Here is a 126,193-nt window from a genome sequence, read left to right as displayed (position 1 = left end):
ATAATAATAGTCATTGTTCTGAAGTGAAGCTGTACTCTTTTAAATCTAAAACTGTATTCACAGGCAAATTACAATATAATGTGCATTTCCCAAATTTCTCACAGAACATGTAGTAATTTTACACAGATGAATTGTATTATTTGTATTAATTTTGTTGGTGATTTCTGACTTTATAAGAGTAGGGGGGAAACATTTCTGGGTGAATGGTCACTTTTATATTCATGGCAAAAACATACAGTCTTGACATCGTAGACAATCTTGGGAGATAAAAACATGTTCTCACATTTTCTTCATCCGGGTTGGTCTTGTTTCTTACGCTCCCGTATTCTTCTTATTTATTTAGCGGTCTTCTGTGGTTTTTAGACCTTACTAATCAAATTGTAAATACTCTAAATTGAGAAAAGAATTAATCATGGCATTAGTGACTTGCGATTGTAAAACCAGCAATAAATTGCAATGCAGAGGCACCCGTTTTAATGTATAGCTAGTATTTCTAAGGTTTCTCTGGAAACAGCCACAGTGAGCTGATGATGATGATGATGATTGATATGCATTTATCCAACATTCCAGATTTTGTACATAATTACCTGTTTCTGAAGTAACCTGTGGAAAATAAAACTAATGCTCTTTAACACTGATTTGTTTGTCGTCATTTCATCCTGTGGGTTTATCTTTTGAACAGGTGCAGTCAGTTAACAACGGAACAAAAGGACCGTCCGAAGTACAGGACCACTGCATGTGTAACAGTATAAGATTTATACAGTCATTTTTTTACTTATCTGTATATATTTCTAACAGCAAAATCCCAATTCTTCTGTTTATGTGCATGTTTTTATTTCACACTTACTCATGCCAATAAAGCCCCTTTGAATCGATTAAATTAGGAGTATAGCAGTACTCTTAAATCACGGTGCTGCATGTACTTAACCCTGAAGGATTACATGTGTACTGATGCGTAGAATTGGATAAGGCCGTGCAGAAAATGGCTTGTGAGTACTGTGTTTAAAGATAATGTGTATACGCTCTGGAACAGACGATTACACATCACGTTTGCGGCGTGGGATGGTACAAACTCTTGGTGCTTGTTTCTTTAACCTGGTGGGTTGTATATTCTGTCAGTGTAAGACTGACGAAGGCCCGTTACACACTCAGTACTGATTTTATTATGCATGAGTGCTCCAACAAGCATTGAGCATCCTCTGTTTTCCTGTTCTCTCCCTTTAACAGTTTTAATCTATACTTGAAATTTGAAAACCCACAGAGGATTAAACCTTTTAGATTTTTGTAACACAGCAGTGCCTCCCTGGCGCCACCCTCAGCCCAAACTTTCAACTGGGTGCTGCTTTATAACCTGTCTGGAAGAGGGGCCCTATATCATAATCTGGTTGTTCCAGGTTATCCTTGCAGGTGAATCTAGCCAAGCCTCCACCCAGCTGTGTTCTTTATTTTCAGACTTTATACAGTAGAAGAAGCTGGTAGTATGTGTATATATAATATATATATATATATAAAGACTATGTTTCCATAAGCCTTTCTTTCTCTTTTTCCATTTGCTAACCTCTCCTCTGCAGTCAAAGGCTGGTTGTGAAATAACCTTAACGACAGGAAGCTTGAGTAAATTGTATATATCTTATACAGTGAACCGCTGCTTGTCAGAGTCTCAAACTCTTGCATTCATTAGTTTCTTGTTTGTCTTGTTTCTTGAATAAAATATTTCACAATTTTGGGGTCCTCAGATACTGTATCAATAAAAAAAAAAGATTACTCCACCCTCCCACCCAGATATTTATGTGTTGCAAAATGATGCCTTGAAGCAACACATGATAAATCACAGTTTGAGAATATAAATACTAATAAAATATGCCCTTAAACGATCACTTTTTTTTTTTTAATCAACTTGTTATCTTGCTTTAAAGCTGTTAAATATGCAGAAAGGCCCTTTTCAGAATACTGTGAATACTTTAAGTTGTGCAGCTGCAATTATAACATGTACTTTAATGTTGCAGCCGGAAAAGGTTTAATTAATAATGAATGTAATTACTTTATACACTACTGGGTAGCTTGTGAACACCCCCACCCCATCCCAATAAAGTCACATCTCATCTTATCCTATAATAATACATCGTCTTTTTTTTTTTTAGGTTATATTTCGTATTATTTATCTGAATCTGAAAAGTAACTTAAGTTATCGAATAAAGGCAGAAATACTAAAGTAAAGTACAAATACCTCAAAATTGGTTAGTTAGTTTCCACCACTGTTTATTTCTTTCTCCACGGGGTCAAACACTAAAAATGCATTTTGGTCCAGACTTCAGGCCCTGTGTGGTAATGTACTATCCCACACTGTAGGGGGCGGTAGTGCACCTCAACGTTTATTATCAACTCCTGTTAACACATAAGAGGAAGCCGGTGAAACCTCTCGCACCGCCCGCCTGGATGTCCTGTATATTACGCCGAGCTTGGTGACTTGAGAAATAAATATTATATAAATATTATACTTAAAGATAGTCAACGCATTAATCGGTTTGCCCAATGAGCGGGATACCGGGGACTGCTGTGGTCCAGGTCACCAACCTGTCCTCGGCCGTGAGCAGCGAGCAGATGCGCACTCTGTTCGGTTTCCTGGGAGACATCGAGGAGCTGCGGCTCTACCCGCCCGAGTAAGAGCAACCTTCCCCGGCACGGCTAGCTAGGCAACACCGCGGATCTGCGGCCCACACAAACATTAAAATTAAGAAGTAACGGGTGTAATAAATAACTAACCTTCCTTTTTCTTCTGCTTGTCTTTCCTTTCACAGCAATGCCCCTCTGTCTTTCTCGTCCAAAGTGTGTTATATAAAGTACCGAGACCCCTCCAGTGTTGGTGTGGCGCAACATCTCACCAATACTGTTTTTGTTGACAGAGCTTTGATAGTAGTGCCATGTGCGGAAGGTGAGTGCAACACGTTTCGTTTAAAGAAATGTCAAAAATGAAATGTCTGAGTTGCCTCAGTGGACTTGCAGTGGCCTCCTCCCCTTGAATCCAACCGTTTGGTGTTTTGGTTGAATTCTGGGTTGTTGTTGTTTTTTTTTTAATTTATTCACATGGAAAATTGGCAGGTTGTGCCATTGGCTAGTTGGGTTTTTTTTGTTTTTTTTTTGACACAGGTGATGGATTGTATCACATCACTAAAACCCTAGCTAGCTAATTTCTTATAGCGCCCAGCCAAGGTTTTCTGTTTGGGGTCATAAGCTGGTTTCTACAGATAACATTAGAGCTGTGTTGCATTGCATTATTTAGGCTAGCCTCACTGTAAACACTGGATTCTCTGGAACAAGTAGCTTGTGTATGTATCATAAGAAACTGCCATTAATGTAACTCGTTTCATGGCAACACAGCTAACTGAATCCCCTTTCTCTCTCTTTCATTTTTGGTGCTCCTTTTCTTTAAATTTCCCTCCCCCCTTTGGTGCCACTGTTGTTTCCCTTGTGTACAGTCAAAAATGATATCACCTCTAACTTGATGCTTTTTTGTCCACGTGACTTGGTGCTGGATGGCTACTGAGTTTATTAATTTGGTTTTGTATGTTTTTTCTGTGTGATTATGTGTGCATATCAGATGACTAGACTGGCCCAGCTGTTACACTACACTAGCCTGAGTCAGGCATTGTTTTCCAAGCCACTATCCCCGATCGGGCCAACGCAGCCTTCAAGGGGGAATGTGACCAGGAGAATAGCCCGCTGAACCTTCCAAGATGGACACCTTGTCTCTTTTTATTTATTTTTCTTTTCTTTTGGTTTGTTTCCTTTCATACTTTCCCATGTTGTCCACTTTCTACTGTCTCTATCTAGAAACTACAGTATTGCTTATCTCTAGCGTTGTGTTTATATTTGTTATTTTGGTTTGTTGTTTTGATTATTGTCCAACCCCCACCCCCCTCTCTCTTTCTGCTACAGCTGCAGCTTGTGTGTGATTGAATTCTGTCCAGGTTGCTACGGCATACCGGTGGGATGTGTATCACACATGGGATGCTAGGAGGATCACTAACACTTAACTCTCTTGTCACCTACTCCTGTTGACATAGCGAGGGCCTAGACATTATAAAAGTGAGACCAAGTGATAAAGAAACGTCTCCTCATTTGAACGTAGAACTTGTTAAATTCTGTTTGCACTTTTCATCTGTGCTGAAATCTGCAGTAAAAGGCAACACTTAGGAGTTTTCCACCCTGAGATAGATGTTAATATTTGATAGTAATGCAAACATTCTCCATTCAACATCATTTTCTCTTTTTAACGTGGAATTCGTGACACATGCAGTAATGTTTTGCGTCGGGTTTTTTTTCCCTAGCATGCTCAGTGCCCCCAGCTCTAATGAACTGAATTTGTAGTTATTTTGTCTCTTATTAGTCTTGATTTAGCTCTCTCCTCCAGCAATAGAAGCAGCAGATTTTAATCCAGAATGGAATGAGCAAAATTCCTAATTGGTTGTTTTTATAGCTAAGTCTTGGCTAACATTTCCTACAGTTCTTAAAATTGTTGTTCTTTTCTGTATCTGATGTCCTGTGTGCTATTAGTGATGCAGCCATTGGGGTTGTCTTGTGTTGCACACCTTTCCAACACTGCGAAACGATCGCCCCCCCCCCACGGAAAAGCGCCCATGCTTGATATCGTATGGTTCATGACCAATATGTTTCCAGTACAGGTGACCCATGCATCAAAGTGTTGACTCATACTCTGCATTGTGTTTTTTTTTTTGTTTCTTTTTTCTTGATCTATGAAAAGGACAAAATCAGTGTTCTTTTGTTTGTGAAAAAAAGTTAAGATTTTTTTTCATTGAAAATAATAATTCAGATTGACTGAGAAGAATAATTTAATCAAAGCAAAGTAAGGATGCTCGGCCTCCAGTATACCATGAGTAGACAGTAGAACACTTGTAGGCTGTATGGGGAAGTGTATGCTCTCTTTCTCTCTAGAATACAGTGGGCTAATTGTGCAGACATAGAGGAGACAGAGGGAAGAGTCCCTCTATTGCCTTCACTAATATCTGCTTCTGTCCTGCAGGGAAAATCCCAGAGGAGGCCAAGGCATTGTCACTTTTGGCACCTGCCGCCCCAGTACCCAGTCTGATTCCTGGTGGGGGACTTCTACCAATTCCCACTCCAGCTCCACTTCAGAATGTGAGTCAGCATCTTGTAGCCCTCTCGTTGTCTTGTCTGTTTGTCTGTCATGTAAATAAAACCTGTGTGTGTGTGTGTGTTTTGTACACCTGCAGCTGAACCTTCCCATCGTGAATCGGATCTCAACTGGTCTGGACCCCACAGCATCAGCGCAGTCCCAGCCCCCCCTCATGGGAAATGTGGATCCCTCTAAAATTGATGAGATCAGGAGGACCGTCTATGTCGGCAACTTGAACTCACAGGTGACATAATGTCAAAATCTGTATCAGACACACTCTTGAAGCGGTGCTCACTCCTAATCTAGTGAGTATTCACAGCAGCAGGGTGGCGTACGTGTACTAGAAAAGATAAATAAGTGCTATGACGTGTGGCATGACTTGTTGTCAGTCACTGAACAGGTCCACTGAATTAGTTAACACTCAGCCATATTGGTTGAAGCTCAAGAGAATTAAGAGAAATTACAACAGGGAACCAGCCAGGCAGCCCCAATCTGGTTCAGGCAGACAATCCAAAGCTTTATGTTGTGCAGCTGCTAACTTGTCATTAAATGTAGTTTATCTTTCTTTCCACAGACCACCACTGCAGACCAGCTGTTGGAGTTCTTCAAGCAGGTGGGGGATGTAAAGTTTGTGCGAATGGCGGGAGATGAGACTCAGCCGACGCGCTTCGCTTTCGTAGAGTTTGTCGAGCAGGAGTCCGTCGCCAGGGCCCTGACCTTCAACGGAGTCATGTTTGGAGACAGACCCCTGAAGTATGTTTTTTTTTTTTTTTTTTTTTTACTCTGAATATTTGTCATGATTCATGTAATTTTGATGCACATAATATCATTAAGTGGTTTGTGTCAGTTGATATTGTTTTATGTCTTTCAGGGTTAATCATTCCAACAACGCCATAGTAAAACCCCCGGAGATGACGCCACAGGCTGCTGCTAAGGAGCTAGAAAGTGTGATGAAGAGGGTGAGGGAAGCCCAGTCTACCATCGCTGCTGCCATAGAGCCAGGTACAGCATTTAGAGTTGCTGCATGTGTCAAGGTTTTAGTAATAAAGTACTGAAGTGTTGCATCCTGATGCTGAGACTGCTGCTCTCACTCTAGCGGACATAAAGAAGCATTCCTCCAGTCGGTCTACAAGGGCGCGCCGGTCACGCTCGCGGTCACGCTCCCGTTCACACTCAAGAACGCGCCGGAAAAGGTCCCGTTCGAAACACAGGTACCCAACTTGTTTTATGCTGTGACCATTTGATTGTGATTGTGTCCAGTCAGTGACTTTGTCTCCCCCCTCCCCCGTCCTGTTGGAGCAGACCGCCACAGAGGTTGTGGCCGAGGAGTGACTCCCACAGTTCCCGGGGCGCCCACAAGAGGCGCTCTCGCTCCAGAGACAAGAGACACAGTCGTAGTCGCTCAAGGTATGTTTGGGAACAAACAACATATAAGGCATTCCTCTCCAAATAATCTCTTTTACTTTGAAACAACAAATCCAGGTGCTGCTCGGGGCCCTGGAGCCTACCTGGATGTGCGGCACCATCTGCTGCTGTAGTTTAATTAAAGATATTACAGCCCTGGAATAATTCAGCTAATCACATAATGTGTTATCCAGAAATATGATCTGCTGGTTTGCCATCCTGTTATCCAGAAGGGGTCACCAGGTACTTGAGTCCAGTAGCTGCCTGAATTTGGCTCCTGTTGTTCTGCATCTGGCAGCATGAGGAGAAAATCAATCATGTTATCTTTTAAAGCTTTTAACACAATGAGGTGTTTTATCTATAACACACTTTTCTGACCCCTTGTGTTTGTGTATCCTTAATGCATGTACTCACACACTGTTGCTTTTTCTATAAGTGGCTCATATTGTCTCCAAAAAAATGTAGTTAATCCCAAATGTGTTGTTATAAGGGGCCACAGGAGGAGGAGTAAGGATCGGTCCAGGAGCCCGCGGAGGAAAGCCAGATCACCCTCGCCAAAAAGGTAAATCCATCGCATCTCATCCTCCAAAACTGTTTTTAGATGTTTCTAGATGTTCTGAAGTCTCCTGTGTTGGTCACATGTCTTTCCTATGGTGATTTGGCGTCTGCGAGATTGTGATTGGTTTCTTTTTGGCTTCTCTCAGAGGTAAGAAAGACAAGAGGAGGGAGCGCAGCAGGGACAGGAAGGACCGCTCCACATCCAGGAAGAGGAGCCGCAAGGACGAGGACAGGATAAAGAGCAAGGCCAAGCCACTGAAGGTAATAAAGCTCATGCTTTAGGAAACAACACTCCCCTGTGCAGATGGGTGATCTGTTCCTCCTGGTCAGGCAGTCAGATAAAGCTGTCACTACTGATGATTTGAGCTCAGCTTTCTTGCACTAAAAGGGGGAAAAGGAGAGTAAGGAGCTCACTACAGCAGTTTTTCCCCCAGTATGGTAGGAGGAAGACGTTATTAGTGACCTTGTTTTCCTCCCCTAGCTCTTTATGGCTGGCAGAAGTGCTCGATGAACACCTGCCAGCTGACAGGGCTGCATTTTGTAAGCAATTTCTTTAATTCCAAAGCTATTAGATTTTTGCCGCACACAACTCACCCCACGCTTCCTCACTCCCTTCATGGACCCAGGCTTCCCTTACTGCTAATAGTCTTGAGGCTGTGGTGCTTTGCAGAGCAGCTCACAGATGAGCGGTGAGGTCACAAGGTCAGCTTCAGAGCTTCAGCTTCAGAGTCATGGCTGAGAAAAGTCTTTGTGGTGATCGAGCTCGATCATTAAAAAATCCCTTGTTTCTAAAGTTCTGAACTTGTATCTGTCCAAATCACCCAGAGAAACTCACAAGCCATGTGAATCTGAGAAATTTAACTCTAACGTGCCCTTTAGATATATACTTCTAAGATTTCGACATTTTGGGAAATACACTCACTGACCAACATGCATGTATGCAAATCTCTGATTTCCTGCCCCCCCCCGTAACCTTGTTTCTTTGAATGTGTTCACTTCTCTCCAACTCGAGTATCAAACCACATCAGCGCTGACCTACTATAAAGATCACACTCTAGATCACACTCTTATCACTCTCCACCTCTTCTGCCGATAACAATCTGAACATTTGTACAATAAGTGGCAGCAGAACAAATGTTCTCCTCAGAAACCAATGCACAGTCTTCTCACGTTACTTTAGTTCACGGCTATCTGACACCCAACACTCGACACCCAAAATACTCCCAAAACCTTTTTTAGTAAAGACGTTCATTTCATCATTTGTACTTCCTCATTGTAGCTGAGAAAAAAGTATTAAAACGTCAATAGAATCTAATCTACTGCAGCTTAATTAACATCTATAACATCCCCTATAATCTAACAAATATGAAAGAATGCCATGAAACAAGAATAACAGACAAATTGTCCCGAGTTCTGTTTTTTATAATAATGGCAAGAAATAACAGGAACAGAGCGGCATGTTCCCATGGATGAAAACATTTTAGCTCACAGAAGAACCCTAACTTTCACACAGTTACTACCGGACTGGCTCTTGTACTGGCCTTTTGTCCTTATGTTGTTGGTTTTGTGATTCTTATGTGTGTTCTGGCTGCTGTAACAGTTTCCCTTTGGGATTAATGAAGTAGTTATCTGTCCCAGATGCATTACTAAAGAATCAAACTACCCAAAAAGCTTAAAGGAAGCCCTGAAAATGCGCAAAAAATATCTGTTTTTACATTTCTTCTTGTTTTTTTAATCTCTTGTGTTATTGAGTATTTACTCTACTATCTCGTCTTTAGTACCTGAGCTCTAATATTTTCATTTTCAGGTGGAAAGGGACTACGACAGAGAAGAAAAGGAAGACTTTGAAAGTGACAGAGAAGACTCGGTCACACTAAGCGAGAACATGGCGTCATCGCCCTGCGCCCAGCACAACGGCAGCTACAAGACTCACAATGAAGAGGATGCATCTATGGGTGCAGACAGCACCGAATGACTATTACAACACCATGGAAACTAATCTTGCTCCATCAAATGATCTCGACACCCCATCGCGTGCGTATACATACATAAACACTTACGGCAGCGTGTTTTCCCTCATCATCATCATCTCCTGTTGTATCATCTGATTTGTACTCTTCATTCTTGGCAACACATCCTGTAATTCAACTAATTTTCAGTATGCCAGCTAAAGGGCAAGCGAGCGCTCAGTACAGTAGAGACAGCCTTTACTGTTGAGCTGAAGATTTTGGGACTTATACTACAGGCTCAGACACTACCATAAAGTTGAGTCAAACTCTACAATAAGTTTCCCAAACACTGTGGCGACGCTGTCTTATTGGATTGCATAATATTATACAGGTGATATTGTGTCCACCTCCTGTATTACTTGAACTCAATTCCTGTTATTCTTTCAGTATAGATACTAAAACTGTAGTCCCCTATCCCAGCAGACTAAAAAATGTGCAGGTTTGTTTCTCCAGAAATTCTAAGCCAGATTTTAACTGCAGCTTTGTCTCTGGTTTCCTGGATTTTACCTGGATGGTAAAGACCAACATTCTCTCCATTCCTCCGGTGACATCTTGAACATACACTTCAAAAGTCCAAAAAAGCCTCATGCCTCTAAGATCATCAGTATTTATGTCACTTCCTTTATAAAAGAAGTTTTTGTCTTGATAAAAACATGCAGCAACAATCTGCGTTAACGGTAATAAAATGTTTGTATCTCACATTATGCCTCATTTAATGTGTGAGATTGGACACGAGATATTTTAAAATGTTGACTTTTGCCTGTATTGCTACAGAGGTTTAATCTGCTCAATATGTGCACAAAAGCATGCACGTAAAGGCACAAAGAACAAAAAGGAAAGGCTTGGACTGGCAGCTACTCTGGATTGCAACACATTTCAAGCATGGCACATTTCATCAGGCAGCATTTAATACAAAGCATTCAAATTCAAGGACAATTACTGCACTACATGTTTATTATTCTGTAATGTCCATCTACATCTGCTTCTTACTGGCTGTAACTTCAGTTTCAGTGGTAACTGGGTGAATTATGAACACCAGAGTGTGTTTTTAGGGAAGTTTTATGTCCTGTAATTCAAAGTGTCTCAGAGCCCCCAATTCTCATGGCTCTCCACTTATCATATAGCCAGTTTTCAGAGATTAGTGCTGCCCAAACAAGTGGTCAGCAGCTGGCACTGAGTTGGTTGATACTGTATTTTGCGTCAGTTGCATTTTGTCAATACAAAAACAAAAACGTACCTATTGGAAAATAATGATTGTAATGTAATTCAGGGCATTGTCAGTGCAGGTTTTGTATCTAGATTTAGCATTTGCTGCTCACTAGCGCACCAAAAAGCTAAGGAAGCACCAGTCAAAACAAGGTTCTTACCAGTTAGAACAGATACTTTTATTAGCCAGCTGAATTAGCCTGCTGCTGTGGCCTTGGTGTGGCTGTGACAGCAACTTCCCATAATCTGTTTGCATATTTACTGAGTGAAACAAATGGTACACTGCATTTAAAACATGTTCCTCGATCAAATAATATAAGTGTAAGAACATGAAGGATGAAAGAAAAACAGTACACACAAAAACAAAAAACAGGATTTCTGCTGATGCTAAAATGCTCGTTTGCCCTTTGTGTGTTGTTAAAGGACGTTTCGAACTACCGGATCAGTGAAGTGTCCTTTTTTATTCCGTTTTGCACCATTTTTCTCCGTCATCTGGGAACTGGTGTGTCCTGCAAAATGTACGGTGTTGATTTTATGACTTGTGGTGTTGTAATTATGAGAATGCAGAATCTTATTCTACTGTTTCTGTGAACCTGTTGCTAATATATTTTAGTAAAATATACATTTCTCAACATGAATACATTGTTTTACTCCCTGTTTTTGTTTTAATGGGTGTACATTTTATTTTTTTTTAATATTTCTGATTGCGAGTAGTCTCAACAAGACCACAACGTATCATGTTCTTTTTCCTGTTATTGTTGTAATGCTGTGAGATCAAACAAACAAACAAACTATATACTGTTTTATAGATACAATACAGGCCTATACTGTAATAATAATGATGATGGTGGTGTGCAAAATGTCTGTCGGCTCATATTGCTCAAGAAAGTGAGACGCAAACGAAGCTCACAGTGGCAGTCCGGACGAGGCTGAACAAGATGCGTCACATGTAAACAAACTGCTTGCAAGCACAGAAAGGCCAAAAAGTGCCTAGACTAAGATTGTACAGAATATTCTAATAAAATATTGAGACTTATTGATAGATGCAACCTGAATTTTAAGGATGTTTAACAGCTAAAACTAATGAGATGTTATATTAAAGTATTGTCAGTTGTCTTTAGTAATTAATAGGAGAATAGAATGAACATTGATGGGACTTTTTGTGGATTTGTGTTTGTTTTTTTCGTTTTTGTTTGTTTTTTTTGGTGTTGCAGTTTGCAGTATTGTGATTGTGTCAAAAAATGTATCTGCAAACTGGCCCCAGGTTGAGCTCAGCGTTTGTGGGTTTTTTTTTTAAGTTTCTATGAAAGCTTGTTATATTTTAAAAGGAGACTTCGTGACTGTCTGACTTCTATTGCTTTTACAAATCTAACGTCCTTGTATTTTCTTTTTTTTTTCCGGCTTTTTTTTTTTTTTATGCACACAAGGCTTCAGTTTGAAGTGGTGAACCTGTGATAACGTTTGGTAAAAAGCATTTCCAACACAACTGACAGTATGTGAAGAATTTTATTTTTTATATCCATGTATCCACTATGTACGGTATACACTGTAGAAACGGTTCGTGGTTTGCTCCTGGGGGGTTGGGCACTTGATATCTGTGTTTGGGACTTGTTGTAAAGGTTTGGTAATGCTGTTTTTTGAAGAGCTTGGATGTATCTATGTGATCCTCCTCGGTTTGACGCTCCAATACATCTGATCTGTTTCCAAAAACACTCAATAAAGAGACTTTTCATTCAGTTATTTTGCTTTAGTGCCCTTTGTTGTGACGTATCGCCAGGTCAGCCTTTGCTTTCCTGGTTTCCTGGAGTGTGGTCCACCACTTTGGTCCAGACTGAAATATCTCAACTACAGGACGGATTGCCATGATTCAGATATTCATGGTCCCCAGAGGATGAATCCTACTGTTCGTCTGGGGTCACCATGAGGTTGACATTTCTGGTTTTTGGTGAAATGTCTTTACAACTATTGGATGGATAAGCCTTTTTGATGGCAAACACTTTCACGTCAGTAGGAAAAGCTCAGGTGTAAATAATAGAAATTGAAGATGGCTGAAATGATTGGTAACTCCTGTTGTTTTCCTACTATGACAAGTCAAACTGTCTGCTGTGAAAAAGGCCTATTTCCCTGATTTTTGGTCCAGACATCAAGTCAAAGGTGATATTTCCTTCAGCCGCAGCTGCGCTTTGGTGCCAATTAGGAAAATGCTAATGAAAGTTAACAAGCTAAACGGTTTAACATTACACCTGGTAGACATCATCATGTTAGCACTGTGTTGTGCGCATGGAAGCATGCTGACATTAGCGTTTAGCGAAAGCACCACTGCACCTCATAGTGCACCTCTGGACCCCGAGGACTGCTATAGAGAACTCCTTTGATTCAAACATTCATGGGCAATGGTTCTTATGATCCTGTGTTCCTGGCTCTTCAACTGTTTTCACAAAACCGTGGACATCTCGCTGTCTAAGAATGGACTGGTACTAAATTGCCTTATGTAGTCCAATCCTGATTTTACCATAGTCATGTCTGTGTCCTCCGGTTCCCTTTCCATGGCTTCAGTAACCGATGCCATCGCCGGCAGGCCCTGAGGCATCACCTGCTGAAACATTTCCATCGTCGTATATTCACTTGAAAAGGCAACAGGAGAACTCTGGAAGTCGGTCCGTCGGGCGTCCGAGACTGTCTCTGCGGTAACGTCCGGTAGGGTACCTCCAGTGGCATCCTCTGTGTCTCTTTGGATCCAGTTACAAGTCATTTCTGGCGAGTCCCCCTCATCCTCTGACGCGTGGAGAAGCGGTATCACTGATGCTAATGTGCTAGCAGGCTCCACATCTTCTTTCTCAACTATCTGAAGACTATTTGTGTCCCATTCTTCCACCTTCAGAGTGTTGATGGACTCCAGGAGTTCCTGAGTGAAGTGAAAACAGCATCTTCACATAAATTCTCATGTCAACCCGCTTTGACTGCAGCAGCAGGACGTTTGCAGCACACTATATGTCTTCATTAACTTAATTTAATTTCTTCACAGCCTGGCTGGTAGCTTGATGGTTTTGTTTGGCTTCCACAAAAGTTACTGAAAGCACAAACAGACACTTACCAGTTCAAAGGGCCTTTCTATTTTCTGCATTGCATTGCTGTTTCCAGGGTTAGGTATGCTCGGCCACAGGATGACTTTGGCTCTAGATGAAGTAGGCAGTGTGGGGTAGAGTAGATATTTACCCATGTTAGAAAATCAGTGACAGCTTCTTCAACGTACATGTAAAGCTGTGACTGACATACTGCACCTTTTTATTATCGGAGATCCAAATATCAGCACGACGACCACAACTGCAAGCGCTGTGATGACACCAGTGAGATTAGTGTTTTCTATGGAAAGAAAAAAAGGCGCAAAAATCACAATAAGTAAGAAGGTTTCTTTGGAATTTGATCCACGTTTTGAACGGTTAGAACTTGTTTGATTGATATAACCTTGATAGTTTGTTTTAAAGAGGCTTGCTGTGCTTCGTACTCCTGCTCCAGCCTGCGTGAAACCTGATATCTGGACTTTGTATGCTGTGCCACTTTTCAGATCCGCCAACTCATAGCTGTCTGACACTGGATCCACTGTAACATCTGCAATCAAAGAGTGACAGCTTTCAACACACCGCAAAAGCAACGTGGACACATCATTTACACTTGGCAGAACGGGCTGTAGGGGTAGCAACCGGTCAGTTGGTCCCCAGGTTTGGTCCAGACTGAAATATCTCAACAACTATTGTGTGTATTCATAGAAACATTGATGGTCCCAAGAGGATGAATCCTCATGACGTTCGCAATCTCCTGACTTTCATAGTAGCGCCACCAGCAGGTCAAAGTTTTCACTTATTCAGTTAAATATCTGACTTTAGTGATTCCCATTGTTTGTGACCAAATATCTGCAAAACTAAGGACATGCCCATTAGCAAATGTTAGCATGCTAACAAGCCAATCTAAGGTGGTGAACATGGTAAACTTTATACCTGCTTAACATCAGCATGTTAGCGTGCTGACATTAGCACTTAGCTGTGCATACGTACATCCTCACTCATGCTGTTGATGGGGTTGAGTGTTTGACTGTAAGCAGTTCACTGATTACTGCTCTTGTAACACCACTTGTCAAACCCATGACATTAGCTGGCTAACAGTAGTATTTACCTATAATCATATAGCAAGAATAGGATTAGGCCAAACAGCGGTACACGCCAACACTGATGCTGCCTGGAGAGGGTTAAACAGTGATGTTTATTGGCTCAAATCTCATAGTAGTGTCAGCCAAACCACCAAATTCTGTATCACTTCACTGAAGCCTGCTAATGCTGTAGTGACTGTGCCTTTTTTTACTAATAAGGTTTGTCAGCATTTGACTTTCAGACCAGCTGGCAGACTATAATGCATTTAGAGGCTGCAGGCAAACAGTGGTTGTGAAGCTGAGTTCAAGTTATTTGTACATTTTTGTCTGGACTTCACAGTTGAAACTATGATTTGTATTTATGGATTAGCCAAAACAGCAAGTATAGACGTCTATGAGTGAGTAGTGGCCTCGTTTGAGGTGGATCATGCTTACTTTTCTCCGTCCCTCTGTGCGGGTACTCGGTGTAGTGGATTATGTAACCCAGTAGGAAACCTCTGATGTCGTCCTCCGGGATGGACGACCACTGCAGAACCAACGAATTCAGCGTCACATTGAAGCTGCTGACGTTTACTGGAGCACCGACAGGAGCTTTGGGAGCACAATATCAAGAAGGCAGACTTTTGTTGTGCGTAGGAGAAGAGGAAACTAGCAGTATTGGCCTATATATGATCTATATCCTTGTTTTTAGCCATGCGAGAGGTGTAGCTCAGTCAGTCCACCAGTTTGGTCCAGACTGAGATATCTCAGCAACTGTTAAATGGATTGCCATGAAATATTGTACAGACATTCATGATCCCCAGAGGATGAATCCTGACGGCTTTGGTGATCTTCTGACTTTTCCTCTTAAGCCACCAGCAGATCAAATTATTCACTTATCCAGTGAGATATCTCGACTACAAAATTCCAGTACAGACATTCATGTTCCCGAGAGGAAAGAATCCTAACGACTTTGGTGATCCCGTGACTTTTCCTGGGTCCCAGCTGGATGGATGGATTGCCAAAAAATTTGATGCAGACTTTCAAGGTCTTTGTGGAAGTTCAATCTGTCAAATATTGGTGTATCTTCACATTACAGCCTCACAGAACCATAAGTATGGTCTCAGACCGTTACATAATTAACACAATAACACGGACATATTGGAAAGGTTGCAGGCCACTGACTTACATCCTTCAATGAAATAGAACTGTGTACTCCCATAGGTGCTCTCGCTGTTGTTGATATACTTCATGTTGCAGGTATCCTTGTTCGGACGTGTGTGCAGAGTGATGCTGTATCTCTTATAAGGCTCCAAAGGCTCTGGGTATTTAAAATAACCAAATGGATTATCTCAGAGGCAGAAAACTAAAAATATATTTGTCACGTACCAAAATCAACCCTGTCCTCCAGAAATTATACTACGAATTTGCATCAGCGAATTACGTTTTGTTAGAAACAATCCACGTAACGTTTATAAAGAACGTACCTGCAAACTGACGATGTATTTCATTTGTTTATCCTCGATTAATGTGTTGCCCAATCTTTCTCTAACCTTGACCAAAGTGGGAATCAGGATGCCAGTCCTGGTCTCCAGCATCAAAGTCACTCACTCACCTTCTCTCAGATTACTACTAACCAATTAATATACGTTTCAAAGTGTATTTGGCAAAACAAATCATCAGCATATGAACCGCATTTCTAGGGGACGGGGTTGACCAAAATATGTGGATATTTACGCACCTGGTAAAGGAGACAAGCGCCGATAGTTGTTTTCATTCTCATAAAAGGGCTTGTGCGCTGCTTTATGTCCCTTCTTCATCCACTCCACAGAAAAGCAGACATAGTTTTTGATTAGATCGTCTTTCCAATAGACAGTAAAAGACGTCTCGTTGTGGACTGTTATGTTCAGCTTCCCAGCTCCCAAACCTGTGAGGACAAATGTAGATATGATTACTGCTGTAGGCTATATATAGACCTTTGTATCACCTTTGAGCGAGGAGCCTACTGACTGTGCTCGTCTTCTCGCTGTGGTATCGTCTGGCCCGCAGCCGGGGAGGTGCTGGCGTTGTTGACGGCGCTGATGTTGAGATGATAAGCTGAGTAGGAGAGGATCAGTCTGATCTCAGGCCGAGTGGTGTTCATCCGCTCACGTGGGCCCTCTCCCGACGCTTTCCCGATGGTCACGTAGAAGCCATCATACAGCTCTTTGGCAGGAAACTAACAAACAGCATTTTAAATAACATCAGTTGTGGGCACACAGAAGACATATTCGGAAAATTTGAGGAGATACGTTTAAAAAAAAATGACCTTCCAGGTTAAAGAAAGCAGCCGGCAGCCTTTTCTCTCTGCTATGTCAGTGTTGTTAAGGTCGACGATGACGGGCTGTGTCGTCAGCTCTGATAGATTTTTTATTATGAAATGAGAAACAATATTTCAGCTTCTTTTTCCTGTTCTTGTAATCATACAGTGGAATAAAACACTGTTAACACAATAGATAGAAACGCCTAAATATTTCATTTAAATCAATGAAGACGAAAGCAAACTGACCTGCTGGGACAGTGTAGGCTTCGCTCCATACACACTGTGAACATTCATTACTAGTGACACACTGTATCTGCACATTGTAGACCAGTGAGGAGTTTAGACTCTCCGCTGTGCATTTCTCTCTGTTCTGGGATTTCACAGGTGACTGTGAACAACATAGAAAGTAATGAACGCCAGGAGGAAATCTCCAAAACATGAATTCACTTTTTTTTCTTTTCTTCTTGCAATTGATATTTCATTCGTAATTATTATCACAGCCGCCTTTCAATCAGTTTCAGATCTCTTTTGCGAGTGAGACCTGAGAACAGCCGAAGAAATCAGACACACAAATAACAAATATAGCCACAGACGTACTAACAGCGTCAGAAACAATCGTGGCACCTCTAGAAACAAAGTTTAAGACTTCACTCATACTCAGCCGGTAACAGCAGCTGTATAATGTCGCCTGTAGCTCTGAGGGAACTTCATAAAGTTTGAGAAAGTAAGGTCTAATGAAAGATGCTATTGAGCTGCATTGTGGGAAATGTAAGATCTGGGGTTTTTTGTGCCAGAGGCGGGACTCTAGTGATGGCAATGTTCAACAACATTTTTGTGCAGACATTCATGATCCCCAGAGGATGAATCCTAACTAATTTTCTTGAAATATCTCAACATCTACTCGATGGATTGGCACAAATCCTTTGCACAGACATTCATGGCTGCCAGATGATGGCCAACTTTTCCTCTTGCGCCACCGTGAAGTTAATATTTGTGGTTCAGAGTGAAATATCGGATGGATTGCCATGAAATTCCTCTCGGAATGAACTGTAATAACTTGGATGATCCCTTAACTTAACTCTAGCGCCATCATCAGGTAAAGATATCCATTTGTCTAATACTTGACAATTACTAATAATGACATTCCCACCAACCTCAGCTGTGCTTTGTGTTTGATGCTAGCATGCTAACCCCCTGACCTAAGACAGTGGACATGGTAACTATCATACCTGTTTAACATCAGCATGTCAACCGTTTACTTCAAAGTACTACGTGTGTGTTGTCAAGTGTAGACATGATCCTAAAATGATTTTCCAAGCATCAAGAGTGAAACATGCTTTCCTCTGACATAAGAAACATTTTAATCAGTAGCTTTTGTGCCAGTTATTCCACATGAAGTTGAAAATATGGCCGCTATTTAACCAAATTCTGAGATAGATTTAACCTCAATTTCAGTAATCATGTTCTCTCTTAAAGATATGTGATGTTAAAAACTTGATTATATTTATTTAAAACCAGGTTTTCAGTCCTTAAAACACGTGTTTAGCACTGACCTTGCTCCATGACAGACTGCCCAGTGCTTTATATCTCACAGAGTAATACTTAATGTACTTCGTGTCCGCCCGCTGCCAGCTCACATTCACATCAAGACTTCCAGAGCGGCGGCTGAAGGACACCTTATATGGGGGATCACATCGCACTGAAATATCAAAAGATTCACTCATATTCAGTCAGACAGATCAATCATCAAAAAGAGAGAAATACAAATATATCTTGTGGACTTACACAAGTTCTTTGGTGAACCTCTGAAAACTGCTTTTGTGCAATTTGTTGACTCGCTGTTTTCAAAAACCTCAGCGGTCATGTTGTAACGTCCATATAGTTGGATCTTCTCAGAGATTCCAGTGATGTTGTTGTAAGCTTTGCAAAGTTTCTTGTCTCTAGAAGGAGAAGCGGTTTGAAAAATGAGATGTTTGACATCACAAATTGTGTGTTTATGAGATAGAAAGAGGAAAACTGGTGCTACTTACTGTCGTATGATGAGTGTGTATGTCTTTTCTGATGTGTGGTTTCCAGGTTTCCACACACACTTTTTCTTTACTAAATTATATTTACCAAAACAATCTAAATCATGGACTCCACCTGAAAAAGAGGCAGTATACAGTAATGAATAAAATAACTTTTTACAGTCTCTGATCTGGTGATTCAGCTTGGGATGACTCAGATGTGTTTTCATTACCTGGGTGAATCCCACAGTGCTGGTATTTGGAAGAAATGTTCTTTGACTTGCAGTTTGCTGGAACATGATTGGAAAATGGTGTGAAACTAGACGATGATCATCAAGAACGCTTTGTCTCACAGCGGAAAAACACAACTCTAAATGTGATGCCACTTTTTATTATTACTTATTGTCGGAAATGTGTGTAATGTTTTGGGGTTTTTTGCATGAAAGTAAGGCTATTCATCTAGGAAAACTATTTATTAGAGATAATATGAAGAAATCACTGATATTTGAGTAGTGGTATGATGATTAATAAGCTGAGATGTTGTGACAAAAAGTAAAATATGCCTACCTGAAGATACCTGAACATGAGAGGAGAGTGTAGAGTAGTAAACAAGGATCAGACCTGGAACATAAACGGCAGAAGGTAGCTTTAGGGAAAAATCCGCCTTGAATACTAAATACGGGAGTTGACTGACTGATATTTACTTTATACAATAGAGCAAGTCACGTAAAAAAATCCTCCATAGTCCTTGAGACTGAATTTAATAATGGATTTAATTAATTACAAAGAAAAATAAATAGGCAAAGACCTACAAAAACAAGGCAATTATTCACTTTATTTCTACAAATAGTTCAAAATAGTCATTTAACAGTGACTGAAAATAAAGATAACAAAAGAAAAGCTGGTGCACGACTTACCAAGGATGAGCAAATGTGAGTGGCTCGCATAGGAAGAACATTTTGAGTCTAAAACATCAAACTGAGGTCCGCGGCCAACCATGTCGCCTGGCACCGACTGAAAGACTGAAACCAAAAACACAGAGAAAATGTGTTTGAGGGCGATCTCACACCCACAGGCTGCAACCATTCACAATGAGCGAGTGAGCGAGAAGGAAATATTTTGGGGAGGTGTACACTCAGCGTGGAGGGGCAGGGACACACTCTTGACACAGTTCATGGGATTCATAGACTGACAATAAACCGACGGTAAGTCCCCTGGAGTTTGCAGAAAAACGTCTTCTTTGTACTTCTTCTTTCCACAAATAGAGCTGCTCGGCATGTGAGTTTGCACCGTTTCAAACAACAAATCATCACTCTGACATACAGGAGGTGCCTTAAAATAAAGCCCAGACACATGACTGTGAAGTCAAGTTACTGAGAACAATCTCTCTCAGCTTCGCTGTGACTCAAAGCACGAAGACAAATGACTTTTCTTTGCTTGTTTTTGCTCTTCATGCTTGTTCTGCTTTCAAAGAACTGAACGTAATTCTCATTTAAAATCACAGATTGTGCCACGCTAACCGACAGACGTGTTTTTGCATGCATTTCATTTTGAATCAGAGGGTTAATTTGGAGTTTTCAAAAAATGTCTCAGAGGACAGACTCGCTTCTGTGACTGAATGGTTTTAGGGAACTAGAATGAAAACGAAATCTTTGTAGTGAGTTTTCCTGTTCAAAAATTCACAGTTATTTTTAATGTAAGTGGATAACCTGATGGAAATACTGGAATTAGTAGCCTGCAAGACAGATGCTTCATATTTTACTCTATTTTACTCAATTATATTTTGTTAAGAGAAGAAAAAAAATAAACAATAAGAATAGTAAGCGAGAATGCAACACCTCAAAGCTATTTTAATGATAACGTGTGTCTTATTACAGTTTAAAATCTGAAAACGACACCTACTCCTTCTCCCTCGTTGAAGATATGGAAAGACTGAACTACATCATTCTGCACAAGGTGTGAAGGTCAAACATCCAAGTGATGTAACAAGAAGAACAGTTTTGAGTTGGCTCACAATAAAGTCATAAATAAACAGAGACAAACCAGAAAGAGAGCAGACTTCTGTGAAATAATACGGCTGATTTGTATGTGAGTGAGACTGTTTCCAGTATCTTGACTGACTTCAGTACAGAGAGAAATGAATTCATAGAAAGGTGAGCTTTTACCAAACAACCCCCCCCCCCCAGAAGGCTGTTTTCACCTTAAATTGGAAGTTTAACCTGTGGGTGCACGAGCGCCATGTGTGACATCACAACTAGTTTGCAGCCAGTCGTGGTCCAGTGCGCAGCTTACTCGAGTGTGATGCGCAAATTTGAAACCTCCAGTGCGCGAACAGCGAGAATGGACTCCTCAGTGAAGTGCGATATTCATAGATTCTGGATTTTTCAATGGTGGTTTCAACTTTTTTTTAAATAGAAAAACCGTTTCAGACACAAATTATCATTCAGAGCAGAGTGTTTTATGTGCCTTAAAACATGTCTGGAAGGATCTTTGCGTGAGAGTTTGATTTGAGTTTACAAAACATTAATAACTCACACGATCTCCTCAGCTATTAATAACTTAGTTCCTCTATCTAAAACCCTGTCAGGCAATGTAGGAGTCATCGCAAGTTCTCCGTTTAACATGAGCGCCACATTATGACCTTGAATTCATCCTTGTTTGGAGGATATCTACCTCCTGCAGTCGTGTACGGGTGTTTTCGTGTTTTATTATGTAAGGCCAAGCGATGCCACAACCTCGCTTAACTGGGCGAGCCGGCTGAGAGTTGCAGCAGGAGGAGGATATAAAAGCAGGCTGCACCTGTGCTAGGTTAAGGAGGTCTTAGGAAACAACAACAACAACAACAACAACAACATGTATGTACAAGTGCATTTATGTTGTTGTCATATGTAAGTTTTAAGAGGGAGAAACAGAAGGAAACACTCCTGTACTTTTAGCTGCATGTTCCTCCTTCACTGCTGAACTGTAAACACACAGGAAGCTCAGTTCTCACCTCACTGACTCCAGTTAGCAGGCCTAAAGAACATCATTGATGCTGTTTATCGTGATCTCGATCTTAACACCGCGCTTAAACATAACACCAGCTGTAGAGCAAAGTTTGAAGCTGTTGTTGTGTATGATCTTCGTCTTTGTGAGCCTACTGCCTATGTTTATGTTTTTAACTTGAAAAAGGTCAACTGATGAGATGTGAGGCAGAAGCCGCTGACTACCTCAGAAATGGTTTTCAGAACTGAAATTAGGGGAACTGAAATTGCAAAAATTAAGAGATTAAAATTAGTAAAGAGCATTTCAAAGATCCTTTGCCACAGGAAATTAGTTTCCGCTGAAGAAGCAAATGCCTGCCTACTCATGTTTTTCTCATACGTAAATTTCCCCACCTTGACTCTTATCATCCTTAAGATCAGCGATGTGCAGTAACTCATTTGTGGGACACGAGAGTTGAAAGATGATGTGGGTTCCTCTCATGGTGTTTTGCTTTGATCAGGATCCTTTAATGTTTTCTTAGTTTTACACTGAGTCCCCCTCTAGAGAGCACAGGATTTAGTCATCGTTCCTACAGTTAACTGTTATTCATCATTTCTGCATGTGTGAGGTGATCAATGAAATATTCTGCACAATAAAACACTGATTCTAAACTCTATTAACCTGAAAAAGGTCAAAGCAAAGAAGAATTTAAGAAGAAATCGCATTTTTTAAAATTAATTTTCACACATAGTTCAGCTGCACAAATTATCACGAATAAAATCAACTTGCATTTCTTTGGATTTTCCAAGAAGAAAGTCTGTCCTCAAGTGATGGTTTAAACTGCGTGAAAGGTGACATCAACAACTTCTCTGTAATCACACGTTATCAAGATCGACGAGGATCGTCCTGTCAATCACAACAGCATGTTTGTTCCCTTATTTGGGACGGCATCCAGTCGGCCTCGACAAACTATACAACGTTTGAAAGCATAAAGTCTCGTGATTCTAGCTGTGAAACCATGTTAAAATCCCAGAATCACTGCGACACAAGTTGCTTGTTTTGTAACAGGACTGCATGCAAAATAAATAAAAAATAAATCAAATCAAAAGAAAATTGAGAGAGAAAGCCGTATTGTTTTTCTACCATGTCTGTGCCTCTGTAAATTTGTAATATCACTTTTAAAGCCAACATCCAGAGCACATCAGATGCTGTCTGTCACCTCTTTTCATCAACATCTGCCAACAGTACCCTCCTGTGGAGAGTCTGTGTGTAAACTAAGCTGTGTGAAACATTACGAGAGAGACAGATGACGCATGTTGATGATGCACAATGAGTGGCAGGAGAAGCAGCAAACGTTCATTGTACCTCAGTATATTATATATATATCATATATTTCAAGATAAGCATTCAGACGAGCGTACAACTGAGTAAGATGCAATAATGATGTAACAGTCACACGAGGAACAACAGTTCTGTGCTCATTTTGTGACTGATATTCCAGCAACATTGACATTGTTTTAAAACATAAGATTTAATTTGAAATAAAAAGAGTTTGCAGCCCAGCTGGCGGCTCCGTGAGGCTAAATGCTCACAATGACGTCTGGGTTTAGCCTGTTGGCACGCCGACGTTTAGCTAATTTAGCACTAAACACAACTGAGGCTGATGGGATTGTCATTAGTTCAGAGGTATCGGACACGTTGAAATCTTTACCTGATGGTGGCGCTCATCAAAGTTATTACTTTGTCTCTCTGGGTATCATTTTTATTTGTCCTCAGCTTCAACCTCATGTTTTCCTTTTGTTTAGTCTTTGGTGTCATTTGGGATGTGATTAAAACATGTTTTGATTTGTCATCTGAGAAGGCCAGAGAGAAAAAGAAAGGCGAGATGATCCCCGGGCATCACACCGACCAAATGACATTTGTACCAAGCAGTTCTAGCCTTTCAAAGTCGGCCTTAAGCTCGCAAGCACCGATTTCTCTGCAAGATATTGAGTGTGGAAAACATCCGCTGAGAGTGAAGTGATTCAGACTGCTTCACCGATCAGTGAACTGCGAGAAGTGGTTTAAATAACAATGACAACGCACACGTTTCAAATGTGAAAAGAGTGCTGTCTCATCAGCCGAGCCTAACTACATAAAACAGGCGCTATAAAAGAAAGTGTGATTCAGGAACCGGATGGACTCAACTTTATTCCACAAACATTTCCAGTGGATAAATGAGGTGAACGTGAACTTTAAACCCTCCTGTGTTTCATTTAACCAGATGCAGGGAGGGTTCGTGTTGATGTGTCGGTGACAGAGAACACTTTTAATTACATCCATTGACTCTAATACAAACAAGTGCCTACTGTGGCCTGCCAGACCACATTAAGTGATGTGAAATTTCTAACACGCTGATGTTTGGCAGGTATAATGTTCACCATGTCCACCATCTTAGTTTAGCATCTGCACTGAAAAGCACAGCTGAGGCTGGTGGGAGGTTTGCAGGTGTTTGGCTGTAAATCAAAATATTGGACATGTTAAAATTATGACCTGATGATGGACGAACTGAAAAGGTATTTACAGTTCATCTTGAACGGGAATGTCTGCACCCGATTTCATGGAAATCCATCCAATAGTTGTCGACGTTTCACTCAAAACCACACGTCAACCTCGTGTAAATGTCAAAATGCCAACAGTCTTATTTATGTGTTGAGAAACAGAAAAAAGGTGCAGATGTTGTCAGAGGTTACATATCAAACATGGTGATTCTGACGGCAGTGTTGAGGCTACAAGCTAGCATGTTTGTGCTGTTTACGCCGGACCTGTCTGAACACTTTCTCAGCTGCCGACACGTCAGACAGTCAACAGCAGATCAAGAACCGGCTGCGTTTTAATGGCTCGACACTCAGTCGTCTGTTTACTCTACGGAGCTCAGTGTACCTTGACATAATGTGGTAGATAAGGAGTATTAAAGGCATGTGGGGTCCAGGCTGAGCAGTGAGGCCAGAGGGCAGTCTGTGCTGCTGACTGTAATAAATAAATGTGTAGGTTGAGTTTCGGAGGTGAGGGGGGACACGATGACAAAAAGAAAAAAGAAAAGATGAAATTACTTATTGTGCTTTCCTTAATAATGACAGTACATCAAAATATAAATATGTAAAACAAATATTCAAGTACATTGTAGATGCTGTGTTAATTGCTGCACTACTAATGCACTAACCAACTTAATGTTTAGTTTACTTATTAAAGGCTTGATAGTTTTCCTAAAAAGTCCTTTACTGCCTTTATGTTCTGTTTTACGTTGACTTTGAAACATCTCTCCAGAAACTACAGATTAAAAAAAAAAAAGTCCTGGCTAACTCAATCAATCAATCAATCAATCAATCAATGTGTCTCTTTAGTGTCTTTTTTGGAGATCATCAACAGTTAACCCTTCTTCCTCTGCATACAGCCCCAACAACCACCATTAATAAGGTAAGGGCGACCTGTATGACGCCTGAGAGACAAAACCCAGGGCTAAAAAGGATTATCAAATTAGGGCTTTGCTCGTCAGGATTTTTGGAAGAATTTTAGTGACTAAACCAAAGTGAAGCTATAAAAGTGAGGCCCCCCCCCCCCCCCCCCCACTCAGCTGAGTGATATGATGATTCATGTGGTGAGACATTACGAGCAAACATTGGCGACCAAAAAGATGTTCTCTGGGTGCAGCCACTGACATCATACATGGGTGTGGTGCTGCACCGACATATAGTCAGTCATGATACCGTCAGTGGTCTTTTTGCAAATGTGTTTCCAATTTGGCTACGAATAATGTCTTTCTCTTGTTAACTCCTCCCGTGTGTTGCATTTGAATGTGTTTACGACCTCTGAGAAAAGAAAATACATAAATACTGATCAATGCCGTGAAGCAGTCCCTGTTTATTAAAAGTTTATTTTAAAGTTTACTGTTTATTTATAAGCCATGACTAAAATGGCCAGCTATGTTTATCATTAGCCTCCTGCAGATTGAGTGCACGGTTGAAATAATGCCATTAAATAATAATATCCCTTTTGTGATTTACACTAATTGCACACATTTGTGCAAGTGGGCCCTCTAGTGGGCGCTCTGCAGAGTGAGCCTGAGCCCTGCTCCTGGTGGGGGATGATGGTGCCGTGGTGCACTGGGTGTACTGTGGAAACTGGAAAGCAAAGCCGAGTTAAGACAAATATTTTCTCAGAGGATGAATCTGAAGGTGAACACAGATATGTTGATGCTCTTCTAGGAAGTTGCAATATTCATGGCTTTCTCATCAGGCTGCCTGTGAGTGGAGTATATTTGAGTGAACAGATGTTGTCCGTTAAGAAGATAAACAAACACAACACACACACACACACACACAAACAGCTTCTCTCATGTGCTGCCTACCAGTTCAGGACAATTTATACTGGCTGAGGCCCATCAGACATCTTATTTGTTGTTATTCCCGCACCTGCACGCCGTTTTCTGCCTCACCTTCATGCAATTCTGCACACAGTGCTTCGTCCATGTAGCTGCATGCGGGCAGCTGTCAGGGCTTTGTTGCCTTGCTCAACGGCACTTCGGTTAGCTGAGGGAGAAAAGACCTGCTGCAAAGCCTTTAATCTATAATAACACATCACATTTCATACGCTGATCATATGTTATGTGTGTAAAACTGTAACAGAATAAAATCTAAATACAGTGGAGCTACCTGGATCAGGACACAACCTGAGAGATGGATTAAAAACCTTGAATGAATGATTATGTGTTCATCCAGATGTTTAGAGTCTCTAAAGGATTTTGGACCTTCAGAACTGCAGTAAGTGAGTGTGTTTACATGCTCAGGTTTTTGGAGTATCCTGGTCATGTGTTGCGCATGTAAACATCATATCCTGGTTTCAGAAACTTGGATGAAGCCCTATAAATAAGACCAATACCCCTTTTTTTAAATGCTGTTGTATGCTGGGAGGGTAACGGAAATTCTGCACGCGACAGGAACAGGATTAAAACGTTTATTTAAAAAAAAATAAAATAAAAAATGAGTCCCAAAAGGTGATACGTCTCAGGACATTGACTTATCTTGTGCACTCAAAATGCAGCGTTTGTTACAACGAGACTTAAAGAAATGCAGACTTTGAGGGCTCCATGTTGAATCCATCACATTAATGGAATTGAATTAATCAATCTTTATTCATCCAGATGGTTAGAAGAGTCTCTGAAGGACCTTCACAGCAGCAGTAACTGAGTGTGTTTACATGCTCGGTATGTGAACGTCACATCCTGGTTTCAGAAACTTGGATAGGATCTTATAAAACTATGTCGGCCCCCCCCTTCCAATGAACAATGCTGAGAACAAGTGGCCCATGGTGGGGTCTAATTGCTGACCCCTTGCCATAGACAGGCACACGTAAAGACAATTAAGACTGTCTCTGTTTGTTTTTTTTGCAGCAGCGGTGATCTGATTGGCCCGCCCCCGCACGCTGTGGGCGGGGTTTATTTTGGGGCTGCGGGCTCCACTTGAGCTTTGCGTGTGTGTGTGTGTGTGTGTGTGTGTGTGTGTGTGTGTGAGTTCAGTGACAGCATGGGCTCGCGCTGCTTGGGGAAAAAAGTCACGAGCGACAAACTACGAGCAGAGGCAACTTTTATCCGCGCGGGAGACCTCAGCCTGACGCCCAGCTCCTCAACAAACAGGATCGATACATGTTTTAATATCGATATCACAGACTCGCGACAGCGTCGTGACTTTTTGTTTCTGCGCGAGTCAGAAAGCGGTGTCCTTCTACGGGCTCGCGACTCCTAACGACAATGAGCTCACCGGGCAGGTGCGTTGACAGGTTAATTAATAGCAACGTTTTGCTTTGACTTCATTGATTTTTCTTTTTGTTGTTGTTGTTGTTGTTGTTGCTTAGATTAAATTGGTGATATTAGTTGATAAAAATGGAGCAGACACGTTTTCTGGCGCGTGGAAGCAGCGAAAGTCAGTCGTCGTCAGGTTCAAACACCTTGTCCGAGGGAGAAGACACCACCGCCGTGCTGGACGTCCGAGTCCCCGGAGGCGAGGACTCGGACTCTGAGAGCGTCAACGAAATAGAGGCGGACGGAAACACAGAGGAGACACGGGGGGGTGAGGACAGTGAGGACAGCGAGGACGAAGACGAAAAGGTAAACACACTTGGGACAAACTCTTCTGAACTCGTTTAATTATAACACAACGCTTGTGCACGAGCCGCTTCTTCGCGAGGCCATGTTTGGCGGGTTGCACGCGTCATGAAGTCTGAAGTATAATCCAGACTTCACTCCATTTACAAGTCTCACTCGTCTTGTTTGTTACGACTAGATGGAAAAAAAGGGCTCCACATTAGATCTATTAAATCATCACCTTGAATGAATCAGTCTTGATTCATCCAGATGGTTCGAGGAGTCCCTAAAGGACCTGAGTGTGTTCATATGCTCAGTCCGTGTTGTGCATGTGAACATCACGTCCTGGTTTCAGAAACTTGGACAGGATCTTAGGCTCCGAGGCTTTCGGCGCAGACTCTAGTCCAGTTTTTCTCTATTTTTTGGGGGCGAGGGTCTAAGGACAGAGGGCGTCTTATACTGTACAGATTGTAAAGGTAAATGTGTGATATTGATCTATATAAACAAAATTGACTTGACTCAAGTGTTTGCAGTATGTGTACTGCTTATACTGCTTATTATGTGTTTTGATTCCCTAACTTTGGCCCCACTTTACTCATGTATTAGCCCACATTTATTGAAAAATAAACACCTGGCCGATCTTTTTAAGAAACCCAGAACGCCGTTTAACAACACTTACTGTTGTGTTTCCGCAGTCCTCCTCTAAAGACTCTTCTAACCATCTGCAGGAAAAACATATTCCATTGTGCTGCATGAAAAACAAGATTCATAACTCGTTTAACCCCTTTGTCCTCATCCAAACAAAGTGGTAGCCCGCTGCTCAGTTTGTACAACATGAATACAAAATTTGTTTTGCGCTCAGTTGCTAGTTTATTAGGTCCAGCTGGCTAAAACGAACGCAGTCTAATACAAAGGTCCTTCATAAAGGCCTCGATTCGACTTTAGAGGCTGCAGTTGATTTGTATTGCTTCTTATTGAGAGGTAAACTCTCAATAAACACATCTCTGTGAAACACAACAGATTTCAACAACACTGCAAACTGTAGCTACAAAACGAACCATAAAGTTAAATCAGCGCCTCAACAAAAACATGAACATTACAACTTTTCCAAAGGCAGGATTTATTACAGGGCTGTTGTATTAAACTTACTTACGTTAGGTGTACCTAATAAACTGGCAATTAACTATACAACTATGCACTAATATTTTCCTTTTTTTACAAAAAGAGCAAAGACAAATGTAATTTGCGGCCACCTGAATAAGGAAATACTTTTGCAAGTTTTTTCATCCAGATGATTAGAATAATTCTGGAAATACCTTCATAACAGCTGTAAATGTTTGTTAAATGATCTTATCTTATTTATTTTTTGGAAAATCGGATGTTTAGCTCTAATAATAAATGAGAGGCACAAACTGAGGCTAATCATTTAGAGGAGCGTGCAGTTGTTGTGGTGTTTGTTCAGGAAACAGATGGGGAAAATGAGGAAGACAAAATTCATGTCTCAGCCTTTTGATTTATACAACACTTTTCGTGGGTGCTTCTGTTGTGCAGACTGGTTTGACTGGCTCGCATGCGGCTTGATGAGTGCAAAGGGTGTGTTTAACATTTCAAGCCCTTACCTGACCTATAAACCTTCTTTTAAATCATAATATCTATGCTACATGACTTCAGGCTGTAGGTGTGGCTGACTGTCATCCCTTACAAAGTCCAACACAAGCAATGGGAGAACACAGAAAATTGTGCAACCTTATCCGTCTATTACTCCACGCTTTTTGCCTCCATGATTTCTTGGATGCAATGTCCCAAGGCTGTACAGCTGTAGATGGCTAATCTGTACTTTTTGGCATGACACATGCCCCGTCATGAATCAAATAAAATGTAATAATTGCTTGGAAATGTACAGACCTGCAGACAGGGTCCGATTTACATTTCATGTGAGGGTACAAGGAAAAAAATAAAATTGGAATATGACTAATTTCATTAATAGTCATTTGTTTCTCCACGCTGTGGATTGAACACTCTTAAATCAGTATTTGTAAGCAAATCAGACTCTCCAGCCTGCAGTGACATCCTCTGGAACATACCCCCCCGGGGGGGTGGTGTCATGGTGCTTAACTAATTTGGTTTGGCTGAGTAACAGTTTGACAGTCCATTAGCTTAATAGAGCTGAGATATCGCAGACGAAAGGCAAGGACTGGTCTCTTATTTCATGAACTATTCTACACATTTGACTGAAATACAATGCCCCCCCCCCCCCCCCCGTTTTTGGACAATTAAAGTAGTTTAATTTCCCAAAAATGAAACTGGCTGTAAAAGTAAGAGCCAGAGCAGCATGTGTTGAATGAAGCCCAGGCCATTTTCTCCTGATCCCTTTTTGAAAAGTCACTTTAAAGTTCAGTTAAAACCAGTGAGGAGTTGTAATTTGACCTGTTACACTGAACTAAATAGACAAAACACCACAAAGCAGGTCAGGTGACCTGCTAGTGAAAGAGCAGCCTTGCAGCGATAACACTTTAGGGTTAATCAGGGAGCCCTGACCTTTGACCTATGCCTCGCTGCTGTGGAGTTAAAGAAGGAAAGTCTTCTGAGAACTCGCATGACATCACCTTTCCAAACTTAGCCCCGTGCAGTGTTTCAAGGAGCGAGACGCTCACTACTGCGGCGCTTCATGGAGTTTTCCACAATGTTTATTAGATGCCTATCTTCACGAGATCTCAGCGTCGTTCCGTCTTTGTCCGCCCGAGACATCTAAATCGGTCCAGTGTGGTGGGCAGTGACACAGAACATTATCTACAGTCAGGATGAGATTATCCCACGCATAATCCTTTCTTACATGGTCAAGATAAAATAACAGAAATGAATTCAAATGAGGAGCAGACAGTACAGATTTATGAACAGATTTTGGCTGAAGGACACTGGATGTGAACTGCGACTATCAATTATGGTTCGTTTACAAGTTAGTAAAGAGGGTCAGTAGCAGTTGCTCGTGGATGTTTAAAGGAGCTGAAACAATTAATTGAATAATCGCTGGATTAATTAATTAATTAATTCATTTATATCATAGCAAATTGAATATCTTTTTGTTTTTTTGTTTTTGTTGGTCGGACAAAACCCAAAATTTGGACTCTGTAAGGAAACTAGCAAATATTCACTTTGGAGAAGCTGGAAACACTGAAAATTTTTTTTTTTTGCTTAAAACACGACTCAAAAGGATTTATTAATTGTCAATCAACTAATTGATAAATTGACAAATTCATTGCAGCTCTGTTTTGTAGACTAAACGATTGATTAGTCAAGAAAATAATCAGCAGATCCATAGATGGAACAAAAAGATGAAAAACAACTATGTTTATTTCTGGCTATGGTTTGAAATGTATCGCCAAGGTTTAATTACATTTTGGATTGATTAAACAGGCAAGTTTCTGCTTTCTGAAATGATGCGTGAAGTACCGACGCTCTAACAGTATTCTGCTGAGGTTTGATATCCAGTCCTGTTTACATCTGGAACTTAAGATAAGCTAGCTTTCATTACAAGCACACATTCGTTTGCCTCACGAATAACGGCAACTCAGAGCTTAACTTGATCTTGCAGAAACTGTGAATGAATCATTGCTTAATGGTCAAAAAAGTAGTGGAAAAAAGTCACAAATCACAACTTCCCAGAGCCCAAAATGATGTCCCTAAGTGCTCGTTTTGTCCAAAACCAAAATGTATTTATATTTACGAGCATATATGACAAAAACAAGCAGCGGATCCCAATTCTTGAGAAGCTGGAACCAGAGAATATATGGCATTTTTGACTGAAACAATTAATCGATTATCAGAGTAGTTGCAGATTCATCTTCTTTAAATCGATTAGTTGACTAAGCGCTGCAGCTCTAGTTTGCTCTAGCTCTGCTTACAGCTAAGTTTAGCAGAGAAGGATTAAATCTAAGTGCTTAAATATAACCATATAACCATCTAAGCTTCATAGAAAAGCACTGTTTTGGTCCTCCCTTGATGCATGTTTGAACATGACGTGCTTTAACTGCATGCAGGACTATTATAAATAGTTGTAGATTGCTTGCTTGCTTGCCAAAGTACTCAATCTGTCAGTGTGTTAATCATTGTAGTCCTTGTCTATATGTGTCCTGCTGCTTTTACATCCCCTCATAATCATAAATCCTGTGTTTCCATACTTTTCTCATCTCTACCTCTCATGTTGTGTAAGCAGAGTTCGGGAGTTGCCAGTTGTGTTGTGCTTAAACCCACCATTTACTATTTGGGTTTCTTGCATTTATATATGCTGCCTCCCACTGAGGATCCCTTAAAGTGTATTTCAGCTTTAAATTTCAGCAATGTTTTGAGTGTTCCCACTACGTTGTGATGTGTAATGAAACTTTGAAGTGGGTCGGCCATTTTGGCACAGACCAGTGAACGTATTTCTCAAGAGAACACCTTTTCCTCTTCTTCCCACATGCCAGGTTTACTCTTTCAGTCTTGATAATGACTGCAGATGTTTGTGTAGTTGTTTTCCTGACAATCAGGTGGATTATCTTCAGTACGCACGAGCGAGCACCAACATCAACTGAACGTCTTCCTCAGTGGTGAGGTTAGATGGAAAATGTGTCAATGCCCCCCCCTCCTATTAAAGGGTTAGGTTATTACAGTTCTAACTATCACCTGGATCTGCAGCTCCCCTCGGCTTTATCGTGAGCTTCAGCTCTGTCCCACAAAACAGCAGACAGACACAGTTAAAGACTAGCTGGTGGAGCATTTAGCAGCTAAAGAGCCAGATATCTCCCTCAGGAGTTGGTAAAAGACCATAAATAAAGATACAAGAGAGTGAATATTGGACTTAACATTCATCAGGTGGACAGAAACACGACTCAAGTGAATGATAGTGTTGCGCTGTGACTGCTGGATGTTTAAAAGGGGATTATATGTCAGTGTTTACCACCAAAGGTTAAATCTGAGTGTATGCTATAAAGTTAAGCTAATTAACGAGGTGATTTCCTTTCTATGACATTGAACTTGTCACACTGACTTCGCTTCACTTCACGTGCATTCACTTTTAGCAGGCAGCTGCTGTCAAACGATGGATTCAGTGACATACTGTGTGGAGCAGTCGGATCATTTACAGCAGGGTTGCACCTGCCGCATAACAAATGACTTCCCCAGAAGCAAAATCAATAATATTAGAGGGCTGGGAAGAGAACAAACACGTACAGAGATGCGGGGCTACTTAAATGAAATGTTTTTCTCAGCACTTCCCTCCGGAGCAGTTTGGTTTGAACAAACTGGCACGCTCCTCTGCAGTGAGTAATGAGTTTGTTCAAATGGGAACTAACCATGTGTGACACTTGGCGCTCGGCAAACTGCATTAACTGGAGGATTAAAACAACTAGAAGGGTTTGTCTGTTTATGTTAGCAGGGCGCTCATTTATCTCGTTCATTTGAGCTGGCTGTGTTTTAGCACACAAGGGGCGGCGTCTGGAGATCCTGCATGATAAAGATTGTTTTTATGAAACAGAAGTACAGGCGGGCATTGAAGTAATTTTAGATTCACACGTTTTTTAAACAGTTTACAACACCGCCTTAACCTTTCTCTCACCGTGTGCTCAATGTAAACACACGTGGTGCTCAATTCTACATCATTCCTGCCGGTGCTGAAACGTTTCAGCTGTTTCTATCATTGTAAATGATGTGTCTTTTGCGTTTTGAGCCACACCACCGAACTCCCAATATGTGTTGTTGTTGAATCAGGCAGCCAGAACGGAAGTGATTCTTTCTAGAATTGTTTTTCATGGCAGCAGCTACGATGAATCATCATCCTGATTTGAAATAGGTAACATGCTGTTTCGTGTACTGATTAATGAAATGTTATATTCTATTCCCCTTGATCTACTGAGGCTTGTATTGTTCCTCGTTTGTACAAAAGCGTCTGCCAAATGGATAACTGTAAATGTCTGTTTGGAACATTACATCTGATCGTTTTTTTCATCGAGGTACATTGTTAAGAGAACAAATGTGTGCGCTCGTATGTAAGGTCTACCTTCCAGCTTATCGTTAATAAACGGCTCCAACAAACTTGCACATGAAGTTCAGTTTACGCGACATGAGGAGTACGATTAAGTCCATGAAAACAGGAGAAGCTTTCCAAAGTCTAACGGCCTTAACGGTATCTCTGCTTGGGCATGAGACTTTATAACACAAAGCCAACTGGAGGCGTGTAACTTTAAATATGTGGGCACAAACAGGATCTAATAAGTTGCATCATGGGAAGTGTAGGATCCAGGGGTATTAGGGGCTAAAAGTCAGGATATCTCGGCCTCTGCTGCTTCGATTTTGACCTCTTGTTTTTCCTGTTTCTCCCATCGTCATGGAAGTGCAATACTAAACCCCCTTTTGACTACCCCGTTAAGGTCAGACCAGTTTTATGTTGTCCCAAAGTGCCTCACTGAACGTCGTCAACAGGTTTACGGTCAAATGTGGCCATTGATCTTGGCTGCGTTTGCTCATCTTATGCAATAGATAGACTATAAACATACTGTACTGTACAAGTCAGTCCCCGTTTACAACTGTACCACCCTGCAGCAAGTCAAGTCTCTCACATTCATCGGTTTACAAATCGTGTTTAGAGTGCATCCAGACTTGGGACTTTTTAGAGACATTGACTATTTTGGGGACAAGAATAGACGTAGAGTAAAATTGTGTAGCCTTACTGTAGGATGAGCTGTGGCTGGCACACAGCAATGGGAAAAAACTATGGGAACTCTGTGATTTGACTAAGAGATTGCTGATTTGATTGGAGATTTATGCGCAAAGATTAAAATAACCAAATTCGAATGGGTTTTCTTAGTTTAATTCCTACTTTAAAACATCAAGCTTTTGACAGTCTCCATCTCTTTCCTACTGTCTGTCTCAATCTGACTGGTTTATTCTATGAGGGCCTCTTCCCTAAAGTTAGAAGGGCAACTTTCACACATTGCATCAGTGCTTTGCTTGTGTAACAATATTTGCTTCTGTTTGACAATGTTTAACTCTCCCTCTCTATGCAATGGTTCTATTCCTGTGGCGTGCCTCTAAATAAGCAGCCATTTATTTAAGCAGGGAGCCAGTCAGGGTGATTAGAGGGACATCCAGTGTCAGTGTATGCTTTGTGGCTAAGAGGATTACCACAATCTGGTTAAGACTCTTTTCACTTCTACACTGGACTGTGTCTTTGCAGGATCCCTCTTTTGATTTTTGACTTTCCTGTCCTTTTGTATGCGTGCACGTCTGGGTTTAATCGACACTGTCTGTGATGACTGAGCGCTCGCAGTGATACGGGAGCTTAAAGTTGTTGGTACCCAAACAAAATGTCTCTAGGTCGCAATTTACCTGTATGTCATTGTACATCATCGGAGGGAAGCAAGGTAAGAGACTCCAGCAGCTGACACTGTTGGTTGGATTAGGAAGGTGAATCTAAAGTTCCTGTAATATATTTCGTGAAGTGATATTGATTTGCTTTTTGTGTTTTCCTTCTGAGTGACGTGTGTCAACATATGTTCGTTCATCTGTTTCAATTCGGTTGTGCTGTGAGAAGAGAGTACGTTTATATCGCGTGTCGAGGAGACAAAAGAAAGAAAATATTTCACGTTTAATCCCTGAAATTCGGATATCCTTTGTTCCAAGAAACAAATCTAGTGGCCGACTCAATCAGTGTTGTATATAATAATTTCATTTTTGGTTCATGACACTATAATGTAGCTGTAAACGGATATTATGTGTTTATAGATGTGTTTGTCAGCACCCGTAGACACTTGTCTTATATCTGCTTACCATTACATTATAGTGTGTTATAATTCATTTATTAAGTGCTTATAAATGCTAAATATGGGGGGTGTTGTAGGTAGGCTGTAATTAAAATGCAGCCTGCAGTAAATAAGTAGTAAGAAGGTGATGTAACAAGTCAAACTTAGTAATGCCAGTCTGTATTATACTGACTTCCAGCCACAACTGTTTCGTACCAGTAAGGAGATTATTAGGCCAAACAAGCAGTAGGCTAATAGTAAGACAAATGCAAACAAAACCGCAAGATCGTTCAGTCTTTCCTGAAAATATTCCTGTTTTCCCATGTTGCCGAAATAAAAAACTATTTAGGCTCAAATCGTGGTTCGATCAGAGGCTAGCGGTCACGACGTCACGCGGCTCTTTGGAGACTTTATTACTCCAGTATTTTTCCAGTATTTTTCATGGTGGAAATCCCAGATGCACATCATGACCTAAATGTAATTGCTTGTTCCCTGCAGGCCTAAGGATTATCGCTTCACCAGATTATATGGAATGCATACATTAAGTCTCTTAAGGCAAAACATGACTTCCATGGTGGAGGAAATAATGCATGGTTTAATTCTTTACACACCAAAGATAATGGATCTTAACATGGTCCATCGTGACAGTGAAGAGGGAAAGAACCTTAACTTTAGATCACGTCAACACAGGAAACTGAATTCCCCTGTGACGGCGCACAAAGGTCAAATACTCAAGCTGAAGGTTTTCTTCTTGAAGGGACAGCGTCAGTGTAAGGAGAAAAGTAAAGTGTCCATCGGGTGACTGAAATGTGGAGAGTTCTGATCTCGCAGAGTTAGTTGGAATTTGAGCCGTGAGACTTTTAAGTGTGCTGGTTTCCTCACGAGTAAACACCGAGATCCTCAGAGCAAGGGAAGAAAGATTCAGGCCAGCAGGAATTCGGGGAGAGTTGAAGAAGACAGATGTTGGGTGACGAGGTCGGCCAGAACATAGTTTTCTTTACTGCAGCTGACCCTGAGAAAAAGAGCGATGTTCCTTTTATCTCAAGAGGTCATTGAGGCCAGTTGTCAAAAGCATTATAGCCATCGCGTTATAAAATCACACCATGTGTTTGTTTCAGGAGTCTTGTAGGCTCCTAAAAACGGTCTCAGTTTTCAGTGTTTACAGAAGCAACAACAACAATCCTCCTCTTAAACATTTCCTCGACCAACTGACCCACCTCCGAACTGCGATTGTCCAATCATAGCTTAGCAACCGTTTTTTTTTTTTTCTCCACATGCTGAAGCAGTGTGCATGGGGCTGCAGTGAGAGTGATACTCAGCATGTAAAGAGTTTGGAGGTGGGCCCAGCCAACAAGCTTACTACCTACAGTAGTAACAGAGCGTTACTTTTAAGGCCAAGAAGCATGTCATTAGCTAACTGCATTAGTTTGTGGGCTTACAGGTTAAAAATAGCGCATCCGTTGAGTAGTATCGCTGTGTGGAAGCCAGTCCTGGATGCGTCTAAACTCTGATAGCTCTGATAGCTACTGGATTTGGGAAGTTTACACCACAGCAAGTCCATCCAAACTCATAACCCGAGTGTGAAAACACACAGTTTCAGCTTTAAGCTAAGCAGCCAAACAGGGTTAGAAAAAAACGTTTTAAATGCAGCAACATGGAAAGCCACAGATTTTGTCATGTCTTTATCATTAATGTTGAGGGTCTCGACGTTTTCTCGATTAAAAACCTAATTGATCGAGGGGGAAAGTCTTGATGATCTTCTTGAAGCTATTTCTCTGCGACGATGCTCAGTTGAGTTTATGGTTTTAGATGCATGTTGAAAGTGTGATTTGATGATGTCATTCTCAGTAGTTGGTTAGAAAGTGATACGAGAGAGAAACAATGGCAGGGAGAGCGATGACTGGAAAGGGGTGAGGTGTGATGCCTCTTGATGTATGGGGGTCTCGCTCTTCCTGTTTTACTGTAAATGCGTACTCCTTGTGTCTTAGCAACCAATGAAAGACATTAAAAACAATTTGTTCCCACTTGTGAAAGGTCCCTTTCATCCATCTCAGTGAAATGGTAAACAACACTTCCCCTCAAATCCTTCAAAGGGAATGAATATCCTGTGAATACGTTTTTGCTAATTCTCTCTTTGTCTGACTGCTTTAGATTTATTTTTTTAATGTGGAAATCATGACTCAGCTCTCTTCAGCTTTTGTAATGCAGAGCCATGCTGGTTAGTGAAGCGTACCTATTTAGTATGTTCGATATATTGTTGTAGAAGAGTAGCAGGAAAAACATTGAAATTGGTGTTTATGTGCTCGCACTTGAGTTGTTTGCACAGCCAGGTCTGTCAGTGAACACCACAGAGTTTTCCTTGCCTTGAACTATTGGAGTATTTAATACTTGACCTTGGGGACAATGTCCCTGTGTGCAGCCTTGCTTGTTTTGCTCTTTCATCCTTGCATTTGCTTGTGTAGGATATACAACTCTTCCTGCTGCGCTGTCCTTTTGTTAGTCGGTTTGTTTGGGTAGCTGTGTATGCTTGTGTGTATATACCGGTATAGACGAAGTGTCTATTCTCTGGAGCCGAGTGTCTTTCCCCTACGTCCAATCTATTTAGTCTTTACAGTCTTGGCTTGATGGGTACAGTATGATGACTTTTGGCTCACACTCTACATACTATATCAACTTTACTTTTAGTTTTATTTCATTGTTTTCTTTGTTTGTGCGTGGATCTTCCCTTTTCCTCATTTCCACTGACTCTTTAACAGCCTTTTATCACCGGCAGCCCAAAGTTATGTGAAGTCAGTAGTTATTAAAGCTACTACAATAGATATTTTAACAATGCATCAGATGACGGTGTGAAAGGAGTCGCTCGTTGTGATGAAGGGTTGTGGTTGTGGTTCACTCTCATCCGCTCTCATAGTGTGGTTTTAAGCTGCAGCAGCTAAAAACGTCCTGTACGCGACCTGCTCGGCACCAGACAGCAGACAGACAGCAGTTAGCTGGTGAACATAGTGGAGCATTTAGCAGCTAGAGAGCCAGATATTTCCCTCAGGAGTTGGTAGAGACCAAAAATCTGTATCCCTATTGGTGGTTAGTATAATAAAGTGTAATGCATTATTTTTTATACATTTTTGAGTGACAGGAAATATTAAAAAGGGCGAGGGGGGTTGTTTAGTTTGAAACTAAATTGTGTTTAACATGGTATTGTGGAGTACAGGAGCATCAGGACGTCAGGGTGGTAGGGTTGTTTTGTAAATTGAATAACATTCAATACTCTCAATAGAAATTGTGTAACAGCAAATAAACACTAGAAAACAACACAATAGAATAAAGTCTCTGGTTGTCACACATTCCATGCAGGTTAAGGTTGCCTCATCTTTTAGTTGGTAAACACAACCGGCTTTGTGTGTTGTGCAGCCCACCTTCTTTGTTTCACTTGTTTGCTGTCTGTTCTTTGCTTTGACAACAAAGGATTGTTGGTACTGTCCACTGTTGTGTGAAGCTGAGGGTGGAAGAGAGGATGGAGGCAGGAGGGGCAGGTCAGGTTTGATCTTGCTTTCAGGAGCTCTGCATGGCTCTGTGCCGCAGGGAGCGAGGAATGGTAGGTGAAAGGGCACTGGCTGCTGCCAAAACTGCAACGTGTGTGTGCTACCCGCTGTGCACACAGTAAGCAAACTGCAATTGGCTTGCTGCAGAGCTTTACATGTAATCGAGTAGGCATTTAAAGGGCTGGCACCCACTCTGAAAGTCAATGCAAATGCTCTGGACCTACAGACATTTAACAGAATTTACTTAAATTCAGATGGAACAGGAAATACGGATTTACTGATTACCCAGATGATCATTTTATAATTGGCTGATAAGCAAAAAAAAAAAAGCTGTAGCTTTGGCAGCCACAGGCTCAAATTTCTGTTTTGCTGCTTCATCCGAGTCAGAAGGATGAAGGCAAAAGGTTGCGAGGATTATAAGGCTTTATAGAGGGGAGTTTGTCTGTTGTGTGTTGGGTCGTCAGATTGTGCTTTATGCTGCTTTAGTTGTTATTCTAAGCAGACAGTAAGTACATGCCCAATGGTCTCTGCCAGGGGATGGAGAAAGGAAAGCATTTTTAGCCCTATTTTTCACAAAAAAATAATGATTAATTGATATTCCATGTTTGCAGAGTCAAGGGAAAAGCAAATGTCAAACCAGAATATATTGCATGCCTCTAAACTTCAGACTTTGACCCAGAACACAGATAACAAGATGCCATTGCTGATTACTTTACTTCCTTATATGAGTTGAAAGTCATATGCCAGCGATAGTTAATATGGTCTGCCTGTAAAACAACCAAACACATTACTTCTATTGCCTTATGTCATTGTTACAGGTATGCAGTAATCCTTCGTGATAATACCGCCCATCGATTCGCTTAAACCGCCTTGAAGGAAAGAAGATGATGAAACGCAACGGAAGCTGAAGTCCATGTAGAAATACTTCTATAAAATGCGTCTAACTTCCTTTGCGATGTAGAAACCTTGCATGGCGGCCCTGCAGTCACCTAATACAACTGCGAACCTCCATGTATCATTATGGTCCACCGTGTTTAGGCATTAAGGTCAGAATAACCTGTCCTGAGAAAGTTCGTTTGGAGCCAGATGCTTCTAAACAATGCGACTGGATGATGCAGGAGTTTACCGCTGATTGTTTCACAGCACAACTCTTAAGCCGCTTATAGAGGCGTCGCCTGGTTATTATCCGTTCACTTTAAGATGACATAACAGTCTGTCCGCTCCTTATTTCATTGTGATTAATTTGAATGTGTTTGCCTTTAAACACCTGGAGACACACAAACTAGTCCCTACATGGATATAAGTCCTTACTAAATATTCAACAACCAGGTGTAACTGTTGTGTACTGTTTACTGCGACAGACTTTCTGTTTACATCATTGATGTCGAGACATTTTTTAAGTTTTTAATGGTGCGACATGATTTAGTGAATCACTTGTTTGATACAGCTAGTACTTTCTGAGAACTTAGCGAGGACATACAAACCAACCTTGTAATGGATTGAAACCCCAATCCTGATCTGTTGACTTGACTGAACCTCTGCTGTTGTTCTTTGGGAGAGCATTAAGATGAGAAGCCGGTGGTTGCACAACAGATCAGCTGCAGGACAGTCACTGTATTCCATAGGATAATATTCAGTAGAAAACGTGTCAGTTATCAATTAGTCATACAGTCGCATCTCTGGCTAAAACTACATAGAGTTGGTTTCCTGTCGAGGCAGTTTGTTGAGTTCAGTTTGTTTTTTTCCTGAAAACTACAATTTAACCAAATGATTTGAAACAAAAGTGTAAATGAACATTTGGCCATCACAGCTCTTCATATCGCCATCAACAGTGGTTATTGGCTAAATATTAGGTGGTGGGTGTGTGACTCAGTTTGTTTTTAGTGAGCCTAACTACACCAGCTGCAGTGTTCATGAAATCCAATCGTCGTCATTGTAATGAAACACAATTTTAACAAACTGTTGCAGGGACATCTTGCAATGTTGCATAAATTCCTCTATTTGAGGAAAAAAAAAAAAAGCTACTACTGAGGAAACGACTCGTTTGAAAACTTCCTTCTCGCTTTTAACATTTGTCTGATCGTATCTGACAATGTTCTGCACAGATGCACAGAGGTTTTCATTCAGCACTCAGCATGAGGTTACATAATAAAACAAATGTCTTCTGTGAGTGTGAGCACGTACAGTACATTTCGAACTGTGCGTTCTGCATGAAATGTGACCGCGTGCTCTGTGTGCCGTCTCAGTATAAATACAGTTGAGTCTGTGTTTGAACGTAGCTGAGAGATGATGCGTGTTCCACCGTTCTGCTAATGGCTTCCTGCTTCTTTTTCCTTTCTTCACGTGTGTGCCTCACTACCACAGCCACAGCCCAGACAGGTGTTTCTACATATGCACCTTTAATGTCTCTTCTCGCAGTTAATAACATGTTTCAGACAAACAATGAACTGTCGCAGTGTCGCCAGATCTGTATGTTAAGGCAGAGCTGCAAACGATCAATCAACTCCCCCCTCCATGATCTTCAGATTTCAAGTTACTGTTTTAAGCACTGAAGATCATCTTTGTTGCATAATTCAGCAGAAAGAGTTTCCGAGTCTGAGCTGCATCACTCTTGCTCTACATTTCTGCATTCATTGAGAGGTCAAGCCACCCTACAAAGAACTGGTCTTGGTTGTCCTTAATGGTTCTGGGATCATGAATCATCCCACAGAGGAGCAGAGGGTATTTCCTTCCCCAGACTGCTCTGAGCCATGTGTATCTTTGTATTCTCAGGGAGGGCCTCTTCCTCACCGCCGGGCATTGTTATGAGGTCTGAGCCTCCTTACAAGGTTATTATCTCCTGAGAATGTAATTCACTGGTGCAACCTGTTGTGGTGGGTAATGTATTTCTATTCCCTTGATGTAGACAGCATAGTCTCTCTCTCTCTCTGGTAATATTTCTGTTACAGTTTGTCGTTGAAAAGCCACACGGGTGTGGCAGCCTCACAAGTCTTGGATTGAGAATAGGATTCATAAACTGCATCTTGTGCTAAGCTACGAGCTGAACGTTATTTGGAGAACACCGTGGGAATCCCCCTCCTAGATCATTTGAGGAGTTGAGTCCTCCCCTTAAGGCTGCCTGAAGTTTAAAGATCTGTCTCCTTAGATTTTCACTGTGGGTCGGTTTTGTGCAACAGATGAATATAGAAGTCTATCTAAAGTCCATTAGTTTGATCTAAGCTGTAGTGTTAAGTTTTGACTATCTTAAGTGGGACTAATTTGCTATGAATTCTGGGTAAATCAGACAGAATGAGTGTTTTTCCGCTGCACCGCACAGCAAGATGAAGATGTTGTTGTTGTTGGAGGTGTGCTACTGTTGTCACAAACCACAGTAAGAGCCTGTCCCCTGCAGCCTTTTCAGCTCACTTTGTTTGCACTATCCCTCCCTGAAATATTTAAAACCGATCCAGAATATGTCCGTATCTGCTTGATTAGACATGTTTTATTTGAGAATAACACAGCTAATAAAACTCTGTGATAAGCACTTTGCATTTCCTATACCTCCTTCAGAATAAAAGCATCCAAGTGGAAAGCTTTTAATGTGAAGCAGCAGCAGCAGCAGGAAAGGTTTGGTCTGATGTGGCTGAGAGCGATCAGTAAACAGTAAAGTAAGTTTGATATCTGAAAGTACAGACAGAAACACAGGAGTGATACTAAACTCCAAACCACAGAGATTCATGTAGAAGCAACAAAGGTACTGAGAGCTGAACACAGAGAGCCATGTCTTCCTCGGCTTTGCTGTCACAGACGATTGTCATGGAAACATGGCTCTTAGTTAGCCTGGGGTAGGTTAGGGTTAACCCTAACCCTAACTTTTTAGGGTTACCGCGAGTCTGTATTTATTTTTGTCTAACTTTAAAATGATCTAAGAGCGAAATGAATACTGGCCTAACACCGGAGACCAGCCTAAAATATCTTTGTGAAACCAGCTCCCTGTCTCAACTTCTGCCATCTATACCTGCAGTATAAATGTTTCCTGTGCCACGACTGATGAGGCTATATGAGATCAATTTGGATTTCCAGAAAAGAGAAAGTGCCTCAAGTATTCCTCAAATACTGTCGTGACATTGTGTTTCTGAGAAGACCAAAAATATGAAGACACATTTATTTTCTAACCTACTGATTCTTTTTTTTTCTTTTATCTTTTCCTCTAGTTGGACAGCATCCTCTACCCTCCCTGCACTTCCCTCAGGAAGTCCAGTAACCCCGAGCTGACTCATGGATTAAGTCCTGCTCTCAAATTTAGGCGGCAACTCAGCGAGGATGGAAAACACCTTCGAAGGAGGAGCCTCGGGGGTGGTCTCACAGGTAATACTGTCATGTGTGGTCGTACTATTTTAGGTTCTCAGACGTATGTGGACTGCCACATTAAGTAACTGATGCCACACCACTGTATTTGTACGTTTGGAAAGTTGCAGCTGCCTTTCTCATGATCCATGTGTCCTTAATGTCCCATGCAACTATAAATCATAGTCTCCAAACTTGGCACACACGGTAAATTTATTAGCGTCCGTATACTTTGTTTGGCCTGACATGGCCACAGTTCACATGCTTGATTATATTTATGTGAAATTTGGTTCATTTAGTCCTTATCACATTAATGGCCACAAGCCAATGACCATCCATCACTTTTTAGGAAACATGGATGCTCCTTAATGTGGAATTAATACTCGAAAGAGTAATTGTCCAGCTGTGGAGTTGTTTTTATTTGCTGTGGTTTTGAGATCCCACAGATTTGTACCAGCGTCCTAATACAATGGAGACAAGGGGACTTTCATTTGTGGAGTTCAAAGCTTGAAAAATGTATTTTCAAAACCTGCCTTGGTTACTCAGAATAATCAGGATAATCCAAAGACCCCGCTGCGAGCAGTTTTCAGTGTTTTCCTACTTTTGTAAAGAAAATAGTTCCCGAGGACATGCTTTGAAGTGAAAACTTCAAATGTGTGACTGTTTGCAGTTGCAGCAAGCAGTGTGATAAACACTTACCATCTGCGACTTAAACCTGGCTCTGAGAGGAGGATTGCTCAAGGAACAATGACAGTGTCACACTTGGCAGGACACCATTCAAAAGTGCATCAGAGATGAGGTTGATTAAGCCAATAGGATTACATCATCATCTGCAAACAGCAGGGATGTGACCCGAACTGGATGCTCCCCAGACCTGTAAAGCGTCAAGGTTACATTTCAAGATAATCTTTTTTCCATCCCAACATTTGCTGTGGATTTAAAGACTCTGAAAACACCTCAGATTCTCACTATGAACGATTGATTATTTCCCATGATAGATTTATCATCCTCTCATGCTACTGTCTCTTTAAAGGGGGGGGGGGGGGGGGGGGGGGCGGGACACACTTTGAAAAAGAAAAAAGCACCAATCAGGATTTAGTTGTTGTGTTGTAGTTTGGAGGGTTAAAACTCTTAATAAATAATGACAAAAGATGTTTTTTCCTGAACTTAAACGTTGACTGTTGCTTATTTAGTCAAGAATATTTAATGCTAATGGAAAAAAATGCTTGGAAAAATACAATTTCAAGCATGTTTTCAGGGGCTTTAAACAAAAACTACACAATCCCTCAGCAACTCTTGGCATCATTGACCTATAACTGTACATGCGTCATCAGTTGGTGTTAGCTCATGCCCCCTCTATGCACCTTTCATGAGTCAGTCAACAGCTATTCACTGTTGTCCATACAAGTGTGGACGGTGGTTGAAAATGTCTCTACAGCCACATTTCTCTGCAAATAGGGAAGAATACGTGAGCCAACAAGCTTATTACTGGCTCGGTTTGCTGTCAGTTGGACTGCATTTCCTGTGATGGGGGTTGTGTGAATTCAGCAGAGAGCTATCCCCATGGAACTGTAAAATTTGGTGTGTGAGGATTTGTGATTTAAGTTGGTGCGTCGGGTAGCAAATCCTGCAGCGTAGACTTGGAGAATACAAACTACCTGACCAGATTTAGTATTTCTAGGTGGAAGTACTTTATAAGATCTCTCAAGGATCCTGCACGTCCAATTTATATCCAGTTTCCAGTAACAAGGGATTTATAACACAAATCAGGAAGGAGAAGAGCATTGCTGACATATAACAGTTAACTATAACGTTTCGTTGTGCCTCAGGAAAGAGGAGTGGTTGTCTGGCTCACATGATGCACAGATGAATTCCTCTCTCTGGACAATGACAGATATACGACTCGTCTATTGTGACTGCAGCCTTGTTTGCTTCCATTCAGAAATCTGGAAGACCTCAGGCTGGTTGTCTGTTTCAGGGATTTGAACAGAGTTGTATATGGGGAACTTCCACCTCACTGATTTAAAACGTTGACCTTTTCACAGCCAATGAAAGATTGTGTTTTCATCAGGTGCAGATTTTAATGAATGCATTACCCTTTTACTAATTGGTCTACATAAAAACAGGATGGATAAGCAAACATTAACCTGATGTGAGATTGTTTTTTTTCCCTCCTGGAATTGATTTAAACAGAACTTCATTTGTTCTTACAGTAAAGCTAGTTTGTGTTTGCAGCCTGCACAGTTACCTGAGGGCACGTACTTGTTTTTGAGAGGCCATTGAATGGTTTAGACATGCTTTAAGGTTATAAAGTACAGACTAATTGATTATTGAAAGATGAAACGTCAAAGTTAAACAGTCAAGACGAATATATCCTTCTGCCTGAAGCTTTAAATTCACTCATGTACCAGGAAATGGAAATAAGACACAACCCCAGAGACTTTACAGATGTTGTGGTTAGGACATCAAGTGCTATTTTCTTTGAAATTGTGGTCTTGAGAAAAATCCATACAGTGAAACTAATACAATCAAATCTTTATGTTGGAATTAAAAAACGTCTGTCAGCTTATAATGAATGTAATACAAGAGCGGTTGTTGTTTTTAAATGCCCCCGGAGGAATGAGGAGTTGTTTTCTCTCTGTGAATACAGTTTTAATGGTTAGAGTTTAATGAGTTAGCATAACTTGCCTGAAAAGCCAGAGCCTTGTTTTCCCCTTGGCGCGTGTGACTGGATGCGTGAGTGTAGAAGACCTTGGTTGAGATACTTTCATGTTAAATGCCCAGCTGAATGAAACCCAGGAGAACAGTGACGGAGTGTGTGTGTGTGTGTGTGTGTGTGTGTGTGTGTGTGTGTGTGTGTGTGTGTGTGTGTGTGTGTGTGTGTGTGTGTGTGTGTGTGTGTGTGTGTGTGTGTGTGTGTGTGTGTAGAGATTTCCGATTTGTCTGTTTATATTTCACATCATGATTCTTGCAGGAGAGGCGAGCTTGAAACATCTGCACAAGGTTGGAAACGGAGTGCTCTGACCTTGAAAATACCTGCGTTGAAAGTAAAAAAAAGAAAAACCTTAACCCCTGTCTCCTGCCCCCCCCCCCCCCTCTTTCTAAGAGTGTTGATTAGTGCTTGAAGGGAGATTTCCTTTATGCCGGGATGTGATGAGCTCTAGTGAGGAAAACATTTGCCGGTAAGGAAGGAAGGGCCACAATTTTCACTCCTCGTCCTGTTTGGTCTCCCTTCGGTTTTCTGCAGTGATCACTGCGTAACTACGAGGACAGTATGTTTTTAATGTACTGACTGTATGCTCTGTATTTATCATGTAGAGGTCTTCTTGGTAAGGTCCAGAAGTCTGCAGTGGAAAAGTAAATTGCAAGAAAAAACTCTTCCTTTTCTTCCTTTGTTATAAATGGGATAGAACATTTTACATAAGGTATGTGATCAGTTAATATTTAAAATAGATAAACACTTGAAATTTAATTATTACAGTAATAACATAGACAGGCTTGTTTTGAGTCACATTTGCAACCAGTTAAAACAGAATATCTGCAGTATGTTTTATAGATGGTTGTTACATTTTTAACAAGAATTTAACATGTTGTTTTTGTGTTTTGAAAGTGCTGCAGCTTTAAGCTGTTTGTTTATTTTCAAGTATTTTTGGGGGCATTTTATGCCTTTAGTTGAGAGATAACAGGAAATGAGGGGAGGGAGAGAGAGACAGGGAATTAAATGCAAGAAGGGTCTCTTTCTCAGACAGGGGACGTTTCCACCAGAGTGTCTCAAGACATTGCATTTACACATCTCAAATTATTGTTATGTTATTGTTATACTCCTTTGATTTGCCACCCATAACTCTGTTTTGTCTGATATTGTGTCCATTGATGGCTGGTTGAACGAACAGTCGACCAATCAGAGCGTTTAAGGTGGAATTGAGAGTGACGGCGTCTCTGGATGAGATTAACACGGCTGTACAGGTTCTTGTAGGTCAACTTAAAGAAACTCTAAAGACAACAAGAACACAAGAAATCAGCTAATGAATGAATGAATGAATTGAAACGAAGAATGGCATATTAAGTCTGATTATCAGGCGAGAGCTGCACACTGACAGAAATGAAATGAAAGCACATTCTTCAATCGAACTGACGACGTAGCTGCCAGCTGCACTGCAAAAAAATGGCTAAATACGACTTAATTGCAGTATGTTAAAGCACCCATCTGTTGGGTGTTTTGAAACTGTATGTTCTCTGTTGAAAGAGCAGCACAATGTTACATGACCCAACATAAAATGAACTATTTACATCTGGACTGGAATGCTAAAACGCTGATAAGGTCATGCACTGTTGTTGAGTCGCAGCCAGACTATATTAACTTTTAACACATATTTTACGTTTCTCTCAGATTGTCCACTTCCGTTATGTTGCACTCCTAAATGCACTTGCATGTCTCTAAAACAGCTACAGTGTTTGAAATCTGTCATTTTAAGTTCAAGTTTTACTTTTAGCAGGATAGTTGATTCATAAACCTGCCCGCTCCAGTTTATAAAAGCTTAACTCCTCTGATGAAAAGATGCACCTGCTTTATGCCTCATGAACTCGACGTATTCCTTTTATGTTTTAAGCACAGTCTACTTATCTTCCCTTCCTTCACTGTGCCACGATTGTTAATCCTCTTCTCTGTCTCCCGGAGTGTTTACTCTAACAGGAAATGGAAATATATACACATGTGAATAAAAGATGACTTCTACGAGTGATTTTTTTTTTTTCAACCCCCGGAGTGCCAGCGGTGCAATAAAATCTGCTAATTCAGACGCAGAGGCTGCTTATGTTGTGTTTTAATCTTTGTCTCGCTTTGGTGTACTGATGGTTTTAGGATTAGAAGAGGGCAGATGAGAGTGGATAAATGATAGAAAGCAGCAGTTAGCGCCATCTAGCTGCCTGCGCTGGGAGAGTGAAAGTGGAGATTTACAGAAGAGTATTCTTATACAGAACTCCTGTTGTTAACTCTTGTAGGCAGCTCTGTTTACGTTCCTTCGTCAGACTGCTGCTGCTTTGATTATATAATGTTGGGATTGTCAGTGATCTCTTAATGGGCTTTCTCCCCCTCTGGCCTAATTTTACCCTTTGACATCCTGCACGGTGCACTGGGGCCAGTGGGCTTCAGCTTTATACTCCTAACAAGAGCAGACAGCTGGGATTATCTTCTGTTACTGGTGTGTCATTTGACCTGTACTGTCTCTTAGTTACTGCCTCTTTGTATGGCTCAGGGGTCAGTAGTTGGAACTTACGATGAAGCTGGTTGTGGCGTATTTGGATCCTTTTATTTGAGTAAAAGTACCAAAACATTCATGTAAAAATACTTAACTACAAGTTCTGCATTCAAAATCGTACATAAGTATTATATAAGTTATTATTAGCAAAATGTACTTAAAGCATCAAAAGTAAAAGTACTAATTTTGTAGGAAAATAGCCCTTCTAAAAGTACATTTTTAGGTATTTTAGTCGTGTGGTTCCCAACTAAGGGGTCCGAAGATGATGAACATTTCCCATGTTTGTATTCATTTTTTGATCTTTCCTTTTTTGTGAAATAATGGATCGTTTCACTCATAATTTTGCCTCCAAAAAGTTATTTAAATGAAGCGTTTAGCGGGGGAACTCACTCTTTGGGGAAATGTGAAATGTTAATCGAACCTTGTCCTCTTGTGGCTCTGCAGGAAAGTACCTTCTGCTGCCCACCAACCCCCAGCAGACACAGACCGCATGGCAGCCGTCCGCTGAGATCTCTAACCTGGTCCGCATGTGTTCCCTGAACCTCGGGAAGTCCGACCCCTCCCTCACCTCCAGCTCGGTGAGTGCTTCCTAAATCGTGACCCCGCCGCAACATTCTCCCATTACCTCATCCTTTGGTCGAAACGAAAGCTGCTCTGCGTGAATTTCACTGAACCGGTTATGTTTGGTAGTAGGGTACTTTTCCTAAAAGATCATTTGCATAATATTCAAAAACACCGTGGTTGTCAAACTTATTTTCTAAGAGGATATTCTGAAATAGAGGGTGGTGGTTTTCACAGATATGATATCATAATATACAAAGCACATGTATATATGAACATACATGTACGTGTTCTTCCCAGTAGACATCCCTGTTAAAGACTTTCTACCTAAATACAGAGACATAATGTTTGAATTAATGATGTCTTACTGCGCTAAAATTGCTCAAGCAAATTGATAAAGGACTTGAGGCGATAATATATAAGATCAAACACACTCATAATTAGCTTTCACCCATTTTACTTTTGGTTGTGTGTTTTGTGGCTGACCTCTGGTTCAATGAATGACCTGTGCGTTGTTTGTTAATGGCTCTTATCTGTCACCGCTGCAGGTTTATAAAGGACTTTGCTGCATTTATAGTCAGCAACCGTTTTAAGATTGCCGCATGTCCGTTTAAGTTGCAGCATCGCTAAAGTCTAAATGCTTAAGAATGAGGAAAAATAATCCTGGTTTGAAACCGAGTGACATCATGGCGACAGAGGTGACCTTCAGCGTGGGCCGACTCGTGGTTCTTTCAGATGACACTGACAGATACGCTGCTTCTGATTGTATCTCACTCCTCTGAGACAACAAGATCACGATATATAGATATATATATAATCACAGGCTAATCCAATGCCGTTAAGCTATGAGTCATTCCCAGTGTGTGTGCTCGGGATCAGTTAGAGAAAAGGTTAATGTAATAAAAAAGCATGTGTTTGTATGTGCGGGGAGCTTTTTAGAGTAACTGTGACGATATATTTTGGTAACTGACACTTAACACCATTAGTGATGTGAGTGGCTCGACCCAGGAAAAGGCACTGTAACCCGAACTAGAGGAGGTCTAACTGTTCCTCAGATGGCTCGTGACATCATGGTGACCCTGTTTACACTAATAACACAGTTTGTGATCCTGATGCCTGATTTTATTAAATAAAACATATAGCATTGCAGTTACACAATGACTTAAATAATAGCTGAAGGTGATCTCAGGTGATTTTTAATGATTTCATCCTTCAATCTAACTGCTGATTTGTTTATAATATCTATGATATCTGAGCTAATTCCGTACACTGGGGGGCGCTAGTGCATTTTCAGTATTGTTGACTAAAGACACATGTACCCTTGTGCTTGTAAAAGCCACATATTAATCCCTTTGGTCATTGTGCCCTGCAAAGTGAATGAATACATGATTACCTGTAACATAATTGTCCTCCAGTGGATAAATCCCTCCCGTCGATGTGTTGATTCAATTTTAAGTTTTACAGCTTGATGACCTGAACGAGTCTTTGACATTCCCAGTATTTGAGGATATTTGTGCTTTTATAATAATGCACTACTGATCCCCTTAGACATTAATTTTCTTGCCAACCATCACAGGAAGGTTAGAGCATGAGATCGGCTGCACAGCAGCACTCCATCATGCCTGAGTGTGTTGCTCAGGGACGCTTCAGCAGGATTGCAGCAATGCCCCTCCCAGGAAAACTCAAACAAAGACAAAAATGATTTAATTCTATTTGTCCAGACAGATCTGCATGGATCTGCTAAGACTGTATCACGATTATCAGGACATACTGAACATAAGGAGTGTTTGATAAAAGTGCACTCTGAGTTCTGAATCAGTAGAAAGTTAATGGAGAGGACTCTGCGCTCTCCTCTCAGGTGAGGCTGCAGGATCATGTGGACCCCAGGACACTGAATCAGACTTCATTCAGCAAATGGGACCGCAGATAGATGGATGAAATTGGGTTTTGGTGCTAAGGAAGGGCACTGGGGTGCAATGCATGCCCCCTCCACTACGTGCCATGCTCCTTAGGAGATCCACACTGAAACACATTCAGCTCTTGTAAGAGCAAGTCCAGCCGTTTCTGCTACAACTTTCCTGATGGCATTATGAAAGTCCTTTGCACAAAGCTGTAACTAAGTGCTCCTGTAATGCTGTGGATTGATTGGATAAATTACAAATGCATTGCATGCATTCACACATTGGCTTAGCAAGAAAATATTGTGACATTATGATCGTGATGCAACAGATGCAGAAGCCTTTCACAAAATTTAAATGAGCTAATTCCTTCAATTTGTGCCAGAATTCTGTCCAACGCTATCATCTGATGAAATGAAATGGATTTTATTTAAATTTTTAATGATTAATGAACGCTTTCAATGCTGGAAATTAACAGTTCAGGCTGGTATTTTCATAACTATATTTCAAAAAAGAAAGAATGGGACCATCGAATGAGTTTCCTCTGGTTGATTGCCAGCACCATGCTTGTTTTTCTTTTTTCTTTTTTAACTGTTTTCTGCTTTAAAATCTTCCTACGTTCTTTCCCGCAGTCATTTAAATGTAGACAGTTTGTAGTCAAATGTCTTAGCGGACCGTCTTTATGTTTCTGTAGTGTGCAGCTCAAATGTTGTCTTATCCTTATTCTTATTCGTAACACTGTTTGCATGCCACCCCCCGGTGACCGGTGGTCGGCACCGTGAGGAAATTAGATGCTGCTGACCTCTGCTCAGATATTGTCTTGTGTAGACACAAGCTGAATGGCTGATGTTTTGCTGCATCAGTGTCTTTTTTTTGGGGGGGGGGGGGTGATCGGGCTGCACTGACACCTCAGGGGTTCATCTACAGCCACTGTATTATCCTGCCTCCAGAACAAGCTTAGAAAACATGGTGAAATGTTTGACCTTGGGAGAGCAGCGGCAGAGACAAAACACCTCAGCTTCCAGCCTCTGAATTGAAAGGTGCTGTTTTTCTTTGTTTTCCTTGTTTTAGATTTTTAATCCTCAATTAGAAAAATGTTGCTAATTGTGTGTGTGTGTATTACGTAAAAACACTAGCAAAGATTATGCCTGTCAGTTATACAGGCGGAGTGGCATTTGTCATAATGATGGTTATATGACTGGGAAGCACATTAGTCCCTGGCCTTGGTGACAATGAATGAATGGAGGGCTGCCAGCACACACTCTTGTGTGCTGAGCACGAGATTGTTGTCAATTCTAACCAGTCAGATTTGGCACATATATCCATGTCTGAAGAGATTTAATTGGCTGTTGGAGTTGGTTACTGTTCATTCAGTCTGAAATGGGCAAATTTGAAATGTGGTTGGCTTAGTTTCAGGCTGTATTGCTGTTGTTTTTTTTTTTTTACTAGAAGTGACAATAATGCTAAAAGATTGATTACAAGGGCTTCCAGGAAAGTGTAGAGCTTAACTGGAGATATTGTTCTTCATTATGCAACAGGGCATAATTAACTTCCTATTGCTTCACAGTTCTGCAGAGTTACTAAAGATGCCAAACGGTTTCTGTAGTTAAATCTCAGTATAGAGAAGAAGGTACTGTCAAATATTTTTTTTTATTCAAAGCCACAGCGAGACGATGGCTGCCTGAGCTTCCTTGACCATGACCGTCATTGACCTCACCGCTGCTTTGTTGTGAACTGATGAATTTTCTGAGGCTTCAACTGCTACTTGTTATTCTTTTTATTATCAACTAATCTGTTGGTTGTGTAAAGCATCAGAATACAGTGACGCCCGTGACAATATCTGAGAGTTGAAGTCGTCGAACGTGGTTTTGTCTGATTAACAGAAAACCCAGAAATACTCAATTCGCTGTAAGATCACTGTAAATTATCATATTTGCCGCTCATGATAGACTAATATCAATTGATGGACTTGATAGTCAAATTAATAGACAATTAAAAAATCTTTGCAGCTCCAAAACAAAACACTTCACTGTTACTGCTGTGACAAAAAAAAATGAGTTGATGGTTGAGTGATGAAGACAAAAACCAGTTCCTTACTTGTGGTTTCACCTGTTGGTCTGAGCACTTGTTTTATTAAGGTGATATTATCTATGAAGTATGGAGAAAGGTCTATATATATATATATATATATATATATATATATATAATGGGTATATAATATACAGACAATGTGAATGCTACTTTATTTCCCCCCTCGTGTCCTACTCATCCTCATCTTCACTGCAGGTATAAGACTCCTTTTGGTTTTGTCAGCCATGCTTTGCCTCACAGGACTCCTGTTATTGCTTTTTACCTTTTTTTTTTTTTCACTCCTCTTTTACGCTCTCCCATCATGCCCCTGGGTGTGCATGGCTCTTTGACAAGCGTGGCACATCTCTCTTGACTGTGATGCTCTTTGGCAGAAAATCAATACTTCACCTCTGGTGTGATATGGAGATAAGACTGTCATAATCCTGATGTTGTGCCTTTGTGGACTCTCATTCTCCCTCATAATCGTAGTCGGTGATGTCCTTTACTGATATCATTGTCGCTGGAAGCAGTTTGTTGTTGCAAAGGAAGCAGCTGCACTTCATGTGTAAACAATAAGGTGTCTGGTCAGAAATGCCATGCAGTTTTCTCTTGCCTTGTTTTTGTTTTTTTAAATATTAGCCCACCTCTAATATAAAAATACTATCATCAACCCAAGTGGAAAATAAGTTACTCAGATTATTGATCCGTCTGTCTGGCCTCTGTCTTTGTTTTGTGGTCCCGGCATGATGTCAGCTTCCGTTTGTGTATTGTAATGTGGTTTGAATTTGACCCATAATTTGTAAGTGTAACATATTTTTGTGTGTGTGTGTGTGAATACAATATATATTGTACTGTTGTGTGTTTATATATATTTTAATTACTTAATCAGCAGAGCTCTCCAAGGGTTGCGATGTGGAAAAGAGAAATGAATCTCACCAGTAAACCAGTTAAACACACACGAGCAGGCACACTTACAAGCGTGAGAAAGAAAAGATCAATCCTCCAACTACATTTAGAACCAAACTGGGAACACGAGTTAAGTTGCAAGAGATTAATAATACTCCCTTGCTGCATGAAAACATTTAGCATCATGTTCAGGAGGTGCTTTCATCTCCGTTTTTTTCCTGTTTTCACCTGCCCTGTTATGTTCCATAGAATATCTTTTTGAAATATATTTGCTCCACACATCACCCCCCCCCAAAAAAAAAAATTACAAACCACACGGTTCGGTTACTGTAAACATATTGGCGGAATATAAATGGAATGAACTACTGGATGAAGTAGTTGCGGTTGAGACATTCAGATCCTGTCATCCGCTCTGTGTGAGATACAATTTTCTCTGCCCTGAGATTCAAATGTGGTGGTGTTATGCAGAGTGTGACTTTATGTTTCTTTTTGAAACTGAGGAACAAAAAAAAAAAACGAATTGAGAAGAAAGCCTACTGGATTTACCAAGTGGACTCAAGCTGACATCATTTTCATGTTACGAATGCATAAATGCACATGGCTATTCCAATTTATTCACCAGAGAGAGAATTGAGAGTGATGCATTGGTTCTTCTTGGTTACTATCTCTGCGCTTGTTGTCAAGGTTAAAGACCTGCCTCGTACATTGGGAGGCTGGCTCTACCTGGTTTTTATCATGGCTGGATATTCTCTCTCCTTTGGCTTCGGACAGATGGATTCTTTGCACTGCTTTGTATGGAGGGAATTGACTCTTCACAGGCCAGTGTCCCTCCTCTGCCTGCCTTACATCTGCAGGTTGCCTCTTGGTCTGATAAGCTCAGGCAGAGCAGAGGCTGTGGGTCACTCAATCAGCACTCTCTGCATGCTTTCAGTGCCAGCTCTCTCCCTTTTTTCTCCAAAGGCAGAGGAAACAACCTCAGCTGCCCACCTGCCAGGAGGAAATGAGTCACAGACAACCCCTGGACTTTTCCCAGAGGCTATTCTGTGGCTCTGCTCCAAGGCCACTGGCACAAACTGTCTGCCCTCGTAGCTTCCCTGAAAGCGGACTCGCAGCAGATTTACCCTGTGTGATTTATTTTTCACAAATAACTCAATTATTATTATTTATTCTATATATCACATCATAATTTTCCTCATAGTTCAAGATGATGTTTTCAAGTAGCTTTTTTTGTCTGTGTAAAACCCAAATATTTTAAGTTGATAATGATATAAAACAGACGTTAATGGCGCCCAGATAATGTATCCTAAATATTTTGGTTATCTCATGACTCTAGCAGGTCAATGTTTTAACTTATTACATGAAACATCTCAACATTCACTGGATGGTTACCAGACAATAAAGCCTAATGACTTTGGTGATCCTCCATCCTGATGTTTCCTCTAGCGCCACCAACAGCTCAACATTTGTTTGGGCTTATGGCTTAATACTTGCAAAACTGGGAATACCGGTCCATCCAGTTTCAACAGTTTGTGCAGACATTCGTGGTCCCCAGAAGGCTGAAGCCTAAAGAAGGTTGATATTTGTGGTTTTGAGTGATATATCTCAACAATTATTGGATGGATTGCCATGAAATTTAGTGGACATATTCACGCCCCCTTAAGATTAATTGTAATAACTTTGGTGAGCCCTTAATTCTTCATACAGCCCCATCATCAGGTCAAAATGTCACCTATGTTTATGACCAAGTACTTCCAAAACTGACATTAACCTAAGCTAAATGTTAGCATGCTAAATTATGATCGTGAACTTGGTAAACATTATACCTGCTTATCATTAGCATGTTAGGATTTTGAGCATGTTAACATGCTGATGTTAGCATTTAGCTCAAACCTGTGCCAAAGTACAGCGCCACAGAGCTCCTTGATAAATGATTTACACGATTATTTGATCCTCATAATTGTTGGCTGTTAATTTTCCACGCAATTAATTGATTGATTGTCTCGACACTAGCATTGTGACTGTAGTGCTTGTTACAGTCACTATGTGCAATAGGGAAATAGGGGGCTTTCTGTATTGAATAAGACAAATGACCCCTCCCCTGTGTTCCTGCGGCTTCTCATCTTCATTGTTAGTCCAATATGGAATTTCCTTAATTGTTCCTTTAAGCAGCCACAAACCGAGCAATGACTTCAGACTAGTCAGTTGAACATAGCAGGATTCTTTAATTCCCTGAGGTAATCTGGAGGGCATTGTTCAAGCCGAAAAAGTTGACTACTGTAATCCTTGTCCTCTGAGGTTTTAAGGGGTTTATTCAAAAGAAAAACAAAAAAAAACCAGCCTGATTACCCCGAGCGCAGACCTGGGCTTTCTACTCTCAGCCTTCTTATCAGCGCAGCACCACAAATGACTGTCGCGCCAGCCACCGCAACACTCCATCAGCTTTCTGTTGTACAGGTTTCAAAATGGGAAAAGTTGATGTAGTGGTCACCTGTCTGACAGTCCCGTGCACCACCACCACCACCACCTCCTCCTCCTCCTCCTCCACCACCAGCCGTAGTAGTGGGGTAGCTGTCATTCCAGGCCATACTCTCTAAGAGAAAATCATTTGAGCTTGGCTGGAGATGAGGAGAATGGAAGGGGCCCACTTAATATTCACAGAACAGTACCACAGTGAATGGAAATGAGTAAGAGAGGGTGAAAAAAGAGAAGGGGGGGGGGGGGGGGGGGCGAGAGAGGGGGGGGTAAAGAAAAACACAGACTGAAACAGAATGCAAAATTGCAGGATAGAATTGGCAGCATGGCACTGGAAACAACTTATTTTCCAAATGCTAATAATTCAGGAGGGTGTGGGGACATCGAGTTAGTGAGTGTGAAGATCTGTGGTCACTCGCTGACTGCATCAAAACTCATCTCCGTGTGGAGCATGTGTAAGAGGACAGAAGCGGCGCGTGAAATTGTCGGAAATTGACACAGGATACGCAGTTGTGTGTATATATAACAGGTTTCGCAGGGAAGTGCGGTTGATTTCTAGCATGATAATGATTCAGTATTGGGCTTGTTTTGAATGAGGGAAGCATCTCCTATCTGCAAATTGGCCCACAGCAGTTTGTGTGACATTTTCACAGCACGTTTGAAAGGTCTTTGGCAGCGACATTATTTTACTTAAACACCCTGCCTGGCTATTATTTTCTTCATCTTCCATATAATACACCTCTTTCTACTCTGCTCGTCTCTCTGCATTTAATGTGTAGTGTTTCCTGCGCCGGTCTAACCTTCAGGTGTGTGTGTTTCTCGTAGTCTTCATGTGACTCATTGACTGCAATAAGACCACTGAGGTCGGTTAGCCTGCCTGCCGCAGACAGGATGCCGGGTTCATTGTTGAGGTTGGAGCAGAACAATGCTGGGAAGGATATCCTCTCATTTTCATGGTCACCTAGGGTGCCCAAAAAGCGTGGCTGCTCAGAGAAATGAGTCTTGGGGCTCCCACTTGTCCCCGGTACCTCCCCACTACCTCACCCACTCACCCCCACCCGTTGCTACGCTAAATTAGAACTGCCTATCTTCTCCCTCTCTCTCTCTCTCTCCCCTCCCTCCCTCCCTCCCTCCCTCTCTCTCTCTCGCTCCATCTCTCTCCTTCACTCCTGAAGTTACAGAGGACAGGAACAAGAGGAAGTGTCAGCTGACTGCCCCCCTCCAATCAGATAAGTTCTGATGGAAGTGTTTAGCAGCTGCTAAGATCAGATTTAGCCTGAGGGAGGGAGGGAGGGAGCAGGAGGCTGGAGCTAGGCAGTGCAGCGTGGCTATGCACCGGTAGGTAGGCGTGATAAGTCGGGGCTCTGTACCATGGACGAGTCCAGCATTCTGAGGAGACGAGGGCTACAGGTAGGCAAGAAAATGTCTCCGTGCCTGTGCGCGGAGCTGTGTGGGTTTGAGCTGCAGGGTGACTTTGTACTGTACGTGTGAGTGGCTTGTGAGGCTCCCGTGTTGCTCTTTTAACAGAACACAGTGAGGACTTTGAGACCTTTTTGTGTTCACACTTGGCAGCTCAGAGTGAGCAGCGTTTTGGCTCTGCTGCTCATGTGTCCTGCATGTGAGAGAATCTCTTGGCAGAACTGTGAAGACGTTTTTTTTCAGTAGATCTTGTAAAGAGGACAATTATGATATTCACTAACAATTTTTTAATCTTCACTACTTTGTTTCCTTGTGCAGCTTTGGAAATAATAGTTTATAGTGGATTTGTGTTACTTTTTTTAAAACAGCCTCAAATCATTTGTCACATTTCATTTGTGTGAGTTGCCGGCAGGGGGAAAGAGAGATGTGTACTCGTGGAGCTGGATTGATTATGTTGTTTGACGGGGGTTCATGTGCTTTATTGACTCTTTATGATAACGTACAGTGTGGCCTTTGCCTTTCTGTCAAAAATCCTGATGATGTACTTAATCCAATTACTGCTGCCATAACATCAGATGTAAATGCAGGTGGAAAGGGAGGACAGAGTGTCCTGAAATATGAAATATGCTCGTATTTTACACCACATGTTCTGTCGTTTTTAATCCACGACCTTTCAGACATTAATCATTTCCTCCAGCCGAGCTGACAAACTCTGTGGTAGGTGTTACAGTAAAGCGTAAATTGGACTTGATTTATAATCCGGCGTACTCTAGTTCGGGCCACTTACGGAGTAACTGATAAACATGTAAAAAAAAAAAAAAGGAGCCTTTTTTAAATTCAGCTCAAACTACTGCGTGTGCTTTGAATCACAAACTCCCTGTGATTCATTGTATGTCTCATTTGTTTTAATTAGGCTGCACTATGGCTGATGAATGAAACCAATAAAACTATTCATGCTCCAACGTTCATTTCATAATAAACGAAGGTGAGTTCCACTTGTTTGAGAACTCATTTTCCCTCTGTAGTGTTTTATTTATTTAGCTGGTAAAATTTCACTTTCATGTTCACACATTTAGTGACAATGTGTTCCTCTGTGATTATGAATCTTTCTGAAAATTAGACAGCTGAAATCGTGACATTTAATTTATGCTCTTTGATTTTTTTTTTTTTTTCTGATGGTCTTAATGGATTTCTCTAAAGAAACAAATAACATTATTATTATTTTTTTTTTAATTGAGCTTATCAAAAGCTTCCAAACAGTAATTTTGTGCACAGTTGCCCTAATCTCTCCGGTCCTTTGTTGGACGCCACCTCCTCCCTTGCTCTCTTTCCTTCTTCCACACAAGACTTCTTTATGTGCCCCAACACGCATCAGCTAAACCAAACACAACGACCGCTCCTGTAGCGCTCTAACTTTCACATTCAAAAGGAAACACGGAAGTTAGTTTGTCAGGCAAATGAATGTAGCCGGTTCAGCTCCACAGTTTCCCATTCATTCTCAGGCCAGGAAGGGATGACATCATTGGAGTCGGACCTTGTTTAGGTTGAGTGGATGGTAAGAACTATTTACTGTACAGAGGGTGAAAAATGTTGACATATTTCAACACTACATTAGGCTTTGTTATCATGATATCAAATAAATATGCAAGCTAGGGGAACGTCATCTCAAATGTGATGATATTAATAATAGTTCGGTAACAATAAGGACCTTATTGCACTTATGCACTTGTTTAAATGAGAAGATCATTCTCACATGTGTCTGTTAAATATGAAGCTACCTCCAGCAGCTGGTTAGCTTAGCTTAGCATAAAGACTGGAAGCAGGGGGAAAACAGGTAGCCTGGGCAAAGGTAACAACATCTGTCTGCCAGCTCCTCTAAATCTCACTTATCTTCACAGTGTGTTTACTCTTCTGCGTTATTGATTTAGGGTCCGTTTTATTTAAGAGATCCAGTAAAGCTAAGCTGCAACATTTACAAAAATATCCAATAGGCAGAAAAGATATCCAAAACAAGTAATTTTGTGTGCTGGTATTTGCACATTTGTGTTGCTGGGAAAATGTCAAAATGTCTTCAATCAAGAACAAGAAGAAAAAGCTTTAGTGTTCATGTTGATGCCTAATGAATGTGACAGTGTGCAGAATTTATTTATAGACTTGTTGAAAACAACCGCAGACTAACCAACAATACGCAGGAGGATTGTTGTTTCCCAGAATCAGAACCATTAATGAGTTCTCTAAATAAGTTGCTCAGCTAAAGTGTAGTTGTTGAGCTCAGTATGAATGTCTGTCAGCATCGCGAGTAGCTTGTGTTTGCTTGTCTGGAGACGAGTAAAGAAGCGCGATGATTTGAGACCAGAGTAGAATAAGGTTAAGTTGTATGTTTTCGATGATCTTATTGTTTTACTTTTATTTTGTAGTTGTTGTAATTAGTGAGTAGAGAATTGGCAGGGTGATGTGATGCACTGCAGTAATTGCTTTCTCTATAAAAGTAATTACCTTAATTCCTAAAAGAGAATGCGTCCATGTTTGCAGTATGTCGGTAGACTTGTGTGTTTGTGTGTGTTGTTATTGAGGTTTGGCCGACCTTGATGATATTTCTAATTCACGAAATGTAAAATAAATTCTTTATTGACATGTAAATAATCCAAATATGTATGCTTGCTTGTATATCTGAAATAAAACTGCTGTGTATACAAGTACTTGACTTTCAAGTGTAACAAGCTCCTGTTCTACACATTGGATTTCCTTTTAGTTTAGCTTTTGTGGTCTCTAGTCTCACTAGGTTTGTAGTTTTGAGGATGTATAGCAGCCATTTTCCCTCATTATATAAAACATGTAGGATTTATATTGATTTTAATGACACGCATAGCAGCTCCATGTGTCCTTCATCTTAATTAGGAGCAGCCTCTCAGAAGCGTTGCGAGGTTTACTGTACGTCTGACATCTAACTCATAATAAAAGGTAGCTGTCCAAACGAGTGCAGCGACATCGTCTGCCTCCGAAGAGCCAATTGTGTGAAGTGGTTTGAGCCAGCTTGTGGGAGACAACCTGGCTGACAAAACATGATGGTACAGCACCAGAAAGGCCATCTACTTGCTTGTTTTTGAGCACTTTTGTAAGGCTGACCCATAAATCCGGTTCATATAAACATAATTACTGTGTAAATATCATAATATTTGTGCTAATTCGACGACAGAAACAACTTAACTAACACTTTACCGAAGCACCAAAAGAAAAGCTCTCACCTGGGAGGGGCAAGTGAATAGTGACGGCCTTTCTTTATCTCGAAGAGGGAAGCAGCCCTCTCTGCTGAAGTGTCCTTGTGCAAGACGGCGAGTTTCTGTCCACTCCACCGGCACGTCATTGATGCTGTGAAAGGGGTCAGATAAAAAGTTCTCCTTGAGGAAGAATAGTCACAAAAGAAAATGTCCGTCATCACTGGGAAATCGAATTGGATGGAGTATAATGCCAGATGCGTATAGTAGCCAAACACATAGATGGGTTACCAGAATGTGTTTTAATTTGAGAACTTTTAGGGGGGGGGAGGGGGGTTTGAACCACTTGCGAGTTCAAACGCATTTGCAAAACAACAGATTCAAAATTGACATTATATTACAGATATTGAAATTTTATACAGAAAATAAAATGGTGTGCACAAAGATGCTGTAAAGAGTGTGTACAACAGCAGCCAATGGTGCTCCTCCGGCATCTATATTTGATCTGGCTTACAGAGAGAGAGTCACACTACTTATAAGTAGAATAACAGTATCCGTGTACACATCTGCTTCTCGTCTATGCCTCGGTTTACTGTTATATAGGCCATGTTGAACTGCCGTATTGTCACAGTGGCGTTGTCAGTTTACTAAGGAGAACATTCTTCCTCGTAAATGACGGGAACGTCTTCCTCTAGTCGTGGATAAATCCCAATCAGATTAATTTACGTTAGTGAAAGAAAAAACTAGAATATTTTGCATTCAGGATGAAAATAAGGGGACATCCAACTGCTTCAGGTTCCATTTGTGTCGGATAACTTTTTTATGCTACACTCTCCTTGCTATTATACTTGCACCAGTTGCCGGTGACTACACGGTTTTACCTTTCACTGCAGTTTGCATCTTTCTGATGTCCTCACAGTACCTTCTGTTCAAACTGGACGGACGTCTTTAGTAGTTTCCGGTCCTCTTGTCATCTCCAGCTGTTCGTCCCTTCTGTCGCCTGAGTTTGTACATCACTTCTGTCATTTGCATTTGCTCCTGTCATACATGAGCAGACACCAGTCTGCGTTAAACAGTGAGCGAAGACATCAGTAAGATGCAAATACCAGTTAGTAATACGCTGCAACATCAACAGTATACATCTGGCGCTTGATACACAGAAGCAATGAAGTGTGTAAACACAGTAATATGTCACCAAACTGTATTATATGTTGTAAAGTTCAACAGTATTGAACAACACATTTAGGCAAAAACAGAAACTCATATGATTAGGTGTGATGTATGTCAGCTTTTAATGGGCAGTGTTGGCGATAAGAGAGCTTTGAAAATGACCACCAACTGGCTATTTTAGCTCGTGGTAAGTGTATTATAACTAATTAAGACCCATAAATCAAAGGTTCAATTGCGATGATAAGTAATGATATGCATAAAAGTTTAAGTGGAGGATTCTTCTGAAATTGACGTGACACGATCGGCTACGTCTTTTTTTACAGTCGCCACTCTGTTGGTGCTTTAGTCAAGTGCAGCTGCTGGTGACATGTGGCGTTTTCACCAGCGAAAGCGACGGTCAACGCCGGCTTAAAATGAGAAACATGCTGCAGCTTCCCTCGACTTCTCCCTTCTGTAAAAACCCAGATGTGTTTTTCTTTTTTTTTTCTCTCAATTTTGCAAGCGAGCGTACGATGTGATTGATCAATTAACGTCACCTGCTGAGCTCAGTCAGACAGATCCTGATGCGTCTCGTGAACGAATCACTTTGAACATGCTAAAAAGCTCATATAGTTCATCAAAAGTGTAATAATTTCTTCTGACGTTAGTAGAGGCACTTTTTATTTCCTCGGTAATACACCGGGAAACTGTGCTTGTGTTTGTAGCTTGTGTATTTTAGCTTTCTTGTTATCTGCTACAGTTGTGGACTGTTCAAATATTTTTGTTTTCACAATACAAATCAACAAACAAACTTCTCACACACAGAATCACAGTGAAATGGTCAAAGACCCCTCTCCAAAAATCACAAGTGCCTGGATCCCGCCGGCCTGTTGAGCAATTCTCATCTACTCCTGAGAAGAGTTTTGTCAACATCGTGCTGGTTAGATGAAGCCTGTGAAGTGCTTTAAACTGTAGTTACTGGAAGAAGTTAAACTGGCTGCAGATGTGAATATCTTCATTAATTCATTTTGGCTTCAAGGGTCCATTATCATGACAGGAGGTCCTCATTAAAAACAGGAGAGATCATCAATTTAGAAGAACATCGTGCTCAGTGCCAGTCTTGAAATGAATTGTTTCCCTCTTACAACATTGAATTAAGCATTTATGACACCTAACATCCTGCTACAAGGAGAAATGTGAGGATGCCAACAGATTTAATCAGCCAAGCTTTCTAACAGCGTATGTGTGCTTTGCTGTTGAATCTCCCCCTGCTGGTTCAGAGATCAATATCCCTCAGATCGAGCTGGGCATAATGGTGGAAGATATTACTTCAGACATTAGGTTTGGGTTTACTGATGCTGTTGTCATGTTTAATTAAAGTCAGCTGCTTACATGTGGTGTCTATATGATCAGAGTCCAGCTCATAAACGTCCAGACTGATTGCTTGCTACTTGAAGTCAATCTATGCACTTTGAGACAATCTTCAATCAGTTTTATCATGTACAGTCTGTCTACGTTCTGCACTACACATGTGCTAGGAGCAGATAACCAGCTTTATTGATCTATTTGACCTCCTTCTAATCTCCAGATACACTTGAGGTCTCTGACTTTGAAGCAGCATTTAGGTTAGATGAAGCTAAGATTTAATTTTGAGTAAAGTCTCTAATTAAGACCCTTTTGCTATTCCCACGGTCTTTCTAAACACCAATGGACTTATTCATTCATCTAAAGCATACGATCACTGAACAGTGTCTTATAAATGTGCCAAATTTGTACAGTAAATCTTAAACCTAAACCCAAGCAGGTTAAGTTTCATGAATATGACTTGTCAGGTATTGTGGATGTCATAATTTTTATATTAGACGCACTGTAAATATAAAGAAAAGAGATTATATGGAAACTGAAAACAAAACATCTGGAAAGTGGCATCTCAGAGGAGTGCGACGAAGACAGAAACTGGCAGATCAGTTGTGCAAATAAACTGTCAATTTGTTTGTTAGTTGTGTGTTAGTTATGATAAAAGTGTAACATTAGGACATTCCCATCAGCCTCAGCTGTATTTTGCGTTTAGTGCCACTTAGCAAATGTTAGCATGCTAACATGCTAAACTAAGATGGTGAACTTGGTAAACATTATACCTGCCTAACGTCAGCATGGTAGCATTGTTATTGTATGTTAGCACACTGACGTTCAGCCTCACAGAGCTGCTAGCATGGTTGTAGACTCGGGGTTTCTGTTTTCGTCTTCAAGAATAAAGAAAGTGCATCCCACCACTGTCTCCAGATAATTGGGCTCCAAACTAGTCACTGAAAATAACAGCTTACCTTCGTTGGTCTGTGAGCAGTTAATTAATGGTTTCCTAATAGCAGTGTTGTAGAGACTGTAAAGACAAAACATTACACATTTGTTTTTAGATTGTGTCAGCTTATTGTCTGTTTCACTGTCAAATTACATTACATGTAGCCCAAGGCAGCGGCTTGCTGAGTGTCCGATAGCCTCTGATTACAAGGTAATCAAGTAAAATTGGTCAGCGGTCCCGATCACTCGCGCACGCTTGATAATTACAGACGAACTGAACTAGCATCCAGATGCAACAGGAAAGATTAGGGGGATTTGACTTCCTTTACTCTGGTGTCACCCAAGGTGTTGACATTAAGACTTCATATGAGAACAGGGATTTTCCTGCCTGTCAGCAGCAAACCACAGTAAAACCAAGTACACTTTTGATCTTGAGATGTAGGAAAGATAAATCAAGGGGAATTATTAATGAACCATTACACATAAGCCTTTTTATAAGAGCAATGCCACAGCTTTGATGTGGCGTCTTGGAGATGGAAATGTTGTTGCTAGAAGTCATTAATTGACATTTACCCTGCGGAACAATAAACTATGTCAGGTTCATCGTGTCAGAATTGTCGTCTCTCTAGCAATGAGAAGATTACTGGATAAACAAATGGTTAAACGTACAAGGTTCACTTTCATCACTGGTTTGTTTTCCTGACTGACAACCTTCAAAGATGAAAGAGTTTTCATGCAATTACTCTCAGTTTGTATAGCCTATTTGACAGCTTTTCAACCTCTTAAGGATCATAAAATTTAATTGAAATACATGTATTTATGTTAAACCTCCTGCTGACTTTGAAAAACACACGTCAGGCCTATAGCTTCACTAATTTGAATCTCGAATGTCACAAAAAGTTTCAAATTTAAGGCTTTTCAGTTAAGTTTTGTTTGTCATTTGTACACAGAACTAATGCTTCAAAGCTTGCTAGATGTCATCTGTTTTGGTGCAGTTGACATTGCAGCATTGTGAGTCAGAAACACTGTTTGACCATGACACCGGCAGACAGCTCAGGCTCCTCTCTGACTGAGCAGGTCAAGAGAAATGTCTATAAAGGATAATGAAACAAGAGGTGAAGACCACTGACTGATAAAGGGAGAAAAGAAAATTGTTTCTATGATGTCTGCTAATGTTACTGAGGTTAACCAATGAAGGAGATATCACAGACTTAAAAATCCTCCTTGTTGCTGTAAGTTATAATCCTTAAGATTTCAGATCTGGTTGATTTTGTGGCAACAAGTGTGGTTTAGAAGAGCAACTGGTGTATCTGTTTACAGTGCAGCCAAACAAACAAAAGAAGTCAGCCAATAATTGGCCTTTTTCCATCATGCCATGATGAGCAACCGTGACGGATTTCATGCACAAGTAATTTTCCAGAACATAAAGTTGGTTATTTTGCTGGTCGTTCTTGTTCCATTACTATCTGCATTACTTGAAGCTAATGCTAGCAAAAGAAAATGCACAAATTGACCATGTCATGTTTTGTAGACACATTTGTGCACAACGATGGCTGTTTCCTGTAACTGCTTCCCGCCTTGTTTCCCCAGTTGAATGCTTTTAATGTGAACTAGCAGCAGAAGGGAATGTTAGCATGTTAGCAGTAACTTGAGACGGCTCCAGTACGGCGTTAAGAGAGTAGTAAAGTAAACAGTAAACAGTGAAGGTCCCTGAGATAAAATTACAAACAGTTAATGCTGGATTACATGCATGCATTGTTTTCTGTGAATCCCTTGTGCATGTGAGGGCAATTTAAATCTCACTATACAGAAAGAAAATTACAAAATGTAAATACATTGAATGGCCATTGCTAAAAATGGTGACCATAAATAGTATCAAAAATGGATTATAACTCTTAATGAGTTTGAGGATTTGAGTGGCATGTATGGGTTATAATGTTGTTAGTTATCGTCGTTCTTTATGTGGTTTTTTGGAAATGTTGATTCGTTTCTATGAGCTCAGTGTTCTGGTATTATGGTTTTGCATAATCATTTGAAAAAGACGATTATTTGTGGTGTTGTTTTCCCGAATAACAAGTGCATTCATTTGGTTTCAAAACCAAACTTTAGTCAGAGGGAGTTTTTGTGTGTTTTTTGATGTGTCTCGCCACTCTGTTTCATTAAAACCATGTCACACAGTGCACTTTGAATACGCTTGCTGTCAGCAAAAGACCTCTTTCTCTACACAAGCTTTGTTTACTCAGAAAGGTGTCAAAAGCATCAGGCATCAAAAGCATAAATAAGCAAGTCGTTATTTCACTTTTTATTTTATTTCACTGAGCCATGAATTGATTTCACATAAACACATGATGTTTTTCAATGAATTGCTGTTTTATTATCATCATGTTTTTGCTCTCAGATTTCCTTTGCGTTATTATAGACTTCACACTGTTATTTGGCGTGCTGTGATTGCTGGATATCCCGTCAGTGTAAGTCGTTCCCTGCTGATAATTAGTGTTGTGTGAGCTGCGGTCATGTCTCCCAAGGAAACTCTCTGCCCTTGGTCTTCTGTAGGCAGCAGGGGAAGCCAGACATTAAGCCCTAATTGATAGCAAAGGGAGAGTGGGGCTTAGCACTTTTTCTGCTGACTAGAGCAGCCAATACACATCAACACAATGTCCTACACTGTTTGAGACAAAGGACCTCACCCTTATCAGGTTGCTATAAGACAATAAAGTGTCTAATGATAAAAATCAGTGGGATTTGTAGTCACAAAAAAACAGATCCAATGGTTATTTATCAGTGCTCTTTCACAGCAAGAGGACGGATCCAGTAAAGAGAGATTTGAACTAATCCGAGCTGGAGAGCTTTGTATTTGTTTCACTGCTGATAGAAACGAGCACGGGGAAATGTTGTGAGGGTGATGAAACGGCCTGCATCTTTACAAGAAACCGCTGTAATTAAACAAACAGTTGTGTTAACTCTAAAGGGGATACAGAGATCTGTACACCGTGTGCTCGTCTGTCACTGTGGCTGATGTTGGTCCTGGGCTTGCATGGCTTTCCATGCGGCACTGCCACATTAACGGAGGCTGCAGCAGCAGCAGCATTTGTGCTCTGATGGATTTTACTTTTTCGTTCCCGTCAGCCTTCAGAGAACACGCGCTTTAAAAAACAACAACAACAATAGCTGTTAGAAATTCTTATCAAAAGCCTAAAAAAAAAAAAGGGTTACGTTTAAAGATATCAACACTAGGAGCTGTTCCACCGGCTTGGAGCATGAGAACTAAAAGCTGCCTCACAATGCATTTTGGAAAAACTAAAAGACTTGTTGCCGGAAGACCTGAGGAGCCTTCTGGGTTCAAACGTTGCAAGCATGTCGGAGCATGATGGTTTAAAAGCAAGTGAAATCATTTAAAAATCTTACAAGGACTTGAAAAGATTGTGGTTTCTTATTGATCCAAAAGCTCTGAACTCTAAACTGTTGCACATTCATTCAGTCAGTCACGCCTTGCCTGAATTTATGCCTCAGGACATGTCAGGTAGAGAATGAAAACCAACAGGGCACTGGCTTCTGAAGACCCACATTTAGAACCACTGCATTAATTTAATGCACATTACATTACTGGAAATCTGTCTCTTAAGTCTCGAGGACTGAAAACATTGAACAAATATCCACCACAAACATACAGGAATAGTTTTAGGGATTGGGAACCTTATTCATTGTGTTATAAATAATTAGTTGAAGTTGTTTAATGACTGCAAGTACTTTGCAATATTGCAAATGTTAGCCAGCAGTATTATCCTTTAAGTAACACGCCTGTGAGAATGCATAATAATCCCCTTAAGAAATCAATGAGGGCATTGTTGGTGCTTTTCTGGGCTATTAAACCCTGACCTTTGTGTAACTCTACAGTTGGCTTCAGCAACATATGTACAGTATTGTCTTTAATTGAATAAATTAAAAGAGGATAAACGTACAGATGTCAAAACATTCTGGGGAATGTATGCCTTTTATTAAAGAGTTGATCGTATAGAGAGCGGCGTCCTTCCATGGCCTTCATGTTCACTCGGTTCAGCCGTTATGTGATTTAGGTGAACAGTTTGAAATCCAGATGCTTTATTTAAACTTCTTGCCCAGTTCTCTGGGGTGGGATATAACAGTTTCACACCTGGTCTGTGATTTCTTTCCATATGGTGGCTGTTTATGAGGCTGTAAAGCCGCCGCCGCCGCCACTGTTGCTGCTGCTGCTGCTGCACTTTAATATCTTCCTTCATTCTCACTTTCTTTAATTTGGTCTGCAAATTTCTATGTGGTTTTAGTGTCCATTATTGACTGTAGTGTTTGAGGCAATACTACAATTATACTACATATATACTACTAAAATCCATCTTTTCAATGGTATATCTTTTGTAAAATGACTTTCTGTTGTCGTGATGAAATATTTAAAGTTTACATTAAAGTTTTGAACTTTTGTACTTATAACTTTTTTTTTTTCTTTTCATTTACAGAAAGAGCTGAGTCTTCCCAGAAGAGGCAGTTTGTAAGTACCCAGATATAGATTACACGTTAACAGGTTGGTCAACAGGAATACCGTGTTATAAACCTCAACCTCCAGTTGTCACATCACCTGTTATATTATAAGTGCAGATACTCAAATTAGCTAAAATAATATTTGTGTCAAAGTTTATGTAAAGTTAAAATTTCTACTCCAATGAACTACGAAGATTATGTGACATATTGCGAGTTATATTCAGGCTACTCAGTCTGAATATCATTCATTATCAATACATTTTACAGTGATCCCCTAAAATAGTCACATTTATGTGACCTGGAAAGGTTTTTGTTCTGGGTTTCATATATTCTGTAGTTGCTTGGTCACATTACATCAATCAGTGTTCAGTCAGAGTCTGCAAACAAGCTGTAAATTGATGTAAATTAGCTTCCCAAAAAGAGTTTGTATGCAATTCTGAAATGGGATTTGCTAAAACTGCTTACTGTGTTTTAAGTTTCAGTTTCAAAATTGATGTAATATTCCTTTTGTCCTCCTGGAGATGGAAAATAACGTAAATAAAGAAGGAATACAATAAGGACAGACATACCAGCGATAAATCTGGAACAATCAGATTGACTGATTCCTTTGATAACCACAACATAACCGCTCCCAAGTAAGAACTCCTTCTTCTGTTGCCTCAAACCAAACTGACCATCTCGCTGTCAGTCGTGCATTCTGTAATCTCAACATGAAAGTTACCTTTTTCCTTTAATTACTGATCGCCACCTGTCATGGGTTGGAAGTTCCTTCTCGCGCTGGTTCAGGCTTGTTTTTTTAGCTGCCATCCGTAGGTGCAATGAATATTTCTTTTCTCTTTTCTTTTTTACTTTTATCTCTCATCTTCTCTGGACGTACCCCAAAGATGGCCCTGAACAGCGGGGCTCCAGGGGAGCTTTAGACCCAGTAATTACTCAAGTAATATAAATATGTCTCTCCAAAATCTAGGAGATCTAGGACACGACGTGTTTATATTATTCCTCCAGCTTTCACTTGTTTGCCTGAGGTTCATTTTTGGATACAATGTGAGAGATATCAAATGAAACTCCCTCCACAGATTTGCTTTTTTAACTTTGTGAGTTTCAAAGAAAATGTTTTAGGAGTCATCTCAAGATGTTTGCTTATACGACGGTTCAGCGTTGGAGCACAGAATCATTCGCTCCATAAATATGACGTACTTTAAGTTTAAATTAGTGGATGAATTTTGAAAGTAGAGTTAACTTTCTTGTCTTTTTAATGGTCGATCTTGTCATTAGAAAGAGAGGATATGTAAAACGAATTAAACTGTCCTGCTGATTGGTCAGATTTCTGTTTATTAAAGAAGATACTTGGCCATTTCTGTGCCAGACGAGGTGCAGCTACTCAGCCAGTTGAAGGCATAATAGACTTCCTGCACATTGATTTTGGTTTAGTTTGATGTGTTTTATGGTGGAGGAGAAAGATTTACTCATGACACCTCGCTGCCCTTGCTGGCACCTCAACAGAGGGGGCACCTGCTGTAATAGAGGTGAGCCATAACTAACAGGCGGCCGTGATATCACCAACCGCTCAGGTTTATATTTAGAGAGCTGGAGCCTCTGCGGACCTTGGTAACCATAGAAATGATGTTTGGATATGACAGAGTTGACGTGACGGAAATTCATCATTACTGCAGTTTATTTGAATAAGGTAATAGATGTTTAGACTAATTTGTCATCTTGAAAACGGGAAAAGCGAGGATCAAGTAACACTTAATTATATAAATGAATTTATATTTGCTTTGTATCATAGCTGTAATCTCTGGCTGCCGCGTCACTCGTGTGCTTTATTTTGAAGTGTTAAGACTGATCAACGAGGTTAAATGTTGACGTGGCAGATGCAGGAGCTGAGTGAAATGATAATATTACATAATCTGGGATTGCCTGACTTTTACATCTGTTTATCTTCTAATCACAATAAGAAAAAAAGTGCATGGAAAAGGAACTCTTCAAGCGCTGCACAGAGGGCTGAAGTCTCTCAGCGGTTTTCCTGTGACAGAGAGCCATCTACTGAACATTTGATGTCATTAACATGCTGGCTGGTGAACAGCATGCCAGGTAATTACCAGCGTTAGCCTCAAGAGTGATGGATTACACCTTCCAGACTGTCGCATGTGGAGTTGTTTTCAACATGAGTCACTCTAGTTGCTCGACTACTGGAACCTATTTATAGGCTGACCTTAATAACTGGAAGTCTTTTGCTGGGTCCAATTAAATAACTTAGAATAAATCATTTGCATACGTTGGCACCTCAATGGATTTGTTGACCCATTATGTTAGATCGTATTCCCATTTCTCATCATCAGCACAAAAACACTGAAGGTTCTGAAGGACCAAAGCTGCCCGACTACATCACCTGCTTGGCCCGTGCAACTGGATATCAAAGAGGAACTGTTGACTGTGGATTGTGTTACATGGGCTTTTATGGTGATATTCCATTCAGCAGATGTTGTCGACTATACTTGATGAACCGGATCACTGCAGATGAAGTTGTTGTCAGAGGTTACTGAGACTCTGAAGTGGTAGTTTTACAGGTGCACATTTGTTGACGGCATATGTTGTGTGTTGAATTGATCAGCCAATGAACAGTGACTAGTCCTGCCCAAACTCCTGTGTGCTGCCTCGGTGGTGAAACGAGTTACCCGACTCGTCAGCAGAATCTCTCTCTGCCTTCAAAGAGCATCTACTCACCTAACATGCTCTCTCTTACTTACTTTGCTCCTGCAATCACCTCCTTAATCTGCTGTGGCTCGAATGGTACCTCATTTACGTAGCTTTGAACAAACGTTATCTCCCAAACGAATAAATGTACATTTTAGAGCTGCAACAATTATACGATTAATCGATTAGTCGGTCAGAAGAAAATTAATTGGCAACTATTTTTGATAAGTTTGCTTCTTGCAGCTTCTTAAATGTAAGTATTTGCTGCTTTTCTTTGTCGTTTGTGACAGTAAATAAAGAGGCTTTGGGGTTTTGAAGCGTTTTGAAGACGTCACTTCGGGCTCCGGGAAATTGAGACTTTTCACAAGTTTTTATTGACTCAACAACTAATCGATTAAATGAAAATATTCGGAAGATTGATCAATTATGCACATTGTAGTTAGTTGCAGCCCTAGTTAATTTGTCATGGTAATGCAGAATAGAATGACACTTCATCATCTTAACTGTGCATTTTTATAAACGTGCATACAGTTATGGACTCCAACCTTTAAAGCTGCATTAATCAATATTTAATATCAACGAAGGAATGAATGACTATGCTCAATGAGAACAGTGTTGCTTGTACATACGAACCCAAAGAGAATTATAACTGGCCTCTGTAGTTCCCCTCAGCTCCACAGAGCTTTTCACCGTCTTTCTGTTCATTGTTTCGGTTTGTTTCGGTTTTACTGTTTTGGTTCAGTTTCTCTGTTGTCTCAGTTTACAGACGCTGCTGCTTTTAGCCAAAAGCTCCGATAAACAGTGAACAATACCTGCCAAGCACCAAACGGCACAGTGACAATGTTGGTGACAAAGTGGTGAATAGAGCCAGATATTCCAGAGCTAAAATGACAGTGAATATTGAACTTACAATCGTCAGATGAGCACAAACATGACTCCTAATGAAATGCTATTGCTGCTTTGTATCTGCTGGATGGATTAATAGGCAACTGTTGGCTAATCAGTTGGATGTGCTTGTTGTGCTAACCTCAAATGGCCAGAAATCACTTAATGCAGGTTTAATGAAAGGCACTGTTTCAATAATTTGTTATTGTTAGCCTCAATTCTGTCATTTTTTTGAAGAAAGTTTAAGGTTTTAATGATGGAGCCAAACAGCTGCATTTGACTAGTTTCATAATGAGAGTGTTTCGTACGCTGTACTGTACATCAATTAATTAATAAATTAATTGCCACCGTGCAGCATCTTTAGACAAGAGCTGTGGCATTAATTAACAATGTAAATAAGGTGTAGGTAATACTAATTCCAAACCAAAGAACAGGTAAGAGGGCGGTGTAGAGTGGCGTATAAATGAACCACTTTCTGTATAAAAGAGTCAGCATGCAGTTTCAGACGTGGGTCTACTTCACTTGCATCAAGGTAGAACGGATTTCAAATGAATTCAAGCTGAACAGCAGAAGCTCCTGTGCACACTGTGCAGAGAAGTTTTAATCTACATCGCAGGTACAGAAGCGGTCGTACATAATTATGAAAACCTTGGTGAGTCATCTGCTTTCACCACAAATACACGCAAATCACTCAAATGAGTCAGCTTAATATTTATTTATTTACTTATTTCTGTTTTATGATGTTGTGATGACTTGAGAGTAAATATCTTGAATGCCTACCTGGTTCTAATTCATTAACTCATTTCTGTGTCTAAGACATGATGTAAACGTGCACACTGCTGATGTATCTTGCCTGCTGGTCTTAACTATGATTTATTTAACGTTTGAAGCTAAAGCTCGTGATTTAGATGAGAACACACTTGACTGTTCCTCACTAACTGACTCCTCATTGTGTGGTCAATACTATCTGATGTTGAAAAGAGATGCTTTTGCACATTTTCTTCCGCTTTTCCTCTGAAAATGTACGAATGTAGTTCTATATTTTTATTTATTTATGCAGTAAGATGGTCACTGAATGTGTTACTGTTTCCTAAAGTGTCTCCTGACGGTCTGAACTGGTTTGCTGGAAGGTTTAGACTGACTGTGGTGGGTTTACCTAAACATTGCAAAGATTTTAACTTGATTTAAATCAAATTCTAGCTTTATTCAGCAGTACAAAAAAAAATATAGACATTAATAAACAATCAATAGTTTGACAAATTGGGAAAGCTACATGAGAAGATCCATACCACTCTCATGTCTGTAGGGTAAAAATGAAACTACAGCCAGGAGAGGGTTAGCTTAGCATAAAGACTGGAATCAGGTGGGAACGGCTAGCCTAGTTCTGTCCAAAGGTTACAAAATTGAAGTTACTGCGTCTGGCCAAAAAATAGTCCAGCACATAAAAACCACAATGTGCCGATTTTACACACTTGTTCCCTTTGCACAGAGCCAGGCTAGCTGTCCCCCCCCCCTGTATCTAGTCTTTGTGCTAAGCTAAGCTAATTAGCTGCTTGCTGTAGCTTCATATTCAATGTAGGGACATGAGAGTGATATTGATCAAAGTGTGTGACCAAAAGTGAGTTTGTTTTTAAGCTCCTTGATGGGAATTTGGCAAATTGTATCACCAAAAAAAAAGACAAATATCCAGCATGCGAACAGTAGAGCGAAAAGTCCTCCACTGCTTGTTTATAGTGTTAATGATTTTTGAAGCAGTTTGAGAGGGATTTTATATTGGAGACCTGATGTTAAGAGTTAGGATGAGTGTTGAAGGGGGTGTGAAGGGCCCTGTGTGATGAGCTGCCTGAATTCATCAAAGTTGTTGGAGCTGGCTATTTCTGACTTGGATCTAATTTATTTGCATATATCTGCAGTAGTGGCATGTACAACTAAAGTGATACTGCATTGTTTGTTTACACATATACTTCGAGATACAAGAGGATCTGATCTTTTTGAATTTTTGAACACATTTTAGGGCAGAGGGCATTACCCCAGTGCACGAGTTATGTCTAGTTGACTTTCAGAAGGAGGGGGAAAAAAACATATCTTCTTCAACCCACAGGGTCCGGGACCATTTACTGACAGGAAGTCATGGGTCAGTGGTTTCCGTTTCTGCCAAACACTTCAGCTTTTTTTTTTTTTTAATTCTCCAGCTTTCTAATAAAAGTTCATGAACAATTGTGAGTTTATAGAACGCACACTGCAGGATGGATTTATCAAAAATCTGATTTAAAAAATGAAAGATGTAAAAAAAAAAAAAAAAAAACAATGCCTGAAAATTATAAAACAGCACATCAGGAAATATTGTTGACTCTACATCCTCTTACGCTCCAGTTCCTGCCCGCCTCAACTGCTAGTTCTGTGGTTAATGCAGAGTTTGGTGTCATCTGCAGTGGCTCTTTGCTCCTCAAACATGCTCATAGTAATAAAGAATTCATCGGTATACTGGATGAGTGTTGCATGTCTGGTCTGCTTTCTATACTTCTCGGCTCAGATGTAACAAAAGCATCATCACACAGCAGTTAGCCCGTTGCAGTGACTGCAGCTGACTCACTGCAAACACTACACATATTCAGTCAAATGATCTGAATAAGCCACCTGTTTTGTCCTGCGGTTGTTCATCCTTGGGACAATTTCCTGCCAGTGAGTCACTCATTCATTTTGACTTATTTGGATCTTGATGGTTTTGGCAATTGTGAGCGTCTGCAACAATACGTGTGGATAAAATCAATCACGGGTGATTTTACAAATGGTAAGCAGTCGCCTCTGGGGTCTTTTTTTGTAAATCCCTGCAGGGGCTAGGACCCTCTGGTGCGTCAGCAATTCCTGCTTCTATTTGCCTGTAAGGTTAGATGTTATAAACACATTCCACTAAAGGACGCAATTATCAGCTCTGTTATGATTTATTGTATAAAAGGTGAGAGAGCCCTCCGTCTTGCTGTACACTGACTGATGTGGACTGGCAGGTAGTGGTGCATTATGCCCCCCCCCCCCCCCCCACCCCCAAAGATGACATCATCCCTGTAGTTGTGGTGACATTGCATCGGTATAGTGCGTGCCTTGTGTGAGCATCTGTCAAGGTGACTGCGTGTAGAGGAGCGGACAAAATGTAGATTTAATTTATTGCATTCATTTCTGCTATGTAGCAAGTCACCAGCTGGTGGGGGAATTGTGGTGGTGGTGGTGGGCGGAGGGGGGGCACACACAAATGTGCATGCGTTTGTGAAGGAGCAGGGGGCGTGTATTAGGGGAGGGAAGAAGGGGCATTGTCCTGCCTCCATGCCCTCCGCAGGCAACTGAGGATCTTATTTGACAGCTTCAAGGTGGAACATGGAAAGACCAAAACAAGAATCGTAGCCCCCTCCTCCCCTCCCCCTCATTTTTTTTTTTACCCCTTCACGTTTTTGTTGGGGGAGAGAAAACCAATCCTTCTCATCGCACTGTGGTGGCTGGGTTTGGCTCTTTGTCAGTGCAGTGGGGGGGGGTGGCGGGAGGCAGGCAGGCAGGCAGACAGACAGGCAGGCAGTGTGAATGCATATCATGACCACAATAGAGCAAACGAGCACAGTTCAGCCATGAAAGCCCAGCGGGAGAGGCTGAGAATTCCAGGGCTGACGCTAGAGTGAGTATTTTCCTCCGTTATCCTACCGGGGAGGCAGATCCTCTGCAGTGTGTAGCTTCATCTGTCTCTGTGTCATGTTATGTTGCTGTCTTTTTACTGTTGCTTTCAGCTCTGTGCAGCGTTAGCATTAGCAGCAGCATCTGCAGCAGGAAGTCTAATGTCAAATCCTTCACATCTAGGCAACAGCAGCTTACTGGTGGTTGTGTGTGTGTGTGTGTGTGTGTGTGTGTGTCTGTTCACGCATTTATGTTTTCATGCACGTGTGTGTGAGATAGACAGACAGATAACGTGTCACGCGAAGGAGTGCCGCAACTGCACAACATGCTCACGTACACACACACACACACACACACACACACTCTTAACACACCTATCTATGATGATGAGTGTTTGTTGGATGTGATCAATAAGGTGAAAAGCAGTGAATCGCTGATGGCTGCGTGTTTACATGGCAGGTTTCCCCTTTTATCAAAGCCACAGTCGTTTGTTTGACTTGGATTTTTTTATTTGGGTCAACAAGGTATTTGTTATGGTTGCCTCCATTTGAGGCTTAAAATTGAGAGAGCATAATTGGACTGATGAGTGACGACGTTAAATTTGCTTTAAAACCATTATTTCTATGCAGATTTTATATATGCAGGTACAGATATATTCTATATGTTTCTAATTGTCAACAAGTCCCATGAAAAGACCAAAACCAACAATGTATTTGTCCGTCTCTCAATACTTTCTGACGTCACGACCATGTCCAACATCCAAGCTCAGTAATTTTCTAAAAAACAGCTGGACACTGTCGTGTTTAGCAAACTTTTCTCAAACAGGACAAAATAGTGCATTTGTCTGGGACTATTTTCATCGGGGGATTAATACGCATTTGGTGTGCTAGTGAGTGTTAACTGCAGCAGGATGGTGTATGAGGCATTGAGTCAAAATAAACTACAGTGCCCGTGTTCATGTTAATGAAGGAACCCAGTGCATTGACGTGCTTTTAATAGGCTTCGGACAACAATGGAGCTCTATGGCACAGAGGAAGAAGATACATCAGGCTTTGGATACACACACACACACACACACACACACACTACCTGTTCAATTCATTGCTGGTTTTGGTCTTTTGATTGAATTTATTAAGAAAATATATAAAAAACCCAGATTCATCCTTTTAAGAAGTGTGTTTTGGACGGCCACTGCAGTAAAAGTTACTCACCTCTATTTGACCCCGATGCTCTGCAGTGCCACTGTTCAGTTTAAATCGGGATCTCAATCCATGACATCACGTAGGTAAAGTCTTTCTGTATGATTTGAATAACAGGAGGTGAAATAAGGTTAATCTGCAACTCCCCTTTTTATAATCTGTATCTTGTTAGATCGAGTGCGCTTGTTTGTCTTCTTTGAGTTGAAATAATCTACGTGGTGAGACATCAGACAAACATCGCAGTACCAGACAAATGCCTTGGGAACCTGCTCTTTAAACACGATTTTGCTTCATCTGACAGGGATCATTAGTCTTCATGATGCTGCTGTCTTCATCTGGGCACGTGTCGGAGCTGTGGGAGGGGGGGGGGGTTTATATGTGGGGGGGGGGGGGTTCTGTCCTGTGTGTGATAAAAGACAACTATTCACTACACTCCATTTAACTTACAGCCTCACTCCCCGAAGCTTGAGCCCCACTCCCACTAGCCCCTGCAGTCCGTGCAGCCCGCTGCACGCTTTTCATTTCTGGAGGTAAGCGAGAGCTCTTCTACCACGGCCGTTTTGTTTCGAAAGGCCTGTTATTGCACGTTTGTGCCAGTCTTGTCTTCATGCATCGCGAGGCTGGAGCTGGGTGTTCAGCCTGCCCTCCTAAAATCATCTGCCATTGAAATGACATTGAAAGAGGAGGGACACAGTGCTTATATAATGTTGATAGTGTCACCCCTTCCCCCCCCATCTTGCTCCCTCTCTGTTCTGAGGTTTATGCTCCTCTTTCATGTGCTAAGTAGGATTTGTGGCATTTGCAATACATCAAAGTGAAGAATGGTCTCAATCTGTCTGAATCCCGGCTGGATTGATTCATTTAGGACTGAAGAGTATTCAAAACGGCAAAAGCTAGTTTTAGATTTCTCAGTAATGGTTTTCCTATCTAAGCTTATTGCGTCTATCTCAACTAGTTTATGATTAGTATTTAAAAAAATATGGTGTGTGCTGCTAGAGCTTCAGATTATTTTATGAACATCAAGACTTTTATCCTCGTGTCACTGAAAAGATTATTTCTTCGGGGGTTAATGTGCATCAGTGATGTCTGAGATAGCACTCAAACTCCACAGTTCACCCGTAAAGAAGCGCCAAATCTTTGTTCATGGACGAGCCTCATTTGGGGTTTCACTTTCAAATAGGTCAGTAAGGTTGAAGCCATCTTGTTGCCTAAGTAGTGTAGTCTTGTCTACTTTGTCTATGTTTTACACAATATATGAGGTGGACTAGTTTACTAGTTTTTTCTTTTCACCATGATCATATTAAAATGTTTGTCTTGTTGTTTGGTGTCCTACCATTTATCTTAACTTTGCGGTTACCTTCAGATTTAAGTAACTTAGCCTTCTGCAGCAGCTTCTCTTAAACACAGTCCAAGTGGGACTTAATTAAAACTTAAACTTAACTTACATAAAGAAAAACAAAAAACATTACTTGGAAAATGGAAAGCTCACTGCAGAGAGAGAGAGAGAGTCGGTCTTTGCTTTCTGTCAGGTTTTGAAGGTTTTATTCGAGTTGCTTCTGACGCAGATGAATTTTGGATTCTTTTTCCATTCAAAACGCTCAATTCTGAAGAATTTTCTGTATCAATGAATAGCACAAAACACCCACCCATGTCACCTCTGATCTCCTCTTGTTCTGCTCAGCTTTCATAGAGAGTCAAGTGGAGCAGGCGTTTAAGTGAGTCAGCTCCATAGAAGAACCCGCAGATGTTTTTCTTTTTTTTTAAAATTTATTTACAATCTCAGTTTTTATTCCATCGTGTGCAGATGCACTGGGTTTGGTGTTGCAGTGCTTTGTGTCAAGAATGATGCAGTAATCTATATCTATATGTATTTATAGAGGATATTATCCTACGCCATTAATATAAAGCAGTGTAGGACCATCTGCATCTACGTATGAGAGAAAGGTTGTTGGTGACTGATTGATGTTCGATAAAGAAGTTGGCAGATTTTCACATGTAAGCCAACGTAGTAGCCAACTTTGGTGGGCGTTCAGACCGAAAACAGTCCAGTGAGGCTGCGACGGTGGGGGCATGTTCTTTCAGGTACCGCTGAGAATTGAAATATGATCCAGGAAGTTCAGTTTAAGTAAGAGATCCATCAGTTTGAGGGCTTATCAGATGCCAAAGCTCTGCACAGGTTTAAAATACTCTAACAGGGTATATCAAAGAGTTGATTATGTTTGTAATACAACTGCTTTGAGGGATATGCAGTATTTAATAACCCAGTATAGCTGGGTGAATCTATACTGGGTAACTGTTAAACCTGTAGCTACTTGCATTTAATGGTTGGAAACCTAGTTTTGGATTTAAAGTTTCCCTGTGGAACTTTTGACCACTAGTAGCGCTATGGAGCAGTGTTTTTACGAGTGGGTCCCCACTTTTGTTTACATCTTGTACGCACATGGGTATGTGATGCACATTCCTTGCACCAGATTCACATTATTGCGCTGACCAGTCGGTGGCAGTAACGTGCCCAAGAAATTTAGCAGTCACAAACAGCAAGTAAGAAGAAGCTACAACATTGCATGACTTAAGATATTTTAAAAAATCAGCTTTGCATGTGTTTTATGGGGAAGAAAGTGAAACCGTAACCACCTGCTCATCAAACGGCAGCAAATATCCAGGCAAACCCACTAACTGTAAGACAGTTAAGGGTGTTTATTATTTTCGGCTTCCGTATTTTGTATCGCTTATCAGAGTAGACGGTGATTTCACAAAATATGCTGATCTTTCCCAGGATTTACTAATGATAACAGATTGGTGCCAATAATAACATTTTATCCCCTGTGTATCAGTATTTGCACATAGAAATACTGCATATATACATCACGTACTGTGATCTTCATATGTTGCAAAAGCGAAACTAGTGTCACTGTTAAAATATTGGTTTTTGTGTATTTGTGTTTCATAAGAACGAGCAGAAACCAGCCCTAAGTCAGTAAGAGGACAGTAACCCAAATTGTCTGCGTGATGTCAGTGTTGCCAGTGACCTCTCTATTCATGCTGCTCTATGCAAGTTTGACTTTGAACCGTCTGAACCATCATTTCTTATGTGGAACACAGAAACAGAGCAGAGCCATAATTAGAGTGAAGGCTGTCACGCTGGCCTGTGGGGAGACGGACTGAGCCACTCTGAGGGAATGCACACACAGACTTTATACTGGCAAAAAATGGCTTCTGATAACACTTTATTACAGAAGAGGTACATGTAAGTAGAACTAGTGGTTATGTGCCAGTAATGGTGGTGTTCCTCCTTTGTCGATTTCGCTCTCCGTCTCTCTTTCTGAGCTTTTGAATCCCTTCCAGGCAGTGCACTTGGCAAGTGGTTTGAACTAATCTGCAGCATCCTGATGGTCCTCAGGTCTGACTGTGCACTTCCTCAGTGAAGCTTTCAGCCAGTCTTTCAACCGCTTCCTTTGCTCTCCTCTGCGTTTGTCTGACCAACGGTCCAAAACCCAAAAGGTAGTCGGTTCATGATCATAGAAGAAAACCAAGCAAATATTCACCTTTTAAAGAATATGGAACCAATGGATTTGGTATTTATATTGGTATTTCCTATTTTAAAAATAACCACAGCCATTATTCAGTCATCAAAATTGTCCGACTGGTTCATTAATATTAGACCTTAGCCCTCATTATTGGCAGTCTTGTGCGTTTATCTTACTTGATAAGTGTATCATGTATACCTTATTCCATCAATCATGTGACTTCAGCAGCCTCAGACGCTGCACACACACACACACTTGCAGAGGTGCTCTTATCGCAGCACTTGAGTTCTATTATTGCAGCGTGGCCAGGTGTCTGTCTGCAGGGCTGAACTTTGCTCTCTCCTGTGGAGAATAGACATTGGATAAAAGTAATCAATGGCTTGGTCCTAAGGTTGGATTCTTTGTGATTGGCTTGTAATGGTTCATGTGGTTTAGAATATTATTTTTGTTCATACAGCTACTTCAGATGATTTCTCTGCATGCGTCGCTCCCTGCAGGCTGCGATGACCAGCTGACCCTAAACTCTCACGTACACGCAAGACTCGAAAGTCAATTTCATCACTGAATTGACAAAACACCAGTTTTTGTGTGTGTTATGCATGCAGAGAGTACAGCTATTCCAACCTAACCTTCATTCCAGTTAAAGTAACAACAATTTGTTAATCAGTATTTTGATATATTACACTTCAGATCTGCTTTCAGTGGTCATTTGTGTTTGGCTGCTTATCGGCCTATAAAGCCGACCACAAAGCGTGAGTCAAGGATCAAAGGTGATGAAGTTAAGGTGGGGCTCCCATCAAGTGAATGAGGCTGAATGGCTGTCCATGCTGAGGGAAGCATTTATGCAGCAGCAGACGAAATCCATGCTAAAGCGCAGCATTTCCATTTCTAATAGGTCCGTCTTAATACACTGACCAACCAAACTTTTGGAGGGGTGCCAGTTTGTGAAAGCTGCAAGTGCACAGCAGCATCTGCTGATGATGCAGCACCCCTCCGTCTCACAACCCCCCCCTTCACAGGATGTGAAGTGGTAGATGCCTGTTACATGATATGAAGCATGTTGAGCGAAGGGAGCAGGGTGAGTGTTTGGGATACAGCACACAGTCGCAGTGAGACGGTAAAACAAAAAGTCAGCTGGTATTAGGTGTCATATCCCTGCAACAGTGGAGGCTGTCAACACCTGACCTGGATCACACACTCTGTGTGCCTCTCAGGATCCTCCCTGGATTACTTTTTTATTTGAGGACAGAGGAGGACAACGTGTCCTCTCTGCCTGTGTGTTTATGCCGCAGCTGGCTGCAGATGTTCCTGTGCAGAGGAAGTTTGGACCTAAGGAGAGCTGTTGTAGGTGTACTTGTCAGGACTGCTCTGGGGGTCGCATCCTCCTGAACACTGAGAGCCGCCGCCTTTCCTCACCAGGTCTTCAAAAGCCCCCTTTACATCTCCCTCTCTGGCATGACTCGGACACAATGTCAGATTCTAGCCTGTGGACGGTGCTGTCAAACTTTAACATGCCACATTTCTTCAGTGGAGCCCGCCTGCGCCGCTCCAAAAGGTAACCTTTAAAACAGTCTTTTCTGCAATATGGTGTTTTACTTTAAAGACTGGCTTCTTTACAAACTGCAATCTGATACAGCGATTAGTCCGTCCTGAGTGAAAAGCCTTTTTTCGTGTGTAGTTTCTGGACCACTGATTGGCAGGAAGGATGTTTTTCTTTGTGTTTACGGTAGGTCAGCTGCGCTTTTCAGGCCAACCTGAATAAGAAGCTGGGTGTTCCCTTATTGCCTATTGTGTATTATTTACTTTGTGAGTCAAATGGTAATTTAATGTTTGTGGCTGAGGCAGTTCCTAACACAGGATATGTACTTTCCTATTGACCAGCTCCATTAATTAACAGTTGGAAAGTGGACATGCTGATTGTTTTGGACATGCTGAGGTTGGCTATATTTTACATATTTCTTTCACTGATTGTTGTTTTTGGTGGATTTACAGTTTCTGTCCACCACCAAGTTGTTGCACTTTGACAAAGTACTGCTCCTGAGAAAATGTTATGGTTTCATACGTACTATGTATTTGGTTTGGCTTTCTAGCAGCATTCCTAACATTGCCGAATTAAAACCGTTTCATTGGTTTATGGCTTCAGAGTGTGTAGACACTGGTTTACAGCTAAGCCACTTGATCCCAGTTTTTTGTATATGGTTTGGTGAAGCCCATATAACTGATATTTATTTTTAATCCCCGTCCTGACCCATTTCATAGAGCAGAACAGCTTAGCATGAAATACTGGCTGTTTTTGGACATCTTGCATTAGTGCATAAATATTTTTTTCATTTGAAAACCAGTGTCAGATTTAGTGGATATCGAAAACTGAAGCTTAACGCTGTAAACGCACAGACGCAGGGATCGCAGCCATGTTTTTTTTTTTTTCTGCTCTGTGTTTGGGAATAAATTGCTGATTGACTGAAAAGATGATCTGCTAATTGATTTGATTTAATACAGATATTGACAACAGATGGAAAGTTTCATTACAGAAATTAAATCAGCTGGAATTACCCTTTTTAAGTGCTTTGAGTGGAGACCACTTTCCTCCCATGTCATTACAATAATGTCCCTTTTCACACTCTTGCTTTAAGTTATGAGCATAATATTTTGATATAAGCTCATGATATTTGACACAACTGTTTTCCAAAACAAGACCATGTAACTTCAGTTGTAAGGCAGCTGTATTCTGTATTCTAGAAGTCAAAATAGAAAGAAATATTGCTGCAACTATTGACCATAATACCATATTAGGCACTAAGTAAAATATGTAACTGTAATGTAATGCACTGTATGTGAAAATAAAAGCTCTTCCCTAAAAAGAAAAATGAGATTTGTCAAAAACAATTTAATACTGTAAATCTTCAGATGTAGAAAATGACAGCGTCTTCAGTGGCTGCATTGCTTTTACCAAAGCAGTAAGTTTAAAAAAAATAAATAAAATACTATTAATAGAACAGTGTGTGTCATATGTCTGACTTTGAATTTGCGTTTGTCAGAGAGGACCAGCAATTTATGTGGCATTGCGCTTTGTCAGCTCACCTGACAGCTCTGACAGGGGAGCAAAACTCACAGAAGTAAAAAAGATTAATCATGGCTTTTTTTTTTTTTGTTGTTGTTGTTGACATGGGTCAGGATCAGACTTTTCAAATTTATGTGGATTCAGAGAGTTTGTGAATCAAAAGGCTTTTAACTATTTTTGTCTCTTCCTGTTCCCAAAATAAGTAAGTACGACGGAATCGAAGAAATTGTTTCTGACGGATTCGGATTACTTTGTAATAATGAAGAGTTACAGTAATGTAGGTCAATTTAGAAAATGAAATAAATGTAAACTTTTAAGGTAAAACCAAACTGTTATGTAAAGTATCTCTAACTTTAATAAACACCTTTTATTAGAGTGATGTTAGCTGTTTCATGTGCAATACAACAATGGTTTGATGAGGTTGAGGGTTTTTGCATATAACTGAGACTGGTAAACCTCATAGGGATCCGTTCCAGGAATCTCACACATCTGCAGTACAGCATACAACACTGGCCTACTTTCTGCGTATCATCTTCGCTCAGGGCTTCTTTATCCCTTCTTTATGGCTTCACTATACCAACGCGTTTGGTACTCGGCCTTTCTGGCCGCAGAGGTGCCGCTACCAAAGCTCAGCTTAGCATCAAACGTGGCGAAGACGGGGTGCCGTCATAACCTGTGGCGGTTGTTTTGGAAAGTAATCCAGAAGCAGTGATTTTAATGTCTCCACGAGTGGCACTCAACTTTCTAAATAGGGGCTGTAATGGTGCGAACACCGGGATGGTTAGTGGGAGAGTGGAGCAACCAGAGGGTTGATTGGGCAGCAGTGTGGCATTCTCTTGGCTTAATCCACAGTGAGAGGGTATAAATAGATCTCGTTAAATCTGATCCTCTTTGACTGAGCACCTGTGCACCAGATATTATTCACTCCCTCCCCATCATGGTAAATGATTCATGGCATGTGTCCACACTCTTGATTGCAGGGGGTTAGCCCTAGAAACCACTTGAGTAAACGAGGATGAATGGGATTTCAGTCAAAATAGGGTTCCCCCTCTGATTTTGTTGTAAATCGCTCATTTCAGCCACCTGTTCATGAGTGTGTGTGTGTGTGTGTGTTAATGAGGTTTCATCATTAGCATAATCTATTACCCTTAAATTGCCCTATAAGGCAACCTATTCCGCTTCGTTTGTGGGTCGGTTTCTAGTAAAAAAGAAGACTTTCACGCTGCGGAGCTTCAAGTCCTGCTGTCAGAAATCAGCAGACAGAAAGATAAGTTTAGAAAGCGACAAGGGCGGATGTGACGGTCATGGAGATATTAGAAGTGTCAGAAGTTAGGATGATACTGGACAGCGACCTGCAATAGAGACCCTGAGACAGGCGGAGTATCTGTTCATGACTCGTACGTCTCGTACGGTCTTTCAAATTCATCTATAAATCGATTTTGGTTTTTCCGTCAAGTTAAATCTTGCACAGTTATGTGAACTTTTGATTCAAAGGCTCTCCTCCACACGTGGCCCAAACTGAGAGAAATCAACTAAAGCGCTCAAAAGGACGTCTACTGTCTACTGTTTGCCAGTTTATCATAGCTGGAAGGCCAATATCTTGCAGGTCAAACCATCTTTCTCTTTGGACAGCTCATTACTCACCTCTGCTTGAAGATCATTGCTTTCTTGAACATCCAACTTTAAGCATCCTCTCGAGCACTGAGCCATAGTTAACACTGATTGATTGATATTTAGTTGAGGAGCAAGGTTTCTTCTTCTGTCCTCCGATATTTCTGGTGTCATTGTTCAATCGAAATTTGTGAGGAGGAGTTCCCCTGCAGGTAATCAACACCAACATGAGCACAAATATCTATGGGCCCCTTTTGTCTTTTGCACGAAGCACTGCAAGTATAAATAGGGGATCAATTTAAATCTCGAACCCAACAATCCACAAAACTAATTACTTGAAACTTTTGATCATGTGAGGGTAAATCTTATCTTTTGATGCTGCTATTCATGTAGTAACATTCTGGTACATTAACACTGGTAGTAAAGCCTGAAGGGTGGTTCTGTATGGTTGTTCTGTATGAACCACTGGAGTACAGGACTCTTTCCTGCAGCCATGCGGCATTGTGTTTACACTCTTCATGAAAGATCTTTTTTTAACTCTTAGCTTCTTTATTTTGTATTTCTTTCTTTGGATCCCCATTAGAGCTGCAACGATTAATTAATCGTTTCAGTCATTTATCAAACATTTGCTTCTTAAATGTGAGGATTTTCTCTTATTTCTGACAGTAAATGAAGAGTCTTTGTGATTTTGGACCGTTGGTTTGGACGAAACAAACAATTTGAAGACGTCACTTTGGGAGGAAATTGTGATGAGCATTTTTCACATTTTATAGAATTAATTAATCAATAATGAAAATAACAGTTAGTTGCAGCCAAAATCCCCATTAGCTTCCACACAGTGGTCGCTAGTTTTCCTGGGGTCAAACAATAACAATAAAAACAAGCAAAAATTTAAAATTGCACAGTATCAATAAAACAAGAAGATCAGAAAATAAGTGAAATGACAACATATGAAAAGACAGACAAGAAAAAGAAAATAAAAACATTTAAAAAGGTATTAAAACAGCAAAGTAACATCTGTGTGAAATTCAACAATTTTTTTTTGGTGACTTTTTGAAAGAAAATCTGCTTTTCATCCGTCTGATGTTGCTGAGGAACTTATTCCAGGCAGAAGAAGCTTTTCGAAGAACCGTATCATCATACAATTTGTTCGTTTGACCAGTGCTCACTTGACGCGTATTATAGACAAAGAATAAATGCAGTAGATTTAAAAGATTTAAGAAGTTTAAAAGTATAAAAATGTTTAATTGACCTTGGGAAAGGCAGTGGCAAAAACATTTAAAAGGTGAAAAACCATTACATTTAAGCTTGACTTATAATAATACCATGATATGGTCCTATAATCAATGACATCAAAAGCTGCAGAAGAATCCAGCTGCGCAGCCCAACAGTGTTTTTGTGTTTGAATTACGCACAGAATCGAAAGTATTACTGAATAACATCTTAAAAATTCAGTTGGAAATGGTTCAGTTCTCTGAGGAGGTTATGTAACAGGATGTCATTGAGTCTGTGACCTTGAAGTGAATTCATGTTCTTCAGGCATTATGTGTTTCCACTGACAGCCTCTAATTTAAAAAGAGTAAACCCAAAGACTAATAAGGACACTCTGGACACCTCTGGAGCTGCTTTTTTACGTTTGAAGTAGTTCGTCTTTCTCTCAAGGTTAAAAACTGGGATCCATTAATTCGTCACGTGTTGTTGATCGCAGTGGCTCCTCATGAGTCACAGTCCTGTATTAACATGACCGGCAAACTTAAAGGCCTTCTGAATGCTTTCTTTGGTGACTCAACCAAGATGTTCTGTCTCGTGTTTTTACTGTTGACTCCAGGAGCGTAAACAAACCCTCCAAGTATATTATCTCAAGAGCGTGTTTTGACAGTGTAATAGAGTATTAGGCCAGAAATACGTGTAATTGAATGTGTGAAGAGAAAATGCCATTTTCTTAGCAAATGTTAGTGTTTGTGTTGTTTTACTTTTTATTTTTCTTGATGTCAAGTTTTGAAATTTCAAAAACTTTTTAAATGTTTTTTTGGCTTTTGAATTTGACTCGACTTGGTCACTATGTACACTGTGAACCCTAAAACAAGACAATGAATCCACAGCTACGCTGGCGGCTCTGTGAGACTGTACGCTGGTGTTTTGAGCTACATGATAATGCTAACAATGACAACAATAACATCCCGATGTTAAGCAGATATAATGTTTACCATGTTCGCCAGCTTACTTTAGCATTTTAGCGTGGTAACATTTGCTAATTAGCACTGAACACAAAGTATAAATTCAGTGGTATCTAACACTAAATTTCAATGACCTATTCAAAACATCAAATAATTAAAACAATACGGACATATGAGGTTGAGCCTTTGCCTGCTGTTTGTTAGGAAATGTGTCTGTTCTTTGTCCAGTGTTCCTGCCTAATACTTGAGTATTTGTGGGTTTTCCAGCTGCAGAACGAGCAACAGAAAAAGCCTGATAGGAAGCGGTCAGTCCTCAGGTTTACCGCGACCTCACTCCCCTCTGTCATCTCTTACAGGTAAGTGTATGTACAGTACGTGTATAGGCATATAGTCTGTTAATGTGTGTTAGAAACACAGAGGAGGAGCCATTAATTCACAATGTTCTCTAACAGGAATGCACTCCATTGTTTTAATGCAAGATAAAGTAGTTTGGAAAACAATGCAGGCAAATGCACAGTCTTGATGTATAATCCTGCTGTTTCCTTCTGCATAGCTTTAAACCAAATGGCAGCACTTATCTGGCACCCTCATACAATATTGGTGTTATCAAACGGACAAAAGTGTAGTTAATATGAATATTGTTGACAGAGCTTTACGACATAGGCTGCAGAAGCTTGTCTGGCACAGACTGGGATGAGAGGAAGTACAAAGAAGTCATTAAACTTTTATTATCCTTTCTGTAGTAACCTGCGTCAGGTCAGTTCTGTTAGTGTTTGGGTGAGAAGTGAACTGTTCGGTGGCGGGTTGAAGGGCAGTGATTGTGCTGGGTGGGGAAGTGGTGGCCTGCAGAAAGGAAATGCACAGGAGCAGAGGAAGGGGAGGCCTCATTTACCACAGGGCGTTTTATTTCCTGGCATTGGTCAGCAAAAAGCAGAGCCGCAACTCACAGTGTTTGGTCTGCGCCTCGACCGAGCGAAGGGGCCCAGGCATTTAAGATGGACTCAGAAAGCCACAGTGTTCTTGCTCATGAATGTGTTCAGCTCTGGGATGACGTAAAACTGTGGCTCAGTCGTAATACTGGTACCAAAGGTAAGAAAAACCTCCTCTCAGTTCCATCTACAGCAGTCCTATAACTGAGGACACTGGCGACGTGCAATAATTAAGCAAGTTTCTACATAGACTCTGGTGTGTAGATCCATCGTAGAAGATCAAACCTTCGTTCGTGATCATGCATAATTTCATAAACAACATTATCTTGAACCGTATTTCCTGTTGTTCCTCTCAGTGTCCTCAATCCGTCTCTTCAGGTGCCGTCCTCACTCCCAAAGGAAGAGGTTATCATCTTTAATTGGCTGTGATTAAGATTACAGTGCAATTAAATGAGGTGACTTACAAGATTCGGTGGCTCTGTCGTTGTTCCCCAGTATGGGAAAGGCCTGGGGTTTTTTTTTTTTTGGCATCACAGGAGTCTGTGGCATCGAAGCTTCTGGTTAATTAACTGTTTGGTCCCTCCCTTAGTGAGGGATGTAATTACATCTGATTAATGCTGGGCCATAGGTTTGTTTTTACATTACGGGTGTTTGAACACAACAGCTAATTGGTGCCTTTCAGAAAGTCCCTAAAGCTCCTTCAACCAGACGTTATGTAGGTAAAGAGAGGGGACTTAGTGTAGATACTTCTCTCTTTAGGTGCAAGTTGATCCTGCTTGAAATTAATATATGTATATATGTTGTGTTTTACCTCACCTGACAATGTGTGCCAAAATCCTTGTTCGGGCTTTAACAACATCCAGAATCGACTACTGCAATGCGCTTTTCTCTGGCTTACCCATGACGGCAACAAGAGGTCTTCATTTGGCCAGACTCCTCACAAGATCTAAGACGTTTGATCGTATAACACCTGTCCTGATGCCTTTGCATTGGCTACGAATACAAAATCCTCCCTCTGACTTATGAGGTTTTAAATGGATTAACTCCTTCCTACGTCTGCAGTCTTATTACTCTGTATACTCCCTTACATGGAGTTATTCACAAATCACATTATTTAACTGTTACCTGGGCCTTTGAGCCTTTGCTCATCCAGCTTTGGAATAAACCTCCTGTGCAAATTTGGGAAGCAAATCTAGGCTTAAACCCACCTGTTGTTATTATATCCTGTTCTTACCTGTATGTTTCGGGTTCTGCATGTATGTGTATTTCTACATTTGCAGTCTCGTAGTTGTGTGTCTCGTGTTATATTTCAACCTGTAAAGTGAACGGAGACTCTGTGGCTGAAGTTGAGCTTTTTTTTTTCTTCTCTGCCACTTGAGTTTTTATAGCAACATCAAGGCAGTTTTGACAAGTTATGTGCCTGTCAGGCTTTTCTCGGTTTACAACTATCAACTTTGCAAAACCAAATCAGCGCCTCTCGGGTGTTTAACCATTTACGATCAGTGAGTCACGCGTTGACATTCAGACACATCTTTGCATGCTGTGTGAAAACCAAGAGGCTTTTTCAAAACTAATTGGTCAAAGCATACTGTTTAACTATCACTGGCAGGATAAGAGATAGGAGGATCGAGATGACATCTGACATTAAGCCAAAGGGGCTGTCTGGTTAGCTGGAAAATATCCACAACAATGTGCATTCAGTGCTGTTGATGAAAGTGATACTTTAGAATGAGCTGTGGGTGTATTTACTTTTCCTGGCTGCTGACCCTGTTTCCAACTCTTATATGACCCGCGCACTGTAGTTTGGATTACAGCAACTGTCCTCTAAACCTTCTGCAGAATACTGAGGGTTTGTATCGCAGCCTCGAGGTCTTCAAGAGACAGTTTTCGGTCCAGACGAGATGCATTAATCCTCTGTAGCTGGGTGCTTTTAAAGTGTCGAGGTGTGATGCACAAATCCATACAAACTAAATGTCTTTTATGGTAAAAATGTAACTATAACTGTAAAGTTTAATGTCTTGCTGTTTGGTTTTATAGCTAAAACATTAAATACGATTAATCCAAAAATAATCAGCAGCTATTTTGATAATCAGTTAACAGCTAAAATTCTTTTTCAAGCAAAAAATTATTAATATTCTCTAGTTCCAGCTTCTAAATTGCTGATTTTCTTTGTTTCATGTGATGGTAAACTGAAAATCTTCTGATGACGTCACCTTGAGCTTCGGGAAGTGATGATCTGCGGATCAATAAATAATGAAAATAATCTTAGTTGCAGTCCTAGTTGGTTTTCAACTTCTAATTATTTCACTGGAGCTTGGATTGGCCGAAGCACCTGAACAGAGACTAAATGTTTCCACTGATTTTTTTTATACAGTTTTCATCTTTTATGGAAGATTTCAAGGAATTAAAAATGACCGGACACTATTTACTTGTATGTTGTGTTTATATAGCAACATGCGATGTCATTCAGTGGTTTAATGCAGGTTGTCAGTCTTGCTGCAAATTGAAAATCCTGTCCTGTTGGATTTCTTTGCTTGCAGGTTATTTTGTTTTCATTTTTTTAAATTCGTTTTATCTCCGTTTCTTTGTGTTTTTCTTGCAGGAACAAGCCCACAAGACAGCCCAAGAAATTTCTCTCCTAGTGCCTCTGCTCATTTCTCCTTTGCACGAAGGTAAGCACAAGCATGGATATTATATATTTACTTGATTTGCAGCTGAACAAATCAGCCAGTGAAGAGCAGAGGGAGTCAGATAAAGATCCTTTAAAAAAAAAAAAAGAAAAAGATGAGATACAGCCAATAAAGACATTCATATTTTCTCTGCCAACAAAAGTCTAAATATTCAGCTTCTTGAGTCTCTGAGTCATCAATAACGTATTTATTTTATATCAATTCTCAACATGATGTCATGTAATTGTGTATTTTTATTATAATCCACAGTCATTGCCACAGAGCAGACAGGTAACTTCATGTTAGGCTTCCATTTGCCCTTGAATTTTCACATCATATCCCCACATTTAACCCGAGTACACTTTATAGTTCACACCCTCCTTCATTAGTTTTTCTCGTCATAGCTCTGAAGTTTCCTTTTCCATCATTCTGGCATCTAGTTTCAGTCCTTCAGTTTATTAATTAATCCTTGTCTGGTGTAACTAATAGTCATTCTGAACAATAGCAGAGAAAGGTCACCATTCATCCGCAACCATGTGATCAGTAGGATTGTAGGAGTTCATTTACATGTTTTGAATACAAACATGGAAGTTAAGCATATTTCATGTTTCTAAAGACAATTTTGCTAATTTGTCTTTGAACAAAAGAAGACAAATTTTCCCCACTGGCTAGCCTTGTAAAGAACTGGAAGTATACGTTTTTAATCCATTGTTTTTTTTTTTGTCTTTTATGGATTCAACGTCAGACTTTTGACGACTGACGACTGTCTTGTTTGCTTCTCTTTGCTTGTTGTGTGACAGGACTGATGGTCGCCGCTGGTCGTTGGCCTCCCTTCCCTCCTCTGGATATGGAACCAACACACCCAGCTCCACTGTCTCTGTAAGCATCATGCACTCGCATTAGTCTGGCGCAGCTGGCATCAAGACATGTCGCAGGTCAACAAAGTAGTTTGTAGTGTGTACAGACACTGACATGCAAAGAGTGAGCGTATTAAGCCGAGATTTCTTCTTTGTTATTTTAGCCAACCCTCTTAATACAGTAAAGAGTAAATTTACCGGAGACAGTTGTCACTATAATCAACGGCTGCCGGCTTCAACTTTAACTTGCAGCAGGTCGTAACTCTTGCAATTTGAAAATTGAACTCTTTCGAATTGTGATTTCGCTTTAAAAATAATTAATCATTCAACCCTAATTTAATGCTAAAACATGGATGGAAAACAGGGTGGAAAATTGGTCAAATAAAAATCTCTTGAAGTCCCCACGAAGAACAAAGGAGCAAGTGAAGTGAAAATGACTTTAATGTTCAGTATTTGTCGTGGCGGCTGTGTTTACTCGTGCGTCTGCCTCACTGTAGTGACTACAGTTCTTTGAACAAACGCTCGGTGTGAGAAGCAAAAGATTTGTTCTGGAGTAAACATGACAAAAATACACCCCCCATTTCTCTCTCTTATAGTTCCTCTGTCTACATCTCTCTTTCGCTTTCACTCTCACTGAACATAATTGTATTCAAATACATCAGCAAGATCGTTTATAGGAAAAAAACAGACGGAGTCACAGGGCATGCGCATGCAGTACATGTAAACACTAAGGTTTACAGGAATTACAAAGTGTCAGGGGGGGAGTGAGAATTGCTCGTATTGATATTGATTTTGTTTTGTTCAGTATTTGGTCGTCAAGTACATTTCCTGCTATTTACAGCAACTATTGAAGGCAGCATGTCCTTGTTTCTGTGGCGAAATCAGAAACTGAAACATCGTTCGTATTAGAAACAGTTAAAGTCAGTCTCATAGTTGAGTTTTTAAGTTCAGTTTAACATTTTAATTTGTTTAATAAACTGTAAATGTTTTGTCTGGTGCTCACTAATTTGCATTGTTAAACTGATTTCATAATTTGGTCATTTTTCAGTTTAACTTCTCAGACTTTGTCTCACACACATTGTCTCATGTGTTACTATGAGTCCACAGTACACGTGGTTTTATGATACTTTAATGGAATAGTTTGATCGTTTGGGAAATGCTAAGATTAATACCACTCTCATGTCTGTACAGTGAATATGAAGCTGCAGATAACAGCTGGCTAACTTAGCTTAGCATAAAGACTGGAAACAGGGGGAAACAGCTAGCCTGGCTCTGTCCAGCACCTCAACAGCTCACTAAGCAACACGTTTTATCTTGTTACTTGAATCTGTGCAAAACCCAAAACGAAGTTGTGAGCGTTTTTTACCCCCCCCCCCCCATCTTTTTTACCTTGGGAAAGAGCTCGGCTAGCTATTTTCTCTTGGCTGTAGCTTCAAATCTGTGTGTGTTAAGCACAGATATGAGAGTGGTACCAGTCTTCTCATCTAACTCTCGGCTGCAAAGCAAAAAAATGTTCTTCCCAAATATGTCAAACTCTTCCTTAAAATTTGGCTCTTTTCTTGAGGGAAACTGCCAAAACACAGGATCGTCTGTTACCATGTTTTTTTTTTGTTTGTTTGTTTGTTTGTTTTTTTATCCATACAAAAAGAACGCCGTCTCTTTTTTTCTTTTTCTTTTCATGTTGAATATATATGTGTTTCATTTCCAGTCATCCTGTTCATCACAGGAGAAGCTGCACCAGCTGCCCTTCCAGCCTACGCCTGATGAACTGCACTTCCTCTCCAAGCACTTCTGCACTGAGAGTATCTCCGGGGACGAATGTCGCAGGGCGGCGGCCATGCGACCCCGCTCACGCAGTCTCAGGTATGCGTTTACTCCTCGACAAATGAACACGATCTTCTCGTGGTAATGCATACAATCTGTGACGCTCGGGCACTGATTTTAGCTCAATTTATTTTTCAGCCCTGGGAGATCTCCATCTTGTTACGACCATGAGATTATTATGATGAATCACGTCTACAAGGAGCGGTTTCCTAAGGTAAAGGCCCACAATAACTTTACTACGGCCACGTCTGGCCATTAATTATCTTATGCCTTACCAAAGTGACACCTTCCCTTCTTACTGCAGGCCACGGCTCAGATGGAGGAAAGGATTCAGGAGATCATCCGCAGCAACTCTCCAGAGTGCGTCCTCCCTTTGGCAGATGGCGTGCTCGGCTTTGCCCACCACCAGATAATTGAACTGGCCCGTGACTGTCTGGAGAAGAGCCGGCTAGGACTCATCACGTCCAGCTACTTCTGCGAGCTCACTGACAAGCTGGAGAGGCTCGTTCAGGAGGTGAGCACGTCTTCAAAGACAGTACACCAACACACCAATAAATCTCAGAGAATGTTGTGCAAACAGTGTTAATGATGTGCCGCGTTTGACCTTCACAGCAGGAGGACCTCACCCCGGTTTGCGCTTCCCTTGTGTTGCATTACATTTGAGTCACAGAGCTGAGCATTTGATTTTCTGAAAAATAATCATCGAAGGAGTTCAGAAGGTCGTTTAAAACGCTTACCGCTGTTCTGAAGATATTTCCAGAATTTTGCAAGACTCATATAACAACCAATGATTAAAAAAAAAGAGATGTGTCCTTGTTCTTTGTATTTTGTGAAAGAAAAATCAATATATACCAATATAACTGATGATAAAAATGTTTTGTTTTTGGTTCACGTTGTGTGAATTGAGCAAGCATGTGTCATTTGTGGCTACCATCTTTTCTTGGGGAATTGATTAAAAAAAATTTTTTATTGTGCAATAGACTGAATGATTTTTTTCCAGATGGTTAGAAGAAGTCTTTAAGGATTCTGGAAATACCTTCAGGTCAGTTGGTGTTTCTAAATGACCTTCTGGGCTTTTTCAAAGTACTATTTGTGGGGAAAATCTGATGTTTAGCGCTGTGACTCAAACATGGTGGTACGTGCTGCGTTTTTAACTGCACCTGGCTTTGATCTGTCCACGATGACATGTGAAAAACTGAGATCTTGTACGTTTTTTTTTTCTGGTTCTGTGTTAGTCGACTGAGAGATCAGAAAGCGAAGAGGTGAACTTCATCAGAGAGCTGGTGAAGAAGATCCTCATAATCATAGCCCGACCTGCTCGACTGCTGGAATGTCTGGTATGTTTCATATCACTACACATGTACGCATGTATAGCCTGTATATATGTATACTCTTGCTCCTTATTAGCGTGTTGCACATGTTTTGTTTTGTGTTTTTGATTATAATCAAATGAGAATGCTCATGGATGCCTTTTTTCTAAACAGAATATTTTTTAAATATTGAGTGTACTGTACTGTAATGTATTCACTGTGACTTGAGGCTGTTTCCACTGGCTGTTTAAGCCACAAGTCAAACACACACACACACACCGCAAACACAAAGTGTTTACTAATATCAACTTACATGTTGATAATATGTCAGTGTTATGTTCACAGCTTGTTTCCGCTGCCCCCAAGTGGCTAAAAATATATCAGTTATCGCAGGTTTAAATAAAGGAAAGAAAATGTAAGCAGGAAGTAGATCAGAAGTGTAATATTTTATCATGTTTCTTTACACAGCTGTAAAAATGTTAGAGCAGTGTGAAGGCGTATGTCCTTACATTGAGCAGAGCTGCCACTTGATCCCATAGACATCCTGTAATTCACATAAACTATGATAGTCTATTCATCAAAGTTTCAGTGAGTTACCAGTGAGTCTGATCCAGAGTAAAACCACCAAAACACCAGTTCCTGGTACAAAACTTGTTGTTTTCCTCCATTAAACCGCGCGTTATGTCGTCTTCCAACATCATCCATACTCATATCACGTCATATACTGAAGCGTGTCACCCGCTGTGTCTCCAGGAGTTTGACCCAGAGGAGTTTTACCACCTTTTGGAGGCCGCCGAAGGACACGCTAAAGAGGGTCAGGGCATCAAAACGGACATCCCTCGTTACATCATCAGCCAGCTGGGACTCACAAGAGATCCTCTGGAAGGTACAGCAAATGAAATGATATATGATGTTGATAAAATACAAAATACTCTGGTTAGAACTGCTAACGCTCTTCAACAGGACACTCAGATGGCATAATAGAGTGAAATTCATTATAAAATATGGGGGAAAGTGAGGTTATTCCTCTATTAATGCATTCCAGATGTTATTTTTCATTATTGCTGGAGCAGAAAATCATGGTTATCTAGTTTCTTCTTCTTCAGGGTTTGTAAAGAAGAAAAAGGAGTATCTTATCGTATGTGTTTGCGGTGAAGTGTTGAGTATTACAGTTGAATACAGGCCGAGGCTGTGAAGGAATGAAAGAATTGAGTTGTGGAGGGAACTAAAAGACACAGATACTCTGGACTAATGTCCTGTGCTGAACAGACTGTCTTTCTAATGACCCTCTGTCTCTCCAGATTCAGTAACAAACAACATTCATTATGACTAATTAGAAAGGAATGGCCTCCCCACAGACCTTATACAGATCCACGCAGGCTGGCCCATCAGCCAATCTCTCCATTCATTTCCCCCGAGTGTCTCCTGTGCTTCGATTGCCCAGCGCCTTACGTGCCTGAGGCAAACCTACAAGGAAGGACAGATGTTAAATAGCACTGGAAATGTGTTTACAGGCTCTCCAAGGACAAGACAAAACACCCCCGCGTGAAGTCACACACATGGACTTGGTCATGGTCGCACACAAACACACACGCATGCAGGGGAAAAAGAAAAAAAAAGAATATGTAAAAGATGCAAGGTGGTTTATAATGAGCGTTTGTTCTGGAGTGGTGATTTTCAAAATGGGTGGTAGACATGTGTTTGTGTTGCCACAACTGATTTCCGCCTCATTTATTCTCAATTGAGATTATCTTGGAGTCAGCACCTCCAGCCACGTAGGTGAATAAAGGCTAAAGTCTGCTGTTTATTCGTCCTGATTTCTCAGCATTTAGGTTACTTTGTTTTGTTTGTTTTTAAAAACTGCACTGCAGAACACGTTCACAGGCTTCACATGAAGATTCATAACACGCTAAGATTGTTTCATATTTAAACCGCTGCATCTCCGCTTCTTCTCTCTGCAGAAATCGCTCAGCTGACCAGCTGCGACAGCGGGATCGCAGAAACCCCAGAAACAGACGACTCTGTAAGCTCTCAGAAATGGATTATTGTATTGATCCACTCCGTCTTTACTGCAGGCGTGTCAGGCGAAGTACAGATTTCTATCTTTTTGAATTGCTGTATTGTTATTTGTCTCTCTCCGTGCCCTCAGTCTCAGAGCCTCAGCACGTCCTTGCGGTCCCGGCGTAAACCCTGCGAATTGGACTTTGAGATGACAAAACTCATCAGCAATGGTGCCTATGGGTGAGGACATCTTAATCTAATTTCTGATGACAGATGGTTTGTTACAACCACAAGAGTTGTCCTCTTTTCTTTAGTTGTCTCTCTTCCATGTTGTCTTCCTCGTTTCCACTAGGCGTCTGTAACAACTGACAATCAGACAGATTTCACGATCAACCCCAAATTTGACAACTTGTCTTTAAGAGCGGAGCTTTTTGAAGAGCTGACCGGTAAACTGTTTATTCCACAGAGCCGTTTATCTGGTTCGGCACAAGGAAACGAAGCAGCGGTTCGCCATGAAAAAGATCAACAAGCAGAACCTGATTTTGAGGAACCAGATACAACAGGCCTTTGTGGAGAGAGACATCCTCACCTTTGCTGAGAACCCCTTTGTGGTGTCCATGTACTGCTCCTTTGAGACGCGGCGGCACCTGTGCATGGTCATGGAGTATGTGGAAGGTCAGCGGCTAGGTTTTAAAGGGCTGCGGCTGAAAGCAGCAGACACTTTGAACAATGTCTCCTGTGTGTTATCTCAAGCACGTCTGTAACCATCACCGCATTGATCTTCACAGGCGGAGACTGCGCCACCCTTTTGAAGAACATGGGTCCCCTGCCTGTGGATATGGCCAGGATGTACTTTGCGGAGACAGTCCTGGCTCTGGAGTATCTCCACAACTACGGCATCGTCCACAGGGACCTCAAACCAGACAAGTGAGACCTCACACCTGTTAAAGCAGCTATAATTCATATTTTTAGATTAACAATGGTTGCCCATAGTGATGAGAGAATGATCACCCAACTCTGCACTTCATTACAGCTCTGCGGAGCGCTCGTGAGTGTTTTTGTTCGCTCTGATAGCGTCATCTTCAGGCACAGCGGGAGAAATACCCAACAGACAGACACAGTTACGAAGCATTTAGCTGCTAGATATTTCCCTCAGAAGTTGGTGGATGTTGCATGCATCAATGATAATAATCAGAAATTATAACATACCTAAAAATACAACTTTCAAAAAGGAGCCATTATTCTTTTACTGGTGCTTTAAGTAGATTTACCTGAATATGGTTTTACTTTTTTTAAATTTAACTTGTAATGGAGTACTTTTTACAGAAGTAAAGGATCTAAAACTTCTTCCACCACTGTCAGTATTTTATAATACAACAAATACTACGAATGATTTATGAATGAATCACTGTCTGGAAGCCTACCTTTTTGTTTTTTATTTATTGTAAATTTGCCTTTTCCTTCACCCCCCCCCTCCTCCATCACTCTTCCTCACAGTTTGCTGGTTACATCAATGGGACACATTAAGCTGACGGATTTTGGGTTGTCCAAAGTCGGGCTGATGAACATGACCACTAACCTGTACGAGGGACATATAGAGAAAGATGCCAGGGAGTTCTCTGATAAGCAGGCGAGTCTTATTTAATCACAATGATGGACAGTTTCCCACAAACCACCATCATGTTTAGAATATTTATTGTGTTTTTTTCTTCTGTACAGGTTTGTGGAACCCCGGAGTATATCGCACCAGAGGTGATCCTGAGACAAGGCTATGGGAAGCCGGTGGACTGGTGGGCTATGGGCATCATCCTCTACGAGTTCCTCGTGGGCTGCGTGCCTTTTTTTGGAGACACGCCTGAACAGCTGTTCGGGCAGGTCATCAGTGGTCGGTGTTACCTCCCTTTCTTCTCAGATGAAGGTTTCTGTGTTGAGTGCTGCTCAAACCTCCCTGATAGATGTGTTGATCCTCAGTGCAATGCTACCAGCTAGCCTTGGATGCTAATTTAAGACAGTAAATTTAAGATTTTTATGTTCCTCAACCGTTGCGTGTTTCGATTACAGTGCATATCATGAAATTTGCTTTTTGAAAATATAACTGATGACACTGATTTAAGTGTCACAGCATCTGGCGAGTAGATTCTGTAGAGCAGATCCGGAGAAATTCCCAAACCTCATTCAGACATGAATTAAACATTTAAATAGTGACCACATGGAATTACTCGCTGTGCTTATTTCTCAATTTATTGAAGGCTGAGATTTCCCCCGAGGGCCAAAACAGATGGCAGCGAGTGGATTCAGCCTGACTTTAGACCACAAGTGAAGTTTTAATATTATGATGATGTTAACTTTGTTGTCTTGTGGTCTCATGGTGACAGCAGCACAGAGAAAAATCTTAATCTTGAAAACAAGAGCTTTTATCTTGTCAGCGGTGTGTGGCTCAGATGAATTGCATTATTCGGAGTTGTTGGATAACAGCCGCTGTCTGTGGCATGGAAATGAATGGCGTGCCACGACTGATTTGGTATGCTCTCAATCAAACTGTACCGAGCCTCTGAGAGTGACTGTTAATTAAAGGGGCCTGAACACGCTGAATGCATGCCACCGTGGCCTCAGGCCGTACATACATATTCATAGCTCCCCTCCCAAATTTGATTAAAATGGGGGACAAACTGTGCACAGAGCAGACAATCAGCATGGCACAGACAGGCTTTGCTCCCTTTATCCATGAGGCTTTTCACTGAAAGCTGGAGCACATGTAAATCGTCTCATTCAGCATTATGCTTACACCTCAGAACTAACTTTGTTTTGTCTGACTTTGCTGGTGAAGCTATTTTTAAAGGAGCTTCAGAGAAGAGAGTTAAAAATATCTATTTTAGTGGGTCACAATTAGGCGAAAGCATGGGGGTACAAAACTCAGTCTCATGGTAGCTCACATATGGACACTTTCAGCATTTACAAATCCACAGCTTGCTGGAAACCAGTAAGATACGTGGCACTTTTTTACCACACGACACATTTTGATATCGACATTTGTCTGCTTTTGCTAGCTAGCACGACAAATGGAGTTCTAGTGATGAATGGCAGCTAGTAGCAGTGGTAATGCTAACCGTTAGCTCTTTAGGTAGTGAGAAATAATCTGTGTGTGTCCCACGACATGAACAGGCGGCGTGGGTTAAAAGCACAGACGCTGTTACCATTTTTTAAAAAAGTTAGGATATATGAAACTCCTGCTGTTTACCTGCTGTACATGTTACAAATATAATATTCTGGATATAACAATTGTCTTGCATGTCTGAAAATCCTGCTGTTTATTGTCAAAATATACCAGACACTCACATACAACATGCGCTCATGCATTTTCCTTTAAAAGCCATCGGTTTGCATCTCTGTCAGCAGTCATCAAGTCACGCACTGACACTCCAAACTCGCATAAATCACCAGACTTGTTTACAGAGTCTGAAAACCGTTTGCAATATTTATTTAAAAGCCAGAAAAATGCAAAACAGGAGTTTGTGTGCAAACCTTTTATTAAAATCCAGCGCTCTGACCAGATCACTAAACGCAAACAACTGTTTATGCACTCTGAACTAACAGGATGTTTCCCTCTCAGGATATTGGACCATTAAGTTTGCAATTCGTGCAGTTTAAGGCATTAAAGCAACTTCTCATGTTGATCTCCTCGTTTCTTTTACTCCCTGTGTTGCAATGATGTTGCCCTTAACACATCTGTTTATTATCTGAGCAAACCCTGATGTTTTCTAGCTCCTTAACTTACTTCATATGACAGCCACTGAGCCTCCAGGGCTTCTCGCATGTGGAGTATTTTTGATTCAAACTGATTGTGTGTTTCCAGACGAGATCAACTGGCCTGATGGAGAGGATGCTCCTCCCCCCGACGCTCAGGAGCTCATCACCTTGCTGCTCAGGCAGAATCCTCTGGAGAGGATGGGCGCAGGTACGAACGCAAAGTGAAAATGTGGCACGGCCAGTAACTCGGTCACACCGGCACAGCAGGCGGCCATAAATTCTCATGTGACCATCGGTGCCGCCTCAGCACGGCTCATTATTCCAAGTCGCCGGGGAAGAAATTGAGGTCATCCAGCAGCAGAGCAGTTTATCCTGTGGCCTCTTCACCTCTTCCCTTTGATCAATTGCAATTATTTCCTTGCTAGTCCATGAATCTAGTTCCACGCATGATCAGGCACTAAGAGTGTGTAGATCTGCGGACTGTGAAAGTGACCGTGACCTGCCACAAAGGCTTTTAATCAGAGGGGACGCATGTAGCCGGTTCAGTCCGGGGACAGCTGGACCTCCTCGTTCATCTAGATCTCCCCTCGCCAGGCTGCCGTTCACAAACGCTCCTGCTATTTCACGGAAAGGTCACAGGCAGGAAACTGTGCTGCATAATTTATGGTCATGATATCGGTTTGGCCTGCAGCCACTAGGGAAGAGGAAAACACAGCGTAAGCGTTTCTTCACCTCCCGTGTCTAACTGAGGCGTTCATTGTCGCTGCCCAGTGGGTTTTTTTTCTGAAGCCATTTGTCCTGAACGTTTTACTCAAACCAGTTATTTATTCCATCTGCAGGTGGAGCAGCGGAAGTGAAGCAGCATCAGTTTTTCCACAACCTGGACTGGAACAGCCTGCTGAGGCAGAAGGCCGAGTTCATTCCTCAGCTGGAGTCTGAAGATGACACCAGCTACTTCGACAGTGAGTTACCGAAAAATATTTTTAAAAATCTGCTTAGAAATCATAGAAAAGATACGGTTCAGATAACTAGCCTCACAATCTGATCAGACTTGAATTTCTCGACCTTCAGGGGGGGGCAGCCCTAAATAAAACCAACTGTTTATCCAATAAAAAGCATCTGAAATCTAAACCTCTCGTCCTTCCCAGCTCGCTCTGAGAGATACCATCACCTGGAGACAGAGGAAGAGGACACAAACGATGAAGACTTCAACGTGGAGCTGCGGCAGTTCTCCTCGTGTTCTCACAGATTCTCTAAGGTGTGTCCTTAATCTCAAATGCCTCAGACTAACACATGCGCATCATCGTTACTGCCAAAGATGTTAGTAATGTAAATGAGTTAATGCCCTCTTCTGTCCTGCTCCTCTTCTCATGGGAAACAAAGCTATGAGCACTTTGGTATTTCATATGGAAATGTGTGTCCCCCACCGCTCTCCTTTACCTCTACAGTATTAAACGTAGATTTCGGCTTTGCATATATTTTCCGCTCGCAAATAAGATCTTCTTTTTCTTTTTTTTCTCTTTTGGTAATGTGGAACACAATACACAATACAGTCATACAAGCTGGGAGTCATTGTTGTGCTGCATTGCAGTATGCTCCCCGCTCACATCAAAACAAAGCATTACAGCGTCTCAGAAAGCAGCGGGGCGTCTCAGAGGAAGTGTTGAGCTTCACTGAACCTTTCCCTCAGCTGCACCTAAACTCCACGCTTGTAAGACACGATGAAGTCTGCATTAGCACAGGCAGCACGGTGTTTCTGGTCTCCTCTTAATTGCAAATGTTAAAATGTCACAGTGATTGTTTCCGTGACTTGAACCTGTCAATGTGCGTTTTTTTAAACAGAATTTAGCATTTTAAAGCCTGCTTGTAGTGAATCGTTGTCTCTGTGCGGCTGTCAGGTTTACAGCAGCCTGGATTTGTCCCGTGGGCACCTGGAGGAGAAAGGAGAGACGGAGGGGAAGAAGAGTGAGAGCCCACTGACTGTCGACTCTCTCAGCTGGACGCCAGACTTTGCTGAAATGTACGCTGGCCTCCATCCAACATTACAACTCGAGCTCATTAAGTTTCTGCACACATGATGCGTATAATAGTAATATGGAGCGGAGAATGAATGTGCAGTTCAGCTTTTTTCGCTCAAGTATTAGAAGCTTAAGCTTATTATGTTTACCCTTAATACTTAAAACATTACCCTTACTAACCCTAACCAGAAATAACATGTTAAGATGGAAATAACGTTTTACTTGCAGACAGAAATAGTAACAGAATGTTTAGAAGAAGAATTCAGATCTTTTACTTAAGTCAAAGTACAAATATATGAATGCAAAAATACTCAGGCAAAACTCCTGCATTCAAAATCCTACTCACACTTATCATCAGCAAAATGTATCAGAAGTAAAAGTACTAGCTCTGCAGAGAAATTAGTTATTATGTGTATATTATTTGATTATTAATAGTGAGGAATCAATATTGATGTAAGCAGCATTTTACTGTTGTAGCAGCTGGAGGTGGAGCTAGTTTTATCTACTTTATATATAGTGAGGTTAGGTATGTTGTCCAGTGGTTCCCAACCTAGGAGTTGGGCCCCTCCAAGGGCTCATAAGATAAATCTTCGGGGTCCTGAGAAAAATCTACTACTACTAAAGTTAGTTTTAATGACTTTTCTCTAGTATTTCCTTGCTGATTATTATAGTTATTATTATTTGACTTCTTGGGGCCTCAAACAGTTATTTGAATTTAACCATCTGAGAAGGGAGTGGAAATACTCAAGTTAAGTACAAGTACCTCAAAATTGCACTTGAGTGAATACACTTAGCGATTTCCCACCTCTGTGCACATTTAATAATGCCAAGTTTTAGTAAGACAAATAGAAAAATAAACACTTTATATCTGACTTCTGCAATAAAACGCTAAAAGGAGGCAACTCATGTAAAAAACATTAAGATATACAGCATATTCCAGCTCTTAAAGGGAGACTTGTGTTCATCTCATGAGGCTCTGTTCCCTCCTTCCACCAGGCCGTCGCTGTCCCACTCGACAGACACAGACAGTGCGAATCAGGGCCCTCCCCCCAACATGCTACCAAAGTTTGCCATCTCAGCAGAGAGCGAAGGAGACGAGACCTCAGGCCTCGGGGACCCCAGCAAGGCCTCCTTCTCCATCCCGCGGGATGAGCCTGACGCCACCACCCCAGGCAGCACCCACAGTGGAGCCACGCTCTCTGGTACGACATGACTCGGTCTAGAAACATATATTCTCGCTTGTTTGTAGCTTATTCTGTTCCACGTGAGGAACTAGTACAGATGATAATGTGTATATCGATGACCTTCAGGTATTTGTTTGTTGTATTTTGACTATATGTTGGTCAAACTACTAGTTCAATGTCCCACTAACCAATTTTTAAAGGAAGTAGTTTGACATTTTGGGGAATAGACTTATTTGCTTTCTTGCCAAGAGATGAGAAGATAGTTACCACTCTATCTATACACTAAATATTAAGCTATAGTCTTTAAATATATGATTCCAAAAGTCCATAATTAAAGTTAAAAGCACTTGTTTCTCAGTTTTTAATGCAATTACAAAACTCAGGAAGTAATTATGTTTCATTCACTTCTTCATTTCTAATTATTTGTAATTATTATTTCAGTTGTTATTGTGATTTTGATGTATGCCTGCACTTTTATGTTTTGTATATTTTTTACGCTTTGGTAAAAAAAAAAAAAAAAATCAAGTAGTGCACTTTAGAGGCTAACTGTTTCCGGTCTTTGTGCTAAGCTAGGCTAACTGGCAGCTGGCTGTAGCGTCATATTTAACAGACAGACATGAGAGTCGTATATAACCCTCTGCAAGAACGCAAATTTTCCAAAATGTCAGACTTTTGTTTAAACATTTTAAAAAGTCAAATTCAGATGTCATCAAGCGTTCAGTATAAGTGTGTGCTTCATTCCACGCTCATCTGTCGTAATGATTAGGAAGCTTCTCCGAACATCTGGACCAGTTGACGCCCAGAGGTGAGGGGTTGGAGAGCCCCGACAGCACCAGTCATGCCTCCGCAGACCAGGCGTCTCAGAGCAGCTCTCTGCGTCCTGAGAGTGCTGCAGAGAAGACCGGAGCTGTGGCTAAAGTCCCGAAGTCTGTCTCCACCGGCGCCCTGTCCCTCATGATCCCTGGGGGTAAGTGGCAGAGCGCGCACCGACATGCACAAAGATGCTCACCTCCTCCAAAAAGTACGATCTCGTAGAGGGTTGAAGTACGTCTGAGCGATAACGTGTCAAGAATTACAATAAGAGCAACAGACTTTGAACAAATAATGTGAAAGAGATGAAAGCACGCTATAGATCTGTGCGAAATTGGCCCAGCGTGACACCCGCTGTGAGTTCCATTTTACAGAGTGGTTGCGGGCAAGTAGCCGAGTACAAGCCGCTAACAAGGAAAGTAAGTAGGCAGGGCGGGAGCAAGAGGTCTTCACTGCTGCGAGAGAGAGAAAATCCCATTAGTTTCACCCACAGCAGGAGCAGAAAGAGCCAGGCTCGTGAGCTTTACAGCAACAACTCACTACTGACTCAAGGGCCAGTCAAAGTCTCATTGATTAAATAAAAGAATCTGCTCAGGTGCTGATTATCCCTGATTTTTTTCCAGATATCTTCGGGGTGTCTCCGCTGGCCAGCCCCCTATCTCCTTACTCCCTCTCCTCAGACCCGTCTTCAAGGGACTCCTCCCCAAGCCGAGACTCCTCCCTCTGCACCGCCAACCCACGGCAGCCCGTCGTCATCCACAGCTCGGGGAAGAAGTTTGGCTTCACGCTGAGGGCGATCCGGGTGTACGCTTGTGACGGTGACATCTACACCGTCTACCACATGGTCTGGGTGAGGACTACGTCAGACATATCGCGATCAGTTATAAGTCGTAAACTTGTGAGGGTGCTGTCACGCTTCACTGCGTTTAGTTTGGAAAGCTGTCAAATCGCATTCTTGGTGATGATTTCTCTTCACCTGCCCAGGGACTACAGATGGAAATTAGCTAGTAGCTAAATCTGGTACAAATGTTTTCAGCTCTTTTTTTTTTTTTTTTTTTTTAGCGTTAAAAAACAGTTAAACGTAATACAAAGAGCTGTAAAGAAAAATATATGATGATAATAACAATAAACGATATCTTGTGTCTGTTAATCAAGAATGTTGAAGACGCCGGGCCTGCACACAAGGCAGGACTCAAAGCTGGAGACCTCATCACTCATGTGAACGGAGAACCAGTTCATGGTCTGGTCCACACTGAAGTGGTGGAGCTGCTGCTGAAGGTAAATGAGAATGTAGGTTTATCTTTAAACTGCGGCTGTTTGAAATCTACTACAGCTCAGGTTAATCATGATATTCTTCATGCTGCTTGGAAGAATTTATAATTTAGTATAAATTAATTGAATTACAACAACTTAAATTAACTTGAGGACCAATGGCCAATACTGATCAAGCTGGCAAAATAACAACAGCTAATCCAATTCTCGTGTCGGACTCTCGTGAGTAATAGTATTAATATTAAAAGCTACTATACCATACACAATGTTAACACAGATCTAACCCTGACTGCAATCACAAATCAAGTAGAACAAACTGACTTTAACAACAAATATAAACAGTAATTTAGGAATAAATAAACAAGTGTTGTGCTTCTTTTTCAGAGTGGTAGCAAAGTGGCCATATCCACAACCCCCTTTGAAAACACTTCAATAAAAACTGGTCCAGCCAGGAGGAACAGCTATCGGAGCAAGATGGTCCGATGTGCCAAAAAGCCCAAGAAGGAGAAGACACCAGAAAGGTACAAATCTTCCACAGGTGTAAAGGATTTCAATATGTTTTTACCAAATGTAGCGTACGTGTTCGATGAACGCCGTAAACTGTGTGTTAAATGTTAAAGTGACAACTTCAGCAGATCATTTATTAGTCATTATTATCATCTATAACTGTGTGGTTGTTTTGTTTTATAAAGGCTTTAAAAAATAGGGAGTTTAAATTTCTTTTTCTTTTTGTGCTTTTTTCCAGACGACGCTCCCTTTTCAGACGTTTCGCCATGCAGCCGTCTCCTCTCCTGCACACCAGTCGCAGTTTCTCCTCTCTGAACCACTCCCTGTCCTCCGGTGAGAGTCTCCCTGGCTCCCCTACCCACAGTCTCTCCCCTCGTTCCCCTACTGCCGCCCTCCGCCCCACACCAGATTTCACCCAGTCAGGTGGCAATTTTAACTTATTTTGACTGTAGCTTAATTGTCATTCAGACATTTTACTGTTTATTTCCATTTCATATATTTATATACTGATTTCCATTCTTTTGTCCTTTTTGACTTCCAGGTGGAAACTCCTCTCAGAGCAGCTCTCCCAGCTCCAGCGCTCCAAACTCCCCTGCAGGCTCGGGCCACATCCGTCCCAGCACTCTCCATGGCCTTGGCCCCAAACTGCCGGGTCAAAGGCTCCGTCAGGGGCGCCGCAAGTCAGCCGGCAGCATTCCCCTCTCTCCTCTGGCTCGCACACCTTCACCTACCCCCCAGCCAACATCTCCTCAGCGCTCACCCTCTCCCCTTCTTAGCGGGCATTCAGTTGCCATTTCCAAGACAACCCAAGCCTTCCCAGCCAAGATACATTCCCCACCCACAATTGTACGCCACATTGTGCGCCCCAAAAGCGCTGAGCCACCTCGCTCACCACTCCTAAAGCGTGTCCAGTCTGAGGAGAAGCTGTCCCCCTCTTACACAGGGGATAAGAAGCACCTGTGTCCCAGAAAACACAGCCTGGAAGTGACCCAAGAGGAGGTGCAGGATGAGGAACTGAGGCCTGGGGAGCGCGATTACACCATCCTGCAGAGTGTGGAAGAAACAGCCTGCGAGCCACCGGCAATCACCCGCGTACGACCCGTCGAGCAGGGCTGCTTAAAGAGGCCCGTCAGTCGAAAGATGGGCCGGCAGGAATCTGTTGAGGAGCTCGACAAGGAAAAGCTGAAGTCCAAGGTGGTTGTGAAGAGACAGGACTGGTCAGAGCGGAGGGAGTCTCTACAGAAGCAAGATGCCCTGCGTGACTCTGACTCATCCCCCTTGTGTGGTGATGACAGGGATGAAAGTTTTCTGGCCAGGAGCCAAAACAAAAGCAGCCCGGACTCCGGACCCGTGGAGGCCAAAGCTGCAAGCACAACCCTTAAAGATGTGCTGTATAAGAAACTCAACACGCGTGTCTCTGAGGGCATCGCTGACACATCCGGTGGCAGCGGTGACAGTGAAGGAGGACTCAGATCAACTCTCTGCTCTATTCACCCGGAGTGGCAGCACTCCAGACAGGGTAAAGACAATATGAAGCCGGACAGACTGGACTTCAAAGCTCCCAACATCGAGTTCACCAGGAAGAGGCTGTCGTTTGAGGAACGAGAAGACTGCATGTGCCGGTTGTCTTCCGGCATCCATGAGAACCTGCACTTTGGCTCCCCCAGGTCTAAGAGCCTCCAGCTGGACACGGCCATGTCCCATGACCACATGAAGGCAGGACTGGGAAGTGTTCACTCCAGCCCTGAAGGTCTGGCCCCCAAGCTATTCTGCAGCAGAGGAGAGAGCGCTGTGGAAAAGCTCCAGCTCATCTCCTCTGCAGAGTCTTCACTGCGAAAGACGTCATCTGAATATAAACTTGAAGGACGCCACGTCTCCTCTCTCAAACCTCTGGAGGGCACTCTGGATATCGGTCTGCTCTCGGGGCCCAGAGTCTCCAAAACAGAAACCTGTTTATCCAAAATGGCTGACAACACAAGCGACGCTGTTTCTGTGAGCCCTCCAATTTGGCTCCAGACCCCTCACGAGAGACAGATAACCATCCCCCAGCTGAAAACTTCAGACAAGCTGAAGAGCCCCCTGACTTGTTCCCCTGAAGCTGTTTCTTCTCTAAATAACATCGTTGCCTCCAAAGATCAGTCACATAATGCAGCCGCAGACGTGAAAATCAGCCCAAGTGGTGAGAAAACACAGGATAGACATAGTGAATCACTGAAGGCTCAAACCAGCAAAGTGGAGGTCTCAACCTTTATTGTGAAACAAGAGAGCAGGACAGGTATGAAGTCAAGTTCATCACTGGCTCATGAACATAGAGGCCCTCGACACAGCTCCCACTTCTCCTCCTGTGGAAAAACACCCTCCATACGGGAAGTCAGCAATGAAGATCAGGAGGACGAAGTGGAGCTGCAGGAAGTCACGCCGCACACTACATCTCAAAATACTGACAGCTCCAAGACAGTAGTCTCTTTGACTTCAGCCAAGCTGGACATAAAAACTGCGGAGACTCCGGCTACAGCTGCCAGTGATCCATTACCTGTGAGGCAGAGTCTGAACTGTGGTGTGGATACCGGTCTGCGTCAGAGCTGTGAGAAAAAAACAGCTACTGCACAGAAGTCAAACATGACCTCTGTTTCTAAGGTGACTGCGCAGAACAACACTGCATCTGTACGCCTTCCAGAGAATGTGCTTTCAAAACGGCAGCCGTTGAACATCTGCTCTTCTAATGCAGAACCTCAGGTTTCTATCGCAACATCAGCATCTCGTTCCGCACCTGAAGATAAAACCTGCAGTTTCAAATCCAAAGGTCAGGACTGCTCGGAGAGGTCCGTCAGCAAGGACAGCGCACAATCTAGCAGATCAGCTGTGAAAGTGGTCGTTGATGCAGGCGGTTCGGGCTCTAAGAAAGAAATCAACAAATGTGTCACAGTTTCAAAACTGGAGGCAAACCCAAAAGTGGAGCAGAAGAGAGAAGTTTCTGCAGTAAATATGGTCACCTCAATAAATAATGTTACAGAAGTCACACTAAGCGTGACTAAAAAGGATAAAACTGTGTCTGCTGGTGCAGTAGAGAGTTGTAGCATACTGCTGCAGAAAAAAGAGGATCCCTTATCACCAAAGACAAAGAATAGAGGCAACGTGAAAGATTCAGAGCAGCTATCAAAAAACTACCCAGCTGAAAAAGCACAACACAAATCATCTGATTCAGAATATTGCACCTCTAAAAAAGAACCTGTTCTCAGTGGGAAAGAAAAGGCCGTGGTCCCTCCAGCAAAACAGAAATGTTCAGCGTCAGCAACTGCAAACGAAAATGTTTGGAGTCCCAAAAGTGAGTCCCGGCCTGACCCACAACCTGTAGCACACAGCGCCGCGAAGACGGAGACAAAAACACTTGATGTGAAATCCCACAGTGCAGCTCCTCCTGGGCCAGCAGGCAGGGGCAGTCCAAATTCAAAACAGAGAGATCTGTCTAAAGAATCTGCGCTCTCGAACATTCAAGTGACCCGTGACTCCAAACGGAAAGAAACCTCGTTGCCATCCGCAGGAGTTGACGTAAAGCGGGAGGAACTGGTGGCGCATGACGTGAAGCAAAGAGAGACCCAGCCCAAGATCTCTGTAGCAACCTCAGCTCATATAGTAGAAGAAAACACCGACTCGAAGCCAAAATCTCTCCCTCTAAAGACTTCTGTAGCTCCAACACTAGTTGTTAAACAAACTCTTGATGGCAAGCATAAAGACCTCCCACCCAAAAACCAAGTCGTTAAAAACCATCATGACTCGAAACCAAAACACGTTGCTTCGCCTCTCACTGCACCTCAGCTGCAGTCAGACCTCCCCTCCCAGCCCGATCCCCCACCAGTGCTGCCGAAATCTGCAGCGAAAAAAGAAACGCATTCACAGAGCGGCGGATCTGTCTCAGGCCGGACCTCCGGCTGCGCGCCCCAGGAGACTGCAGCCAAGGCGTCCAAGGAAGGCCCCAAACCGGACGGTCACAAGGGCCCAGAGACCAGGATCACCACGCCGGACAAACAGGCGTCGTCTAGCAAGAAGGAGCAGGCTGAGAGGAAGAAACCCGTTCAAGAGGTCTCGTCCGCACAGAAAAACGCGAAAAGAGACGCATCCAGAGCTTCTCCCTCTGCACTGAAAGACGGTTCAGACAGAGACGCTGGCAGGTGCAAGCAGCAGAAGGAGTCGCCTCGTAGCTCCAGCAACAAAAAGTAAAGAAGAAGGAAGCGAAAACGGCAGCCGACACCGTCGCTTCAGAGACTCCAGATGTAATAAAATGTTCAAAATGGTTTGTGCAAAACATCATCATGCCTTCTTTTTGTTTTTGTTTGAGGACCGGGCAAGCTGTTACCTGCTGATAGAGAGGTGTGTGTGTGTGTGTGTGTGTGTGTGTGTGTGTGTGTGTGTGTGTGTGTGTGTTAAATAAGCTGACATATGACAACACCTGTAAATGTTTCTAGGTCTGAATGTAGGCAATCATTTGCTGATATTTTCGGATGTTTTACTTTTTACATCATGTGAATGTTCGGACGTTTTGTTTCTGTTTTATCGCAGAATGCTTTTGTGCAATCAGTGTGTCGGGGGGGTGGGGGGGGGGGGGGGCAGGAGGGAGTAGCCTTACAAAGGTTGTGATGTACTGTAGAGTCAGTGCCATAAATGATTTTGAATTGCACTCTTACTTGTAGACTCGGAGGACCTGAAGTCTTTTTAATGCAGTAGGCCGCACAGTTTAGCCGTTGTATCACGATTGTTTCTGTTCGGTAAAATCAGATTCTTTTTTTATTTGGGGTTTTGTGCAGTGGTACACAGAGGGAACGCACGACGTCCTGTGCTTTTCACCTAAAACTTTAAAATAGATATCATCTCACGGTTCTAGAAATCCTAAATTAGTGAAGGGGCCTTAGAATTATGGGAAATAAAACTTGCTGTTCTTAGCAAGGTGTGGTGTTTATTCACATTCCTCTGACATCTGTACATATATATTTTTTTTTTTTTATGCAATAGGGTGTAAATATGATAACACTGTAAAACGGGGATACATGGGCTTACATGATTGTCGTCTGTATTATATGTATAGATTTTGTTTGAGTACCATGTTCTGCTTGATAACTCCGTGGTCTAACGTAAGCTACCGTGATGTATCTCGTCGAGGGCGTCCTCTTCTTTCACATGTTTTCACATGTTCCAAAATGAACTTGAAGAGAGAGACGGAGAGGAAAAGGCATGGGGGGGGGGGTAACTGGGCTGTTTCTGAAAATGTAGCATTATATAACAAAACTGTGAGGGCTGTCAGCTTTCCCAAGAATGTCTTTATTGTGGATGATGTAACTGCTGGCTGACTACGGCTTAAAATATGAAATATTGTGTTTGATTAATGAGTTGAAGTCTGCATAAGTTTGCCAGTAAGGCCGTGGGCATCATCGCCGGTATTGTCCACGTCGGAGCAGAGTCATATAAGGTCCGACCGTGTTCGCATTCGAGCTCGCTGGCGGGGTTTCAGAGGGTTTCGGCGTCGCTCGAAGGACTCTTCATCCTGAGCAGCAGCTGGTTTAAAGATTTTATACAAGGAATCCTGAGTATTCGCATAGCATAGTTCGTGTCCACGACATACATTTGATGTTAACGTTCAGATACTTGGTACTACACATATAGGCTGCCATATATCCGCGTTCACTTTCTGCAATTTACTGTCACACAAACACGTGTTTCTATACTGTAGATGCCTTTTTTAAATTGCAAACCCTAAGTGACGACCAGAAAGTAGTAGTACTAAGTATGAAACGCAGTATTCGCTCTGTCAAAACAATAACCTTGTCTACTACATATACTCCACGTCGACGAGTCAAACAGAAAAGACGCAGAATTCAGTTTCTCTTTATCCAAGAACGAGACGGAAACACGTGAGATTGACTGCAGAGATTTTAATGTTAAAAGAATCTGATGTTTACTTGCATTAGATATTGTAAATGTGTCGCTAATGTATCGTGAGAGAACAAATGCACCTTAATGTTTGCTAATATTCAGTTCAAAGGGTGAGGAGAAGATTAAAACTGGAACTGAAAATGGTTTATGACCCCCAAAACTCGTCCTGACTTCAGATTTAAATGAATCACTGAATTTTATTTGAACAATTGAACTTTTTTTTTTTTTCTTTCCTGTGACGACTGACATTTAAATCCTCAAAGCACATTCAATGTTTGTTTACAAAGCATCATGGATGTATATTTTGTATATTGTTGATTTGCCAAATCTATGTTCTGTGTCACAGATAATGTTGTTTATAGTAGTGTGAGACTTTGCTCCCTTTCCACCAGGATGTTTAATAAGAACATTTGTTTGTGCAGTAATCAATGTCTTCTTCATGTCAGGTTCTTCTTCGTCTGCTTGTCTTTTCGGTTTTCCTTTTTTCCTTTTCTTCCTCTGTGCAAAACTAGTATTAGATGAACTTGCTTACGATGGTTTGTCTTTTAGAATATGTGCAATAAAAGTGTTTTGAGTTTTGTATTTTGCCCAAGGAAAGCTCTATGGATGTCATAGATGTTGTATATTAAAACAGATATTTATACTTCTAATGTTGCGTAATACTGAAAATAAAATGGAATTATAAATTAATCTTTTTTTTTTACCATTGAATTGTTCTATACCATTCAAAGATCATCAACTCCATAATTTCTGAATAATATAAAAATTCCTTTTAGTTAAAAAATTATCATTTGTCCACTAGTGAGCATACAATTCAACATGTAAGGAGAATAAAGTTTCCAATAACAATTCAACAAAAAGTTGAATAGAATATTTACTTGGGTTTAAATGGAGCAGTTCTGTCACGTAAGTATAGTACACAGTTCTTCTCAGGGAACCTCCTTTAGAAATAATTCAGAGATTTCACACCTGTAAAATAAAGTGTCACTCAAACAGCAGACGACATATCTTAAAGATACATACGTGATGAGGTGTAGGCCAAACCCTGGTGTGCCGTGTGACACCAACAGAGGGCAGTGTCCTTCCATGCGTGTGCTGCAGCTCAAATAGGTCCTCTGTTGTGCAACATCTATTTGGTGCAGACACAAGAGGACTGGTGTGTAGTTTAGTGTACAGAAATCCTCTCAACACGAGACTGAATCTGACAAAGCTGCTCATTTAAACCCAAACGGTAATAATAAGAATATTTCCAACGTCTTCGGTGTTGTTGGTGTTCAGTCACTGTCTTTCCGTACGTGATTACAGGTGGATCAGTGTGCACACAGACTGATTAGTAACCAAAAAGATATTAAATAGAGGAATGGATGGAAAAACAAATCCTCTCAGGGTTTGGGAATGGTGTTGCAGCTCATACTGGCCAAAGAAGGAACAATGTGGTATCTATTTTTATTATCATGAATTGCCCGTGTGCTTCATCTTTGAGTTGTTTTCCAGCAGAGAGCAATTTCCTCCCTGCAAACATGTCTGTCTCGTGTTTCATTGCAGCTGCAGGCCTGTATCTTCATAGCTGCAATGTACAAAATGTTAACCCTGTGCCTCTAATGTAAGTAGTGTATATCAAATACCGACTGGCCCCTGCATTCCCGATACCTCCCCCCCTCCTTAGACTGACATGCCGTCTTGAGTGACGTTTGTAAAACATGGCACTTAAAAAAATAAATCTTTATAATGGTGCTCTGTCGCAGAGAAAAGTACCAATCATATCGCTTTCATACGCCTTTTAAAGCACGTCAACATATTTTGTTGAGTGTTAAAAGGAAGTAAAACTAAATATTCAACATGCAAACCATCCCCCACCCCTATTCTCCGTGTTGTCACCTTCCATTAGTCTGACGCTGCTGTGGAAGTTCTGCCACTCACTTGAACACTCCCCCCTTCACCCTCCACAATTTCACTTAAAAATAAAACAAATAGTGTGTTATCCAATGGATTTTGAGGATAATCAAATGTATCTTCATTGTCCATCTGACTGCTCCCAGAGAGTGGAGGCCGGCTGGTTTGTAATCCATTTTAGAAAGACTGATCAATACTAATGATGTGACCAACTGTGTACACGGTTATCAATAGGGTGTGTATAACAGGGCGGGGAGTGTGCACAGACACACACACATGCTAGCAGTGCTTTGAGCTAACGTCACGCTAACATGCTCACACTTACAACATGCTGATGTTTAGCAGGTGTGATGTTTATTATGTTCATCTTAGTTTTGCGTGTTAGCATGCCAACATTTGCTAGTTAGCTGAGGCTGATGGGAATGTAATCACTTTTGCAGGTATTTGGTCATTGGACAAATTCAAATTTTGACCCAATGGTGGCACGAGATGGAAAGTTAAGAGATCACCAAAGTTATTACAATTCACCTTGTGGGGAAAATGAATGCCATGAAATTTTGTACAGACAGTTGTTGAGATATTTCAGTGAATAAGTGAAAACTTTGACCTGCTGGTGGCACTAGATGAAAAGTCGGGGGATCACTAAAGTCTGTAGGATTCATCCTCTCAGAAACCATGAATGTCTGTACCACCTTCCATGGCAATCCATGAAATTTGGTGAAGACAATTGTGGAGATATTTTGCTCTAAACCACAAATGTTAATGTCAAGGTGACAAGAAAGAAAGGAATCGTTGTCTGAGGACCACGATTGTAACAACATGTGTGCCAATCCATGTTGTAGATGTTGAGACATTTTACTGGATCAGTAACAATTTTGACATGCTGGTAAAAAAAAAAAATATATATATATATGGAAATATAAGTAATTAAGATTCATCCTCTGGGTACCATGTATGACCAGATTTCATGGCTATACATCCGGTACCTGCTGAGACTGACAGACTAACATTGCCATCCATATAGTCACACCAAAAATACAACTAATTAAAACGTTCTCATACAGTATGTTGACAGTATGTTCTGTAGCTGTGGTAAGAAATCTCTTAAAACATCCAATTTTCCTGTCTTTTTCCATCCGATGTGGGTCTTTAAAGGGTTTGTGGTCATTTAGACGACGAGAGAGAAAAGTGGATATTTATAAGAAGTAAGAGTTGTTGAAAATGGTGGTGGGAAGATTGTTCTTGTTCCTGTAGACACATGCAATCTGAGACTCGGATAGATACATCCACTCTGGCCTGTATTAACTTTTGCTGCTGGAATTTGTTCAAGTACATTGTGTGACTTGGGGGGGAGCCAAAACTCCAGCCCAGCTCCCATATCTCATGTTGCAACAAATGGCTTCTGGCCGAGCTGCAGTCCTCAGCCACTGGCCCATCGACTCACACAGGGAGAGGCGAGCTTTTTGTGTGGGAGAAGGTTCGCTCTCATGTCAGAGATGTTAAAAAAAAACACGACTTCTTCTGTGTCAGAACATACAACATGTGTTGTTAAAACGTCCGATTATGCAACAGTTCGCTCTGTCGCGTGTGCCCTGTTATGTGACATATTCACTGTTGTAGCACATTTTGCTGTGTTGATACGGTCATATGAATGATGCAATGTAGGCACAAGGAAAGATGTGTGTGTGTGTGTGTGTGTGGGTGACGGCTGGTTGAATGTGGGCGAGTGAATGCTAAAGTACACAATATGGAGATTGTGAACAAGTCTGGAGTACCAATAAAAGAATATTATTTTCAGAATTCATGGAAACGCTCAAATAAACACTCCATTATAACTGAATCTCAGGCGGCTGTGTTGAAATGCTCAGTTTGAAATAGATTCTGGGACTTGAAAAGAGCTTCTTTAGAGCTAATTCTCCTTGTGTGGCGAAAATACAGAGAGGAACACTGATTAAAACCTTCTTCAAGGCCCGTGTAGTTACGGTGAAATGAGAGGATGATGTATGACTGGATGATATTGTGGTTTTTGTGTCAGGCTGCTAAATGGTGGGTGTGCTAACAAGCCATGTATACTGCGAGTGCTGCTGGCTCATCAAACGCTCCTTTTCAAACGTATCGCGTATCGTCCGTCATTTCATATCGTTTGCATGTCTTGTAAATGTACTTGTGTCGCTATCCAGTTTAGTTGTATTTGTATATCATGACTTCAGTTTAGTGTATAAACAGTTGTTTTTTAGGTGTGGACTCGAGGTGCTGCAGGAAAGAAGTAACGCATGAATCCAAAAGATCTGCACAGTTGAGTTTTGAATGGATGATAAGCATCTCCAGTCACAGTGCCAGACCTCTGTGAAATCCATTTGGACACATTACTTTACTTTTTATTGTTGACCCAGTCATTCCCCAAAGTCTTGAAGTACTTCACCGATTTAGAATTGCAGTTTAAAAGAAAGGATCAAAATCAGTGCAGCAGAATCAGAGATATCGTATTTTTTATTCCACGCATCCTTCTTCCTCGTCAAAACCTGACTACTACATTACCCACAATGCAACTTTGCCCCTACACTTCAGCTGGAGACTTGGGTGCGTTGTGCTAGTAGCTGCTAATGTAAAATCGGTAGATTTCGTCTTACTAGCTTTTTTGAAACGGTCATCATTTGTGTTATTGACTTGGTTCAGTTGTCATGTCATTGGCTCAACTGTGAACCAACTTCTATTTGCTGATGTAGACCATTAGATACGGTTGAAAGCTCCCAAAAAAAAGCTAGTAAGTGTACCTTAAATTAAACTAGCATTAAAGGTACTCCGTGGAGTTTTTGACCCCCAGCAGAATCTTAGGCCGTTTTAAATGGCACTCTGGACAGTAGTTTTCTTGATCAAACTTCATAAGCAATGAGTGAAGTAGCAACAACAACATATGGCTCGCAGATGATAGTTAACAGTTCCCATCATGCTTTAACTCTGTCAGTCATCACCTGCTGCTTCATTTCTGTTAGTCATTCATCAAAAGACATCAGCTTTGCCTGTTGCACAATACTGAGTCAGAACGTCCTTGTTTGAAATGTCAAGAAGAGAGTCACACACGGCATTTATTTTAAATATGTCGGTTTTATTTTGTGGATTTGTTCCTCTTGAAAACACACCAGTAGCATCGAAGCGTTGGGTGACATCAAGTCAATACAATGAGATGAAATTGCAAAGAGGATTATCAGAAACACAAATTTCACAGGGGCTGTCGCCGCACAGCGGGAAGGTTGTGGGTTCTTTCTGTGTGGGGTTTGCATGTTCTCCAGGGGGCTCTGCTTCAAACACATGCAGGTGAAGTTAATCGGCGCCCCTCGGAGGGAATGTTTGTGCGGGAATGGCTGTCAGTCAGTGTGTCAGCCCTGTGATTGAGATTGACACCCGAGCTGGCTAATGGATGCTAAATACAAGTCTTCTTAGTTAGCTAATGGATGCTAAATACAAGTCTTCTTAGTTATGACGCATGTATCCAGAACTATGTGCTAGAAAGATCATCTAAACAAACTACACCACGGTAGCATCACTTCAACATCACCACCACTAAGCTTCCAACTTGTAAGATAAGATAAGCTAGATAGATAGGCCTTATTTCAGGCATCTAACCCAAAAACCCATTAAAAAAAAAACCCCACTGACTTCGAGACGAGGGAACTGGAAGTGTAAAAATGCGAACTCATTTCTGCAGAACTCTTCTGATGTGGAAGAAATGTACAAGGTGGCCATCAAACAGCGTCTCTGTGTGAGTAAAGAAGGCCACTCGATATACAGCTGAATGATTATCCTTCTTTTCTTCGTTCGTTTCCTTTTTCTGTCATGTTTAGAGGAAACCTGTGGAGGGGGTGAGGAAGGTCAAAAGGTGACAGAGGCTGAGAGACGGGGGTTAAAGAAGAAATGAAAGAGGATGAAGAGGAGGAGGATGGGGGGGGGGGTAGAAGATCCCTCTGTCAGACACAGGGTAGGGGTCTGGTCTCAGGAGAGTGACATAACCCCGGTGTGGTCCCACACAGAGCGCATTATTGCGCGTCTGAGAGGGATTTAAGGCCCAGGGCTTAGCACAGATTAGCCGCTGATTCTCAGGAAAACGGGACTGGACTCTGAGCCGCCATTATGGAGGCACATGCTGGGAGAGGCACATTAAGGTTGTTTTAAAATGAAAGCAGTACCTGAAACACTGAGAGAATACTAGCAGCACATACTGTATATTATCTGGAGCCCAGCTGACCTCTAACATGACATTTTACTGTAAGTTAGATTTTAACATTGACAAAATAGGCCACATATTAACTTACGTACGGAACTTCAGTATTTCTGTTTAATGCTACTACATTTCAGGGGAAAATATTCTACTTTTTACTACACTACATTTATCTCACATCTGTAGTTACTACTCACTACTCCGAGTAGTGTTTTACATACAAAACTCAGCTTATAGTGATGCATTGTTATAGTTTGAACTGTCCAGCAGTATAAAGTGTTGAAATTAGCTGCAGCTCAGCCGGCTACAACAGTAAAATGCTGCTTACACATTAAAGAGTCACTTCACCTCTGGACAAGGGGCCATTTCTTAAAACCAGGCCGTCTCCGGGGTGAAAAGGTGCAGTTATTTGACTGATGATCAATTTGATTTGTGACCACAGAAAACTGAGAAAACGGCTGCAGTATTCGTTGTTGCTCTAAAGGGGACAATCAGACGGGAATGCAACGACAAAATTAAATGACAAATTACTTTGTTTGTCCAAATCCCTGATTTAAAAAAAAGAAAAGACAATAGTGGCTGTTAAGGGAGGAATGGGAGTTTTGTTTTGGAGATTTATTTTTCCTTCCTGAATTCATTCAATTATTTTCTTTTGCAAGTGCTCAAATTGTAACTGAAACTAGACCATGACCATCTCCACGAAGTGTAAATGCTCATCTGAACACCTAAAAAGACGGACACCTCACTCCAAAGTTAGCAAAGGGCCAGACTATTACCAGGGTTCAGGGGTTAAATCTACACTCATCCCACAAATTCACATGTGGACTAAAAGACAGAAAAGTGTCAATAATAAGTAAATCTGCTTGTTTTGTACAGCTTAAGATAGTATTAGCTTCACACTGTGTGATTTTTTTTTTTTCATTTTTTAAATAAAAACTGCCTACAGTCTTCAAAAATAAACAAGCTACAAAGTAAATAAGTAAAAAGAATCCCAACTGCATGCTTTCAACTTTCCATAGGACCTGCTGTGTGAAGAGAAAAAGGCCCAAATGAGCGTTATGTAAACACATTCCCGGCACGCACAGCCCAACCAGCCACAGCTGGCTGAACTTGCGTAAGAGGCCCTGCGTGGCTCAGACTCTGCGTATGCCATCCGGGTTTGTAGATCACTGGAAATCTGCTTTGGTTCAGTCCTGTGTCACGGGCAACTGCATGGCACTGCAACGGATGGATTAACATAAGTGCAGGATTGAGGTTGTCCCAGATAACTGCAGAATCAAAAGAGACTTTTTTTTTTACCCCCGTGTGATTTCCAAAGACGTTCGTGAAACTTTTCAGGGGGCTGACTAAAGGTTACTGGATTGTAATATGATCCACATTAAGTCAACTTTTTTTGCTGTTTAAACTTTGTTGAACCCCCCTGGATGTCTTTGGACCGCGAGCAGAAAAATGAGAACACTGACAAAATTGATGGCACAAATAAGGCGCACTGTGTGATTAGAGGGGTCTGCTGGACAGTGTTTCATTTAAAACTGTATGTTCCTGCTAAGGCTGGTGCTACTACACCGTATGTTAAAGGACGGTAGCTAATGTATATGGATAATGATACTTTTATAGTCCAAACAGTCATGAAAACGTGATTTTTGATTTTATTTTCTACAATTATAAGGACAATTGCATGTTAAAGGTACCCTATGCACTTCTACTGTATATGTGATGTAACAGCTTGAGGACCAGACTGTCTTTTGTGTCATCTCACAGCCATGAAGTGACAAAGGATTATCACACTGTCAAAATAAAATGTATTGTAATCTTAGTTCAGTTGTTGAGCTTCTGAAAGAGGTGCACTGGCCTGCCGTGTAAAGGAAACACTAGCAGTAAGTGCATGTAAATTAAAACATGTTAAAGGAACAGTTCATTTTGGGGAAATAAGCTTATTTGCAGACTGTTAGATGGGAACATTGACACCACTCTCATGTCTGTACACTAAATATGAAGCTATAGACAGCAGATAATCTGCATATTTTAGCATTTAAAGACTGGAAACAGGTTAAAAGTACATTTCACTGGCCAAAAAAGTAGTTACAGCATATCATTTATCACCACAACTCATGTTTACGTTTCAGTTTTTGTAAGAATTAAACAAATGAGACAGGCTAGCTGTTTCCAGTCTCTCTGCTAAACTAAGCTAAGCTAATCGTCTGCTGGCTGTTGCTACACATGTTAGCGTACCAACACAAGACTATTGGTCTTGTTATGTAACTCTTAGCAAGGAAATGAAGAAGCGTGTTTCCCAAAATGTCCAGTTGTGTTGCTTGTAGCACAGATAGCTACAATCTGAGCTGGTAGAGACCAAAAACAGAGCTAAAAGAGAGTGAACATCGGATTTACATACATCAGATGGACACGAACACCAAAATGAATGATTATGTTGCTCTGTACTTTGCTGGATGAGTAAATGAGCTACTTTGCCAACAAGTTTAAAGACGATGACATGTTCATGTTGTGTTTCCGCTGGCTCTGAGTGGCCAAGTGGTTGAAGGACACAAACACAGTGTTTCAGTGAGAGAGAGTAAACGTAAACTCCACAGGGTACCTCGTTCATACTCATAACGTATTCGTACTTGTTTGTTTTGCAGCAGCATGTATGCTAATGTGTGCTCTAATGTGTGCTGGTCTTGCTGGAGAGAGAAACCGGAAAACATTTTCTAAATTTGATAAGCAAACACTGCTTTGCATATGAATAAGAGAATTCACTGTGATGGGGAAATTAGAGCTAATTTGCCAGAAGCACTTACCTTGGCATGGATATGAAGGAAGGTCATGCACTAACAAGTACAGCCAGGCACTGATTAGTGGGTAATGCACTTACTTGAGTAAGTGGAGTAAAGCGCTCCGCTGTATAATTGGGATAGACTGGATTTGCCTCACTTGCTCTGCCAGCATGGCACAGTCTTAACAGTCACAGGGACACGTAGCTTACAGCTGCTCGTTTCATCAGCTCTGGATGTAGAATCAGCAACAACAATGAGCTACTGTTCAACAGAAACCTATAGAAGAATACAGCGAATTAAACCGCTTTACGTGATTTCACGCTCACATTTGTGTTGAGCAGGTGTTTGCATTTATTATTTACCATAAAGTATATTGCGGTTTCTTGATTGCAATCTTCTAGAAACGTGGCTGTTTATAAATTCCTTTAGATATTGAGGCTTCCTTTAATGGCTTTTTTTGTCTCAGTCACTTCAAGTATCCAATGTTAAGGTACTCCTATGAGTATTATATTGTATTATTGGATTGTTAATTCTTATGCATTAGTGTGTAAATAGTCTTTTATTCCTGTAGCTGGTCGTGGTGCAGCTAATAATGAGTAGTTTATGTACTGTTGGGTTGATAATCTGTAACAACAGGTCACATTTTATAAATTTTACATCATTTGCAAAGTAACTCGTGTAGCTGTCAGATAAATGTAGTGGAGTAAAAGGTATAACATATTCCTCTGAAATGTAAAGTGAAAATGGAAATACTCAAGTAAAAAAGTAAAAAAAAAAACTGCACTTAAATACAGTACAAGTACAATGTATTTAGCTACTTTCCACCACTGGATACAACTCATTCTCCCAGATTGAGATTATTCTGAATTAAACCTGATCATAGTGGCGTTCTATTTGACCCTGTCTGTGTACTGAAATTGAGCAAGACCACGTTTGAGTCCAAACCGAGGTAATTCTCCAAAGCGAGAGCAGACAAATCTGCTGTTGGCAGACTTCTCACACTGTGGAGACCAGCGGCGACAGACTAGTCGAGCTGCAGATGTTCACAGATTACAGGCTTGTGCAATAATCAGCTTGATGGAGACGTGTTCGCTCTCTCATTGCGAGTGGCCCGATGCGGCAGATAAAGATGCAAAGATGTTTATCCTTAGTTTTTTGGAAACTGTACGTTTGTTTTTAAAATGAATATGAAAAAGTGAGCAAATTAGACAAATATGTGTTCAAAACATACTGTGGCCGTTTCCAATGGATCACTTATACACGTCTAATGCTCGTAGAATCACCAAAGGCAAGCTGGTCACAAGATGGTGCTTCACAAGGAGCCACGTGATTCATTCAGAAAGAAAGGAAAGAACCGTACTAAGGGAATAAGGACACTAAAGGCTCCCTCCGGTGCCACGTACAGGACTAGTCCTCCCACAAAGCTTCAATAATAGATCAATAATTCAATCGGGCACAACCTGAAAAAGCAATGCTGGACCCTGCAAGGCAAACTGCAACATGCTATTGAAAACTACCATACAACATGTTTGAAAACTGATCGTTTTGGATCCACCCCCCTAAAAGTGAGGTTATTTTTATTATTCCCTAAGAGGACTTTTACTACCAATAAATGGTGAATTGATGACTGAGCATCATGAAATTAGCATGTGACACCGGAATACATCCCAAAAGAATTTGGAGGTCACGCTGTTGAGCACTGCATGACCCAAATTAGCTGGAAGCGTATGTAAATGTTCAGTGCAGGATAAACACAGAGAACTGGTGACTTTATATGGGGCTGCAGGAGCAGAAGCCAGATGTTCACATGTCTTTTTTTAAAACAAATGTCCTGCTAAGCTTGATGTGTGTAGCATCTGAAGACACTGAGACATCCTCGTAAATACACAATCTGCAAGCAGGGACACAAACGCCATTTGTCTTTTAGAGAAAACGAATGTACGGCAGAGAGATGTGTTTAGATGGTTTTACCACCTCATCTTGCATTGAAGCATTTATTTAAAAAGCTTGCCTTATAAGCGGACGCCGTCTATTTTAGACCTTCAGATCGCAGGAAGCACTTCTTTTTAATGGATTACTCATGCTGCTACTTGTTGACAAGAACATGGGCCAATGTTCCCCGAGGAGCCGCACTGAAAAGCCTCCCACTCACATTATCCATTTTAGGGTTCAATCAAGGAATAATCAGGTAATCAAATGATGCAAGAGCAAAACTGACCTTCCAGTACACATATCCTTTTTGTTGTTTTCAACTTGTAGATACTTGGCAAAGCATGAGCACAAACTGTGTTATCTGAGAAACAGCACAGTAAAAATATATAAAGATTTACTTGGGCTTCAGACCACAGTCATTCAGAACAACCGTAATCAGATTTTATATGGAGGGATCACTCAGTGTTGCACTGATTTTATCGCTAATAACTTTTCCTGTGATGTACAGGCCGCACATGTGAAAAATGCAAGACAGCAAAGAAAGAATATTAACCCATTTTACACAGATGAACGCATGAAGTCAGAAGCAATTAACTGATTATATTGATCTGCATTCCAATTATCCAGTAAAAGAAAAAGTGGCACTTTGTTCCAGTGTGTCATTTCTTCAGTTATCTAATCACAAAGCGATTCTCACAAGACTTAGAGGAGACGGAGACATATTTCTTCTCAACTACCCACAACAAATCAGGGTATAACTAATATTGAGACAAGAAGTTTCAGAGCATGGAGGATGGAAAGCCCCAAAGATGAATGTGAGTCTGATGATTAAACGTTCCGCTGATATTTTTAACGTATGCAACTGGACAATCTTGAAAGTTAAACTTGCACTAATTGATTTTTTTTGGCCACTTGGGTGCGACGGAAACAAACACAACACTGACGTATTATCAGCTTTAAAGTTGACGTGGCGAACGAGGCAGCACATCCAGCAGGCATGGAGCAGCATTACCATTCATTTGGTCTCGTGGTTCTTGTTATTTGATCAATATAAGTCCAATATTCATTCATTCCTTTGACCTCTGGTTTGGTCTCCAACTCCTGAGGGAAATATCTGCTGTTTGGTGCTGGGCAGGTAGTCTAGGCTCATTACTTTGAGATTTTGTGAAGTGAAAAAGTATTTTGATTGCAGATATTGTGTGCACACTTCTAATGGCCGGATTATGCTAAAAAAAGAACCACCTACTTCGTACAACGCGTCATCCAACCACGTCAGAAGTGTTTGTAGCTGTTCCGGGGGGGTACACTCGAAGGCGGGGTGAAAAGCCGGCCATCATAGAGGGGGAGGAGACGTGATAATCATTCATAATCTATTCTCAAAGGCATTCATAGTGTTGCGCTCGGTTGTGTACACAAGGGTCCCTTCAGGCTTCCCTCTTCTCCAAACTTCAGGCCATCATTGTCCCCAATTTTACAGAATTAAGCATGAAATGAACATTAACATGCGCTTTTGAAAGCTGTGCAGTTTGAAAGTACATCGCTTAAAGTACTGAATGTTGTGCTGAGATCAAATAACAGAGAGACGTTGTAATCCTTGTGAGTTTCTAATATTAGAAAGGAGTTTCTTAATGTGTTTGGCAGGGAGAGGATTGAACAGACAGGATGTCTGACTTTAAACAGGGACTGGAACCCTCTGACATACCCTCACCACTCTAAATCAGATATGGTGCTGTCCCCAGGGAGGACAAACCAAAGGCATTACCATTTCCACAGTCTTTTAAAGCACAAAAACAAAATGCGTTCGCAAACACTGAGACGGCCTCAGTAAGGGATCCATGAAGTTTTTATACAAGTAATTAAATTCAGCCACATTAAGGCCAGGAATTGATCATAGATATGATGTGAATGTTCAAAAGAATGACACTGGGAAAGTATATTTCATATTTAGTTGGGTTCAGTTGTATGTCTGTTTGTAAATGGGATCGTCCAATCATTAGAAACACCAACTCCACTGCAAACAACACATCAACTGAACAGCAGTATCTTTGTAAAGGTAGAATTTAAGGCTGAGCTGTTGTATTGGATGGCATAAGATTTCACACGTGTGCCTAATACATTCCCATTATTTGTATGGGATTAAGACGTACAAAGGATTCTCACATTTCCTGCCCCGCAGCAGTCCTGCGGAGGCCTAAACTCTTCCCGCGGAGGTGTGAGATTGGTGTCACGATCAGACGGGGAGGGAGAGAGAGCTGCAATATTTTTTAT

The 126,193-nt window shown here is 41.3% G+C and overlaps 3 protein-coding genes across 3 annotated transcripts; 2 read left to right on the top strand and 1 right to left on the bottom strand.

Moving 5' to 3' along the window:
- The first annotated feature begins 2,473 nt into the window (after window positions 1-2,473).
- On the top strand, window positions 2,474-9,172 carry srek1 (splicing regulatory glutamine/lysine-rich protein 1). The gene is made up of 11 exons (XM_070924969.1): window positions 2,474-2,660; window positions 2,799-2,932; window positions 5,042-5,157; window positions 5,253-5,399; window positions 5,730-5,908; window positions 6,027-6,157; window positions 6,252-6,366; window positions 6,458-6,562; window positions 7,050-7,121; window positions 7,264-7,378; window positions 8,925-9,172. The coding sequence occupies exons 1-11, from the start codon at window positions 2,533-2,535 to the stop codon at window positions 9,090-9,092; spliced, it is 1,410 nt and encodes a 469-aa protein (XP_070781070.1). The 5' UTR covers window positions 2,474-2,532; the 3' UTR covers window positions 9,093-9,172.
- Window positions 9,173-12,766: 3,594 nt separating this feature from the next.
- Window positions 12,767-19,849, bottom strand: LOC139301630 (interleukin-31 receptor subunit alpha). The gene is made up of 16 exons (XM_070925070.1): window positions 19,681-19,849; window positions 19,331-19,384; window positions 18,997-19,053; window positions 18,788-18,899; window positions 18,543-18,697; window positions 18,311-18,456; window positions 17,004-17,145; window positions 16,764-16,852; window positions 16,466-16,673; window positions 16,197-16,382; window positions 15,645-15,776; window positions 14,912-15,067; window positions 13,798-13,941; window positions 13,614-13,695; window positions 13,427-13,508; window positions 12,767-13,237 (listed from the first exon to the last, which is right to left on the bottom strand). The coding sequence occupies exons 1-16, from the start codon at window positions 19,847-19,849 to the stop codon at window positions 12,767-12,769; spliced, it is 2,385 nt and encodes a 794-aa protein (XP_070781171.1).
- Window positions 19,850-27,644: 7,795 nt separating this feature from the next.
- Window positions 27,645-111,546, top strand: mast4 (microtubule associated serine/threonine kinase family member 4). The gene is made up of 32 exons (XM_070924570.1): window positions 27,645-27,869; window positions 43,353-43,506; window positions 49,188-49,321; window positions 69,222-69,253; window positions 78,131-78,211; window positions 88,325-88,413; window positions 91,589-91,658; window positions 91,926-91,946; window positions 92,456-92,534; window positions 94,221-94,375; window positions 94,475-94,550; window positions 94,641-94,850; window positions 95,572-95,673; window positions 96,400-96,532; window positions 97,393-97,425; window positions 97,608-97,669; window positions 97,796-97,887; window positions 98,114-98,322; window positions 98,436-98,574; window positions 99,145-99,277; window positions 99,367-99,532; window positions 101,501-101,602; window positions 102,234-102,356; window positions 102,543-102,652; window positions 103,293-103,414; window positions 104,409-104,614; window positions 105,363-105,563; window positions 106,030-106,256; window positions 106,562-106,684; window positions 107,063-107,199; window positions 107,424-107,608; window positions 107,727-111,546. Exons 1-32 carry the CDS (start codon window positions 27,645-27,647, stop codon window positions 111,401-111,403), a joined length of 7,608 nt encoding a protein of 2,535 aa, XP_070780671.1. The 3' UTR covers window positions 111,404-111,546.
- The last annotated feature ends 14,647 nt before the right edge of the window (window positions 111,547-126,193 follow it).

Source organism: Enoplosus armatus, chromosome 18 (genome assembly GCF_043641665.1).
Source record: "Enoplosus armatus isolate fEnoArm2 chromosome 18, fEnoArm2.hap1, whole genome shotgun sequence".
NCBI lineage: Eukaryota > Metazoa > Chordata > Actinopteri > Centrarchiformes > Enoplosidae > Enoplosus > Enoplosus armatus.
Note: the sequence above shows the minus strand (reverse complement) of the source record. Positions and strands in the feature narration are given on the sequence as shown.

Excerpts from the sequence above, each read along its gene's own strand:
- srek1 (XM_070924969.1), top strand. The coding sequence starts at position 2,533 with ATGAGCGGGATACCGGGGACTGCTGTGGTCCAGGTCACCAACCTGTCC. Across the intron at positions 5,909-6,026 it reads TTTGGAGACAGACCCCTGAA|GGTTAATCATTCCAACAACG; the intron begins GTATGTTTTTTT and ends TATGTCTTTCAG. Across the intron at positions 7,379-8,924 it reads GCAAGGCCAAGCCACTGAAG|GTGGAAAGGGACTACGACAG; the intron begins GTAATAAAGCTC and ends TTTCATTTTCAG.
- LOC139301630 (XM_070925070.1), bottom strand. The coding sequence starts at position 19,849 with ATGGTTGCAGCCTGTGGGTGTGAGATCGCCCTCAAACACATTTTCTCT. Across the intron at positions 18,457-18,542 it reads AGGTTCACCAAAGAACTTGT|TGCGATGTGATCCCCCATAT; the intron begins GTAAGTCCACAA and ends TTGATATTTCAG. Across the intron at positions 15,068-15,644 it reads GTTCTATTTCATTGAAGGAT|CTCCTGTCGGTGCTCCAGTA; the intron begins GTAAGTCAGTGG and ends GTGCTCCCAAAG.
- mast4 (XM_070924570.1), top strand. The coding sequence starts at position 27,645 with ATGGAGCAGACACGTTTTCTGGCGCGTGGAAGCAGCGAAAGTCAGTCG. Across the intron at positions 88,414-91,588 it reads CCCTCTGTCATCTCTTACAG|GAACAAGCCCACAAGACAGC; the intron begins GTAAGTGTATGT and ends TTTTTCTTGCAG. Across the intron at positions 102,653-103,292 it reads GTTCTCACAGATTCTCTAAG|GTTTACAGCAGCCTGGATTT; the intron begins GTGTGTCCTTAA and ends TGCGGCTGTCAG.